The sequence below is a fragment of the Barbus barbus genome, assembly GCF_936440315.1.
Source record: "Barbus barbus genome assembly, chromosome: 6".
Taxonomy (NCBI): Eukaryota; Metazoa; Chordata; class Actinopteri; order Cypriniformes; family Cyprinidae; genus Barbus; species Barbus barbus.
The window spans coordinates 36,606,272-36,707,759 of NC_136734.1; the positions used below are offsets into that span (position 1 = coordinate 36,606,272).

General features: G+C 38.8%; 2 protein-coding genes across 2 annotated transcripts; both read left to right on the top strand.

Moving 5' to 3' along the window:
- Positions 1-7,554: 7,554 nt before the first annotated feature.
- On the top strand, positions 7,555-82,405 carry LOC306871197 (laminin subunit gamma-3-like). Its single transcript, XM_079418971.1, has 28 exons — positions 7,555-8,309; positions 12,841-13,145; positions 37,327-37,457; positions 38,181-38,347; positions 41,956-42,144; positions 42,734-42,851; positions 45,115-45,213; positions 47,042-47,178; positions 47,744-47,860; positions 57,118-57,316; positions 58,250-58,353; positions 61,638-61,865; positions 70,644-70,832; positions 71,036-71,287; positions 71,745-71,898; positions 71,983-72,125; positions 73,126-73,304; positions 73,700-73,892; positions 74,809-75,050; positions 75,162-75,238; positions 75,329-75,463; positions 75,568-75,820; positions 77,921-78,064; positions 78,312-78,414; positions 79,067-79,269; positions 79,587-79,727; positions 79,980-80,082; positions 80,953-82,405. Exons 1-28 carry the CDS (start codon positions 7,940-7,942, stop codon positions 81,201-81,203), a joined length of 4,926 nt encoding a protein of 1,641 aa, XP_079275097.1. The 5' UTR covers positions 7,555-7,939; the 3' UTR covers positions 81,204-82,405.
- Positions 82,406-82,846: 441 nt separating this feature from the next.
- On the top strand, positions 82,847-97,398 carry LOC306870704 (allograft inflammatory factor 1-like). Its single transcript, XM_079418129.1, has 6 exons — positions 82,847-83,190; positions 83,398-83,459; positions 87,007-87,073; positions 88,902-88,943; positions 92,880-93,042; positions 95,635-97,398. Exons 1-6 carry the CDS (start codon positions 82,935-82,937, stop codon positions 95,720-95,722), a joined length of 678 nt encoding a protein of 225 aa, XP_079274255.1. The 5' UTR covers positions 82,847-82,934; the 3' UTR covers positions 95,723-97,398.
- Positions 97,399-101,488: the final 4,090 nt, after the last annotated feature.

Consider the following 101,488-nt stretch of genomic DNA (forward strand, 5'->3'; position numbering starts at 1 on the left):
CTCTCCACCACCCCTATCCATCCATTATTGTCATATTTTTTTTATCTTTATGTAACATTAGCCTACCTTCTATGCATCCACCCACGTTTCCCTCTTCCATCACCTAATTGTCTTCATCTGCCTTACTCTCATCATCTCTTCACACTCTTCTTTTCTCATGTGAAATGTGTCATTGCTCTCTTTCTCAATCTCATTTGCCAGAGACTTCCTCGGCTTTGTTTGAGCCTCTCTTACTATAATGTGACAATCGATTGTGCAATTAACACCCCCTGCAATGTCACACACAGGCACACATACCTCCATTACCCCCCCCCCCCCCCCCCCCACCCACCTCTCTCTCTCAGTTTCATCTAGATTTGTTCATTTTCTGTTCAGTCAAAATAATCCATGTGTTCTCATTGTGTTTGTGTGTTTGTTCTGATGATTGACTGAGCACCTTGTTGAGGTGCTCATGGCTCATTTCCTCTTAAAAAATATCAATTAATTTATAAAACACACACCTTTAGGTTGCCCATTCATCTAAAAGCAAATCAGCTCAGTGTTGTCACTTGTCACATATATTTTCTCATCTCGTATACATAGCCAACTTTGTTTGTGCCCCTGTATGCATGTGTTCAAATACAGAATATTTCTGGAGAGAAGAAAATATGAGGGACCATGTGTCAAAAATAGATTGATTTATGACTTTAAAAGGTTGACACCTTTGACCTCCTGTTCCTGTTTCTTGATGTTTGTTTCTTGATGTTTATGACACAAGTGGTCAAACTGGTACCTCTGACCTCCTGTTCCTGTTTCCAGGTGTCAAACTAGTCCCTCTGACCTCCTGTTCCTGTTTCTTGATGTTTATGACCCCCATGTGTCAAACTGAAAACAAAGGTTTCACACCTTTGAATAAGAGCAAGAATGAATGAGCTGAGAACCACTGAGTTCTTTTGTTTTGTGATGAAAAACTTTTCCAAACATTTCTCCGTATTGCTATCAAAGGGTGCTCAATAGATTAAAATGGCAAACAATTATCCAAGTCAGCAACTATCTAATCCATCCATGCGTCTGAAAAAAAAAAGTGATATGCCCGGACATGTTCTTTTTTAGACCCTAAGAGATACAGTGCATTTTCCATTCGTGGAGACATATGAAGAAACAAAATAGCTTGAGAAATAAAACAAATTTCTAAGAGAACCTGCATGAGTTAAAGTGAGATCCATGCAGTCTGTGAATTAAGTTGTTCCCATACTTGTATGCTTAGCCCTCCTATCTGTGGGGTGTTGTTGCGTATTTTGTATTGCATGTTGTTTTCTATTGTTCATTTATTGGTGTACATTTTTATACCTAGAACACAAAACATTGCTTTGATCCAGATTAAGCTTCATGCCAACCAAGTAGTTTTATACATTCTGACTATTTGTAGATATCATGTCATTTTAAATGATTTACTAAAAGATTAAAAGCACCAGAATCTGGGATTTTCAACATGAAAGAGATGTTCAAGCTAAGGATGTTTCAACTATTATCATCATTTCCTTTTGACCCTAATAAACTGGTAATGAATTCTATGGCAAGTGACACAGTATACAGTTCTCATACTATGTGTAAATAGCTGTGCTAAAGCATTTGTGAGTATTTTTGCATGCCAACAGATTTTTTTCATCTAAAAATCACAATATTTTTGACAGACATTATCAAGATTTCGGATGGCCGTTCACAGTTGTTTGTTGGACTGTGTATGTTTTTAGGTGAAGACTCCACCTTGTGAGCTGTCATCATAATAGGAATAAATGAAAATTAAGAAATTTAGTAACAGTCTCTCTCTTTGAGATATTTCTTTTAGTGCAACTTCACAAAGTGTGATCACATGAAGTATCAACACGAAAATTAAGTCTTGCTGTTTTACCCTTAAAACAATTACAACCTAAACTAATCAAACTATTGCAATGAAAGCTGTACATTCTTTTAAGTTTGAGCATGTTAAAGTTTCCACGCTCTTGTAAAGAGTATAGATAAATTTAATCTATAACCTTTTGTACATTCAAGAGACCAAATCACTAAGAAAGAGAGTATAGCAAGAATAGAAATGTTTATAAGGCATAGAGAATTCAGAAATCTGTTTTGTAAACAATTGTGAAAGTTTTTAAATGTGGATTTGTAAATTATATTTTTATTACTCCACTAGTTTAGTCATTTTGTTCAGATAGCAGATGACACAATTCACATTTTGTATTTGCATTTGTTTTAAGGCCCCTCCGTAAGTTCATGCTAATTCTCGCATGGGGAAAAGAGCATGATGAGCACATACATCTTAACGCTGCATAATACAAATTTTTCATTTAAGACTGAACTTTATTATTTTGAAAAATAAAGTTATATTTCTCGGCTGATTTGTACATTATTAAATTAAAAATTCTATTAGAGGTCCTCATGAGCTGAAGGTGCAAACAAAAATGCTGTGAAACAGCGTACTTTGATTTACCAACAAGATAATTTAATGCGTTGCCTTCAAGAAAAAAAAAAAAAAAACTTAATTTAAGACATAATCTCACTGAACGTGTCAAAGCATCTGACGTTTGAAGGTGTCACATCCTCGTTTGTTTCACACCTTTGGAGTCCTACCTATATTCACAATTTGGTATTTAAATAAGGTTTAGGTGGCACATAGTTATCTGCAGAAGACATTCTGCATTCTCTTGTTACAATGGCTGCTGCTGTTCCAAACAGTCCTGAAACATCTAGGAGAATGATGTATGTAACACCGCCAAGAAGTTCTGTTGAAATGAGAGAGGAGCTGACTTTAGCACCAAGTAAAAATCATGGGAAGAGTCTAACAAAAGGTTCTCAGTAAAGATGATGATTTTGTGAAAAAAGATTTCCCAGTGTCTTATGATCGTGTGGAAATATTTGCGTTTGACAAAGAGTTGCAGATTGTAAAACTCTACGTTTTGGAATCTTACAAAGAATATACATCCGAATGGGACTATCTGCTTTTGACTGCCATAGACTGGGTATACTTCTGCAATCAAATTTGGAGAGAATTTAATTTTGGTGGAAAATCTAGTACTTTTTCCAGTGGGGAAAATTACCCTATATTGGTAAATAAACACGGCAAGGACGCTGAAACAAACTTTTTGTCTCAAAGCAGCGACGAGTCTGACTATGAGTATTATAGTGACTGGCCAATTCAAGAGGACAACCCCTTCAAATGCTGCAAAACGAGTCTATTTTGAGCAGAGTGACGTACCTGTGTTACACACCATTTTCTCGACAATAGACAAGCTGTCTAACTTGAATTTAGTTTATTTTAAGCATTGCTGAATGATCAGTAAGTGTTTAATCCTGACGCATCAATATATATATATTATTTTTTTTTTTGACTAGAACCATGTGTTATAGCAAACCTCTGGAGCATATACTCTATTGCGCAATAATATTGTAATTTATTGAGCCCTTGCTTCTGTTTCCATGTTACTACCTCTGTGTTCCTTGCTAGCTGTTAATTGTTTAAGAAACAGCTATTGGATTAAATTTTACCTTGCCTCTAAGACTCTTTTATTCAAATTGTGTCATAGGTTTAAAAGGTAGGCATATTTTGAAACACATTAAAAATATTGTTGATATAGATTCTGGTGCTTTTAATCTTTTAGTAAATCATTTAAAATGACATGATATCTACAAATAGTCAGAATGTATAAAACTACTTGGTTGGCATGAAGCTTAATCTGGATCAAAGCAATGTTTTGTGTTCTAGATATAAAAATGTACACCAATAAATGAACAATAGAAAACAACATGCAATACTTGTGATTGTCAAACACCTCGGGTAAATAATTTGAAACAGATCGGTCAAATGAGAAATGTTCACTCTGAAGCGTAGATAGACAGCGTGCCTTGCTTTAGTGACACGCAATGTGTTTAACCTTTTAAACATGTTTAAAACTTGTGGTTGTAATTATTTTACTGAGAAGTATCGAAGATACTCTCGTCCCTCCTTCTCAGTCAGGCCCAAACATTAGATGGGTGGATGGTAGTGGTTTGAATAAATTGCATGGATCTTTGTCTTCAGTTTTTAACAATAGCCTATCAGCTTGTACTGACTCTACACAGTGCTGTGTCAGGATGCATGCATACAAATGTTTTTAGAAAGACCCAAACTTAAAACCTTTTCAGAAGGATATTAAGAGTGTGATGGGTAATGGTCTTCGTGAATGCTTTGATTTTTTGTCTTAGCCATTAAGATTTAGCCCATAGATCAGGTAGACACGTGTTTGGAGGTCTTCACCCGAAAACAAAGTACATCCCCAAACATGACACCCTTATTCTACCATCACTGGAAGGTAGACGCCCATTAACATAAAAGACATTAACATACAGTCTATAGATCAGACCGTGGTGAGGTGTCGACATAAACACTGTTATGGGTACAGACCCAGAAAGTCAGGAAGGAGACAGATGAAGAAAGGATGATTTTAGACTAGAAGATTTTAGACTAGTTAGGACATTCGTGTGAAAAGTTTAGATAATGACCAATTTCTCAATACATGTTTGATACTACCAGTCAGGGTAACACATGGCAGTCCAAATACGCAACAACACCCCACAGATAGGAGGGCTAAGCATACAAGTATGGGAACAACTTAATTCACAGACTGCATGGATCTCACTTTAACTCATGCAGGTTCTCTTAGAACTTTGTTTTATTTCTCAAGCTATTTTGTTTCTTCATATGTCTCCACGAATGGAAAATGCACTGTATCTCTTAGGGTCTAAAAAAGAACATGTCCGGGCATATCACTTTTTTTTTTTCAGACGCATGGATGGATTAGATAGTTGCTGACTTGGATAATTGTTTGCCATTTTAATCTATTGAGCACCCTTTGATAGCAATACGGAGAAATGTTTGGAAACGTTTTTCATCACAAAACAAAAGAACTCAGTGGTTCTCAGCTCATTCATTCTTGTTCTTATTCAAAGGTGTGAAACAACCCGAACGTTTGGCGGAACAACCCATCCGAGATCGTTGTGACACTTCATAACACATAGTAAAACAAAAGGGCAGAATCATATCCTGATCACAAATTGGTCTCTGCCATAAACAGGAGGTCAGAGGTTTCAGTTTGACACATGATTCTTCATAAAGATCAAGAAACAGGAACAGGAGATCAAAGGTGTCAACCTGGGGTCATAAATCAATCTATTTTTGACACATGGTCCCTCATATTTTCTTCTCTGGAGTGTTATAGATTAATTATGAATTATAGAAAGGAAGCACTGGTGAGGAAGTTTTCAATTCCAGTTTAAACAGAAAAACAATATATACACAGTTGTTTTATGACAAAAGCTGTCTCGAACTATACAACAGCTTTTTCAATTGTTTGATTGTTTTATTATTTTGTTTTATACTACAATTTAGTTATTTATTAGAATTTTGTTTTATAAATCGATTGAGAGTGAGTGAGTAGCAGCCATTGTATTTATACAATGTATATACTGTATATATCTGTGTAGATATATGACACACACAAGCACGCAAGTCTCTGGTGTCTGAAATAATTTTAGATGCACTAATCAAAGCTACTGTGGTGCAGCTGAGTGAAAATGTGAAAACTACAGTGTTCTTCCAGCACAGAGCAATGAAAGAGAGGAAAATACTAATCAAGGCTTTTATGATTATTCTTCGTCAACCATCAGCTATTGACGAGATGAAGATGAAGAAAGGTGAAAAGACAAAGGATAAAGAACAAGAGTAAAGGTATTTACATATAAATATCCCTGGGCCCTCTTACCTAACTTGTCTTTTCAGTCCTTTTTTTTTTGTTTGTTTGTTTGTTTTTGGCTAAATATGTAGGTAGTAAGCCGTATAGACTGACCATTCCCATAGTTTGTAAGGTTTTGGTTCACTTCCCAAAAAAACACTTCGTAATAAGAAAGATTTTGTCCAGCAAATGATGAATGAATATCTGCTCCCTTACCCCTGCACCTTTCTCTCCCCTGAATGTTTAGCAGGTCCTCAGAGTTAAGTGTACTCATTCATCTTGATAAAATAATGATGGGCTGTTTTTACAGCAGTTCTGGCTCTGAAGAGCTGCCCGGTGGCACAGTACTAAAACCACTATTGCACCCTGCATACTTGGAGACAAAGCTGATTAAATGTCATTTTACCAGTACAGCTTCGAATGTAGACATGGAAAATGTATGGGAGAGAATTTCTGAATTCATGAAAAGCAGTCATTACAAAGAAACAATGTAAACACTTTCATTTGCAATCTGCATGTTGCAACCTGATATTATGCCACAATGAAAAGGCAAACTGTCATTTTTTTTTTTTTTACAGCCACTTATCTCTTCATTAAAATGTATGGTAATTTGCTTTTGAAACAATAAAAATGCAGAAATTCCAGTTGGAATGAAAAACATTCACACCTTGAAATATAATCCACTTATCCAGCTATATTGCAAGCATGACACTTTACACTTGGCAAGTTAAATATGAGACACATCATTGCATATGCCTGAATGATGCTGTCTTTTGCATTGCAGTCTAAACAGAATGGAAATTGTGCTGCAGAGAAATTGAATTACTGTCCAATCGCAGGCCTGTCAATGAAAAGCAATGTCATGAGTGTGGTGCATTTATTCCTCATGTTCCTCTTTAATGATTGCATTTCCGTGTGGTGTGAATTTTCCTTCATATAAAAGGTTCCCAGAAAGGAAAATCAATCATTCTATTCTCTTCACCGCATACTGTGTCCCTTAAACAAATGATTATGTTATTTCCTAAGATTACCTTGACTTAATGAGTGTGCACAATCAAATTACACTCAACTGAAATGAATAGTTATATTGTCATTTACCACAAACACTGTAAGTCTGTCAATTTGTTTGCTGGAGGAAGGAGTCAAGCGCTGGTGATTGCTTCAAATATTTATTTTTACATAGGAAACTTCAGGTTATTTGCATGTGTAATTGACTATTATGGACTATTATGTTAAAAAATGTGCTTCCACAATTTTTATCGTCAATGGTTGGTATTAGCAAGGAGATTTATAATACTTGGTAAAAGTTATCTGTTTCCCGTTTCACTGGTACTTTTTCAGCTGTCACAGGATACCATGAAACCTTTTTGTTTGTTTGTTTGTGCAATTTAAAAAGTAAGGAAAGATTTCCCTTATTAGAGTGCATTTGCTGCTAATCCATAGCATGTTCTGAGATGACTTTAGCATGTGCAGGATGATGATGCTTCATTAGCAAATAAATTCAAGCATAATTGTTAATTGTTTTGTCAAAGTAATTTTTGAAATATTTGTTACAGGCATCCACCACCAGGAGATATTGGGCCAAACCTTGATGCCTCAGTTATTTATATTTGGTAACAGCAATTCCTCTTTACCCTTTCAAAAGAGGGCGCCACTCTTCCAAACTTTCTTACTCCTCTTTCTACTTTTTAAAAATCTCTTCTTTCATGTTGCCCCTCCTTCTATTTATCTAATTATTGGTCAACCCCAGTCAACTCCCCTCCAACCCTCTCTCCTCCCTCTACTTTGTCTGTCTGTGAATCTGTTCCAGGATTCTTAGAGGGAAACACATGCTGACAGAAAGAAAAAAAAGCACTGAGGACAAAGACTGAGCATGGAGGAATATTCCAATTTCTTTAAAATTATCCTTCTTAACTGAATACATGTGTGCATGCAACTCTTGTATACTGAATGAAACTTTATTGCTGCATGCAAACTCAGAGAATTGTTTCTGCATTACACAAAATGTGTCTGTCTGCATGTGTGTTTGCTATATCACATACTTTATTATGCTTGCCTTTGAACACTGAACTACTGAACTTGCCTTGAAGTTTTTCCCTGTAGCATGTGGCTCTGATTTTGATTATTTGCTAGACTTGTTTTTGTTCGCTCGGCTCCTTTGAAGTTGTCTCTGTTTTAAGCTGCTGCATAGAAAGATGGATTCCTCTACACTTCACTTTCTTTTATTTCTGCTTTTCACCTTCTTCTCCTATGTTATTGCTGGAATGGACTCTTGTTATGATGAGGAGGGCGTCCCGAGCCGCTGTTTGCCTAAATTTGAAAATGCAGCCTTCAGTCGTACAGTGATCGTTTCAAATGTGTGCGGTATCCCACCTGAGGACTATTGCATGCAGACGGGGTCCACACGATCATGCCACTTCTGTGATGCCTTGGACTTGGAACTGAATCACAATGCCATTTACCTGACAGACTTCCACACGGATGAAGAGCCCACCTGGTGGCAGAGCCAGTCCATGTTCTATGGAGTTCAGTACCCTAATTCAGTCAACATCACGCTGCATCTTGGTAAGACACCCAGTTTGGGCTTTAATACTGATCAAACAATGGGAAAGGATGCCTGTTTCTGCACATTAAATAAAAAAAAAAAAAATCTGTAAGCCAAAAGTTGTATGTATTTGTGCAAAAAACAAATGTGTACCAAAAGTTTTACAGATCGTTAACTGAAATGTAAATACAAATAATAAATATTAAATTAACCTTATAAATGTTGTATTGGAAATTAGTTGAAAAAGAAGTTTAAGCTGACGTCCTAAAATTACTAAAAAAAAAATCAATGCTGTAAAGAAATGCAAATAATAATAATAATGAAAAAATACAACAAAATGATTAAAACAATCTCAAATTAAAATAGAAAACTGAAGATATAGAAATAAAATATGAATATTATATAAATATTAATTATATTTTATCTTTAACACCAGCACTGGTTAGCACTGGTTATTTAGTATAATAATTACTAAATATTAAAATACAAAAATACTACCAATATTTAATTTTACTAAACTACGCTTTTGAGACAATAAAAAGCTATCTAGGTAGATTATTAGCATTAAACACCTTTATATGTGCCATATTGTCCTCCTATTACTGCTGTCTGCAGTGGTAAACGTATCTGAATGTTGTCCAAATGCATCCTACTCTTTATTTTACTAAACATAGGTCTGCTTGTTTTGACTATATTAAATATTCAACTCAGCGTCCTATACTGTGTAAACTGAACAGCAACTAAGAAGCAAAAGTCACAAGGAGTTTCCCAGCTGTGAATTTGATGCTGCCTGTAAATGTGAACATCTCAGAAATCTGTCATTTTGGTGGCCTATAAGATTAGATGACTCTGATATCTCAGCTGGTTTCTAGTTTTATTACATTATTGCCCTGCAGACTTTACGCTACAATGTTTTCAATCACAAGTATTCCCATATGTCTGTAAGAATGTAACGATTTTGAAACTTAAAATGTCATTTGTGTTCTGTAATGTGAAATTTTCCTCTTGTTTTTCTTCTTTAAGCCTCAGAGAACATCGCAATTAAAAAATACCTAACTTTCACTGAATAGGGGTCAACACAGCTGACGCTCTAAAACTGATCACAACAATGGTTTTGGTTATTAGTAGAACTGCCACAGCTCTCTAAAATCACACAAAACAACGTAAAAGTCAGTGGACACAATCTGTAATGCTTTTGTAATAAATTTGTCAATTTACAAAGTAAATAAGAAATTATTGTTTTTATGTGTAGTAATGGGAAAAGGCTTACATGCCCTGATATTCTGGACGTTTTTCTAAACAAAGCAAAAATGTAACACTAGGCATTGGGAGTCAAACTTTTTTCTATTGTTCTTAATAGAAAAAAATGGCTTATTCAATGAACCTGTAGCCTATTCAATGAACTGCACAAAAATGATTATTAACTGTTTCTAGAGTTGTTTCATCATTATTGTCTTATTACCATAACATTTTATACTGTATATCTTTTTGTTGTTGTTTATTTAATTTAAATGGCCAAATATTGACATTTCTTAACTTATCTTGACTGGAAAACTTTCACTTTCTGTATCAAAACATAGTACTGAAATTTTGCAACCCTAAATGTGCAGTGCTGCAGTTTTTCATTGTTTTATTGAACATTTTGTAAAAAAAAAAAAGCTTTTATAACAAATACCTTACTAAAGACATGTTTAAGGGTATACAAAAGTCATGGGTTAAATTCCCAGGGAATGCACAAACTGATCAAATGTATATCCTGAATGCAGTGTAATTCAGTGTGACTTCAAATTATTTATGTAATTATTTAACTTGTTGTCTGCAAATACGTAAATGCAAAAACGTGAAGCTATACAGTCAGTTTGAAACACACACACACACACACACACACACACACAAACTGTGGTGGATGGTCTCTTTACATGTTACAGGCTACAGATGGCTTCTTCCTGTCTCAGTGGGCTGTTCTAAGCTGCAATGTGAAGCAGACTTGGTTGTAGTCAAAAGTTTGGCTTTGAAGGCTACACTACCTTATTGAGCATATGTTTGCATCTTTTTTCTTATCATTCTCAAGGACTGTCAATACCAAAACCATTGATTCATAGTGCAAACACTACTGCTGTTAGCTGAAATTACAGTGCATGTGTACCTTGTGGTTATTTTCATAACAGCTTTCAGCTTCTACAAATTAAAACAATTAGATGTGATTTAGAGATTCTCCGAAAGCACATTTATGAAAGAAAGAAAAGAAAAATGGGAGATGAAAGGGCACTAAAATTATGTTTCAACAGGCTAAGGCATAAAAGTGTATGTTCTTGTGTTTGCTCTGATTCAAAGACGCCTTGCAGTTGTGTGTCTATGAAAGGCCTTCTCACATTTCCAAACCAAACAGATGTATCCTAGGGAGGCCGACACAGACAGACACATAGACACACACACACACACACACACACACAGCAGAGAGAGCGATGGGGGTGGTACAGAAAACACTACAAAGAATAAGACAAACACAAAAAGCAGCAGAAGTCCAGTGGCAGGTCAGGTTTTTCCCATACACACATGTAAACACACACAAACACACACTTGCAGACTTCTAAGGAATGTTTCCACATCTGGTTTCCATTGTGGTTTTCATTCAAAGGTCCGATATGAGATACAGATGTTTTCTGCAAAATACTTCAGCTGAACATTAAAGACTGTTGTGTGCAAATCAGACCATTTTAACAAAGTGTTTAGACCAAGTGCACTTAGAAATGTCATGTTTGTAGATGCTAAAAGAACACTGTTAATAACTGAACATTTTCTGGTTGGTCTGCAATCTCAAATGTGTATATCTTCAAGTTCAAGTGAGTTATAGTGCACTGAAAATTACAAATGTTAACATGAATTTGTTATGCATTCATTTATAGCTTTTACGATCATGTCCCCAAACCTAAATCGTAATAAAAGAAAAAATCATTCTAGTTTTACTATACACACTGCACAGTCATGACTACTTTACAGTTTATTTATAAATATTGAGTCTGGTCAGGTTCAGTCAAGTTCAGAACCAAACACACCCACACATATACACAGATAAGTTTAGTCTACTCATTCTTTCAGTGATAACAGCTGTAGCACTAATACTGGTGGCTTTCTATGGAAGTACATTTAAATACACATTAAACCTGTGGGTGATATATATATTCAATTCAAGTCCAGCTAAGTTCCAGACAGTTTCATCATCAAGATTACAAATGAACACCAACTCTTGTTTTCTTTTTATTTTGCTCCTGCCTGTTTTTTTCTCCATTTCCTTCCTTTTTTCCAGCAAAGATAATCTTCTCACATGCTGAGATGAAATTATGCTTAAATTATTTAAATATGGCAACCAAAATAGTGTGGGTGAGCATGTTTATGTAGTATATGGCTGAAATATGATTTATAAAAAATAAATAGAAAAAGAAAGTAAGAAAAAAAGATCCTTTTTTGTAGTAGGGACTCTTTATGCTTAGGCCCAAGTGAATTGTGTCTTTATGAGTGAGTCATTGATTCATTCACTGAACCGATTCATTCAAAAACTTATTAATTCATTAACAAATAAGTAACTGTTTGAACTTGGAAAAGCATATTAGCATACCACTCTTACTATATCATAATAAGAAAATGGTAAGAGTTTGCTTGTATGCTATTTCGAGCTTAACTATTGTATATAGCCTACTTTATGAGGGAGTCATACTGAATGATTCACTCATAAAGATAGTTGCTCGACCGATTCATTCGAAAACACTAATTCAAACGCCATTACTGTGTTTGGACATATTTTGGCTGGCAGAGAAAGTCTAGACAAAGTAACTGCTAATATTGTGTCTGAAACGTAACTGAATCACTGGTAGTCGCGCTGTTCGTTTGTATATCAGTACGGTCGTGTTATTATTGCTTATTGAGACGTCTTGCAGTCAGATGCCAGCTGTGGGATAGTTGATGGCGACCCAGTGATCTTCTGGTAGCAACACTGGTGATAAACAGTTTTACAGAAATGGTAGCAAATTGCAAAATATGGCAGAACAACAGTAGACTTTCTGTTTATTAAATATAAATGGATTTAAACAAATAGGTAACTGTGTTATTTGTCACAGATGTATCTCTTTCATTGCACTGGCTGCAGGAACAGTCCCCCTGGAGCAACCAAGGGTTAAAGACTTCTCAGAAACTCTCCAGTACATTAGGACAATTATAATCGAGCAGCAATTAAACTGACAAAGTACCACCAAGTATGCCATTTCCTCAAGTCTCACATATTCTCTGCAGATACACAAGAAAGCTACTAGGCTCTGAACTGGATAAAGTGTCCTCATCCTCTTTTTCCTTTTTCATTCTTAATATTCCTTTGGTTTAATCTTCCACCTGCTCACTCTCAGTTTGGACCATAAACACTGTCGTGAAAAATATGATGTACATTTTTAATGACATGGACTTTAATTATTAGGCTGCAATAACTATAGAGGTACTGAATTTTGTGGGATCTGCCCATAATAATTGTAATGACATTAATATTGTTGTTGTTTTTCCAAGGCAAGGCTTTTGAGATCACATATGTCCGTCTGAAGTTCTACACGAGCCGACCGGAGAGCTTCGCCATCTACAAGCGTACCGAGGAGAATGGGCCATGGCAACCGTACCAATATTACAGTGCTTCCTGTCACAAGATGTACGGGAGGGACAATAAGGGCTTCATACGTCCAGGCGAGAATGAAAGGACGGCACTCTGCACGGATGAATTTAGTGACATCTCACCTCTAACTGGCGGAAATGTGGCCTTCTCCACATTGGAGGGACGACCCAGTGCCTACAACTTCGACCAGAGTCCTGTGTTACAGGTATATCATGTTATTTTATGATAACATGTAATGCAATACTACGGTTTATATTTAACCTATCTGGAAAGATCTTTTAGCATGCCAGATATAAACTGAACAACTTCTAATGTAAACCCGAGGCATCTACCGTGTGTATGCGTGCAAAATATTTATCATCATGGCTTGTTGACAGTGACTTGCTGTTTTAGTTAGCGGCTCCTCTCCTTGGCCTTTAGATATGTAGATGGGTGTGCTTTGTTGAAAGCTTTAAGGGAAATATACCTCACTGTCAAGCTTCTCTAACTTTCACACTTTCACAACAGAATCTCTTGGCTAAAAATGAGTGTGCTCAGCATGCCGTGCTACTCAATACAGCCTGCAACCTTTTCCAAAGATTTCTAGGGAGCTTCTTCTATACAGTGATGCAGTCACAGCCGTCAGATGGAGTTCAGAAAATCACAGGTGACAGGCAACTGCCAGAGCTCACCCAACTATTTGATACAGAATATGAATACACATACATATGGCTTTTTCTGCAACTATAGACATTTGGCTCTGAAGAAAATAAACTCTTGTTTCACACTCTCGCCAGTTTATTTGTCTTGCAGCAATTTCCAATAGCACATACACATACTTGACAGAAAAGTTCTTTCATTTTTAAATTTTGTTTCAGAGTAATGAACATTTTCACCGCAGTGTCACCTCCAAAAAATCAGAGATTATGTATTGTTGTTGCTAGCATTATGTGGTAGAAATTACATTTTTAACATTTTCATAATGAAATTACAAAGCCTTTTTTTTAAAATAATATTTTCATATGTTTTGCATGTTTTGATACAATTGTGATAAAAATGTCACAATTTAGTATTATTATTATTATAGTATTATTTCACATAAATTGTGTAAATTTTACACAATAAATAATCAAATACTTAGATTTTTGTTATTTGTTAATTAATCATTTAATTTTTATAATGGATTTTTAATGCGCCTGGTTAAATCAATGAAATACCTATTATACATAAAAGGCCTTTGAAAATCACTTAAAAAGTTAAATTATGTTGAAGACATTCCAAAATGTTTACAAGACAGTTTTAATGTGACCTTAAAAAAATATATATTCTGGCTGGAACATTGAAGCGTCCAAGTTGAATATCAAAGCAGATTTGACAGGATATTAGATGATCAGTACCTGCAAGAAGAGCACTCAGAATGGGAGCTCACCGCCTCCACATCTATTTTTGTGACAAGAAATGGATGAAAGGGAAGAAATTTGTTCTCACTAACAGAAGGGTCATACCAATTGAAATTGATGTGCATATAATTCCCCATAATGTGTTTGAATGCAGCTTTATAAAAAAAAAAAATCTTATTTAAATATTATTGTCTGTAAGATCAAACAAAACAAAAGATGTTGCAAGTGAGCAGGAAAGAAAAATATTGAAAATGATAAGTGTTGTGATAAGTGTTGTGAAAAGGATAAGCCTGTGATTTTTGACTGTAATGTATGTTTTATTACAATGCAGCAAAGTTTGAATCACTTGTTTTCATTTGTCTCATAATCATCACATATTAGTTTGTGGCTAATATCCAGTCACAAAATATTTGAGGACCCATTTACACCTGTATTAAGTGCTGATCTTATCACACACACACAAAAAAAAAAGTTGTTAATGGGGTAAACATGGTCCTTGACTTTCAGCAGTTGAACAGGCATAAATATGTTTGGACCTATTGAGGTTTGTTGTGGAATTGTGAACAACCCCATTTTAGGTAAAAGCTTTTTCACTTTCAGTCTTTTCATCATTCTCTTTTCTCTCAATTTTTCAAAGAAAAACAGCCAGCCCATCTGTTTACAAAAGTAAAAGCCACTAGAAGAGGACATGAGAGGGAGCAACAGAAAAGAAGGGGAAGTCATTTTATTTAAGAGCAGAGATAACAGTTTGGCTTCTTGTGATTGAGGCTTGTAGCCTGATGTGTGAAATCGAATCTCCCTATCACACAGATGGGAGATGAATTGTTTTTTTGTTTGTTTTTTTAAATGAGCATGGAAGGGGACTCCAGTGGCGCCACAAGAAAAAAAGAAGAGGAACTGGAAGAGATTGCTTGATTTGATGTAGTCCAGTTTCTGGGCTTAGAGGTACAGAGTAATCAGCATATGTGTATACATGTAAACACATTGTGCAGTGTGTCTTCTACTATGGACCTAGATCCTGAAGGCTAAACATTTACATTTATGCCTTTAACAGATGCTTTTATCCAGGTCAGTTCATCAAAGAGCCAGCAATATTCATAATAGACAATGTCAGGTTTTTAAACAATTCGATTATGAAGCAAGCTATAGAAGAGAAGAAATTCAGAGATGTTTGGGTGCATGTGTCTGTAAGTGCATTAGTTTAATGTTTTGGTGTGAAGTGCCTACGGAAGAGATGTTTCTTCAGATGCTTCTTAAAAGATGTCTCAGCAGTTCAGGTGGAGTTGGATACTCATTCCACCGGAGAGGAACAGAGAGGGTGAAGGTTTTGGTCTGTTTCTCACGTTGTTCATTAGGTTATCTGAACTGGCATGAATTGAGGTGAGGACGTGCTATTCCAGTGCAAAGTCAGTGTCAAAACGTTTGTTCGACCTGTTTATAATGACTAATAACTCAGAATCTAATTCTCACACATGCATAATGGGCTCTCTGCAAGTGGAAATGGATCGTCTGCAGATGGAAGAAGAACTAAGCTTCTCCGATTACTCAAATGTTACCCTGTTGCTAGCCTAGTTATTTAAATTAATTTACTTGATTTCCTGTGATTGACATGAGAGAATGCAGAGAGCATGAAGGATGCAAATAAATGAGATGAGAGCTGAAAATAATCACTTATGAGAATGTTTAACTTCTGGTTTCATTTAAGTAGAACATGTAGTCTAATTTAGATCCAACACTGAAATAGGATGTACTGTAGGAAATGCGAAAAAGAAATTACAGCAACATTTTTAAAAACAGTAACAAATATTTCAAAACCTGTTCACATCAAGAATTAAATTTAAAGTCAGGTGGATTTTTGGTTGTTGATGTTTTTATTGTAACACTGTAGATTAGGGAACACTATTCACCATTAGTTGCTTATTAGCATTAGGGTTGGGTTCCGAACTCAGTACTTTTAAGGGTACCGACTGAATTTCGTTGGTACTACCGATTCACATTATATCATTCAGTACCAAATTTCGGTATACATAAAAATTAAGTGCATAATTCTATAGGTGACATAACAGATCTGTCTACACCTTTAAGAACGTCTCGGTTACGTATGTAACCCTCGTTCCCTGAAGAAGGGAACGGAGACGTCACGTCGGTGACCGACGAATTGGGATCTCGCTTAGAGAGACCAATCCCCTACGAGAGTATCTAAACGAGCCAATGCACATTGGCATGCGATTATTGCATCCAGCTGCCGCTAATCACAGCGTGAGTATAATTAGGCAGCGGGTGCAGCGCATATTCAGGTTTTCGCTGAGGAGCCGAGCCGGTGACCCGGCCGCTCAGCGGTGGTACAGCAGCCGTGGCGACGGGACGTGACGTCTCCGTTCCCTTCTTCAGGGAACGAGGGTTACATACGTAACCGAGACGTTCCCTATCAGTCGGTCACTCCGAGTCACGTCGGTGACCGACGAATTGGGATCCCTACCAAAAGGCCACGGGTACTGCCCCTTCCAGTGTCCTGTGGAAGCCTCCTGAGCCCCTATTTTTTGGCGCAGGTCAGGGCTACCGCAGAAGACCAGCTACTGCTGCCATGGCACTACCCACTCAGTAAGACTGGATAACACTGGGAAAACGTACCCATTCCAGTTGGAACCGGACGCTACGGAAGCTCGCCCTTCCCGTAGGAGGTTCGGAGCAATTACGCATATGATCAACCTTAGGCGCATATGGAGGATTAGAGGAATTTGCCTCATGGAGATTGGCAGAAGACCTGCTGGGGAAACACGGGCTCTCAGGCTATACCGTGGACTATACACATATGGGGTCCAAAAAAGGCCTTTCATATGGAACCCAGCCCTCTACCGGTTCTCATGGATTCAGCGAGTGAGGGCCTGGCGTCAGATGCTCCGCCACATCTGACTGCCGAGGGGACGGAGGAACTCGACAGGGTCTACAGTACGGACTCTCTGGAGCAGTTTTAGCAAGCCGACCCGAAAACGGGACCTCTCAGTGCTTCTACCCGTTTGAGGTGAGAACACAGGAGGAAACCGGTTCCACACGAAGGCTATAGAACCTAGCGAACGTGTTAGGGGTCGCCCAGCCCGCAGCTCTACAAATATCTGCCAGCGAGGCGCCACGAGCCAACGCCCAGGAGGATGCAACAGCTCTAGTAGAGTGAGCTCTCAACCTGAACGGGCAGGGCACACCCTGTACCTGATAAGCCAGGGTGATGGCGTCCACTATCCAGTGGGCCATCCTCTGCTTGGAGACGGCCTTCCCCTTCTGCCGGCCTCCGTGACAGACAAAGAGCTGGTCTGAGGTCCTGAAGCTTTGTGTCCTGTCAACGTAGCATCTCCGCGCTCGGACGGGACAAAGCAAAGCAAGGGCTGGGTCTGCCTCCTCCGAGGGCAGCGCTTGCAGGCTCACCACCTGGTCCCTGAAGGGAGTAGTGGGAACCTTGGGCACGTAGCCAGGCCGGGGCCTCAGGATTACCTGGGAGTCAGCCGGCCCAAACTCTAGGCACGAATCGTCGACCGAAAATGCGTGCAGGTCCCCTACCCTCTTGATGGAGGCCAATGCAAGCAGGAGCAGAGTCTTCATTGAAATAAACTGCAGCTCAACTGACTGCAAAGGCTCAAATGGGGCCTGCTGTAGTGCTTTCAGCACTAGAGACAGGTCCCAAGAGGGTATAGAGGGGGGCCGTGGAGGATTTAACCTTCTTGCCCCCCTAAGGAACCTGATGACCAAGTCATGCTTACCCACCGACTTCCCTTCCACGGGGTCATGGTTGGCAGCAATCGCAGCCACATAGACTTTAAGGGTGGAGGGAGACAGCCTTAGCTCCAACCCCTGCTGCAAAAAGGAAAGCACGACTCTGATCGGGCACTTTCGGGGGTCTTCTCGGTGAGAAGAACACCACTCGACGAACAGGTTCCATTTCAAGACGTAGGCCTGTCTCGTGGACGGCGCTCTAGCCGAAGTGATGGTGTCAACTACCCCTTGGGGTAGGTCACCTAGAACCTCCGCGTCCCGTCCAGGGACCAGACATGAAGTTTCCAGCTTCTTAGGTCTGGACGCGGGTGCAAAAAGGTGCCCCGTCTCTGAGTCAGTAGATCCTTCCTCAGAGGAATCTGTCAGGGAGGGGCTGTCACGAGGAGCATCAGTTCTGAGAACCAAGTCCGAGTGGGCCAGTACGGCGCCACGAGCAGGACCTGCTGCTCGTCCCCCCTGATCTTGCATAGTATCTGTTTTTGCGAGAAGGCTCACTGGGGGAGACGCACACTTGCGAAGGCCCCGCGGCCAGCAGAGCTGGACCGTCTGGGGATGGAGTCTCCATTCTCCGGGGAGCGCAGCTCGTGACAGCTCGTCGGCTGCCCGGTTGAGCAAGCCCGGAATATGAATGGCACGAAGCGACCTCAGATGCTTCTGACTCCAGAGGAGGAGGTGGCGGGCGAGTTGCGACATGCGACGGGAGCGCAGACCACCTTGTCGGTTGACGTACGCAACGGTCGCAGTGTTGTCCGTGCGGACCAGTACGTGTTTGCCTCGTAAACGCCTTCTGAGACGGACCAAGGCCAGACGTACCGCTAGCAACTCTAGGCAATTGATGTGCCAGTGCAGTTGGGGGCCCGTCCAAACCCCCGACACCGCAAGCCCGTCGAACGTGGCACCTCAGCCGGTGGTGGAGGCATCGTGAAAATCACAGCATGCCTGGAGACCTGTTCCAGGGGCACTCCTGCCCGCAGAAACGAAAGGTCTGACCACGGGGTGAGGGTTCGGCGGCAGGCCGGTGTGACTTGGACCCGGTGAGTGCCGCGCTGCCACGCCCACCTCGGGACTCGGCCATGGAGCCAGTGTTGAAGCGGCCTCATATGAAGCAGCCCCAGCGGCGTGACTGCCGCTGCAGCTGTCATATGCCCCAGGAGCCTCTGAAATTGTTTCAGTGGGGCCGCTGTCCTGCTCTTGAACGCATTCAAGCAGTTCAACACCGACTGAGCACGTTCCTACGTGAGGCGTGCTGTCTGACTGACCGAATCCAACTCCATACCGAGAAAAGAGATGGTCCGTCCGCGACTCTCCATGCCCTCTTGGGACCCAGGGCAGAGACAACCGCTTCTTGTCGAGATTTTTGAAATAGGAGAATCTCCACCCGGCCCTCCACCGGGGGAGGGGGAGGCGCATCCGCCACCTCCCAAAGCAGTCCTCTCTCTCTCTCTCTGGGTCGCCCGTCCTGTGCCTCTTGCTCTTCTGCTCACCGCCAGGTTTGACGGGGGCCAGGACGGGCGGGGCGGCCTGCCTACGCCCAGCTCAACGGCACCGCTTCTGGAAGCTGCTGCGGAGCGGGAGCAGGGACGGACGCAGGGGCCGCCCTCGGCGACAAGCAGGCTGGGGCGCTGCAGCCGGCGGACGGGTGGAGGCAGCAGCTGCCCGCCGGGGCAGGAGGTGTTGGATCGCCTCAACCTGCTCGTGAGCAGCCGAGAACTGCTGGGCCATGTTCTCGACTGCGTCGCCGCAGAGGCCAGTCTGGGACACAGGGCCCTTGAGGAACCGATACTTTGTCGGTGTCCCCATGTCGACCAGACACAGCCAGGGGTGAACGTCCTGGACCACAAGTGTGGACATCGCACGACCCAGAGACCGCGTGACCTTCGTCGCTCGTAGCGCGAGGCCCGAGGTACAAGCTCTCAGAGCTTCCGGATCGTAACCACCCCCGTGCATGTCCTCAGTGCCTTTAGCCTGAGGACCCTGCAGTAACGCCGTAGCGAAAGGTGGAGGCAGCTTCCCCACAGGCCATATAAGCCCCGCCGGACAGACCAGACGAGTACCTACAGGCCCGGAAGGGGAGGCACGGTTCGCCCCGCCGAGTGGAGACGGTATTAGGACACAACTGCATCGCAACCGACCGCTCCACCGGGGGGACCCCCGTATACCCCCTAGCTGCGCCACCGAGGGTGGTGAGGGGGAGGAGCTAGCAGGGCGGTTTCTGGCAGTAAAAGGTGCCGTCCACGACCTGGTAAGCTCCCCATGCACCTCCGGGAGAGAGGCACTAGGGCAGGGCGCTGAGAACCAGCGCAAACTACCCCGAGAAACCAGTCGTCCAACCTCGAGGGCTCGGGACACGGTGGGATCTCCACTCGAGCCCTACCCTCTCAGTGGCCCGGGAAAGCATAGCCGTGATTTCTAGATCCGACTCAGGCACTGCTACTGCCGGAGCAGCAGCAGCCGAATCTTCTTGCCCAGAAATCTCCAGCTCACCCTCCGATGCAGCAGTCGACGTCTGGTGACCGGGAGGAGCGCCAGGGTAACTGCTGGTGCTCCCCTTGTAGAGGGCCCAGCACGCTCCACTGACAGCTCAACTGGTTTTGGAGCGCAAGAGGGGCGATGGTCCCTCAAGGGTTGGTTCCCTGGAGGGTTTGCCACCATGCCACCGCCTGAAATGGTCCCCGTCTGTCTGCAGCCAGAACGAGGGCCAAATCAAGGCAGGGGCAACAGAGCTCCGTCCCTTTGTCGAGGTATCGGAGCCTGGCCCGCAACTCCAAGATGATCACCTTCCCATGAGAAGATGCCTCATCCACGAACGCCACCTCAGCATGCTTACTGCCCAGGTATGTGAGGCAGTGATCATGACCATCACCCGGCCCCAGGTAACGACCGCATCCAGAAACGCACGGGTGACACGTTGTCTGAAGCAAGACCCAACTCGTCTTTACAAAGACGCAACGTCAAGTTTGCCAGATGCAACGTCGTCTTTAAAAAGACGCACCCGTGAATGCTCTTTTAGAGAAATCACTCTTTCAGTGTGCTGAAGCGCACAGGGGAGATGGCCACTTGCAACACAATCAGGGGGTAGTGCAGCCTGATGTGTGCAACCCACTCGACACAGGAAGAACCACCGCCGCTGAAGCGCCGTACCGCCAGCACGAGAGTCTCCCAAAGAGCGTGCTTAACTCGTTGAATTCACTCGTCAGCAGAGGTCAGGAGCAGAACAATGTAACCGCTCGGCTCCGAAGCGAAAAGCTGAATATGCGCTGCACCCGCTGCCTAATAATACTCACGCTGTGATTAGCGGCAGCTGGATGCAATAATCGCATGCCAATGTGCATTGGCTCGTTTAGATACTCTCGTAGGGGATTGGTCTCTCTAAGCGAGATCCCAATTCGTCGGTCACCGACGTGACTCGGAGTGACCGACTGATAGGGAACTATACACATTCAACACCTTTTCTTATTAAAGATTACAATTATTGCGTGAATGGTTTTGTATCTCCGTTCATCTTAATTCTACTTTGTAAATTTCTGATTTTAATTGCAATTCAGTTCACTGTTTGCAGTAATACAAATTTCATCTCAATTTAAAAGGCTCCCAATCCTGTTTCATACATGAAAACAATGTCTGAGAAATTACAAATAATTCATATTATAGTATTATGACATGATCTAATCTGAGATAAGGAGTCAAGGTTTTGCATGAACACTTCACTTCTTACTGTTTCTTCCCTGCCCCACACAAACACACACACACTTGAACTCCTGCCTCCATTTATCTCCCTTTGCACTCATTACTTTAATCTTTCTTTCTTTCACTCTGTAATTAGAGAGTGGAAGTAGTGATTTAGCCACTCTGTGAAACAGAGGGGAAGTCAAGTGTTTTTATTTTCTTGCCGCCCCTCTTTTCTAAAGTCCGAACCCCTGACCTTTCCACTGCCACTAGGTTTCTTTTACAGAGCAGTTTTATTTATGGCCGCCCCAGTCTGACTGCTGTGATCAGATGCTTCTGGGGGAATAAATTCTCCCCCTGCTCCACATGAAATGCATCGCTTACCTACATCCAAAAACTTGCTACAATATCGGTTGTTTAAATTTGGGAAAGGATTTACTTTGTTTTTAATATTTTAGCTGTTTGGTTGAACTAATAGTTTATAATGTTATGACTACGCTGAATACGGTTCATGCAAGATACCTAAATAAGATATTTTGGGGAACACAACAGGAAATGCCAAACATCTACCACACATGGAAAAGTTTAAGTATATTAGTTGATTTAGTGCCATTCTTAATTCTTTGCTTCCAGAGTGCATTCACTGCTGCTGTTTTTAAATAGAGGATGTATGTATGTATGTGTGTGTGTGTGTGTGTGTGTGTGTGATCCACTTGATCCACTGTTATCCATTTGATCCACTTCAAATGTTGACTAGTGTATATATATATTGTGGCGGAAGGAGCAAACGACAGACAGAGTGGGTGTGGCGTCAGGCCTCGGAGAGGCTTTTATTAAACAAAACAAAAAAAACAAAAAAAAGTTTCCAAAGGGGGTAAAAGTGTCCAAAAATAAACAGGGGGGTCTGGTGTCCTCGTCGTGCTGCGGGGTTTGTGAAGGAGGGCAGTGTTCTGGAAGGAAGGGTCCAGGTAAGGGGCGGAGTCCGGCGGCCGCACGCGCTCCCTTCTCGGGACCGGGGCGCGAGGGGCGGCGGCTTCTTCTAGTGGCTTCATCCTTCTTCAGCCCGCAGCGCTTCTGGGGGATAGTACGGCCCGGCATCCTGGCCCGTCAGCCGTCGTACGGGTGCGGTATGGAAAGCCAAAGTGCTCATAAACGCCTGCTCGGGCGTCTGATTGCACACTGACATGTCAAAAGCGTGCGCTTTGACAGCAAACGCTCGTCGTGGACGCGCCTTTTGCCATGAAAACACGCGTTCTTGACGTGCGCTTTGGAGTCACCAAAAACGCGCGCTTTGGACGTGCCTTTATCATAACAGGAAATGGGCGTCGAATACGTGCGTTTGGAGTCGGACAAAACGCACGTTCTGAACGTGTTACAGGTAAACCAAACAGGCAGAGCAACCGTCTTTTGAAGTATCCACACAGGCGAAAACAACGTGCTCTTTCTGTAGTGTTCTCAAAATGGCACCGTCAAAAGCGTGTGCTGACTTCATTGCCCGATTCTGTCATGTGTCCGCTATATCCTCCTGAGACCCCCCCAAAAAAGCTTTTTTTCATGTCATTACATTATTTAGAGCATTAGAAAAAAATGGAAAATTAACATTTTTGAAAAAATATATTTCATTCATATTTTTTTCCTAAAAATAAAATGGCATGAATAGACATCAAAAAGGCAAAAACAATGGGATTTTTTTTTTTTTTTAAAATCACCAATACATTTTTAGGTTTCAGGATTTTTTTCTTCTAAACTTTGTTGAAGGATGATTCTCAACTTTGTTATAAAATATATAACAAAATGATTGGATATACCATTTTGTTGTATGCACTATGTGTGTAAAAATGTCCATAAACTGGTTTTCCTATTAAACACAGTGTATCTATACTGTATCTAATTTGCATATTAATGTGTTGCTGTTGGGACAGCATGTTGAAAAAAGAATTGTCATAATGGGAGTAATAATTGGCCAGATGTTCATAACAATATATAATATTTCATAAGAAAATTGATATATATAATTTATTTTCCTATTCAATTGTTTTTCAAAGTGTTTATGAGCACTTTGGCTTTCCATACTATTCTGATCAGGTGCGCCTCATCACACGCCGCCAGCCCTGGCTGTTTCAGCGCCCCTCCTCTCTCACACACCCACTCCCGTCGGGAGCCTGGTGAAGGGCGGCGAATACGGGACGGGGTGGTCATGATAATAAGGGGGGAGGCAGCCGACTCATCACAATATATATATATATATATATATATATATATATATATATACAGTGCCGTCCATAAGTATTGGAACAGTAAAGACAAAATTGCTCTATTGACTGTGGAGTCAATACATTTGCATATATGATTAAAAGATGACTATGAGACAAAACTCAAAACAACACATTATGTTTTACCAAATAAAAAGTGTGTGTGTGTTTGTGTATGACAAAAATACATTTGCTTCTTTTGCGCTAAATATAACTATTCATTTGTATTTATAAGAATAATTTTAAAATACTTTATTTCTCATTAGCATTTAATTGGTTCTAGCAGGGTATGAATATTATTTCTTTTGAACACTGATACCTGTATGCGTTTTTGTTTTATGCATACACTGTAAAAAAAAAATAATAAAAAAAATAATAAAATAAAATAAAAAAAGTTGAACCAACTTAAAAATTTAAGGCAACCAGCTTCAGCAGTTTATACAACCAAAAGTTGAGAATCTCCTATAAAAATAAGTTGAGAGAACTCAAAAATCTGCTGAAGCTGGTTGCCTTAAAATTTTAAGTTAGCTCAATTGTTTTCACAGTGTATGTATACAACTTACTCTGTCCTTCAGACAGTGCCAAAACTCATTTTAGCAGATAGATTCATTACGGTAATGTGAAACATGTAATTCATCTGTATACTGACACTCATTATATTCAGTCACTTGTTGGAAAGCATCTGAGCAGAAAGTAATGTAAACATGTTGTGCCATATCTCTCTGGATTCGGATTCAGCTATTTTTTGGTTTCCACCCAAGCTGTCATAACTCGTCTGAAGGTTTTGTGGCAGTGCAGTTCTGCATTTTTGTGATCGTTAACAAGAATGATGGCACAGCATGCTTCCCATTTCCCCTCTCCTTCACTTCTTTGTTGATTGATCGTTTTTAGCTTTCAAAATCTCTGTTCGATTTTTTAATAGCTGAGCTTTCCCTGATGGCCCAGTTGCCCATAGATTTCTGCTCAGTGAGGCATTCACCGACATGTTGAGTATAAAGCAACTCCTGATCGATACGCAAGCCAGTTTGTGCGTGGAGGAGGTGACAAATCTTGGGGTCAAAACTAAATATTTAATTTTTTTGTTTGTTTGTATCCATTTGGAGCATTCTTATCTCTTTTTCGTTCTCTCATTCTTTTTCTGAGTTTTCTCCCTCTCTTAAATTTCTCCCACTGACATATTGTTAAATTAAAATGTGAAAAGGGAAAAGTACTCATTAGACTGTCCATTTACAGCAGCCTGAATTTTCATGGAGAAATTCTGTGGACGTTATGAAGATGAGCTGACCTTTGTTAATATTGCAGACATGGCTTGTGAAGCATGTTCTTGTTATATTGATATAACTGATAATTGACAATTGTTAAATTGATTGACAGCACAGGGTGCAAATCTAAATGTTCTTAACTAATTTTCAAAAAAAAGAGGCTCAGACTGACACGTGGTCAACCCTGCTTGTCTCCTCTGTGAAACCATCCATATTTCATCAGCTTTAACGCCAGCAGACAGCATCCTGCCTTTAATATTAGCATTTAATCCCAGTGTGTCTCCTACAGAGCTTTCTGCAGAAAGAATTTAACAGACACCCTTTTCTACTCTTAAACCGCTCAGAAGAAAAAAGGGGAGAAAAGGAAGGAAGTTTGAACTTCAAATCAGATGACAGAGACGAAAGGCCCCCTGGGTTGTATTTCCATTCTGAGAATTATTTGAGAGAGGGAAAAAAAAGAAAGCACAAAGAGGAAAAGAATAGCACTCAAATCAACTGCAATATTCTCTATACAGTCATGTCGGCTATACTAAACCTATACTAAAGCTATACTTTTTCTTGAAGGCTTTTTAAATTCTTTAAATGCAGGTGTTCTGTGATATTCTTTATGTTTTTAATTTAGGCCACTTTGATGTTTATTTTTATGCACTGCTGTTCAAAAGTTTGGATCGTCAAATGTTTTTTTCTTTTCTTTTCTTTTCTTTTTTTGAGCTAATCAGCTTTGCCATCCCAATTACATTTTTAAATATAGAAAAATACAAAGTAGTTGTTTTAAATTGTGATATTTAACATATTACTATATATTTGGTTGAATAAATACAGTCCTAGTGAGCATAAGAGACTTCTTTTAAAACATTTAAACTTCTGTCTGTCTGTAGATAAATAATAAGAAGAAGTAGAAAAAAACCTAATAAACTATTTTTCATTCTCTAACAATTTAAAGCACAGCATTTACAACCAAGACCAGCTCCACAGGGGGGCTTAAATTATCAGTGGGGCCCACCCAATTATCAGATTAGCTTCTAATTATTTTATCTGTATTGGATCACCCTCATAGTTCTGTTTAATTCATTGCTCTTCTGTCACTAGTCTCTAATTCAATTGTTTATTTTTCTAATAAAGTGGAATTACTTCTCCAAGGGGGAGGAGCCAACTCTTAATCTGTTAATATATTCATGCTTTCCCTTTTCATCATTACTATACAAAGTGGCTAGAATAGAAAACACTCACCTTGTAACCTAATACTTGATGGTTTCTTGCAAAGTAATGAATTACTTCAAAGGGGATGTTTATATTGGGGGTTTTTTTCAGTCTGAAAGCCATTATTAAAAAATTTTCCCCCCACACCAACAAAATCCGTGCTGAAGATGAAAGTTGTCTTATGAATTCAAATTTAATTTGTTCAGTCATCCATTAAATCGGCGTTCGTGCTCTCTCTCTCACTCAGTTGAGGCTGGAGAGCTGGGTGTTAAATTGGAACGCCAGGTTTGAATGAGAATGAGAGATAGAGCGCATAAAACGAGCAACACACAGTGAATTTAAGCAATCAAATTAAAAAAAGTTATTCAGAAATGAGGAACTGAAATGAGGGACAAGCCTCTTCCTGATACATTCTAATCATAAAGGCCCTCCTGGCTGTGACCCACGTAAGAGGGGAGGAAAGGAAGATGGTGCACCGCATGATGCGAAAACAGGAAACGCAATCCAGAGACAAATGGCTAGGGGGCAGGGGTGAATAATTCACAAGAAATGCTGTACAAAAAGTTGAAAGTATGGCTCTAAACTCTTCAAAGAAGAAAGAGAAATTAAAACAGACGGAAGATTGAGAACCGAGAGAGTATTTCTCAGTTTTCACTAAAATGTTTTGTACTTGGTCAGCCGTTTTTAGGAACTCATCAGCCAAAACTAGTTGAAGCAAATGAAGACTAATTAAGTGCTTGCTGCCGTTTTCGCAAAGAACCACCAGTAAACAATCTAATAATTAACCTTTCAAAGATTACTTCCATCCTGCCATGTAAATAATATCTCAAATAGCAACTTGCTCGAGACAATTAGGCATAGTTCAGCTGGCATTAATCAAGAAAAAATGGCAGGCAATTTTTTTTTTTTCTTTTTTTTCATTATGATCTGCATTGACTTTGAAAGCCATTGCCAGAGAGTGCTAGTAGCCTAACCCTTCGAGCTCTTTTAATGGAAATTTGAATGCTTGTTTATAAGAAGTTATTTATTTCTTAATCAGTGTCTCACTTTTTAAAATTAACTTGCTTTATAGGCATATTCTGGTTCCATATAGGCAATTATGGTTTAGCAACACTTTCATAGTCGCCCCATTGGCATTTGAAATCAAATGCACTTTTAATACTAACCCCGGGGACTTTCTTTCATGGCACGGGGTTTGAGCCAGTAAGCTGAGTTGTGAAGTGACAACATAATTAATCATGGCACAAATGTTGTGAGATGACAGAACAGTAACACAATCCTGACTGAGGCAGATAAACCTCTTTGCTTTTCTGTTGGTGCATAGCAGCCCACCTTTGGTAACTAACACTATCTTCAGTGAACTGTTTCTCAGCTGAAATGTGGCTATAGTGTCACATGTAGATGTGTCATACTGACAGCAAGAGAAGCATTGTCATTTAAATCTGAAATGTTATACCATTGCTCGTTTTAATGGCTGCTTAATGTTGTCAGGTTAATAAATAAATAACTTGCTATATATTATTACTAATGTCAGAGATGTGAACTATAACTTCTGCAACACCAACAAGTGAAATGAATCTAAATGTCAGTTGAGAACCTATATGACACATGTGCTTAAATTAATCTTTGCATGCTTATTTTTAAAAATCTGAGGATCAGTGTATAGCCTATTAGTAGAGCCCGCCACAATATATCACTCATTAGCACAGGGTCAGCGCAAACCAAATAACCTTTGCTCTTCCATTTCAAACCTGAGGGAGCTGCTTCTGCCTATACATAAGCAACCTATTTATTGAAGTATAACCTCACAAGTTACTGATTTACTATATACTACATATAGAATGCACATATGTGTTTTCTTTTTCAACGCTTTTAGAAAATGTGGTTTATTCCTGTGATGGCAAAGCTGAATTTTAAGCAGAGCAGTCATTACTCCAGTCTTCAGTGTCACATGATCCTTTAGAAATCATTCTAATATGCTGATTTGCCTCTCAAAAAACATTTCTTATCATAGTTGAAAACAGTTTTATGAAAACATATTTTTGTGGAAACCACTATACAGGTGCTGGTCATAAAATTAGAATATCATGAAAAAGTTGATTTATTGCAGTAATACCATTCAAAAAGTGAAACTTGTATATTAGATTCATTCATTACACACAGACTGATATATTTCAAATGTTTATTTCCTTTCATTTTGACGATTATAAGAGAAAACTAATGAAAGTCCCAAATTCAGTATCTCAGAAAATTAGAATATTGTGAAAATGTTCAATATTGAAGACACCTGGTGCCACACTCTAATCAGCTAATTAACTCAAAACACCTGCAAAAGCCTTTAAATGGTCTCTCAGTCTAGTTCTGTAGGCTACACAATCATGGGGAAGACTGCTGACTTGACAGTTGTCCAAAAAACGACCATTGACACCTTGCACAAGGAGGGCAACACACAAAAGGTCATTGCTAAAGAGGCTGGCTGTTCACAGAGCTCTGTGTCCAAGCACATTAATAGAGAGGCGAAGGGAAGGACAAGATGTGGTAGAAAAAAGTGTACAAGCAATAAGGATAACCGCACCCTGGAGAGGATTGTGAAAAAAAAAAAACATTCAAAAATGTGCGGGAGATTCACAAAGAGTGGACTGCAGCTGGAGTCAGTGCTTCAAGAACCACCACGCACAGACGTATGCAAGACATGGGTTTCAGCTGTCGCATTCCTTGTGTCAAGCCACTCTTGAACAAGAGACAGCGTCAGAAGTGTCTTGACTGGACTGCTGCTGAGTGGTCCAAAGTTATGTTCTCTGATGAAAGTAAATTTTGCATTTCCTTTGGAAATCAAGGTCCCAGAGTCTGGAGGAAGAGAGGAGAGGCACATAATCCACGTTGCTTGAGGTCCAGTGTAAAGTTTCCACAGTCATTGATGGTTTGGGATGCCATGTCATCTGCTGGCATTGGTCCATTGTGTTTTCTGAGGTCCAAGGTCAACGCAGCCGTCTACCAGGAAGTTTTAGAGCACTTCATGCTTCCTGCTGCTGACCAACTTTATGGAGATGCAGATTTCATTTTCCAACAGGACTTGGCACCTGCACACACTGCCAAAGATACCAGTACCTGGTTTAAGGACCATGGTATCCCTGTTCATGATTGGCCAGCAAACTCGCCTGACCTTAACCCCATAGAAAACCTATGGGGTATTGTGAAGAGGAAGATGCAATACGCCAGACCCAACAATTCAGAAGAGCTGACGGCATCTATCAGAGCAACATGGGCTCTCATAACACCTGAGCAGTGCCACAGACTGATCGACTCCATGCCACGCCGCATTGCTGCAGTAATCCAGTCCAAAGGAGCCCCAACTAAATACTGAGTGCTGTACATGCTCATACTTTTCATGTTCATACTTTTCAGTTGGCCAACATTTCTAAAAATCATTTTTTTTGCATTGGTCTTAATTGATATTCTAATTTTCTGAGATACTGAATTTGGGACTTTCATTAGTTGTCAGTTTTAATCATCAAAATTAAAGGAAACAAACATTTGAAATATATCAGTCTGTGTGTAATGAATGAATCTAATATACAAGTTTCACTTTTTGAATGGTATTACTGAAATAAATCAACTTTTTCATGATATTCTAATTTTATGACCAGCACCTGTACTTCTTTCCTGGATTTCAGAAAGAGAAAAATCAGTGCTGAATAAAATAAATAATTTGTTTAAAAAAGGCAACTCTTTATTTTAAGGACCGATTCTCAATATTAATGAGCAGTCATATACATAACACACACAGTTTGCTGTAAAATAGTCAGATCTTGTATACCATCTTGGAGTTTGTTGTAGTGCTTAATGGGATCGGCACCAATGTGAAGGATAAATGCCTTGCATCCAATAGTTCAGCTAAAAGAAGATATATTAGAAGTTGCCTACTTTTTGGCACAGATTTCACATCGAGAGTGTGACCATGATGCCTTAAAATACTGAGGCAGCTCATTAGGTTGTAGAACACAACTTGTATTTCTCGCTCTCTCTAATTTCCTCTCACATTGTAGTACTGGAGCTGTTATTGTTTACGATTCATGGCACATTGTTTCTCTCCCAAAATAAGTATTTTTCTACATGATGCACAAGCATTGTGAAAACAAAAACAACAGATGCAGAGAAGAGAGAGAGAGAGAGTTGAAAAAGGAGAGTAGGCATAAAAACGGTAGAGCTGTGGATGGGGAAGAGAAAAGGCTGGGAAATAAAGAATATTGTACACAGAGAGAGGTGGAAGCAGAAGAACAGAGATATATAAAAACAGAAGCAGAGTCAGAGGAGCATCGTTAGAGAGACAAAGAGACGTGGAGGGGTTATTTGTTTCTCTCTTTTGTTTACTCAACTGCTCTGAATAGAAATGGACTTACCGTCCCTCTGAGAGGAAGCTTGGATGTGTTTAGAGGGACGTGCTGGCCAACTCTGCTCCTTCTTTTATCTTGTTCCCCCAGAATGAAAGATGTGTGCACTCACCTCCACACGCCAGACCGTCACACCGGGCGCAAAACCCATTAACACAGACAGAACAAGGGTCAACATGCAGGCCAGCCACTGATAAGGACTCTATTGCTTTTGTAACCCCTCTTGATTCATATATGTTCTTCTATTTCAACAATGACCACGCGGAGATAATTTGGCTGGGCACATTCACTTTATTGTTTAATGTAACTGAGGAAATCTGGAAAGGACATGAAGAGCACCAAACAGACAATAAATACTGCTGGTCCGGTCATAAAACATCCTTCTCAACAGCTTGTATGAACTGACTACTTAAACACTCCTTTTTTTACATACGAATATGACTCAGTCTCTTTTTTCTTTTAGAAACATAAAACAAAAATTGCACGGCAGAAAAGTAATACATCATACCTGGAAAGGACATGAAGAGCACCAAACAGACAATAAATACTGCTGGTCCGGTCATAAAACTGTCAGAAAATAATAAACAAAATAATCAAACAAATATACCAAATGAAATAAAAAGCAGACGCCATTAGCACGTGGCGTGCACAAGCACCTGTAAGGCACGTAAGACCCTGCTACACACTTATTTACCATTCTGAACAGAAAATACAGAATAAAGTTCTCTCAAACACATTTCTAGACAAATGCAATTAACTTTAGACAAAAATAAAACAATATCTTCCAACATTTTCTTAATCGATTGACCAGAGGTTTTTTTTCACCTACCATCCTTCTCAACAGCTTGTATGAACTGAGAAGATGGCTGATTCAACCCGTTGTACACCCTTCTTGCCTGTAGTTGTCTCCCTTTTTCCAAGAGGCATTATTTAAATAATCAATGAACACGGTTAATTTAACAAGAACAAATATTTTATAACTAAACCATGCATTTTGACACTATTCACTCTAGATTTCGGTTTTTCATTTCTTTACTCTGTTACACTTTCACACTAACGCATGGTCAAACCAAAACACAAACTTGACAAGACACACAGTTGCACACATACACACACATAAAAAAAAGGAAAGCTCTGTTGTTGTCTCCGGTCTCATTATTTCTGCTTCTGTCTATATCACATGCACATAAATACATAAAGGTGCTAGCTTTGTTTTCCTTGAAGTTCACGTCAACAAAAGAATTATGAAAAAAGTTGCTCGGTGCTCTATTTTACATGACCTCAGACCAACCCCTCACCTTAGCTGCATCTAAATTTCGAATTTATTTCTAGACTGTTACAGTTTTTTTGGATTGCTTAAGCACAATTTTCAAAACAGGGCCCGTGTTTTCAAAACACTACACACAATTAGCACAACCACACACCCAATTAGCAAAACACTACAGATCATTTGCATAATTAAACACTCTTGTAAAAACTATACACTGTTTAAAAACCACACTTTGTTACCATATGAAACACGTTTCACATTTTACTATACTCCGTTTGCACGAGTTACACTCTGCTGTGATAAACCTAAAACACTTTTAGCACTTCTACTTACATTTATTCATTTAGCTGACGCTTTTAGCAACTAGGGGTTAAGTGTCTTGCTCAGGGACACATTGGTGTCTCACAGTGGATTCGAACCCGGGTCTCTCACACCAAAGGCATGTATCTTATCCACTGCGCCATCACCACCTACTTCCCTATGATTAGAGTAGTCTACCATCAACAAAGTACAAATAAAGTACATCCACCAAACACTACACAAGACCAATGTTGCAGACTGAAGAAACTCATTTATTTCTCAACACACCCAAAATGTTGACATGGAGATTCATAATACTGTAACAAAATGTCACTTTACGTATTGTACGGTTACAAAAAAAAAAAAAAAAAAAAAAAAAAAAAAAAAAAAAACCACACACACACACACACACACAACACACTAGACATGGTCTCGTCGCCTAGCCGGATCTGGCCAGAGAATTATCAACAACATCGCAGGCAATGTTGTCATTAGCAAGACACCTTGGAAAGAAACGTCTTGAATGACGAATCCATCCTTGCATTGCTGCTACCTCCAACTGGTCACAGGCCTCCTCCGTGGCTTGGATGAGGGGTACCTCAGCCTGGAGACGGAGATCATATACCTTCCACCGCCATGCCGAGAAAAACTCTTCTATAGGGTTGAGGAATGGAGAATACGGTGGAAGATATAGGACGGTGAAATGTGCATGTTGCTGAAACCAGTTCTGAACCAGAGCAGAGCGGTGGAAAGACACATTGTCCCAGACAACAATGTATTGCATATGATCGATTTGATTTGCTGCTGTTATGTTGTGCAATTGGTCCAAGAATGCAAGTATGAGTGCTCTGTTGTAAGGGCCCATATGGGCATGGTGGTGGAGGACCCCATTCTGTGTAATGGCTGCACAGAGTGTTATATTACCCCCACATTGCCCTGGGACATGGACTATAGCCCTGTGGCCAATGTTGTTTCTTCCCCTCCTTCTGGTCTTTGCTAGGTTGAACCCAGCCTCATCTATAAAGATGAACTCATGTGGGATTGCATGAGCATCCATTTCCAGTACTCCCTGAAAACAAACAACAAAAATCAGTCAATATGGTGTTATCCAGTACACTGGGAAACAATGTTGCGTGTGGTGTACTGCAGTCAATATAGTACTTACATCCACATATGCTCGTCTGAACTCTTTGTTTCTTTGAGAGTTTCTCTCAAACGGCACCTTATGAAGTTGTTTCATTCTGATTTGGTTTCGCTTGAGAATGCGAGCCAATGTGGACAGACTGACTCGTTGAATGTTGTTGAATAAGGTGTTGTCTTGGATGATGTGGCTTTGAATTTCTCTTAATCTGATTTCATTATTTTCCAAAACCAAGTTTACAATGCCAGCTTCCTGTACCCCGGTGAACATTTGGCCCCTTTCCTCCACCATGGTGTCGTCTCTCAGTCCTTTAGAAAAAATAAAAATAAATATAGGGCTTGGACAATGCAGCCTAAATATTTTCCCCCACAGTAGAGTACATTGTACAGGAAACTTGTACAGTTCATGAATGGCTGATGTCATACACTAAGTAAACAGGTGTCACCCAACTGATACACTATGACATGGGGTATACTACATGTGTACTACATGAAATTTTGGTTACATACTTGTTCTCCAGTCTAAAGGTCCGGATGACAGAGGCGACAGTAAAACGACTCAAGTTTGGCTGCAGTCGCTGTCCAGCCTCACGCATTGTCAGCCCATGGTTGATGACATGATCTACTAAGGTTGCTCTGATTTCATTTGAAAGTGTTTGTCTTCTTCGGCCATGAACTCCTCTACCTGCTCTACCCCTACCTCTCACTCTTCCTCCCCCTCTTATTCTCAACCTCCCTCTTCCTCTCTCTGCAATGTCTTCCATTGTTCTCACAAAAAGGTTCTCACCTGTGGTCTTTTCATAGTGCTTACATCCTGATTGAAGTGTTAACAATTAACCATTGAGGTGTTTGGCCAGGTGGCACATGTAATTGGCCAATTAGCTCATGTGTCATTTTGAATGGCAGTGTTTTGAAATGGCAAACACGTGACTTCATTTCAGATTGTTGTGTGTTGTGCAGAGAACCGTGTTCAGTGTGTTTAAAAAGTGCCATTTTGAAATGCTAAATTTGTGTAAAGCAGAAAATGTGTTTAGACTGAGACTTAAGAAGTTTTGCTCTCTGTGTGTCAGTTTAAATAATTGTGCTGTGCATGTCATTTTAGTGTGTTAGCAATTGAAAAAAAAAAAAAACTGTAGGATGCGTGCCAGTGTTGATGTTGAGACCTGATGGATATCGTTGAAACTGGCATGGTTATTGACAATGTTAGCTTGGAGCTAATTGAGTGTTATAGCATTGTTGGCCCAAACCATGTTTACTATCTCCCTCTCTTGCTGTTCTTTGAACATAGGAGGCCTTCCCCCTTGTCGTTCCTGACCCTCAATCCTATGTAGAAAAAAAATATATATATATATATATATATACACAATAGTACAGTAATTTCACAGGAAAAGGTAACAAGTGCTGATACTGCATAGAATGCAGTACTGTAAGCAGTTACTGAAACCGTGCAGATATTTTTTGATATGGTGATATTTTTACAATACCTATTTTCCAGTCTAAATGTTCTTATCACACTTGCCACTGTGTATCGGCTTAGATTTGGCTGTACTCGCAGTCCAGCCTCCCTCAGCGTCAGGCCGTGGTTGACAACGTGGTCAACCAGTGTTGCGCGGATCTCATTTGTCAGATTCGGTCCTCTTTGAGCACCTTCTTGTCTTCCTCTTCCTCCAGCATGGCCTCCACCTCTTCCTCTGTTGATTCTTCCTCCTCCTCCTCCTCCTCGCCGTCGTCTTACTCTTTCTCTGACTCTTTCCATTGTGCTTGAAGACCAATGAACTCACCTGCTGCTTTTTATAGTGCTTATACACCTGATTGGTGTGTCTACAATTAAGCAAACAAGTGTTTGCACACCTGATGACTGTGTTGAACCAATTGGTTGGACGGTGCGGTAATTTGACAGTCAGTGCTTTGGTATTGCAAGGAAGTGACTTCATGATAGATTTTTGTGTGTAATGTATGTTAAGTGTGTTTAGTGTTTTGCAAATCACTGTGTGTAGAGTTTTGCAACAAGTGTGAGGTTGACAATGTGCTTATAGTTGTGCAAATATGGGCTGATGTTTTGCTTCTTGAGTGTAAGGTTTTGCTAATAGTGTACTACTTTTAATTTTAGTGTGTAAGCAATCCAAAAAAACTGTAATAAAGTACATTCTGAAATTATGCTTGCATGTAGTATATAATGTGGACATGTAAATCTGCTGTGGGTATGGTCATGTGAGTTCTGTTAGTTACCTACAGCTCTTGGCCTGATGGGAGAGTAAAATTAAAATTTGAGAGAAACAAAATGTGTTTAGGGTAGTCGGGGGTTGACAGAATGTTATTATATATAATGTGATATATATTCTAAAGATCATTTTAAAAATGTTGTGATCATTCCTAATTTTTTTACTCTAGTTTAAAGCAGTAAGTTGTCAACTTAATATTAAGTAAATATTCTTCAGGTAATATTTTAATTTGCTTTACTACATTGATAAAATTGGATTGACTACATAAAATCGAATTATTTAAGTCTGAATGTTTTTATACAGCACTTGTATAAAGGGTCTTAATACACTACCGTTTAAAAGTTTGAGTTTTTTTTTTTCTTTTCAAAAAAATGTTTTAATATATTTTCAGTTTTAATACATTCAGTACACAAACGTTATATTGTATAAGTAATATTGACGCATTTCAATTTAAAATAGTATTTTGTGTTTTAATATATTTTCAGTTTCAGTGTCACATGATCCTTCAGAAAGTGTATTCACAATCTATCATGGGATTCACACATACTATTATGTAGGCGTGAAATGACTATAACTCTATAGTAATCCCAAAGACCTTGATTAGTTTGTTCAGGTGTGGAGCTGAACTCTGCAGGAAAATGGATCTCACAGACCAGAGTTGAGATCCCTGGGATTACAGCATTCACACTTAGCACGCTTTGCAATTTCGCATCCCATTCGCAGAAGTGACAACACTTTGCTCATGGATGTGTGAATTTCTTACAGAGCCTCACAAGAAGTAGTACAAAATGTAGACAAGTGAGTGATTAGCTTTATTTTCAGATCAAAACTTCACAAAATATGTAGCTACAGAACGTTTATTGGAAACAAGACCACCCATTGTCCCTTCCAAGAAACAAAACATTGTCTACCTTTTTACCTTACTTTGAAGAGACTAAAGCAGTTGAAAATTATTTAGTACATTAAATATGAACGAAGGAGCTGAAAACAAATGACTCAGAAAGGACTGTCTGCATGTTCTTTGTTGGCCACAGTGTCTGAAGTGGTAAATGGCTAGGGTTTTAAGAATGTTGAAGACCAGTTTGCACTGCAATCAAAATCTAGAAAAAAAACAACCGTACATAAACAGATTTTAGTGGGCAGTTTATCATGATTGGCTTGGATCTTGACATGTTCAGTTTGCAATTGTGCAGATTTAGTTTTTTTATAATGTTTAGCTACTGTATATTTTGTTTGAATTTATATCTTGGTTATTAAATTAAACAAATGGCTATATATAGCTATAACAGTTCACTGGTTTTTAATTTATTATATTTAGCTGCTTACATGTTAAGATCTTAGAACAGTTATATAACAGTTGGCTCTCAGTTTATCAGAGTGCACTGTAAAAAGCTGCAACCTGAATTTTTAAGATTTTTTTCCTACTTAATCTATATTTCAAATGTTGATTTAACCTCATGCAGGTTACTTTAGTAATAGTATTTCATGTTTTTGAGTTTAGTAAAAACTAATTCATTTAATGTCCCTCTCTCTTTCTAGGACTGGGTGACAGCTACTGATATCCTCATCTCTCTGGACAGACTGAACACTTTCGGAGACGAGTTCTTCAAAGATCCCAAAGTGCTTCGTTCATATTTTTATGCCATTTCTGATTTCTCCGTGGGGGGCAGGTAAATAAAAACACAACTATGTAGATGTCACTGATGTTTTGTTGTTTTGTTGAGAAAAGGGAAAGGGAGCAAATGAAGGGAAATGGTAATAGAGGGAAAGATGAATAGAACAATTAGAAAGAGAGAAGAGCTCTAAATATCAAGGGGAACTGGGCTTTAGTAAGCGAGAGAGAGAGTTTTGCCAGTGTATTTCTAATATAAACAGGATGTGGAAGAGACAGTGTTTGCATATTTGTGTTTGTCACCATCTGTATATTGTTTGTGTCTGTGTTTGAGTTTGTGCACGTCTCTTTTTTTTTTTTTTTTTGTCAACAGCTCACATATCAAAGCGTCTTTCTAACATTTCTCTGATTATTTGGTCTTATAATAAACTGCACAAACTGCTACAGTAGTTATCAGGCTAAGTTGGTAAAAATACACAAATAATAAATGCAGTATCTACACTGTGGTCAGAAAGCATCTCTACTTAATATATCTGACAATATTGATCAACTCTGTTCATATTTTTCTTTTAAAGTCCCTGTAGCATATCATAATTTGGTTTGTGTTTTGGCGTCATTTGGTTTTAAATTCAACCATCTGGTTCATTTGTTCTTCCCGTCCCAGTATACCACATCCTGGGTATTTGTTTTTTTTTTTTTTAGGCAAAAGGAATTTTTTATGAGTGTCCACAGAGACAATGAGCCTTAAAAGTATGCTAATGTTCTCTCAACTGTTTTTCAGGTGCAAGTGTAATGGCCATGCCAGTGACTGCTTCACCAATGAGGAGGGACGTTTGGTGTGTGCTTGTGAGCACAACACTGCAGGGGTCGACTGTCAGCACTGTGCCCCTTTCTACCAGGACCGGCCATGGGCACGAGCCACCGCCGATTCAGCCAACCAGTGTGTGAGTGAGTACGGGCTAATTCTTTATCTGTTTGACTAAATTCACCTTCAACCTGAAAATCCCACATTTCAAATTTGATAAAGACAAGTGGTGATAAATAAACAATTGGAGAAAAAAAAAAAAAAAAAAAAAAGTGAAGCAAAACATATAATATTAAGTCTTTTTTCCTCATTAATTCAGTTAAAAGTTAAAAGTTGTATTATCTGGTTCATAAATGTATTAACACCTCAACCATTGAGATTATAATCAAGAAAAAGAGCTGAAAAAATGCATAGGCCCCAAATAAATTTTACATTGCATGATTAATTTAACAGTGTTTTTCATTTTACTAGTTAATAATAAATCATTTTAATCCATTTTCTGTGTTTTGAAGTAACATATGTAAATTTAAATCAGTCAGATGGAACTGAAGTTTTAACTGAGGACTCCTCTGCACATCTGCACGTTGTGTTTGGGGTATTTGAAAAATTAACAGTGAATTTCTCCACATCTGCATTATATATTTAATGCTTTAAACTTCATTAAACATGAAATTCTGTTGGAGACTGCAGAGTTTTACATTCTCAAATTAACTTTCAAATGAAGTTGTTTAAAAAGTTAATTTGTTGCCTCTTGCACATTGGCTGTGATTTAATTTGCTTGGTTTACTCAGTGTAACTGAGCTGATTTAATGAAAACAAATAATTAATGTGGTAAGTTGTCTATCTAAAAATGTACTGTAGATCAATTCCATGCAACCATTTACCTTAAAAGAAGTTTGTAAAATCCAAAAGTTAGCTTTGCATGTTGTACAGTACAATGTCACCTCCATATGAAGTTACCGTATCATCAGCATTATCATAGCAATATCTGCACTGTATTTACAGCACAGTCTTACACGAAGATGCTCACAGCAGTCAGTAGTTCAATCAAACAACACATCATTAGCCTTTCAACACAATAACTAAGTTTTGTTCGTGTAATGTGTTTAGTGCATATGTGCTGTCATGCGTCTCTGGTAAATACTTTAGGGGGATGCTGTAATTGGCTATTCTGACAAACCCATAAGGCGACAAAAGCCATGTTAATTATTTTCATTCTGTATTCCACTAAGCTCCACGTTCCTTTAATTAACTCTCTGTTTCAGTGGTCAACAGATGGGTTTCTGTTGGTAATTGTTGTTCCTTCTCATCAAAGTGGATTTAATGAATAAACAGGTTTCTGGTTGCAAAAGCAGCACTATCTGTTGGTGAGGAGTTCTGTGCATGGCTGCTTCACAAAGTTTTTCGTCACAGACTCTGCCAAGTTTATCATTTGCATGACAGACTCTGAAAGCTTCCACCATATGCCTCTCTTGTAATGCTTCAAACAGATGGACAAAGGACATCTTTTTTACTCACCAATCTGAAAGTGTGTGAGAAAAGATGAAAATCTAGCTTGCAAACAGCACAAAATCCTTGTTTTCCTTGTTCTCATTCGGCTTGTTGCTGTTTGTTACCACGGTTTTCTTTGTATATGCAATGGAAAGTCTTTGTTAAATTGCAATGCTCTACTCTGCATGACTAAAAATTAGAAGAGTAATTAGGACTACCTAGAAATGTTTATTTATTATGTTCACACTCATCTTAAATGTGCATATTTACTAAAACATGTTGCAACTATGTGAAACCAGCCATAATTAGAAAATACTACCAATTGCTCCTAAATTTGTTTCCATTTCTTCAGTTTGTTTTGATGTCTTTTAACACAGTAGTTTCACAGTAATATGCAATTTTCTCTCTGTTCTTTTTCACTAGTGGCACTAAACAGAATTGCAAAAATAAGGATTTCAGAAGTTTTCAAACAGGTGTCCTGAACTCTGCCTGTCGGGCATTGTACAACAAACATGTAGTCCTGCCCCAGGTTCACACCACTGGTTGAATTAATAAATACTTTTACATGCATAGTTATAATGGAGTTCCAGCAGGTTTTTGTGGTTAGTTGAGTTAAGGTCCTTGCACACTGAGTCCAAAATTTTTGCATGTTTTTTTTTGTATTCATCATTCTTTCCTAACAAAATGCATGCTACGGATGCAAGAACGCAGAAAATAGTGTAGTCGTGATTGACACAACATGAGGTCGTATTTATTTTTTTAACGTGTGAAAATTTTGTGTGCAATGATCTTTAGTCTTGGTCTGTCTGTCCATGTATGCATGACACATATGGATACTCAAATATTTTGTACAGGCCATTTATTGTGTTTTGAAGCATGCGCTCAATGCCAAGGCCATTGTAATCCGATTAACATGTATGCTAGATAAAGCAAAAGTTCAATCACATTATCTAGATTTGTTAATCCCAAAAAACTGATTTATTTCAGTCAGACTAAAGCATTCACGTGACATTTATATAAATACAAATGACTGTTTTATTCCAGCTGAAATCAAGATGTTTATTGTGCATGTACTGTAAGTGTAACAGACGTAGGCAAGTAAGTGCTGGTGCGTGTAAACCTCACTCCCCTGATCTCAAAAAGAGGCTCTCTGGCGACTGACACTAGAGGCCGTGGCCTTTAGCCTCCTCGTTAGAGCGCCGGAGACCCCGCTCGGAGCGAGCCGAAGTAGAACCGGTTACATAAGCACTCCTAATGTTGTTGTTTCTGGCCAAAGAGCTGTTTCAGTAGAACTAAAGAGCCACATATTGTACACTACCATTCAAAGGTTTGCGTTTGGTGCAGTTTTGGTTTTGGAAGGTTTTTTTGGGGGGTTTTTTTCGAACTATTTTCTATTTCAGTTTATTTTAAAATATATTATTTTGATGGCAAAGATGAATTTTCAGAAGGCATTACTTAGCCTTCGGTGTCACACGATGATATTATGCTTATTTGCTCCTCAAGAAATACTTCTTATCACAGTTAAAAGCAGTTGTGTTTTCTGCATATTTAATTTTTTTTTTTGGAAACCATGATACTCTTTTCAAGATTATTTGAATAGAAAAAAACAGCATTACAATGTAACAGTCTTTACTGTCACTTTAAATCAATTTAATGCATCTTTGCTGAAGTAAGGTATTAATTCCTTTACAAAACCCTTTTGGAATGCTAGTTTATGTTTTAGAGTAATCTTTGAAAAATGTGTTTGCTTAGTTGTCTGTGCTCATTAAGAAAGTATTTTAATGTAAAATAAATTGAGATTTAATTCATTTGAATAAGCATTTCTCCCTTTCCTTGGCACATTTCCTTTATTGTAATAGCATGCACTCCTTTTTTCAGTGGCAGTTCGAGAAACTGTGTCCCATTAGAAAGTGATAATGTGATGGTTATTGCAGAGTAAATAGACTGATGGAGATGTAATAAAACAAGTAATGTCCCACATTGCTCACCTAGGTAGCGGGGTGCATAAAAAGCTGACTTTGTGCGTTCTGGTTCGATGATATGTTGAGAAGAAGGGGCCTGTGGCAGGGGAGCTTATTAGGTAGTGTGTGTGATCTAAAGCCTATTGAGACTGAACATGCTGGTGTGAATTTGACCGAAAGCTTTAGAGGAACATCAGCTGCTATTTTTAATCAGTTTTATTTGTTTTTCTTCCTGTTTTGCCTGTTTTCCCTCTGTTTCATCCTTATACGCTCCTCCACTTCTTTCTCTTGTTTCTCAGGGTGTTACTGCAGTGGTCTTGCTGATGAATGTGTGTTTGATGCAGAGCAGTACCGCAGCACGGGAAGTGGGGGGCGCTGTGTTGGCTGCAGGGAAAACACAGCTGGCCCTCACTGTGAGAGATGCAGAGAGAACTTCTTTAGATCCTTACTGCAGCAGACCTGCCAAAACTGTAACTGTAATGCAATGGGTGAGTTATACACACATACACAACAAACCAATTGTGCATCAGTCACACTCACTCACACTTTCACTGCTATCTTCTATCAAGCCCATGTAATCTTCAATCCTCACACACTCATGCAATTATACAGCTCTGAAGTGACTAGAGCTAAGAAAAGTCTCTCACACACAAATTCAAACATGGGTTTTCTTTTTATTATCGTTAATATTAACAAGTGCAAGAGTGATTAAAAAAAGCTTATTTAAAATATATCAAATATGCTGCCTATTGGTGTAATATTTAAATATTCATTTGCATTCGGATATTGCAATAATAATGGATTTAATTCCCAGAATGCCAGGGAAAAAATCGTGCACTTTTAAAATGATTTGTTGCTGTTTAATACATGCTAATTGTGTTCATCTTGTATCTGAAATATCTGATTTAGCTTCAGGTGGCAAAATGTGTGTATAAGATATGTTAAAATTAGTATTTATTAACCTTTATTGGCAGAATTTTTTTGACAAGGAAATTATTCTTTAATGCAACTGAAACTACTCCATGCACTATGAAGGCTATGAAAATCTGTCTTCTCGCTCTCTCTGTCTCTCTTCAGGCTCTGTGAGTTTGCAGTGTGATGCAGAGGGAGTGTGTATGTGCTGGCCGGGTGTGTCTGGTGTGAAGTGTGACATTTGCAAATCCGGTTTCCATTCTCTCGGCCCTGGTGGATGCAGGTAATGAGAGCGATAATATCCCTACCAAGAATTTGTCTTACGAGAAAAACATTTGATTTTTGCATGCAGAGTTCTGCAGAAATGTCTGACTAGTACATTTGAAAACTCACGCAGAGCAGAATTAGGCCAATATACTTCACACTCACCTTTGGAACAGAACAATACTGTGAATCGAATTCAATTTAATTGAATTACACTACAAATAAAACAATTATATCATCTTTTTGGAGACCTTTTAAGGCATGTCTAGCCCTAAAAAGACAGTACACCATTGCAGACTATCTGTAAACATTGAAAGATTCAAAAATGGAGAACAGCCTTGACGAGATATAGAACCAGCAGACACAGGAAAACATGTCTTCTACAAGAGGAAAGATTCTAAATCTTGTCCTATATCATATCAAAAGAAAAATATATAAAAACATTGTAATACTATAGTGCTTGTTTGTAAAAGTATGAGGAAACAGTTTCTTTTATAACATTATAAATATCTTTACTGACATTTTTGATACGTTTAATGAATCTATGCTGAATAAATATATTAATTTATTAAATCTAACTGACCCCAAGCTTTTGAACAGTAGTCTGTTTTTTTAAATTACATTTTAACTATACATTTGTGCATAGAAATTTCCACGTAACAGAGAGAACAGGAACAAAAACAAAATCAAAGGAAAAAATTACTTCTCAGTGTTTTACATTAGTATACAATATCACCTCTATATCTTCTATCAACACATTTTCAACTCCACATTTTGAAACTATCTATCTATCTATTCTATAAAAAATGATTTTTCAAGCCGTTTTGCTTGAAGAATACATATATTGACAGTGGAATGACAATATCATCCTTCGCTATCATCCTTTTCACAACTTTCCAAAAATGATTGGCTTCTTCACACTCCTATATACAATGGTATAGTGTACCTTTAAACTCACTGCATCTTAAGCAAGTGTCAGGGACATCCATCGATCTCTAGGCTTCCAACTTTCAGTTTGAAGAGTCGTTTGATCCTGACACCAGTTTATTGTATAATGATGAAATTAAACCTTTACTAAAACAATTCCTTGCCATTTTCCTTTCCAAAATAGACAATGATGGCATAGCAAGGGAATTATTTTGTGATTTGAGTATGACATTTCTTATTTGTAAATACTTAAAGAAATGTTTTGTAGAAATATTCATAGTGTGTATTAACTACAGTATTTCCTCAAATAACATTGCTAATGTATTTATCTGCTATCCTTTCAATGCCCTTGTCAGACCAAATCTTGAAGCCTGTGTCTAATCTACCTGGTTTAAACTTTGTATTGCCCCAAACGGGACTAAAACAAGAAAAAGGGTAAAAGGCACCTATTTTTTTTTCACATGATACCATACAACAATCATTTATATAACTATAGGGTTAGAAACATTTTATTTAAAGATCTTTCAATTCTGATTAACTTACATTTAAAGGCCAGCCAGATTTGATGGCAGATGATTCCATGCCCACCCAAGGTGGGCAGTCCTGAGATAAAAAAATAAATAAAAATAGGACAAATATAAAAGTGGAATATCTGTTATTTCAAATTAATTTAGTGATTTTTTTTTTTTTTTTTTTTTTTTGTAAATGTTGAAATAGATGTTCAGGGGGAGGCAGAGGAATGTAACGGTCATTTTTGTTGATTAATTTATGCCTCATATTAAATTTATTGTGTTAGAGTCTGTTACAGTTGTACTGTTACTTCTGTTACTGTTATTTTAATCATTTTAAGAAGGAAAGAAAAACATTTCAGTATTGAGCTGCGTACAGATTATATCCACCTGAGAAGATTTGCACTTTGTATGTGCTCATTCAGTGGCGCAAATAATGGTGTAATGCAGAAGAAAACACAGGAGAAAGGCAAACGACAAACTAAAATTTTATACACCACTACACTTTCATGTGGCCCATGTGGGTCACTGTTTTTGGGTGCAAATTATTTGGTTCACTGGAGCGAAACCTGAAAGAAAAAAGATGAAATGAGAGAGAAACGAGAGGAGGGAGGTTACTTGTCAGATAGGAGAATTATGTGTAATGGCAAGCCAGGTAAAACCGTGGTTTCAGGCCATGTAGCAGATCATAGGGAGATAAAAAAATAAATAAATAAATATTACATCCAACAGAGCACCTCTGACCTGAGGCCGTCAAACAAACTGACCCGCACACTACAGGCACATCAGTTGTGGCTCTCTCATCTGTATGTTCGTGTGTGTGTGTGTGTGTGTGTGTTCAAAAAGGTTGTGTGAGTGTGACAACAGGGGCAGTGTAGGAGTGTGTTCAGCCGAAGATGGACGCTGCCATTGCAAGACTAATGTGGAGGGTCAGTCCTGCAACAGGTGAACTACTGCTTCATATCATTGCTAATTACAACCCGAATGTTGGGACATTTTTTTTTTATTATTTGAATAAAATGAAAAGTAAAAGACTTTCAAATCACATGAGCCAATATTTTATTCACAGTAGAACATAGATAACATAACAAATGTTTAAACTGAGAAACTTTACAATTTTATGCACAAAATGAGCTCATTTCAAATTGTATACCTGCTACAGGTCTCAAAATAGTTGGGACGGGGGAATGTTTACCATGTTGTAGCATCTCCTCTTCTTTTCAAAACAGTTTGAAGACGTCTGGGCATTGAGGTTATGAGTTTCTGGAGTTTTGGTGTTGGAATTTGGTCCCACTCTTGCCTGATATAGGCTTTCAGCTGCTGAAGAGTTTGTGGTCGTCTTTGACGTATTTTTCATTTAATGATGCGCCAAATGTTCTCTATAGGTGAAAGTTCTGGACGGCAGGCAGGCCAGTTCAGCACCCGGACTCTTCTACTATGAAGCCATGCTGTTGTAATAGCTGCAGTATGTGGTTTTGCATTGTCCTGCTGAAATACACATCGTCTGGAGGGGAGAATATGTCGCTCTAAAACCTTTATATACCTTTCAGCATTCATAGTGCCTTCCAAAATGTGCAAGCTGCTCATACCGTATGCACTTATGCACCCCCATACCATCAGAGATACTGGCTTTTGAACTGAACGCTGATAACACCTTGGAAGCGCTCCCTCCTCTTTAGCCAGGAGGACACGGTATCTGTGATTTCCAACAAGAATGCCAAATTTGGACTCGTCTGACCATAGAACACTTTTCCAGACAGTTTGAAACAGTCCATTTTAAATGAGCCTTGGCCCACAGGACACAACGGCGCTTCTGGACCATGTTTCCATATGGCTTCCTTTTTGCGTGATAGAGCTTTAGTTGGCATCTGCAGATGGCATGGCGGATTGTGTTTACAGACAGTTGTTTCTGGAAGTATTCCTGGGCCCGTTTAGTAATGTCAATGACAGAATCATGCTGATTAGTGATGCAGTGTTGTCTGAGGGCCCGAAGACCACGGGCATCCAACAAAGGTCTTCAGCTTTGTCCCTTATGCACAGAGATTTCTCCAGTTTCTCTGAACTTAATTAAATTAATTAGTTGCTAGATGCTCTTCCAGCTGAATCTTTTCTAAATTTATTGGTTTTTCAGCCCGTTGTTGCCCCTGTGACAACTTTTTTGAGACCTGTAGCAGGCATAAAATTTAGTGGATAAAAGTGTAAAATTTATCACTTTAAACATTTGTTATGTTATCTATGTTCTATTGTGAATACAATATTGGCTCGTGATTTGAAAGTCTTTTAGTTTTCATTTTATTCAAATTTAATAAATGTCCCAACATTTCTGGAATACGGGTTGTACTTATATATTTACTCTGTTACTTAAAGAGATAGTTCATCCAAAAATTTTAATTCTGTCATCATTTACTCACCCTCAAGTTGGTCCAAACCTGTATGAATTTCTTTCTTCTGCTGAACATAGAAGATATTGTGAAGATACTGGTTAACTAAACAGTTTTTCAGTGTTTCAAACAGAATTACAATTTTTGTGTGAACTATTCCTTTAATAAGCTTCCTATTAGGTCACATCATACGCACATACACAAATAACTCCAGTTATAATAAATCAATGGAGAAATGCTGATTTGCACTCTTTTCTGCACACTGTAAGCTCAAGAAATAAGCACCACCTTTTTCAGATCTTTACATAAATTGTTTTGATAAATGTGAGGAAACCTGGACAATCTACCAGTGTACTGTATGTCTGCTTTGTGTGTCTTTATATGTGTTATAGGTGTAAACCAGGCTCTTTCAACCTCCAACTGCAAAATCCAGATGGCTGTAAAAAATGCTTTTGCTTTGGACACTCCCTCGCCTGTTTGTCCTCCAATCAGTACATGGCAATTAATATTACTTCAGACTTCCTAGAAGGTGATTTATCAAACATTTATACTGTTTTGACATGATTTACATTCTGAATATCAATGTTCACAATTCCTGCCTTCCACTGCAATCACACACTTCTTTCCTCACTCACTTTATCAGCATTTTTTATTATTATTTTTCAGGTAATAGTCGAGATATATAGTGGGGTCCAAAAGAACTGAGAGCACACACAAAAAAAAGTTTAAAATCAGATTGGTTTTGGGCTTTTTAACATTTTAAATGAGAGAAAAAAAATCTATGGTGCCAAATTGATTGATTATGTGATACTTTGTATAGAGGTTCTAGATACTAGATACAAGATACTCTTTAGATCATCTAAAATTATTTTGGTGAATATGACCATCAGGCTTTACACAAACATTTTGAGTTAAAGCAAAAGAGAGACAAACCAAATGCTAACACATTCTGAGTTTAACATTTTAATATTCCATGTAACATTTTGTTATGCTGATTCGATTTGTAAAGAACATTTCTGTATTAAACAATAAAAGCACAATGGAAGCACTTTCACCAATGATCTCAGACTTTGTTGTGTGTACTCTGTGTTCAGATCCAGATGGTTGGAAGGGTGTGTTCACCAGAGGGCACGAACAATCCCTCATCTGGAAGGAGGGAGAAGTCTATCTGTTGCCCTACAGAGAGGAGAATGGCTTCTACAAAGCACCTGGTAGGACAACAAATATACACTTCTTCTTAGAACATGTAAGAGTTGGCCTTCTTTGAAACTATTATAGACTAGTTATGAGATTTACAGTCTCTGTCACAACTGTTGAGTTATATAGTTTGCTGCCAATTACAATATTTTTACGACAAGGAAAATAAGGTAAACCTGTAAAATTGAACAGACATTTAAGTCTGTTATTTTCAGAGCAACTCTACTGAACCTACCATAGCTTATGGTTTGACTGTGTGTGGTAGTGTAATTTATTCAAAGCTTTCTTTTTTATGCAAACAAACAAACAGATGATAAACAATGGGCTAGAATTAGCACGCTTGGCCATAAATAGTAGTTTATAGAGCAGCCTTTGAAGATAAACCAGCTGTACAGGCCAGTCCAGAGAGGCTAGTTTTAGTCCAGGTCCCCTGAGTGTAGTGGACATGCTGAGGGGATTTACTCATCTACACAGCAATTTATCGCCACGTGGAGACACTTAGCCAAACCAACTTGGCTGCTCGCTCTGGGAGAAATCCTGTTAATAGCATGTCTTCATATCTCACGTAGTTTTTTGATGGATTACGAGTGGGGCATAGACAAATACACCATTACCAACACAACGTTATTGTACTGAATACTCTTGAAATAAACGAATGTGGCTTTTTTGCAGCATAAATTGAATAGTAAGGATTCATATGTATCCACAAGGTCCTAATGTGCGTGTTTAGTCCCATACATCTTTGTTTTCCCAAAATCGACTGGCCACAGAAATGCAGCATTGCCCTTTTTACAGCTCTTTGCAGCACTTGGTGCCGTTTCTCTTATCGCTACGGCACAGATCTTGTTTGTGCCATTCTGGCCGCTCGGCTAAAATGCGCCGAGATCTATTGCTCCCTCGATGCGTTCAACGATCTCATTTGCTCTCCTTCCCTCCCTCTGCTTTCCCACTGTTTTCTCGTCATTCACGTGCATTTGCTTTAGAGTACAGCTACCCTGACAACTGGAACAATATCCAAGGACTTTTTAGATTATCCTTTTCATGAACATCACTCTGATTTGCGATGTGCTCTTTATTTGGATCTTTAATGCTTTTTACACAGCACCGGTCTCGGTGGAGAGGAAATTTTGATGTGAAGGAGGAACGTTTTCCTGATTAAGTCTGTCTTGAGTATTGGAGGGAGGAGTGTGTGTTTGTGTGCGAATGTTTCTTAACTTGAATAGCTCATCTAGCTGGGCACAGCTTTGGGCTTTTGACACCGCTGAGGCTGCCATGTCAACAGAGGGGTGAGACGAGATACCATAGCCAAGCAGCCAAGCCAAGAGTTTAGCTGGCTGACTGAGCCAGACTGTGTGTGTGATCTCCCCAGAGGTACATCTGCTCCATGGTGAGAGGACAGAGTGGAACATTTATCATAGCTTTGAGGAGAAAACAACATGTCACACACACGCGCCCTCATATAAACACACATACACACCTCCCAAAAGCTGGTCGCAAGCTGTCTTGGAGTCACAAACACAGATGGAGAGAAACGGAGGTCGCTGTGAGATTAGAGTTAGGGATGGGTGTTGGAGGGAGATCTAAACGTCTCCCGTCCTCAGAGAGATTCATCCAGGTACCACATTGTGTCCATGAACAACTTGGCCCGTGCACCCTGACAGCCAACCATATGCCTGGCATAAATCTCTCCGGCAATCAGAATTTGCTGGTGAACCGTATCAAATGTGATCAACTGAGACAAGTGGCACAAATTAGGCTCAATCCTTTAATCACTGAGATTGATTTAAACCCGGGGTTTAATCGTGATATCCAACCCAACTTCTCCTCCCGTATTTAAGATTGTACTGATAATAAAACGCAGAAATATCAATAGAACTGCAGCAATAAGGCCAGACTCCTCTGTTAAGGTCTGATATATGCTGCATTGATGCTGCCGCTGGGTTTTTTAGTATAGTGGGTGGCGTGGGATGACACCGGGAAAAAGTGCTAGCACACCTCACTGTGGTTGCAATGAGGTAAATACTGAATAAATACCTGATTTATAAGCCTGTCCACCATCACTGACTGATCTGCATCTCTTCTGTGTAACAGCTGGAGGATCTTCACTGTGTAACTTAAAGGGACAGTTCACCTGAAAATTACAATTCCGTAATTTATTCACCCTATGTTGTTCCAAAGGTGACTTACTTTCTTCTGCAGAACATGAAGATATTTTGAAGAATGTTGGTAACTAAACAGTTTGGGGACCATTGATTTCCATTTTATGGACAAAAAAACTAAATGAGAGTAATTTAATTTTGGGGGAACTATCCCTTTAATAGAGCTTTAGGAAATACAGAAACTCTTTTAGCAGTTTATTTTTCCTCTTAATCACAATCCCTTAATCAGTATAGACTTTATATGCTGGGATCCAAACAAAAATGAGGCTGTAAGAGAGAGAAGTACAGTTGCATAATATTTTAATATATATGTAATATTTTAATATATTTTTCATTTTTGTGTTGCATTTTTATTGTGTAATTATGTACAGTATAAACAAATATTAAATATTTAATTATAATTAAAATTATGCATTAAAAATAAAATGTTGACATGAATTTAAATGGATAGTTCTCTCAAAAAATTTAAATCATGCCATTTGAAAACTGTATGACTTTCTTTCTTCTTTGGAACATAAAAGAAGATATTTTGAAAAATGCTTCAGTGTGTAACAGCACGGCCAGGCTCTCATCCCACTCAACTCCCACGATCAGCCTCACCTGCATTCTTAATCACTCACACCTGCACCTCGTCACCACCGTCATCAAGGACACTTTAAAATCACTCACCTCAGTCACAGTAGCTGTCCGATCTCGTTGCTTCAATGTGGACTCCTCTACAACACACCATAAGCCGATGAGTATACCGTCTGACTATTTACCTCTTAGACTTACCTTCTGTTCTCCGTCCTGTTGTCTCCCCTGTCTGCAGACTCGTCTCGGTTGGGAATTACCTCATCTGACTCTGGCTCTCTTCATCTGTCTCGCTCCGTCAACCTGTGAAGCAAAAGGACAGTATCAGTTCAGTTGCCTGACTCTCAGACATCAAGCCTCAAGATATAGTACTAACCTCTCATCACGATCTGCTGCACCTTCACTTTGGAAATAAAGTCACAGTGTTATCACTTACCTTTGTGTCCAGCTGCTTCTGTGACAGAAGATCGGACCTTCACCGTTAAAAAGATGAATCCCACTTTTGATCCGGAATCAGCCCTACTCTCCATCGCCCAAGAAGATCGCTCCATGGAAGAGTATGTTGAGGAATTCCTCCAACTCGCTAGTCAGGTGCGGTGGAACGACGGGACGTTAAAGGTCATATTCTGGACTGGCCTAAACGATTAGCTTTATTCCCAATCACCAGCTGTCACAAACCCTGCCTCGCTTTCAAATTTATAAACCAGGTGCTGTTATTGGCCGACTCTCCCTTCACCGTAGGCGCAACAGTCGAGAACCATCCAACCACTCCAATCTCCAAATCTACCCCAGTAGAGCGAACCACCATTTCGAAGTGCCACTCAAACCAGATCGTGACCAAGAGGATACAGCCGCCGCGCTCCGCGGCATTCCCGTGTGCCCGAAAATGGGTGTCCAGCAGCGCTGACCTGGGGGCTAAGGTTTCAGACCCATGCTTAACATCTGTCCGGTCAGCGCTGAAATCTACCCCTAGTTTCTCAAACCCGCCGCCGATCGTGGCCAAGGCAAGCCCACCTGAGTTCCCACTGGTTCCGCCCAGCTCTTCTTCGTCTCCGCTGGTTCCGCCCAGCTCTTCTTCGTCTCTGCTGGTTCCGCCCAGCTATCCTTCATCTCCGCTGGTTCCGTCCAGCTCCGCGCTACAAGAGCGCACCTCTGAATCCGCGCTTTCAGAGCGCCCCCAAGAATCTAGTTATCAAGCCACGGCCAGGAGTGCCGATCCCGATCCCCGAGAATCCCGTTCTCAAGCCTCGGCCAGGAGTGCCGATCCCGAATCCAGTTCTCAAGACACGGCCAGGAGTGCCGATCCCGAATCCAGTTCTCAAGCCACGGCCAGGAGTGCCGATCCCGAATCACAAGAATCCAGTTCTCAAGCAACAGCCAGGAGTGCTGATCCCGAATCCCGAGAATCCAGTTCTCAATCCACGGCCAGGAGTGCCGAATCCAGTTCTCTAGTCACGGCCAGGAGAGCCGATCCCAAATCCAGTTCTCAAGCCACGGCCAGGAGTGCCGATCCCGAATCCAGTTCTCAAGCCACAGCCAGGAGTGCCGATCCTGAATCCAGTTCTAAAGCCACGGCCAGGAGTGCCGATCCCGAATCACAAGAATCCAGTTCTCAAGCAACGGCCAGGAGTGCTGATCCCGAATCCCGAGAATCCAGTTCTCAATCCACGGCCAGGAGTGCCGAATCCAGTTCTCTAGTCACGGCCAGGAGAGCCGATCCCAAATCCAGTTCTCAAGCCACGGCCAGGAGTGCCGATCCCGAATCCAGTCCTCTAGTCACGGCCAGGAGAGCCGATCCCGCATCCAGTTCTCAAGCCACGGCCAGGAGAGCGGATCCCGAATCCAGTTCCCAAGTCACGGCCTGGAGAGCCGATCCCGAGAATCCAGTTCCCAAGCCACGGCCAGGAGAGCCGATCCCGAATCCAGTTCTCAAGCCACGGCCAGGAGTGCCGATCCCGAATCCAGTTCTCAAGCCACGGCCAGGAGTGCCGATCCCGAATCCAGTTCTCTAGTCACGGCCAGGAGAGCCAATCCCGAATCCCGAGAATCCAGTTCTCTAGTCACGGTCAGGAGAGCCGATCCCGAATCCAGTTCCCAAGTCACGGCCTGGAGAGCCGATCCCGAATCCCGAGAATCCTGTTCTCAAGTCACGGCCAGGAGCGCCGTTCCTGATCTTCAAGTGTCCGCGCCGCAAGAGCGCTCCACAGCTCCACAGAGTCCGCGCCACAAGAGCGCCCTCCTGTGTCTCCGCTGGTCCTGTCCAGCTCTCCTTCGTCTTCGCTGGTTCCGTCCAGCTCTGCTCCTCCAGAGCGCCCTCCAAAGCCCTCTCCTCCTGAGCGTTCCCATGAACCTGCTCCTCCAGTATGGCCGCCAGAGGGGAACGTTCCCAAATAAAAAAAATTTGGGGGGGGGGGGCATATAGCCTCAGTCTGTGTGGCCAGGCCAAAGGCCAAGGCCACAAAGGACCCCGATCCGCCATGGCATGCCGAGTCTCCTGATCCTCCCTGGAGGTTTCCCTTATCTCCTCCCTGTCCTGGCCTGCTCCAGCCTCCAGGGCGCCCGCCCCCCCCCCCCCTCCCCGATGTTACTGTTATGGTGCGGGGCGCACCTTCCGGGACGGGGAGATACTGTGACAGCACGGCCAGGCTCTCATCCCACTCAACTCCCACGATCAGCCTCACCTGCGTTCTTAATCACTCACACCTGCACCTCGTCACCACCATCATCAAGGACACTTTAAAATCACTCACCTCAGTCACAGTAGCTGTCCGATCTCGTTGCTTCAACTTGGACTCCTCTACAACACACCACAAGCCGATGAGTATACCTTCTGACTACTTGCCTCTTAGACTTACCTTCTGTTCTCCGTCCTGTTGTCTCCCCTGTCTGCAGACTCGTCTCGGTTGGGAATTACCTCATCTGACTCCGGCTCTCTTCATCTGTCTCGCTCCGTCAACCTGTGACGCAAAAGGACAGTATCAGTTCAGTTTCCTGACTCTCAGACATCAAGCCTCAAGATATAGTACTCACCTCTCATCACGATCTCCTGCGCCTTCACTTTGGAAATAAAGTCACAGTGTTATCACTTACCTTTGTGTCCGGCTGCTTCTGTGACAGTGTTGTTGTTGCTGTTTTAACATGACAATGGAAGTCAAAACTGTTAGTGTTCCAAAGAAGAAAAGGGCATACATTCATTTTGGAACCAAATGAGGGTGATTAAATGACAGAATTTAACTATCCATCTGCATAGTGTTGAATGGACTGAACTCACAGCTTTGCTTTCATTCGCACCACATTGACTATGTCGTCTACCCAGTCTGAGTTTTATTGCAACTGTTTAAACATTGAATGTTAAAAATAAATTGTTTCATTTCCGTTCGTTTAGAGATTATTTCTTCACATTCTGCCCTTTAAAGTACAAACCAAAAACCCCAGAAAGATGTAGAAAATGTATTTCAGCAGGCCTCTCCCTATAAAAACGACCCAGATGCTCAATCCATCCCCTCAGAGGGATTGTTTGTGTGAAGCTGGGGAAATTTAATTGAGGCTCAGTGGGTTTAATTGAGTCAGGGAAAAGTTAAAGCCTGGATTGATTGTTAAGTTTGATGGCGGCTCGCTAAATGTCACCAGGCTTTGTCGTCGTGGTGACGATTAATTTGTTTGTCTGAGAGAGGGTTAACACCTCCATTTAATCGAATCTGATCTTGAAGAGATGGGAGTTAAACAGGTAGCGCGGAAAGCTGTGAGGGATACGATATTCTTTTGAACTGCTAACACTACTTTTATATTATATTTTCTCATTTCTAGCTTCAGTTGTTTCACCAGACTCAGATCGTCGAGTTTCTCCAGAGAATCTGTTTCGGGTGTTGGAAAAAAAAAAAACACCCACTGTAGATATTTTTTTTCGAAGTTAAAATTTGCCTCAGCATCTCTATGGGTGCTGGAATTTGTGAACAAGCTCTCATAGCGTTCTATCAGACCTGAAAACAAGAATCCAACAGGTACAGAACATTTTAGCCTCCTTTTGTTGAAGTTGACTCATACTTGTCTCTGCATGTGGAACGGCAGGGGGCGGAGAAGAAAACACACTCCTGCTAAGTATCTAACAAGCTTTCAGGTTGTCGGGGCTTAGAATGTTGAACAGCTCTTTGTTTCAGGTGAAGCATGTGGCGCCGTGCATGTATTTCAGGGTTCTGTTCGAGGATGAAGAGATGATGGGAACAAGAAACTCCTGGGGTGCCACATAATGCTCCAATGAGAGATTTGATCCCACAGAGCGGCTAATGCTTTAGATAACAGGAAGGACAATCGTTTTGGTATGATATGTGTGTTGACTTTTGACAGTATGCAAAGAATTATGAATCACCTTGCCACGTATTCCATTACAGCATCACAATTAGACAAGTAAATGTTTTGAATGTGTGTATTTTTTAAAACGTTGGAATTAATATTTTCTGTTACTTCACACATTAAATTACAGATTCTGAAATGGGTAACTAAAGTTTAAGGAGCCACGGAATGCATTTTATTGCTTTTTTGCATTTATTTTGCCTTGTAAAGGCAAGATGTGTGAATGGCCTCTAAGACAAAAGTATGGAGAGTAAAAGAAAAGGAAAGGTTGACATTACTGAACCTCTATGCCTAAGCAGAGCATCTAATCACCACCAGCAGGTGTAGGTGTTTCTCTCAAAGTCCCAATACAATAAAACAATTTTACTGTAACCACTGGCTATTCTGTTGTCTTGGGAAAAAATGTACAGTCTGTCTTTCCTTTAGCTCACCCTCTCCATCCTATTCTATCACATTTTTCACAGGTATTACTATCGCTTTATGTCCTGAGATGTGTAACTCATCTCTGGAAAATGTTCTTCGACTGAAGCAAGCATTAACTTCTGTGAGGAGTAAAGACTAACCGCCTACAGATACAGTGGCCCCAAGGAGGAATTATGGTCCTGCGAGACCCTTGGGCAGCAGCTGCTTGGAGGCGCCCCATCAAAAAAAATAATTAAACTCACACATAACCACCTTGGGATGGGTGTAAGCATTATTTAAAAGGGTGTGCTGTATGAGAACTTACAAAGAATTCAAGTAAGATAAAACAAGATTTTTATGGTATGTAATTTTGCCTCAATCATAATTTTGACTTTATATCTCAGAATTTATTCTCATAATTGCATTTTATATTAGCTGACACTTTTATTATATATTATTTAAATATTAATTATTATATATTGGAATTAATAACTTAGTTTTTTCATTGCCTTGCACCTTTTTTTAATTGATGATTTATTTGAACAGTTTTTTCAAGTGCTGGCTCACTGTTTGCTATATCACTTTTACATTTGCAGTGCCTTGTCGCACTGCAGGCATCTCAACTTGAAGCTCCTGGAGGCAATAATCTATACATGATTAACATTTACAAAAACTTACATTTCAATGCAATTGTTTTTAAATATCATATTTCATTGATACTTGTTCATTGGATGGTTTAACTTTTGCAGAGCTCAAAAACAAATTTTTGCATCATGCAAATTAATTTGGAATGCATTAAAAAAAAAGCATTTGCATTTTTCTGCAAAAAGCCACTATGTTTGCACAGTAACCTCAGAAAATGGATAAAGCCACTGCACAGTATCTATACATAAATATAGAATAAGAACACAAGCCCAGTGCTATTGAATTTATAAATGAGATTCAGTACCACATGCTTCTGCATTCTCTGCTGGCATTTTAAAAACTACTTCTACAAAAGGAATGTAGTAGAGCTAATGACAAGCTTGACTGCTGATGCTATTTAAAATGTGCCAGCTACTTAACATCCACTCTGGCCTTTTCTATATTACAGACTTATTCAATGGAGATGACTCTATGAGCTTCGATATATATATATATATATATATATATATATATATATATTTTATATATTATATATATATTATATACACACAGTATATATGTATGAATGTGTGTGTGTGTGTGTGTGTGTGTGTGTGTGTGTGTGTGTGTGTGTGTGTGTCCGTACATGTGAATTTTAGTGGAAGCTCAGCATGGGATTCTTTTTCTTTGAAGTCTTGTTAAAGCTCTTTAATGAGGCTGGAAGATATGAGTGGCAATTATGTTCATCCTCTTGCACTCTCTTGCATATAGAGGTACAAACACAATAAGATCAGAGAGATACAACCGTCTTTTTTCTCCAAAGCAGAAAAATCCACTTTCTTTCTGTAAACTGAACATTTTGGCCTCCTATTATATTTTTACAGTTGTTATCTTTCACAGTCACACACTCTTCATTGTGTCGATGTTTATCTTTGGTAATCGGGTCGTTGCGGCTCAGTGGCTGGTGTAATGTGCTGGTAATCTGCAGTTTGTGAGTTTGTGTTCCAGAAAATTCTGCGCTGCCCTTGAGCAAACCACTTAACTCAATTCACAGCCCAGTTGTTGCTATCAGATAGATGTTACACTCATGTTTGGTTCACACAATGGTCATACAAATTGGAAAATGCACAGTACATGTTAAATGTTTTATCTTTATATTGCAGATAAATATCTGGGGAACAGGTTGCTAAGTTACGGAAGCACACTTAGCGTGTCATTTACGGCTGAGCTAGAGGAACTCTTGCCCAGAAGTGTGACCGTGATGCTGGAGGGCTCTGGAATATCAGCTACTGCTGATTTGTACTCTCAACAGGAGATTTATTCCCCATTGGAGAAGACGCCCATCAACACTTTCACTCTCAGGTGTGTGTGAGTGAGTGTGTTATTCCCTACTATTTGCTAACATGTGGGCAGATAGTGAATACATTGCTTAAATATGGCACATGGGTTAAAAGGCATTCAAAGATCAGATTTGGCTTGAACATTTCAAACTTAAACTACTTGGAGGTCTGGCAGGAATATTTCTAATACGTATTCATGTTAAATTTCACTGTGCTTATGTAAATGGACAGAAATCGCTTATCAGATCACTTCTCTGCCTCATTTTGGCCTCATCTGTACGCTGTATAAAGACATTGCAGATAGTAAGAGTAGCATACTATACCAAATTTAGCCAAGATTTTAAGTAGGTGTTTAAAGCAACATAATTGAAAGGGTAATTCAATTATGCCTCATTGTGTGCTGTTAACAATGATCTGATCACTTTGTGTGTGAATAACTAAGCCAAACAATCTTCCCACACAAGTATGTGTTGTGATTTTATATTTTCACGGAATCCTTTATTCTAGTTTTTATAGAGTGGATGCAGGTACTTTCCTTCACCAATAATTATAAATGTGTGAACAGCAGTAATAAACATAAGAAAACAATTGTGATTTCAGTCATGATATCTCTGTGTGTGCGCCATGTACGTCAGAATATGGCAATTTTACTTAGCAGTGTTTTACTAACCTCAAGCTTTTCTGTTCATACAAGCATGTAAATTTGCATTTATTGTTTTGACAGGCACTATCAGAGTGACAAGAAAATTCATATATTTTGTGACTCACTCATACCGAGAGACTTTCTTGATTCCGTTGGCTTAAACTGACTAGACCTAGTGTGCCTTAATGAAGAGCCTCAGTTTTACATAAAGTCTGAGGAGTGCTGTTTTCTCTTGAAAAACTCTGCCATGGTCACTTTAGCAGACACAGTCACGTGTTTCTAACTATTATCTCTCTGCTTTCTGGTCTCCAGGTTAACAGAGAAGAGTGTAAATCCATCTATTGCCCCATTTGAGTTTCTCCGAATGCTGTACAATCTAACCTTACTACATATCAGCAATGCAGGAGGCCAGAACTGTAAGTCATTGTTTATATATGCATATATATATATATATAAATATGTTGTTTATATGTTTGTATATGTGTGTGTTGTGCTATTGTGTAAGGAAAAGGCATGAACTGAAATTAGACAGAAATGCAGTCATTAAAGACTAAAAGAAATTGATTTAAAATGTCAAGGGAACATGCATTTCTAACTTGGCAGTATGACTGTAATCAGCCATCGATTAGTAGTCTAGTGAAGCCTGGAACTTTGTTCATGGCCCCCAGTACGTTCCTGGCCTGTGATTGTGTTTGGTGATTGCCTTTCATTGTGGCATGATTTCTGTGCTCATTGTTTACATGATATGCAGTGATGTACTTGCCAGTTGGAAAATGTCACACACTGGAATTCAATACAGTTTAGTGGATTATAGGTACGAATGTTCCCATTCTAGCATGAATTCAGTGTTTTATTTATTTAAACGTAAATCACCATGCTGTATTTCCTTAGAAATACAGCATGGTGTATTTTTATTTATTTTTTTACTTTCAAAAAAAAAATAATAATAATGTAATGATGATTTTGCATTTAATTCTGGAAAATGAATGACAATTAGGTTTATTGAACATTACTCCTGTGCAATGACTGTGTTTCAGTGTAGCATAAGTTGAGTTTGCATTTGTTATATTCATTCCTGTTTTTATTTAGTTTTAGAGGGTTAAGAGATGTGCCAAAAGGGTACTTGTGATCTTACAAGAGTACATAAAGAACTGGGGCCGGTTGCAGACTTGTCATAATTTTTTATATTCAGTTATGAAAGGATGCACCAAAATGAAAATTCTTGGCCGAAGCCAAACTAAAAGAAACACTGGGGTGAAGGCCGAATGCCGAACATGGTTTTTCGCATTTCTTTTCCCCCAAAATTTGTTTTGCCATTTTTTACAATTGCATAAATTAAATAGCCAAAATGTGCTTTTTACAGTTTTTTTCCTGCTTTTCAAATAAAAAATAAATTACAAACAACAATTATATTTACTTAACAATTAAAGCTGCAGTCCGTAACTTTTTTTGGTTAAAAATCATCCGAAATCAATATTGGAGAAGGTACATAACCAGCCAGTGTTCAAAACTATCGCCTTACTTTAGCCCAATTCACAAATGTTGTGAATCCACCATCTTGCTGGAAAAACTCAGGGAACGTGCCAGCTTCAGTGCATAAAGAGGGAAACACATCATCATGTAGCAATTTCAAATATCCAGTGGCCTTGAGGTTTCCATTGATGGTGCACCACCACATTATGGGTGCCAGGTCCGAGCATTCCTAGATGAACAGTTTCCTGGAAAGTGGATTGGTCGTCGTGGGCCAGTTGAATGGCCCCCAAGGTCTCCCGATCTGACCCCCTTAGAAGAGTGGGAGAAGAGGGTTGCATTGAACACATTTTATAAATGGTCAGAAACTTGTAAATAACTCATGAACGAATAAAGTTACGTTGAAACCAAGCACACCATTGTTTTTCTTGTGACATTACCAATACGTTTGATGTGTCACATGGCCCTCTTCCTATTGAAAAAACAAAAGTTATATCCAAGATGTCCGACTTCTAAATGGCCACCATGGTCACCACCCATCTTGAGGAGTTTGCCCCCTCACATATACTAATGTGCCACAAACAGGACTTTAATATCACCAACCATTCCCATGTTATTACGGTGTATCCATATAAATGGCCCACCCTGTACTTCGGTCAGCACATGGCAGTTTTACTTAGAAGTGTTTTCTGCTGAAGCTTTTCTGTTGATAGAAGCTTTTAAAATTTGCATTTGTGTACATCTTACATATCTAAACTCTGTACTGCCAAGCTGCACTTACACATGCAGCATAGAGTTTGAGAAAAACCGTGCGATTATGCTGTGGAGCATTACTGGATATGTCTTCTAGTCTCTTACTCGTTTGTTTTCTTCCTCAAAGAAAGTAAATTACTTCTTACCAAAGAGCATAATTATTTTTCTACTGCGTCCTGCACTGACAGGTCCTCTCACTGATTCTTGGAAACCGCTGCTCTGAAATCCGTGTTTGTCTGTCTACAGCCACGCACACACAAATGCTGGTATCTCTCAAAAGCACATGCAAACATTAGTTTTCCTGGCCATGTCCTGATATGAAAGTTGAGAAGTTGAGATGATTGGACATTCACTATCTATCACTATTTATGAGGCAGTATGGATCCCTGAGAGAAACAAAGACCGACTCACCTTCACCATGTTCCACCTCTCCCCACTCAGCCCTTATTGATTAATTAATTAATTGATCATTTATTCATATGGTGATCAAAGATTCTATCTGCTTGCACCCAGTGGTCCTGATGTCTGTCTGTGTGTAAGCAAAGGTGAGAGAGAGGCAGAGGGAAGCTTTAGCAGGCAGGCTAGCTAAGCTACATCGTGAGGGCAATTACAAGTGGACGGGACACAGTGATTTCACATTCAGTGTAGATTCACGGTGGAATGCTCATTCCAAATCCATCAGAACTGCTGAATCCTTTCTCTTCAAAAAAAGAAAAGAAAAAAACATTTGAATTGGGCACTTCACTTTTCTTAGCACATGATGTTTCTTACTCTTAAAAAAAACTTGTTTTTCTGTCACATAGCGTCTTGCGGATTGATTATTTATTTATTTGTTGGTTGGTTGGTTGGTTTGTCTGCACTACTGTTCAACAGCCTTTTTTATTATTATAAAAAAAACTCAACAATATCACAAAGCACTAATATTGTGAAATCATTAATTATCATCATTACTCCAGTCTTCAGTGTCACATGATCCTTCAGAAATAAAGATACTAATTCAAATTTTTCTAATATCTAATGTGCTCAAGAAACATTTTTTAAATGATAAATATTATTATTATCAACAGTTGTGCTGCTTAATATTTCTGTGGAAATCATTATACGTTTTTTAAGGATCCTTAAATGAATAGATAGTTCAAAAGAAAACCTTTTATTTGAATTTGACATTACATATATCTTTACTGTCACTTTTATCAATTTAATGTTTTTGCTGAATAAATGACTTAATTTATTTTTAAAGAAATAGAAAATGGCACTTATTCACTAAGAATTTGATAAATCCTTGCATTAATCATGCAATTGTCAGATGTGGCTTTTTCTTTGGGCTCTTTCGAAAGACCAGCAGCATCTCAGCATCTTCTCATTATACTGGTCAAATTTTTTAACTGTAATGTGTTTATTTATTTATTTATTGTATAATTTATAACTAGGTTGTACAATTATTATAAGTAATATATATTTTTTTCTTTTTTTACAGACACCTCCCAGCTCTCCAGGGTAAGCCTTGAATCTGCAGTCCAGACAAACTACAATATGGTTCCACTTGCTTCATGGGTGGAGAAGTGTACTTGTCCCATAGGATTCACTGGGCAGTTCTGTGAACACTGTGCTCCTGGATTCACCAGGGAAACCCCTAATGGTGGACCCTTCTCCCCTTGTGTACCTTGCAACTGCAATCAACATGGGACCTGCCATCCTGAGACAGGTAGGGAGTGTGTTTGTTTGCATGCAGTCTCTAATCTTTAATGCAGGGTGTCATCACCATAGTAATGTTTCTTGGTTTCACCTCTAGGCAGGTCATTTCCGTGTATTTGGGGAACACTAATTTCTAATTAACTAACAACATAATTGTTATTTGAGAGAAAATGGCACTTATTCACTAAGAATTTGATAAATCCTTGCATTAATCATGCAATTGTCAGATGTGGCTTTTTCTTTGGGCTCTTTCGAAAGACCAGCAGCATCTCAGCATCTTCTCTTGACTACTACATATAAAGCTGGTGTTTAGCGTGTGCTGTTCAATGAAGCTTCCAGCTAAGCATCAGTGAGGGGTCTCTTTCTCAAACTGCAGACTTGTATTTTCTCCCCATCTTGTTGTGAATCTCGGCTATCCACTTCTCTAACCTGTGCTGGTTAGATCCTGTTTACTTTGTTCTTTTGTTCTTGTGTACAGATAAGCCTACATCTCTCATAAGGACAGTAGAATGACTAGAAAAAATGTGTTTGTGTTGGGTCATTTATAAAGCCAAAATTTCAAAACTGACATTGTACAGTGACTTGCAAGAAATGCAATTATATTCACTGCTTTAACAACTGAAAGAGACTTGGTACTGGCTTTTCCACAGCAGCACAACCATTTTCAGCTGTGCTAATTATAAGAAAAGTCTCTTGAGTACCAAATCAGTACATTAGAAGGGTTTCTTGAGGATTATATAGCACATGGTTTTCTTAATAGAATGGGGTAATGGCTACTGAAAGAGTGGCTTTGCAGTCATTGCATATTTTAATATATTTTTAAATGCAATTCTTTCCTGGGATGGCCAAGCTGAATTTTCAGCAGTCATTACTCCAGTTTTCTTTGTGTGTGTGTGTGTGTGTGTGTTTTTGTGAGAAATGAGGACATCAATTTGTATAATGACACAGGTATGACACAGGTATTACAAGGTGAAGGTAACTTTTCAGGACATTGACCCATGTCCCCACTTTTCAAAACGCTTATAAATCATATAAAGTGAGTTTTCTGGGGGGAAAGTTGAAATGCACAGTCTCCTGTGAGGGCTACGTTTAGGTGTAGGGTAGGTGTAGGGCAATAGAACATACAGTTTTTACAGTATAAAAACCATTACACCTATTGAATGTCCTCGCTTTATTTGAAATATAAATCTTTTGTTTATAATTATATTATAAATGTATTTCCTGTCACTTTTTTATTATATTTTTGTCAGAACAAGGTACATTAAAAATATTCAGTGGCAGAGGCTCTTTCAAATGCATACATTTTTATATTTTTCTACCCACAACAACAAAGCAAAACAAAAACAAAAAAACATGGGGGCAGGGGTAGGGGGAGAGGACGTGGGGGGTGGGGTGGGGTGGGCTCAAAGTTTCAAAGTTGGAGGAGTACATTCTACTCGATATAGATTATTAAAGGATCCCATGTTTTGTAAAATGTTTTGGTTGATCCTCTGAGAAAATATTAGATTTTTTTGTTTGTTTTGTTTTTAGAAAGAACATTACATCAATAAGCCATAGTAACAGTTTGGCTTTGGTGATTTCCACTCTAAAATAATTCTTCTTTTAGCTATTAACGTTGCAAATGCCAAGGCATTTTCTTTATCTTTAGTTATGTGAATAAATACATTTTTATACCTCCAGCAAATCACTCAAATGTTCCTCTCAAAATCCTCTTCTTGTTCCTGCCATTTTCTGTACTGCTTCCCCTTGTTCCTCTCTCTCTTTTTCATTCCTCCTCTTGTTCTTTCCGTGACCCCATTAACAACTAGAATGGCGGGCTGTCTTTCTGTACAGGGTAGATAGAGTTCATACTCATTCCTCTCTCCTCTATTAGACCTGCGAGCCAGCCAGGGGCTAATTAATTGTAATGTCGATTGCACAACAAAGAGTGTTTGTTTGTGTTCGTCTACTTTCAGCAAGGACTCCTGGCATGGTTTTGAGCGCTCGTCCTCCCCTCTTTCACTCTCTCTCTCGCCCGCTCTGACTGTCTCTCTTTTACACTGATGAGTAATTTCACTCTTTTAATATGCGGCAAATTAAACCTCCATCGTTCTTATTATGAGCATAATGTGTGATTAGTTTGGTACAAGTCTTTAACATTACAAATTAATGTCAGACATGACTTTATCTACCACTCGGGGTAGGCAAAAGGACAAACGAGAGCAAGCGATTCGCATGTACGTGAGAAAGAGGGAGGGAATGGAAGGAAGAAGGAAAGAGGGAATCAAAGCAAAAGGAGCTCAAGGGGGGCGAAAGACTGAACGAATGTATGCACAGGAAATCTCCACCTCCCCAGAGAAAAGGAGGAGCCATTCCTTTTATTTATTTATGAACCTGTTTAACTTCAAAGCAGATTTCGCCTAAGTCACAGCGGGCGCTGTTCATTGCCATTTAGCTGCTTAAATATTTTCCAGGTTCGTAAATAGAACTAGGCCCGCAAGGTCCCTGCTGAAACCAACGTGATTTTCATTAGCATATCCATACGTCACTCTTCATTTTTCTCCGCGCCAAAAACCAAAGTGTATTTTACTCTCGTTTCGCATTCGTAAGCATAATTATGTTGTGTTAGTCCTTTGATGAGCATTAATGCAATCTCATTTCCACTTCAGGAATGGTTTGTGCACTGACGGGCCACACCCCTTTGATTTATCATTTCCAAACGAGAGGGTGATTCTCAAGGTAATATAATATGCTTGTAATTGGCTGTTAATTGGTTATTAGTCTTGTCACTTAGCACAGGTGTTGTTTGTTTGGTCAGAGATAAGAGAGGAGGGAAGCTCACCTCTCAGGGCTGGATCCAGTGGTGCTTCATAATTGTGATTTATTTAAAGTCTGCCTGTTTGTGTAATTTCTATTTTCCTGCAAGCAATACAACAGATAGGAAAAAGCATGTTAATTTAAAGGATTCCATCCATACAATTATGCTGAGAGGGCTTGTATTTGTCTTGGAAGGATCAGGGAAAGAACAGAGAGAACAGCAGAAAAAGAGTAGTTTGCTGAGAATGTGGGTTTTCATATAAATGTATTTACATTAACTGCTACAGTCACAGAAAAAGCGAGAGCATTCATATCTCATCTTGCACCATTGTGTTTTCTCTCCTCACCCTTTGCAAAAGAGATGTGCATTCGATTTGGATCACTAAGTATAGCAAAAACAATGAATAATTTTATAGCGCATAACAGCGCATAAAATAGCACTCATCTGCTTAGGATGGTTGTCTGTAATATTTACTTGATTAAAACCAGCAAGTTCACACTTATGTATAATAATAACGGAGCAAGTTTGCGTATTTGGCGTGCTGTCCGGGGGGAGGGCTCCGAGCTCGGTAATCATTCCCGAGCCCGGGGTACTCCCCTCGACCGGGGAGAGGGTACGAGCTCGGCATTTAGCCCAGACCCAAAGTACCCGTGCTGGGGTAGGAACCAGCTGTAGGTGAGGAGTCGTGGTGGTGGAGGGATGTTGGAAGACGAGAGATAATGACGGTAAGACTGCTTGGTTATTTATAGGGATTCTCTCTCGTGCTGATTGGATAGGTGGTGTAATTGCTGATGATGAACTGGCCGTGTTAATTATCTGCGCGTGCTCCTCCCGAAATTTGTTAATAAAACATCACATAAAGAAGAAAACAGCACATGCTTGCCTAAAGAGAACTGAATGGTCACCTCAGACTATATATTCTCACATCCTGTGAGGTCCTGTGTTCAAATGTGTTTTATAAGGGTGACTCATACATTTAAAAGGCTGTTTTGTTCTGTGTGTTCTATTCTGATTTCTCTCTCTTTTCCTACCATCATCAATTTTCCTACAGTGAAGCCGGCCTTATGAAGGAGGTGAAAAAGGTAATGAAAGGATATGGAAGATGTTCTGTAGTGAGAAACTGTCTTTGTCATAGATGATCGGCTGTCTATTGTTCAGAGTTGTGAGAACATATCTTCAGTTCAAAGACTGAATGAAAAGACTCAGCTTTCAATCTTCGTAGCTTTTCTTTTAGAAGTGATTTAGAAGTATCAGGGCATCGGTGAGTAAAATCATTCTGAAGCTTCAGATGTCTGTTTGCCAATACACCTTGTGCATGGTACACAATACAATAATTATTTATTTATTAAAAATTCATATTTTATTTTATTTCTAGGCTGCTATATATTCCTTAGTTTTCGAGGCTCACCAAGGCTGTGTATATTTGTTTAAAAATACAGTAAAAACAGTAATATTGTGAAATGCGAACAAAGGAGCTGTCTTTTTAGTATTTTAAAATGTAATTTATTCCTGTAATGTCAAAGCCAAATTTTCAGAGGCCATTACTCCCGTCTTCAGCGTCACATGATGCCTTAGGAATTATTCTAATATGCTGATTTACTGCTCAAGAAACATCTCTCATTATAATAGAATAAAATAATTTCTTTGAAGAAGAAATTCAAAAGTTTGACCCCAGATTTTGAATGATAGTTTATACTCAGAAATGCTGTGCTATACATAACAGCAGAAGGTAAAACAAAGCATAAATAAAGACACATACAAACTCTTAAATAAATCTTTTTGCTGTAATTGATTCCAAATATTTATTCTATCTGATGCCACTGCGACATAAAAAGTGTTTGGCTAACCATCTGGAGCCTCATAAATGAAAATGCTACAGTATAATTAGCTCTTTAATGTAGACCAAACTGTAATGAATATTCTAACAAGCTCGACTGCCTTATGACGGATGTAGTCTGGCAGCTACCAGAGGTCAAGAGTGCCCTTTTCCCAATGGACAGCTGCAGGGATGGGTCCTTTTCATGCCTCTGTTTTTGGAAAGAGAGGGACATCTTTATTTTACTCTCATTCTTTCACCCCTCTCAAAGAGTCAGGAAGGGCCCATGTGGAGGTGCTGACATTTAGCCACCCTAAAGCAGTGAATAATTCAAAAAGAGGAAAGGTACAAATGTCAGGCGCTAGGAATAAACTTGCCTGAAGAGATGCAAGATTTCAAATAAAGACATTGATATGATAATCCCAGCAGACCTCTGACCGTGGATATCGTCCTGCTTTGCATAGCACAGATGAGTCTGTGAATATTTAGGATTCTGATGTGAATACAAAATGAACACAGCCTCTTTTGTGACCATTAGTTGGACAGCATGTAAAATTAACTTGATTAATCTTGATTGATTAGGCATTAAATATAAATCAGACTGTGTGAGAGAATGTTGACCTGATATCATCCTGAAGCAGTTTGCTGCAATAAGGAGACTTCTGTCTCAGAATGCAAATGAACGCAACTTCCATGCCAGCAGCTTTTGATCTGTACACAGGGAAGTGTGTGTAAGTGTGTGTGTGTGTGTGTGTGTGTGTGTGTGTATGGCATCTGCCAGTCAATAGCTGCCACATCTGTCTCATATTACCATAAGGGCAACTTTAACATCCGCCGAGACTGACAGACAGATGGTAGACAGCATTTCTTTTACACTCAAACAGAATTAAATGTAACCTCTCTCACCTTCCCATTCTCCCTTCCGTCTGTCTCTTTATACCTTTGTGACCAGGTGTAACTGGCTGTTCGTGCTGAAAAATGTCCTGTGATTAATCATTTCAGCTGGATTGCACACATTCTCATCACCGGTTGCAATGCTGACAGAAATGTCATCCGTCATCTTCAAGCACTCAGTTATGATTTAAATGAATCTGGTCCAAATTTCCCATGTCACCTGTTGCCTTTGGATTGCAACATTACCGGGGCAGTGAAGTGAAATGGGTCACCGACAAAATCTGTAATGTTGTCTCAGTTCATGACCTTGAATTTAGTGTTTGAGAACCCATACATTTTGTTCACTCAAAAATGAATATTGTAATTTCTCACCCTCGTGCTCTCTTTCATAAAACCATATAAAACACATAATCCTTTCCACGCAGTTACAATAAATGGAGAATAAAGCTTTCAAATTGCAAAAAGCCCCCGAAAATGTGATCCACGTGGCTTCTGTACTTTATTGTAAGTCTTTTGACACCATAAAATTGGTTTTGTTTTGCTGTACTTTAAGGTATAGCAGTGTTCAAAACATTTTTGCTCTGCATTATGTGGTGTTGCTGTGAGTCTTCTGTTTTGTTGTGTAAGAGAGTGGTATTGATCTTTGTGAGAGTTGAGGTTTGTCTTGGTGAAGTGATATATGGGGCTGTGGTTCTTTTAGTAAGACTTTTAGAGTTAAATTTGTTTCCTGCAGGTCAGACTGACAAAGACACATATGTCTGTGCATACACACTGTGTTCCCAGACCTCCCAAAGACTGAAAATAAAATGCCTCCTAAATCTAATTCAGCAGAACAAATAAACAGAGGAAGAGGAACACGGCCGAATCCAGCTGCTTATAAAATCAGACAAAAACAAACCCAGACGCCCCAACAGTCTTTTCTTAAAAGACTCCAGACTTCTTTATGAACTAAGGTGCTTTTCATTTGAAGTTATCACACTGGTTCCCGTTATTGATCTCTCGGTCCATCTGACTGTTCCCCTCAGTCTCTTGCTTTCTTTCTCTTTCTTTCTCTGCCTCTGATTTGGATCTATTAACGCTGGTCAAAATCTTCGAAATCACAGTCTAGGCCTATATTTTCATATTATTTATTCACAAATATAATATGAGTTCAAATATGATATATATATATATATATTTGAGGAAGTATGCTTTCCATTTTCATAAATAATTAAAATAATATAAATAATTTGCTGTATTATTTCCATATCAGTGTATTCCTATCCCTACCCAATACCTTTCTCTCTCTCTTTCTCTTTTTTTTTTTCTCTGAGGCACAGAGTTTCTACCTCTCTCAGTGAAACCTTATTAAATCTATTAGTATTAACCTTGCAAATTCTCTGTGGCATTTAGTGCATTTGAGGGACAGCAGGAGCCTGAAGTCTTTATCCTTTTATGTTAAGGACGTGATTATCTGATTGATAGGTGTGAATTAGCCATCACACAGAGCTCCACACGACCTTACTGACAAATGAGTTGTTTTTCACCATCAACTTTGCGTAGTGCTTTGTTCTTTTATTCAAACCATCTGAATATCTCAATCGGTTTATTACCTTCAGTTTCTGAAGGCATCTTTACCACCGATTGGTTATTTTAGGGACTTAATTTCTTTAACGCTGTAGTTTTATTACTGATTTCTTTCTGCTGTTGTTACGCTGGTGATTTGTCTTTAAACTGTCTCAATAGGGAACTTCAACACTAAAGCTATATACAAAATACAGAGGTTTTCACTGAAATGCATGTTAGAATATTAGAGTGTTTATTTTATGCTGTTATTTTCCTTGATCTCTCTGAATACTTGTTTTTCATAACAAGTCACATTCTTTCTCTCACGCTCACTCACGCGTTTAATATAGTAGTATATTGCCATCTGCTGTTTCAGACGGGTAGTGCACTTTTCACTATTATGTGAAGGTTATGCACGTCTATATTATTTATGTATGTGCATTGGATTCTGTACAAAGTGATTTTGTACTCTCTCTCAAACACACACACAAACATACATACATACACTTGAAAAATTATAAAACGTTTGTTTAATTTTATATATAATATTATAGTATTTGTTTAGTATGTATAAGCATTTCTATTTTATTTGTTACTTATTTAATGTACATTCTTCCTTATGTGTTTTGTAGTATATCTCTACTTGTTTTTAATTTCTGTCAAATTAAACTGTCAGGGCGTGTGGGCAGAATCCAAATGGAGCCCAGCGTTTTGCCAGTGGTATATTACAGCCTGTGTTTTTGTGCTGACACTGGCAGCGTTGAGCTGCTTATCTGAACTGATGGGTTGATACGTGATTACTCACACCCTGGTGTTTCTGCACTGAACCAGAAAGACATTTGAGTTTGTTTGCTTTTGTAGAAACTCATATTGTATTCATGGACCTGCAATACTGAGTTTCAGTGTGTGAGTGGTTCATTGAATCTGATGATTGTCTTTGAGTGTCTGACTTCATGTTTGTCTCCAAAATCCCTTCTTTTCTCAATATATGCACTTTAAATATATATAAAAAAGATCATTTTAGATCATCAGTTCAAGAGAAGAGGCAGCGCGGAACACAAGTTAACTGTTCTTCCATGTGAAATAAACATTAATGAATGCCCGAGGGTATGTTAAAAGAAAGAGTACAACTTACTGAAAGCCATATCCTGTCTCATGTAATCGCTCAATTATTGTTTCAACCACGCAAAGACGTCACTATAAAAGTTTATAAACAATGAAGTACATCACATCACATTTACCTCAGAAAAAACCCCAAACAAAACACAAACACACATTCTGTGAACAAAAACTGGCTTGTCAGCTAGAACAATTAACTCTAGAGAGGAGCATTTCAATGAAAAAAAAAAAAAACGAATTGGTAGTAGAAATATAAAATATAATTTAAAGTTAGTATTATAACGTCAATATTATAAAAACTTCTATGAGTATAATTTAAGTGGCTGTATACAAATCAGTTCATTTTAACCTCCAATATTATTATAATGTAGAACCAACTGACGCTCATCTCTATTTTACAGCATTAGTTGAGGGATTTTATTTTTCCTTGAGAATTGCCATGTATTGTACCTGTTATATATATATATATATACATATATAATCATTAATGAACTGAATTGAATGGCAAGCATGTGGTGTAATAGAATCGAATCGTGAAATTTGTGTCATAACCCAGCCCTAACAGTTTTGTTTGTGTGCAAGTTGTATATGCTTTCTTTGTGTGTGTTTTATTGCAGGTGTGTGTGACTGCAGAGACTTCACCACAGGTCGTTATTGTGAGCTTTGTGAAGACGGTTACTATGGCAATGCACTGACTGGCAGCCTAGGCGACTGCTTACCTTGTCCTTGTCCAGATCACACCACCTGCGCCCAGGTGCCAGGGACGGGGGATGTGGTTTGTACCAACTGTCCAACAGGCCAAAGGGGTCAGTTGCAGTCAGTTTATGTGCTATTTACATAATTCAGCTCAGTTCAGCATTAATATGCAAACAGATTAGTAGTTAAAATACATTATGCACTCACTGTAAATAAAAATGCGTTTAGCAGATGCTTACATCCGAAGCACAAACATAAAGGGTGATAATAAATAGAAAGTAGATTGTGTTAATGGATTTTAATGGATTCCCAGGTGTACGGTGTGAATTATGTGAAGATGGTTTCTATGGCAACCCTCTGGGCTGGGGAGGCAAAGTGCAACTGTGTGTGAGGTGCGAGTGTAATGGGAACGTGGATCCCAATGCAGTGGGTGTGTGTGATCACATGACTGGACGCTGCCTGAAATGCCTGGGACATATGACTGGGGACCATTGTGAAAATTGCAGATCAGGTTACTACGGCAACGCTTTGGCCAATGAACTCAATCCAGAGCGAAAGTGCAAACGTGAGTATCATTGAAAACATGAATGTTGCACAAAATGAATACATTTTATTGTTGATTTCAGGGGAAAAGGGTATGTAGTCACCTATTTATTCTCATAAAAGCAGTACAATTTAAAATGACCTACACTGTGGAAACCCGCCAAAAGAAAATGGCTTAATATACTTCAGATATGTAAATGCAAATGAGTAAGAGACAGAAAATATCATTAGCTGAGTATGAAAACAATAGAAGTCAATGGAAAGGCATTGATGCTTTGAGACTTCAAAACTTGGATTAAATTGTTTTTTTGAGAAACTCTGCAACATTAAGCATTTTGTCCATGCCTCATTAGAATGTAGACATTAAAATACATTTTGTGCATGAGCTATACATCATTTGCGATCGTTTGGGTGAGAACTCAGGAACCTTAACATTCTGGGTATTTTGCATTGTGAAGTTATGAATTTCTGTTTCTCAGCTTGTGCCTGTAACATGGCTGGGACATCAGGATCACCGAATGACTGCCACCCGGATACAGGAAAATGTGTTTGCCTGAGTCATGTGATAGGGAGAGACTGCGGACAGTGTGAAACTGGTTACTTCAACATGCAGCCAGGCTTGGGCTGCGAGATGTAAGATCTATCAGTATGTCTGTCAGTCTATCAGCCTATAAACTAAACTGCATAAATTCTATACTCTTTTCTTCTGTTCTATAGGTGTAACTGCAACCCCATTGGGTCCTCTTCTTCAGCATGTCATCCAATCACAGGACAGTGCATGTGTCGAACAGGTGTAGAGGGGCTGTCGTGTGACACATGTCGAATGGGATTCTTTGGTTTCTCCTCTAGAGGCTGCAGAGGTATTGAAATCAATCATCAGATCCAGACACTGTACATTTTTTTAATTATTAACAAATTAAAAATACAATTATTTAATAAACAAATTATAGTAGTCAGCTGTCAATGTTACTCTGCTTACCAATGTATTTTCCTGTGAATTCAGCTAAATAAACTTAGATTTTGATCCATTCCAGGGAGTATTATCACACGACTTAATTATTTTTAAACATGTATACATTTTAATGCATATTTTATAGGATAGTTCACCCCAAAAAATAAAAATTGTCATTAATTACTCACCCTCATGCCGTTCCAAACCCGTAAGACCTTCGTTCATCTTCTGAACACAAATTAAGATATTTTTCATGAAATCCGAGAGCTTTCAAGACCCTCCATTGACAGAACTAAAAAACTAAGTTCAAGGAACAATTAGAAAGATGAATTACTCGAAGGTACTCGTAGTAACAATAAAAAGCCTTTAATTGGCTGGGCTAAATCATTAAAATTGTTAAAAAGGTATATCTACGCATTTCGGCTTCAAAGCCTACTTTAGGATACACATAAGTTATTCAAACAAGCATTCTTAAACAATTAGTCAGCAATCAAAGACAAAACATACGAAAAAAACACAATGATACAACAATAATTGTAATAATATTCACACGTGAACATTCAAGGAAGAATTGTTGAAAAAAGTCGGTATTTATTTAGCTTCATAAAATTACAGTTGAAACACTGATGTCACATGGACTATTGTCCTTACTACATTTCTGGGCCTTAACGTGTCAGTTTCGTTGCTGTCTATGGAGGGCCAGAAAGCTCTCAGATTTAATCAAAACTCATCAAAAATCTTAATTTGTGTTCTGAAGATGAACAAAGGTTTGGATCAACATGAGGGTGAGAAATTAATGACATAATTATTATTTTTGGGTGAACTATCCCTTTAACATTTTAGACAAAATTTTGTCCATTGTGTCTTTCAAATACCATTGTTTCTCTTTGTCAATCTCCCACCTATAGCATGTAATTGTGACCCCATGGGCTCGACCTTGATGCAGTGCCATGACAATGGGACATGTTCTTGTCGCCATGGGTTTGTTGGTTATAAGTGTGACAAGTGTGAACTGAACTACTACCAGAACCGCCTGACCCACCAATGTGAGGAGTGCCCTGTGTGCTACAGTCTCATCAGAGACCAGGTGGGCCTTCCTCAGTGCATGAGAGAGAGAGAGAGAGAGAGAGATGATGATGATGGCTGCTCAGCAAATTAAAAGGTTCACAATTGCATGTTATCTCACCCACTCACTAAGTTTATTTGCTCAGATGCTTAGGTCTCCCTGACCTACATCTTCCTGGTTTTTTATAATGAGCATGAATGGGTGGTAATGCAAGGCTGGTTTTAGCTCTGCCCTTTAAATGATAGTGCAAAGCTCAGTGGGGCTCAAGCTAATAAGGTGTGATGGATATTTTTAATAATCAACGTCTACTGCTGTAATTGAGTGCTTTGATTTTTCTGTTTTTAAATATGACAAATCGTCTCTACATTTTTCTCACAGGTTTTAATGATTTTTTTTTCACATTGTTATGTGAACAGGCCAGTAAACTGAAGGCCAGACTGCAGGAGTTGGAGACGCTGTTAAGCAGCTATGACTGCAATAGATACAGCCGGCATTATCGTGGACGCCAGCAGCACAGACACCAACATAATGGCCTGGACAATCACATACAGAAGGACCAAGTTGAAGACTATCTGCCCAATGCCCTGGAGGACCTCCTAGCTATTCAAGGTGAAAAGCTCTTAACCTCAAAAGTGAATTAACCTCTTCACTCCCAAGATAAGAGAATTCACAAACACGCTGTGTTTGGTAAACACATATTAAATGGCAAAGTACCAGGGGTACAATAGTACAATAATATATACGGAGTGTCTATTTACACTAAGTGCAAATAGTTTGCTGTTTGCACTTAGTGTAAATAGAATCCATCGCTATTTGCACTTAGTGTAAATAGCATCTGTCACTAAAAAAATATGCTATTTGCACTTGGTGCAAATAGCCGCTGCCTATTATATAATATTTCATTATATTTTATACTACAATAAATAATACTATATTGTATAGTATTCCATGTCCAGTATACTGGCACAAGAAATCTGATACATGCAGCAAGTACAGCACATTTACTGTGTTTACTACATAATAGGTAGATTAATTAGATAAAATATATTTTTTTAAATAATTAACAATGCCCCTTTAAATGCCTAATTAGTCATGTTTTATATTATAGCACCATTATATTGCTAAATAAAATGCATGTAATGTGTAATTAGAGCTGCTTGTGTAGTTGTTTGTGTATTATTGTAATTGTTAATATGCAATATGTGCAATAAGGACACTGTCATAAAACTATTACACCGAATGTATAGTTTTCACTTGAAACTGTTCTATGAAAAATAAGGCTGTAATAATTGCAGCCTTGGTGAGCATGAAAGTCTTATTTAAAAAAATAAATAACTTTTGTTTTATGCTAAGAAAAACTAATTTGTCTAGTATGGTTTGTACAGTCACTTTTCAATTGATCACAGTTTATTTAAGACAAATGTAGAACATATTGTGTCTCCATTCAGCTTTGTTGTTTCTGCCAGTGACAGTTGTTTTGTTGGAAACTCCCTACTGATGCAACACTGTTCCTCCTTTGATGCAGAGGCTCGTGAGGCCTTCATTAAGCAGTTCTCACAGCTGGAAACATCTGCCCAGACCTTACAGCTGCAGCTGCGTAGCATTGCAACGGCACTGAACTGCAACTTAACAGACAGCAGAGAAGTTACAGAGGAAGAAAAGACTCTGAAGGGTGAAAATGAGTGTCAAGAGCTTGGTGACACTTTATCCGCTGCTCTGAATATGCAAGACCAGCTTCAGAAGATGACTCTTGACCTTAACAGCATGGTGAGTCTCGCACAGATCAATTAAATGAATGTCTAATCCGTCTGGGCAGAGAACGTGTCTTAATGGAGGCTTTTATGTCTCTCTGCGTCTCTTCAAACATTTTAATCTCAGGTCATCCCATCTGTAATCCCTAAAGAACCAAACAAATGGAACGCCATCGTGAATGAGTCTGAGGTGCTAGTGAAAAGGTTAGCAGAAATACTGAATTTACTACAAATGTCAATTCGAGTTTTAGATGTGACTTCTGCTAACGTTGTTTCTAACGTTTTCTTTAACAGCCACACAGACATGGCAGCTCATATAGAGCAGATAGCAGAATATGCCTTAAAAATGGCTAAGAGAACCTATTTACAGCTGATAACTTTATTAGAAGACAACTCCACAGAGTCCTATGTACAGGATCTCGCAGAGAAGTGAGTTACATTATGTTTGTCATCAAGCACAATTTGGGCTTCCCTGAGTTTTGGTTTTAATAACTCATTTTAAATGTCACTGTCTATCTATTTTTGTCTTAAAGGCTGGAGGAGATGCAGCAGTTGAAGGAGAATCTGACGCTTGAGGTTAATGAGACTTTAGTGACACACCTGTCACTTCAGAGGCACAACTCCGAGATAGCTGCCATTTTAGAGAACATCACCGCTTCACTATCTGAACTGCGCAGAGCGGATGGCAATTTCACCCTCACAGTGCAGGAGTCCAATATAACGTCTTTCTCACAAATGCTCAATCAAACAAATGTCACAGCAACCCAGGATCCTGAAATCACAGAGGTTTGTTCATGCATTATGAATGAACATTGTGCTAATGCTATTGATGCCTTAATACGCTAATTATTGCTCAACATGCATGTATTTTAATCTTTTTAAAATACCAAAATCTTATACGTCTAGAGTTGATTTACGGAAAATTATCAATTAATTTATAGTTCAAATTACTATGCTTAGTTGTCATCAGTTGACTTATGTCAGCCATATGTTTTGTAAGCAAAGCTATATACTAAGAAGCATTTCTAATTGAACTGGCATACTTTTAAAGGGATAGTGCACCCAAAAGAAAATTCTGTCATTAATTACTCACCCTCGCGTAGGGGTGTGCAATATATATCGTCTGCGATAATATGGTAATTGTTGTTTTTACAATGTGCGATTTGGCATTATCGAGTATTTTGCAAAAAACAAACAAAACACCTAGGGATTGCACGCATACATTGCGTGATGAAGTCTAGTGGGTTAAACAGTGCACATGTGCATTTAAGGTCACTGCACACTGAGGCCCAAATTTTCACATGCGTTCTTCCGTTTTTTTCGTATTCTCCATCCTTTCCTATCAAAATGCATGCTACGGACACAAAAAAGCTGAAAATCCTGATCCAAATTTTTAGATCAACTTTCACTTTGGAGAAAAAATTTGGCTTTAAACTTGAAAGACACAAAGATTTTACATTTATTATGATAATTATCGATATCGACTGATATGAAAAAAAAAATATCGGGATATTTTTTTCCATATCACCCCGGATCTATGTTTAGGCTATAATGATTTGGTTCAGTTGCAATGACTCACTTATTAACAGTAACTTTCTGCCATCTACTGGCGGTTATAATTTCACATTTAAAGTATCTTTTCATTTTTAAAATAATTTCAAATGTCAGTATTCAATGCAAACCATTATGCATTTGTAACTGCAGGTTAAAGCACTCCATGTCCCTCTGAGCTGCATTAAACAGTGTGTAAATATATCTAAAAGCCACTTCAGATGCAACTTCTGCAAAGATTCATTTTGATGATACTGGTTTCATTTGTTTGGTAACAGACTAAATGTCTTATTATTCTAACTGACTGATTAAATGTAAGAATTTGACTCAAAAGATGCACACTTTTAGAAAAAAAGGCTTTATTAAAGGTAAAAATGCCCATAAAAGGTAAATATCAATTTAAACTTATAGGAAAATATTCATTTCTTAAGGATATGAAGAATATCAAAAACTGCAGCTGTCCATGGTAGTCAGATATAAGCACAATAACACACTCGGCAAAATATCGTCTAATTATCGTTATCAAAAAATCCCAGAAAATATTGAGATATCATTTTTTTTGTCAATATCGCACAGCTCTACCCTCATGTCGTTCCAAACCCATAAGACCTTCGTTCATCTTCGGAACACAAATTAAGATATTTTTGATGAAATACGAGAGCTTTCTGACCCTGCCTAGACAACAACACAAATACCACGTTCAAGGCCCAGAAAGGTATTAAGGACATTGTTAAAATGGATATTTTGTTTTCTTTGCGCACAAAAAAATATTCTCATCTTAATAACAGTTGCATTGCTGTCTATGCATGGTCAGAAAGCTCTCGGATTTCATCCAAAATATCTTAATTTGCGTTCTGAAGATGAATAAAGGTCTTACGGGTTTAGAACGAGATGAGAGTGAGTAATTAATGACAGAATTTTCATTTTTGGGTGAACTATCCTTTTAATTCTAATAGGTGTTGGTTTTATCTAGAACGTTCCTTAATGGATGTTTTTAAAAAAAATTCACATGCAAAATTTGGAGGATTTTTAACAATATAAAATCAAAAGATCTTTAGCAATAATATATTTGTTGTAATCTGTATTACGCTTATTTGCATTTTATTTTTTTTTTTCATTATTATTGATGCTGATATGCCAATAAAAATCCACCCTTTTTCCATACTGCTTATCCCCTGCAGGGTCGCGGGGCTGGAGCATATCCCAGAGTCTCAGGCCATTGGCAATAAAATATTAATAAAAATAGTTTTATTGTTTTAAATAAATAAATAGTGTGCTCTGAGTGTGGAGATCATCGAAAGAATAAATTCTGAACCAAATTAATCTGTATTTCAGATCGAGAACCTGATGAACAGGACAGCTGAGTTGGACGTTTCTGTCCAGTCCAAAGATCATTTGATAAATAAGACCAGAGAGAAAATACAGCCTCAAGTGGACAGTGCTGAAAAACACCTGAAAACTGTTCAAGAGCTCAAGCAGGTAAAGCCTGATCACACTGCTAAAGAAGCGCACAAAGAAGTATAATAAAGTCCTAGTAATTAGAGGTGTAGCAGTTCTTTCATCCTGTGAGTTTTAGCACCTCCTGCTAGTTAGTCTGGTGGGAAATGTTACAGCACAAGAGAATAAACAACAGGGATGTGTTCTCAGCTCAAAGCAAATTCAAATGTGACAATTTCTCGCCAAAAGACAGTGTAATGAGATGCATCTTTTGTGTTTTTATCTGAAGCTGACGGCTGTGGCTGAGGGATTTAAGGTGTCAGCCGTCTCCTCCGTGGTGACAGGGAAAGAAGTTGAGGCGGAGATCTTGTCTTTACAGAAGGCTCTGGAAGGTAAATTATTCTGCTTTTTACTTCTTTCATATTTTCACTGTTGATTCAAAGAATCCGTTTTCAAATTATGACAGCAATAAATGAGTTAAATATAAAAGTAAATGTGTCCTAATTTCAACTTGACTTTTCTAAGCTGTATAATGTTAAAAACTGTACTGCAAATTGTGTTAAACGAGGTTAAAATTAGGCATTTGTAATGAAAAAAAAGGGCATTAAAAGAGAGTAAAGCCATTTATACTCTACATTTTCTATTTCAAATAAATGCTGTTCTTTTGAACCTTCTATTCATCAAAGGATCCTAAAAATATATAGTTTACACACAAATATTCAGCAGCACAACTGTTTTCACCTTTATAATACTAATAAATGCTTCATGAGCAGCAAATATTAGAATGATTTCTGAAGGATCACCGAAGGACACCGAAGATTGGATTAAAATTCAGCTTTTAAAATAGAAAACACTTCATTTAAGTTATAATAGTATTTCACAATTTTACTGTTTTTGCTGTATTTTGATCAAATAAATGCTGTTTTGGTGAGCATAGTGGCTTTGAAATCTTACTGAGCTTTTGAATGCTAGTGTATAATGGAATGGAAATGTGAAAATGGCGTGATAATGTACTCTACACTGTAAAAATGTTCTCTGCTGTAGACATGGAGCAGGACTGGCCTCAACTGCCCACATATAGCAAAGGATATCTGAAGAGAGAGAAGTTGCTGAAAGAAAAGACCCTGGTGGATGTGAAGAAAAGAGTCAAGCAGACAGAGAGAATGATCAAGCCTGCAGTGGAGAATGCTACGGCTGTGAGCAGCACAGCTAAACATGCCCAGGAATCTGCAGATGCGGTGGCTAAAGTAGGCTACGCTGAAGCACACATGTATTCAAAAAACAAAAGTGGTTATATCTGTCAGTCCTGTTCAGCTAAAGTTTCTTTGTCTGAATTATGCAGTCACTAAATCAAAGTATTTGTCAGTAAAGTTTTTTTTTTTTTTTTTTTTTGCTATAATTCATTCTGTTAAACAAATTGTGATGTTGTGTATACCGGAACTTTGAAAGGCAATTTAGTCAAATCAGATCCTAAGTGTATAAACACTGCATTGACTCGAGGAGCCTGGACTGAAGCAAGAACCAATGGGAACTGAAAGCCCTGTTATGCTGTTATTCATGACAGGATGCCAAAGTGTCCCTCACGCAGGGGAAACGGACAAAGCATGCATCTGGACAGTTGCGATCAGCTGTGGACACCACCCTGGAGCAGTTGACTGAGCTGGAAAGCCAAGCTGCACAGAAACAGGAAACCATGGAGGCAGAGGTAAACAATTTGGCATTAACTTGATAGTGGAATTGCCAATGTTTGTCCAGTTGGATAGGACCTCAATGTCATTATTATTAGAACACAGACTTCTCCAGGACATTCAGTACTACCGTTCTGTTTAGGGGGTTGGAGACACTGCAGTACATGTTCCACAGAAAAAAAAAAGTAAAGTGTCTGTAATATCCAGATTAGGTGACCGAGCAGGTTGTTTTTGCATAGCAATGATGCTGATGTGCCATTTCTCCTCAGGACATCCAGCTTTCTTCAAGGAGTGTGATAGGCAGCATGGAGACAGCCAAGAGTCAGCTGGAGTCCTTTACAAAGACGCTAACTCTGCTCCTTAAACAACTGGGTAAATTCACTATTTTATTTAAATGTTTATTTTATTTATTTTTAATGCTGTCAAAATTAGCACATTAACATGGGTGATTAATTTTTCCAGTTTAACAGTGTTAAAAAATATTTAACACAGTTAATGCAGTTATCTAGTCTTTCAGATAGACATTGAGGTAGCAAGGGTTGGCCACCCCGCTCACAACTGCTGCTGCTTTTTTTCTTGACAATAATTGCGTTTATTTTGACGAAGAACGTCTTTACGACCACACTTTTCAGATGTGCACTCCACTTCGCCTCAGCGAAGTAATAGCAGCCAGATAACCTAATAACCCAGCTGCTGTGATGTTCGTTAATCAGAGAACAAAAAAACAGGAAATCAATAACTTTTGTAGCTTAAAGGAGTCATCTGTTTCATTTAGAATTTAGTGTTTGATAACTTTATTCAATTTCTGTAGATTTCCTACTTGCTGAAGGGCACATGTAAATATGAATTTTATTATAATGGGTTTGTGTGCAGAAAGTTCTTTAAAGTCTAATAAATGTTCAAATTCCGAGCTCTCGATTATACTGTAATGTTAGTATAGTCATAAAAAGATGCCACTTAACGAATATTAAAAATATTATCTCTTTGTTGTTTCTACATTCATTTGAAGATTGAATGTGAAATTATTGCAATATTAAAGTATATTTAAAAAGAAATGAATTATCGCAATTAATTTTATCGATTAACAGCACTTTTATTTTATTTTCCCTGCAACCCTATACCTAGGACAAGAACTTTTTATGAAGTAGTTGTTCATTTTTATGTGTTTTTTAAAAGATGGAACAAACGTATTCCTCCAGCAATAATCTCAAAATCATACTCTTCTCCCATTGATGTGAGCAGATGCTAATGTGGTGCTGGAGAACTATGATCGTATTCTGAATGAGACGGCAGCCCGTCTTCGTGTTCTCCAGGGTGCTGTGGAGAGTCCATCTCTCACTGGAAAGATTCAGAGGCTCCACAGTGCTGCGCACGATCAAGAGAAACAGCTGCAAAATCTTGAACAGAGCCTGCAGGAGATACGAGAAGAAAGAGACAGTCTGACAGACATCGCCCAGAACTTGCCTAAAACATGCCCACAAAAGGGGCACTAAGCAGGGGGGAGGAAGAAGTCAAATCAGTTATGTAGTCTTTTTTAGAGAGACACTGAGGTAGCTCAAAGGAGTTAGTCGCCTCAGAAAATCTGAATCAAGGGAAGCTAAAGAACAAAAACAAACCTCTGAGATCCCCCTCTCCATTCCTCCTTCAGCTGCATCTTGTTAGAAAAGCAATACTGAACATATTAATGACACATTCTATATAAACATTAATTTGTTGTGAATACAGAGTGGCTTTACTTATTTACTCTACTGGTAAAAAGTCACAATGCAAGTGATGGCATTTATACACTGTAGCACTTTGAATTTAAACCATCAGTATTCAAGCAAAATCTTTATTGGGCTTCCAAGATGATCACATTGACATTATGCTTAAATATTGAGGTTTTGCAGACTGACATTATGAAGTTCGCATGCAATGTACTGTAGTAATTTCCCATCCATTAACCTTAACTAATGGGAGTTCCTAAAATATGGTCTCTTTTTGGCCACTTGAGGGAGCCATCTACTCAAATTCATTTGGTTGTTGTATACAATGTCTTGCACACGAGTTTGCAAATTGAAAAATTGTTTTTAAAGTGAGTAAATCAAGACCAAATAAACATATTGTGTCATGCTGTTCTCAAGAGTGTGATCATGCATTATGAGTGTGTTTACTTGTGAGCTTGTTGACATGCAACTTATTATTTAATATCTAACATGGCATATTAAATATTTATTTTTGTGCTTATTATCCATCTGTTCATAAATTATAGTCACAAAAGGAATTGGCTATGAATAGCTGAAATGTTCCATTATTTGGGATATATTATCAACATGGAGGCCTGTGTGGGCCATTGTTTGCTTGTCTTCAGTTTTGATGTATCATGGCTTATTGTATTAGCTGCTTCCTGTGAAAACTGAGCTTTTGATCTGTTCTCTGAGCCTAGTGCCCTTTAAATGTTCTTAACCCCATTGAACCCAAGACTAGAGACACTTTGCTTAACTTTTATTTCAATACAAAGGGAACCATTTGTCAAAAACAGACAACCAGATTGAACACTTCACACTATAATACACATCCATATTGCATAACAAAAACCTGAATTCATAACAACTGCCATATTTATATATTATCAGTAATCACTAACAGTTCTAGTTAACCACTGTTAATACAAATGCTGTAGTATCAAATGCAAATCATTAAAAGCAACAATGTTAAAACCTGTCTTTAATGAAACCCACACACATCAAGTCAAACTTTATTTATCAACTGCACATTAAATCATGCAACAGTAACTGCAGGAAATTAAATGCTTATGACTTGCAGATCCAAAGCAGAGATAGAACAAATCACAGATAGCCTAAGCTGAGAGTTAAAAATTAAATGTTAAGATGATGAACGATGAAGAAAAAAATAATATGTATTCTAATCAGAGTGCACAAGTAAAAAAAAACAAATCGCAACTGTGAAATACAATATAAATGTACAAAACTAACTAAATGAGGCGTGCAACAGTAATAACAGGAAATGAAATGTTCTAAGTTGAAAATTAAACGATGAGAAAGATAAGATAGGAGTAGGCTACGTTTTAAAAAAACAGTTTTGCATGCAATATGATGTGTGCAAAACTAACTAAATAAAAAGTCCTTTAATAGTCACTACATCGTGGAATTGAGTACGGTTGGGACGCTGAAGGCGTTATATAAGCGTATATATGACTAATTAAATTACAAATAGCTTTATACATGATAAAAGAACACTGGCTGGCAGAACGCGTCCCTGTTCCGTCTATGGCCTGCATCACCTCTCTTCACCGCACGGTGGAGTATATAGCTGCATTCCTGGCGAGCAGCGAGTGCATCACAGGGAGACCTGCGCCTCTAAGAAGCGTGAGATTCCCTCTCTCCCGCACAACCGACGCCAGCAGTCACCTACACCAGTGTCTCTCCTCACTACCACCGCTCGACCGTCCCAGCATGCCTTCGAACCTGGATTTACAAGGTATATCGTTTGTCGCCGGTCTGTTTTTAGTGAAATGATGCTGTATTTACTGTTATCCGCGCGAAGCCTGTTTTTGTTCTGTGCGCGCGCGTGTGTGCCGTTAGCGGCCGACTGTCCTTGTCTCATGCCTGCAAGTGCACCAAACAGCCTGGGTAACTAAAACATCCAGACGGGTATGTGTAACGGTCACTATGTCTCATTTTTCAGGCGGAAAAGCCTTCGGGTTACTCAAAGCACAACAGAGGGAGAAGCTGGAGGAAATCAATAAGGTAAATAAACTAACGCTGATGGATTATTATTGTCTGAATGGGGAGGAGAGATTATTTCACTGGCCTTGAGCCGCCTCCATTTACCCTGATGTTCCCGCTTTGTCTCTAAATATTAGCGAGGCTATTAATTTACTGTACTCTTCTCTGTGATCTTTTAGCTGTTAAATGTTATTTTGGACAGTGGCAGAATTGTTAAGCTCGATTTTACAGCAGCATGACCTAATTTAGTTAGACAGCTCGACCACGTTAAGCCGCAGATCATTTCACAATCCAGAGCAGGACTGTGCCTCAAAATCTATTGAGCTTCCAACGGAGACAGGATTTTCTTCTTATTTTAATACTGCAGCAAACTATAAAGCTGATAAAAGTTGCTATCTCGTTAGACGCAGCCCAGTTCAACCCGCTCATCATGAGTCATTCACAGCTGCGTTAAACGCTCGAGGATTCCCCCAAACACTTTGGCCGTCCGCCATTGTTCGGACAAACAGATAGCCCCGCCCTAAACTCACGCTATTGGCTGAGTCTGGGTTAGTGTGTTGTGAGGGGCCAAGATCCTCAAACAATAGTTTTAGTGAAATCAACATACAACTGGTTACTACAATAAGCTTATTAATATTAAAGTATTTTAAAATAAAAAATGACGTGCTTAACATTTAAATAAAGATGGTGACCTCGTGTTGATCGTTTGAAACAAACCCAGACCTTTTAATGAAAATCCCAAGAGGCTTATTTTCTTGACTAGTGTTATTTTGAAGCTAATATTTAAGATTTGCACTCTTTGATGTGATAAGAGGCCGTGTGTCCCCCCGCAGCCAGCTGTCTCTGCGCCCTCAGACGGGAAACAGGTGTCTGTGATGCAGCATGAATGGACCCATTATATGGGAGGGAGATTGAGGAGTGGGCAGCAGTGGCATTTGAGCCGCAGTCTCAGCGCCTTCTCTCTCTCTCTCTCTCTCTCTCTCTCTCTCTCTCTCTCTCTCTCTCTCTCTCTCTCTCTCTCTCTCTCTCTCTCTCTCTCTCTCTCTCTCTCTCGTGGGAGTGACAGTTTGGTCTGGTCACATGAACACTCAGAAATAAGTAGAAAATCAGGTCATGCACTGGCATACTAGTAGTGACATCTGCAATGCTTACCTGCACATAGTGCTGAAGTGATTCTCAGGAAAAGGGTCAATTAAATGTTCTGATCTGTCGTCTTCCATTCAACAACTGATGGTTTGAACTAGGCTAAGTATCCATTCTTTCACTATTTCCATTGTAATGTGACTTTAAGCACATTTCCCATCCAATTCTTGTTACCATAATGCATCCAGACATTTGACCTTTGTTTTATTTGTAATTTCTCTTATTCTGTATAATTATTCTCATTATTTTAGTACAGTTCTGAAAATCATCCTTTAAGGACTAAATAATAATTAATAAATAAATTATGGTGTTTTATGTGCTTAATACTAAATAAAATGCTTTTGCTCTACAGTAATGATAATGGTCTCTTTCTTGGTCCTTTATGGTAATAAAAAATTAGGGGAATGTGCTTGATTTTTATGAAAATCTTGCTAAAATAGCCTTAATTTTCTTTCAGTAAAACGGAGGCTAATGTCTTTCTGATTTTGAGGGTGTTCTATGATATCTACATATTCTTGCATGTTTTCGTCAGTCAAATGTGTTGATGCTTAATAATCTGATAAGATCTGTCAGTGGTAACGATGAGATACTGCAGGCCAGTGAAAAGCAAACACTGCTTATCAAATGAAGCAAATTCACGGTTTCGAGTTCTGATGTGAAGGAATGTCGATGTGTAGTCGTGACTTGGCTGACGTAGAAGGTGGTACTCGTGCTCTTCATCTCTCAGCACGACTCAAGAGGGCCGATTCTCACAGTGCAGTTTTCATCTAATTCTAAAACTGTATCACGACTTGACCACGGTTTGTTAATCTATCTTATTTTTACTCCCTCTCTCAGTATGTGTGGGTTAGAGCGAAAGAGCAGAGACGAGACGTCATGAGTCATACTTGACTGTTCAAGGTTGCTTGATGCTCCTCGCACACACATGCTGTTTGCTTTTACAGCACGTTTCTTCACTTAGTCAGCAGCATCTCCCAACAGCCATAATTAAAATCCACTCAAACACACCCACACACACTGCGTGATCGCCCTCATATGCACACCCACTCTAATACTCCTCTGATCGTGAAGGCTCGTATCAAACATGTGGATCTTTGATTTAAGAGCCTCATGCAGAATCTTATCAAAGATCATTAACAAACATGTTAGAATATTCCGGCCTGTGTTGTTTTTGTCTTTTTATTATGCACTGTCCTGTTTTCTGATAACACGCTAGCTAGCACAAACTACACAAGCTAGCAGCCTGCATTTATGAAGCATGCTTATCCTCTAACTAACACTAAAGGTGCAGTCACATTAGCAAAATTTCTTGGGCGAAAAATGGCTGTTGGCTATTGTCAGTAATGCACTTCAGATTTTGGTAGGCTGAAATGAATTAAATTTCGACATTTCTATTTTTAGAAATATGGATGAGTCAAATCCATAACTTATCATATTAATTTAAAACAAATGTATATCTTTTTAGAAGTCACAGTGTCTACGTGTCTCTGTGTTTGTTGGATAAAAATATGGGTAGATTTTTGCATTGATCTGAACATAAACCGCAGAAAGGCTTATTGAAAATGCAGATTCAGTCCCTGCCAGTAGGTGGCGCTTTTGGAAAAGCAAAATATAGCATTTTCCCGATAACGATTGAATACAAAGCAGTCCTGCGCTCATAAACGCAGCGTTATTGGCAAGATTAAATGAAAATGCCATCGAAATTTCGCTGAATACAGTCGGTTCCCTTCAGAGATGCATTCGTATAAAAACACCAACGCTGCGTTTTGACTTGAAACGTGCTGCTCCCATTTATTCGATGAAACTGAAGTTTAATCATCTCGATCGATTCTCGTCTTTCTGTCCTTATGTAAGATCTCTTGAAATTGTAATGTTGACATTTCTTATACATTTAAGATTACTTATGGCCTTAAATTTGATATAACTGAATTGAAGACTTTAAGGACTTGCGGGAACTCTTGTATTTAAGATCAGACAGGGTGGTGATGCATTTTGGTAGCCCGAGTGGAAAACACAATAGCCTGGGGACATCCGGCTAGCGATTTTCCAAGCCCTGATGAAGCTCACCCATAAATCACTTTCAAACCAAATAGATTTCTGTTGGTCAATGCAACAAATTTCATGTTACCAACTTTAAAGTGCTAAATTTACATGGGGAAATAATCCCAATCATATGACTCTGTGTACACAAAATATAGCTGCCTGTGTTTTTCAAGGAAGGGGATATTTGGGTGTCCTTGGCATCAAAATTGCTCTAGAGAATGAAACGATACACGGCGGAGAATCCACACTCTAAGATACTTGACACATGCTTGCTTGCCCTCTCTGGTCTTCTGCCATGCACAACCAAACAGAGATAATCATTCATCCACCCAGTCTATTCCAGTTTGAGATCATGCTAACTCTGTTTCTCTCTTATTTGCAGGAGTATATGGAAGATCAGAAGTACAGGGATGAAGAGGATTTACAAGAGAAGTTGGATTCTTTTAAAAGTAAGGATAGTTGAAATTTTTTAAACGCCAACATAGTCCACACGTTTGTGGCATGAATGCTAAGAGAGCTTGTGTGGGTGTTTGTGCATGTGTGATGGACTTGCTTTCTCCATATGGTCTTGCAGGAATGTGCTGGACTTGCCCCCTTGTTGTTTTAGAGCCAAGGGTTTTGGACATGTGCTTCTTGTGGGAGAGGGAAATAACAGTTTGTGTGTGTGTGTGTGTGGGAAAGGACAACTGGAATGTAAACGAACAGTCCGCTGAGCCTTTTGGTCAAAGCTGAAGTGTGGTTTTGCTTTTCTCTTTGAAAACCCTCATGAAAACTTCAGTCACCTGAATCCTTAAGTCATCCTCCCTCTCTTTCTAATGTTAATGCGTCTCAAAAGATGACCTATGAAGTCTAATTGTGCACAATTGATTGGTGGTGTTCAGAGTTTAAAAAAAAGTTTTTCTTTTGTAATCTTTTTATTAAAATGTGATAACTTGCTCTGTCTCTGAAACTAGAGATGACTGAAAGTGCTAGAGTATTTAGACAAAAGAGTGTGACGTTTTATTCACAAGTTATTTTATCTGTATTGGACAAAACTTTTAAAATCGGTGTATCCTCCTCATCTGAAACATCTTTCATTTTTGGCTGACATTATGAATTCCTCTTACTTTTCAAGCCTTCCCCTCCATCTGCCTGTCTCCATTTTGGTGTGTATTGCCCACTTTTCATAATCCAATCTAGTCCTGCTCAATTTTTTTTGCCCTTCTTTGAATATTGTGTCAGTCAATAATGCATCAGATTATTTAAAAAAAAATAACTGACTATGAGACATGTTTCATGTTGAATTTTACCCAAGGGCCTCTTTTAACTCTGAATTATTTACTACCAGTTGGCCCCAGTGTGTCCGCTTGGGTTTGTGGGTCATTATCAAGAGGCAGTGATCAGGTTAAAGGGGTTAAGTGGCTCTGAATGTTACAATGATTTTTTTTTTTTGTTGAACAGAATGAGAAAATGGAAGGAAGGAAAGGACAGAAGTCAAAAGCACAAGGGACAGGAGCGCCAAACCCTTGAGATTTCTCTTGACATTGCTGAAATGAAAGCACACACACACACAGTCTGAGCACTTGCTGCAGAGCGTTTGACCCACTAATGTCAGTATGTGTGTACACCGCTGCCCTAAAAGCAGAATGAAATGAGAGAGTTAAGAGAGAAAGAATACAGTTGATAATGAGAGGGATCACCATCCAAAAAAGAAAACCATTTAGAGAGATAGTGATTCAGTCAGTGAAAACTGAGTTACATTTAGGCAGCGTTGGTGCAATTTGACGGTCGACCTCTTGCCAGCTCTGTTTCACACTCACTCATTCACCTCGGGGGTGAACAGGCTGCGTTTGTGTTTATAGGGGGCCATTGTAACCCTCTCCTTCCCATCAGCCTCCTCTCACGGTGACTCCGTTACACTATCAATGCGTCCACTCCAACAGAAGCTTCATTGTGAGAATGAAACAACACCGAATAAGAGGGATGGAGGGAAGAGAGAGGAAATGGTAGAATAATCTAGCAAAATCAAATGGGACACAGATTCAAATCTAGTACTAGCTGTCCTCATTTACAGATATAGCCTGCCATCCTTTGTGAAATAGACCTCATTTCGTATAAGAAATGCTGTGTTTTCCAAAAGTCTTCTGTTGTATCCCTCTGAACCGCAGCTGTCACATGCCTGACCTCTAGATGCTGCCGTTGTCAGATGTTGCTGGTGGCTGTGTGTGAATTTTCATTTGTTCTTGTTGGACTATTAAAATCTCATATATTTATTTTAATTTTTTTCCCAATCCACAGATAAATATGCCGAGTTTGACCTGAATGATCAAGGGGATATCGGTAAGTGTGTGCTTATGTAGTTAAGTCTTTGAGTGTTATTGGGGAAGGGCTCTTTTGTCCTGCTCCCTGTGTAGGTGATACCACACTTGACAGATGGGAAACATGAGAACTCGCCTGTAACCAACTTAAAGGTCATTGTCATGTGCTGTAGAAAGAGTAGGAGTGACTCGTGATAGGAGAGGGAAATTAAAAACATTGTTAAAAAAACAAAAATCGTACCTTGTGAATAATTAAAAACATCTTATGATTTTAATTGTAATTTTAAATGGGTGGTTTAATTTGAGTTGTTTGGGGGAGGGGTGAATTAAAATTTTTATTTAGCTCATTTAGTTGTTTGTCCTATTTTAAATTTAGTCGTCTTAAAGGGATAGTTCACCCAAAATGAAAGTTCTGTCATTAATTACCCCCCCCCCCCCGTGTCGTTCCAAACCTAAGACCTTCATTCATCTTCGGAACACAAATTAAGATATTTTGATAAATTCTGAGAGTTCTGTGACCCTGCATAGACGGCAACACAACTGCAATGTTCCCAAACAACGTCACCAGTAGGGCTGAAACGATTAGTCGACATTAACGTCAACAAAAAAAAAAAAATTGTCGACATTTTTGTTGTCGAGTAGTCGTTTGATCTCGTATGAGCTAATGTAAGAGCCTGCAATACTACGGTTTGATCAGTGTGGCGATGTAGCGCAATAATGTAATTCAAAATCCCTCCTGGATGCAATTTAAGAGAAGACACACCCGAACCTTAGCCAAAGAGTATCTTCTATACTCTTTGCCTGAGCGGCGTTTGGATGAATATGTAAATATAATTGCGCGCTTTCCTCTCAGTAACGAAATGAACGCAACAAAAACTGACAGCGGGGAGAAAACAGCAGTTAAAAATGCATCTGATTACAACGATTTGGATGTCTGATGAGCTCTGAAGTTCAGTACTCCAGTAAAGTCTGGTCACATCATGTTTATTTATATAACGTTAGTACTTTATGCAATAGATACCATAAAGCTGCTTGAATTAAGGCTATTAAACATGAAAAACCAGAGTCAGTGTCGCTTTCAATTAGAATTACAACTCGATTTTCTGTTATAAAGCTGCTCTCCAGTGTGGAGCTAGCTAATGATAAAATATTTGTATTAGTGGGGGAAAAGTGATAGTTTGCTTTACAGAGATCAAAGCTTGATCTAGCTCTGGACTGTTTTGGTTATCATAGTCCTATAAGGTATTTTAAGTTATGTTAAAGCTGTAGTCTACGATGTTGAAAATCATTCGAGAAAGCCAGAATTTTAAAAAAAACTCATCCCGCCCCTCCACACGCACACCCCTCCCCTCTGTGCTACCTGATCCCTCCCACCGGGAAACGACCTGAACAACGTCACTCAGTCAAGCAGGAGTAAACATGGAAAATAGCTCAGAGGCACACGTTTGAGGTCACGCACACGCAAGATTAGCAACACATGCAATGTTCTATCGGCTCGAACAGAAAACCGCTAACGTTAGGCCTACTGAAATAGTCAAGCACTTCAAGAAATATAATTACTTTGACCCGTGATAGGCGATGCTGAACGGCTAACATTCCAATGCCGACCGGTAGCATGATCATGTTGTCAGACTGATAAAAAGCTATTTATGTAATACACCACACCATAAAAGTATAAATAAATGCTTACCTGCTCAACAAAAAGTCAGCCATGTCAGCGTCGGTTTTAAGTCCAAGGTTTCTCTGAAGCTTCCTCCAACGGGCAATGGTGGACCCTATATTTTGATTCGGCTTTGAGTCCGGCGTTCTTCACATTTTTTTTTTAATCTCTGCTCTTTCCTCAATTGACTTTCTCTTTCTTCCAACCTTGACTGTTGGGGCGAGCAGGGACCGCTTGCTGCTGTCTGTTTGTTGGTTTTTCTCCATTGCTGAGTTGATGCTGCCTACTTTCGCGCAAAATTTCATGTCGCAGGAGGGGGTGGGGTGGGGTGCGGTGGGTGGAGACGCGAATGGAGCAGGGGATTGGATGAGAGCAGTTAACCAATGTAAGCTGTCCGGCCGGACAGCTTACATTGGTCAATTTCTCTGCGGGTGTACACCCAATAGTGAATGGATTTTTTTCATTCTTTTTTCTCTTCATATTATTAGGATTGTACTGTAGAAGCATAACCAGCATCTAAACGAGGTTATTAATAATGAACAATCTTTGAAATCGTAGACCATAGCTTTAATGTTGGTTAATACAAATACAGTTGTTCACTGTTTATTCATGTTATTTCACAGTGCATTTATCAATGTTAAAAAACACGACTTGTGATTTTTATAAATGCATTAGTAAATGCTGAAATTAACATTTAAGATTCATAAATGTTGCAGAAGAATTGTTCATGTTAACTAATGAACCTTATTGTAAAGTGTTACCAATTAAATGTATAATAACAAATGCTTTTCTAAAGCTGAAGTGTCCTTTGTTAGAATATGTAAAACTTAATATATTTAACTAATTGCAAAAGCTGAATAATCAAAGTCTACCGATTATTTCACTGATTAATCGACGATTAGTTGATTAATCGTTCTAATAATTGTTAGATTAATCGATTATCAAAATAATCGTTTGTTGCAGCCCTAGTCATCAGCGTTGTTTTCCGTTCAGGAGAAAACGTGTGCATGCTGAACATAAACAATGCTGATTACTTTCTGGGGAGTGCACGCACATGTGTCGTGGTACTCTCCAAAATGGTGGAAGACGGTAACTCGGGGAGAAGAATTGTTGAATAAATTATTTTAGTCTTCTTAGTGCACAAAGTTTTCTTGAAGTTGAGCCACTGATGTCACATGGACATACAGTGGTGTGAAAAAGTGTTGGCCCCCTTCCTGATTTTTATTCTTTTGCATGTTTGTCACACTTTAATGTTTCAGATCATCAAACTAATTTAAAAATTAATCAAAGATAACACAAGTAAACACAACATGCAGTTTTTTTTATTATGAAGGGAAAACAAAATCCAAACCCACATGGCCCTGTGTGAAAAAGTGCTTGCCCCCTAAACCTAATAACTGGTTGGGCCACCCTTAGCAGCATGAAATGAAAATTGAATTTGAATAAAAACTTCAGCTAGTTAAGTCAGTTTTACCTGAATAACAACAAGTTTCCCGATTCTATTTCATTCAGAAAAGTATAGCATGCATTTTTATGCAAATGGAAGGCTTGCCCACATAAAATGTTGGGGAAGAGTGGCATAGGCCCTTATTCCTGATTGTAAATCCAAACAGCTGAAGCATGCTTCTCAGAAATAAGGGCACTTCAGAGGCTGATTCATGGGAGACTTGAATAAATGTGTAGTTTGTGGTAGCAAGTATGTTTTTATGAGAGCGAGGTGTACTGTATAATATGGGACACAAAAATTGAATACACAGTGAGGAGAAAATCATTCCACTAATGCAAATGATGACACTGACAGCTCTGTGTAGCTCTATTCTTTGGCAGTATGCTTGGTGTTGTAGTATCAGCCCTGAGGCTGGCTCACCGCACAGATGACACGTATGTGGTGTTATCTTCATGATGTCAGCACATTGCAAGTTTAAATGCATTTCTGTGAGCATTATGGTTGTGCCAAACTAGTAGACCTTGTATAATTAGGCCAATTTTTGTGTCATGTACACCAAATAAGACTCTTTCTTTCTTAGGGGACACTCACACAAAAACTAGGGTTCTTGACACATTTTTAGTCTAGTTAGACTATTTTGAACTTGATGCCTCATTCACCAAAGACTTCAGTGTACCATATAGCCCTTCAACAGCGTTAATACCAGATCTTCAACAAATATACAGGCTACATTCTGACCTCATTAATTGACTAGTTCTTTGGTGAACAATTATTCAGCATCCCATCTTTATTAGGGATCTACTTGTCAAGCTGTAAGAGTTTGTTTGTAGTAGTTTTCCTTGTGTTTCCAGACATGATGGGCTTGAAGCGAATGATGGAGAAGTTGGGTGTGCCAAAGACCCATCTGGAGATGAAGAAAATGATCTCGGAGGTGACGGGAGGTTCCAGCGACACCATCAACTACAGGGACTTTGTGAAAATGATGCTTGGCAAGCGATCAGCTGTTCTCAAACTGTAAGTGTGTATATGCGTGTTTAAACATGCTGCTTCATGCATGTTATCTCTCCGTCTTGTTTTTAATATCGTGCAGAATTGTCAGGCTATTTCCTGCTGCCGTGTGCTTGGACTCAGTCCAGTTATTTTTAGATATGTTGGCATGTTTAATCTCATCTGCACATCTAGTGCAGGATCAGCATATCTGTGCCATTATCTCTCAGTGGGAGAGGGATCTGCCGTGACAGGTGATGACATCATGAGACACTAGGGGTTGGATCGATACCAGAAATTTGGCTTTAGTACAGTACAAGCCTCTGGTACCTCAGTATCGACGTTAAATCAGTCAAATAAATAAACTGCCTTAAGTGACTGATAATATTAAACTAGGGCTGTCAATTATATTGTAATACTTGACAAATGAATATTTATCACATTATCTAGGTCATTTCATTTAGCAAAATTCTGATATTTTATGACCGTATTTAATCATTTATTTGTTTGTACAATAATTTGGACTTGCTTTGAATTTGTTTGCACACAAATTGTGGCTCACTAATGAATAGAACCTCTTAAAATAAATAATCAAATCATGTCATGTAAGATTTTTAATGATCCAATTTTGTATAAACACACTTGTGTATACAATGACACAGCACACATTTTCTTGGGTGGGGTTGGAGATACAGCCATCCCCTAATTATGGCTGTCATTGACACAAGTGTGGATGTTGTCCAAGTTGGCATGGGTACCACTAAACTCCTCCCTAGTCTCAGTGGAAGCGATAAACACAACCTTCAACTTCCTGTTTTCTTTTCCTTTTTTGTGAAAAACATGGCTGTAGTTTGGAAAAGAAAATTGTTTGCAACAAACACTAGTTTGTGCCAAGTTTCATGATTCATTGAAAACATCTTAAGCCATTTTTCACAAGGCTTTTGTGTGGACGCACACACTGGAGTTTTCAAGTTTCTCTCATACATGTGCTTGCTAGGTTTTTCACCCATTTTGTGGTACACCAAGCAGAGGTTGGTTTGTCTGAACATTTTGAAAAGTAATTGCACAATTTGTGGTGATTGATTTTTTTGCGTAACTGTATCGTTTGAGTTTCATGCTAAAGTTGTCTGGTGCTTTGCCTAAGCAAATGAACTAATCATAACCACTATCACTGAATGTGTGGTTCTTTGCTGTGATGCTGTAGAAATTAGATTTGTTTAATTTCTTGCTGTGCTGGATGATTTTAATAATCTGTCAGTATTCTACACATTGTGAATGGGTGATTTGTGACTAGCTGTCAGGCGAGTCAGGGCTTGTTAAGGGCTTATGAGAGATTTGTCAAGGTTTACCTGAAACAGAAAGTCACATGGTGTGAATAGATCAGTCAGCAGTTCTGCACTGTTCCTTTTTTTTTTTTTTTTTTAGCTATCTCTTAACTCCAAAACACCAGAATTTTGTCTGATCCAGCATTTGTGGTTTCACAGGCTGGTCTGATCTCTTTATTAGTTTTTATTTAGTTTTTTTAACACTTGTCTCTTGCAGTGCACTTATGCTCTCTCTACTAATCTACTCAGTGGGAAGCTGGGATAGCTTGTGGACACCACAACATTTGTAACTCCCTATGTTCTTAAACGCCTATATTTGGACATAGAAGCCTTATTCTTTGAAATGTAGGACTGTGTATGGGCATACTAAAATCTTGACCTGTCATATTATAATTGCATACAATACAATTATAATATAAATATTATATCTAAATTATAATTTATTTGAATAAAGTCTCTTGTAATGGTGATAAGATTAAATGTTAATAAAAATAATTGCAAAGCTAATATTGTTTAAGTGTAACACTTGTTTTTCCACTTTAAATCATGTTTCTAATTAGTGGTCGACTGATATGGGTTTTTTGACAGCCGATGCGGATATCTTGGAAAGCAGGGTGGCGGATGACACGATATAATTTTTTATTTATTTTAAATCAATATTTAAGAAATTTCAAATAATTTGAAAATTTATTAAATTCATGTGAAAAATAAACATACTTTAGAAGACAAGTATTTTTCACAAATAAATAAATATTTAATAAAAATATAATTAAAGTAAGTAAACACTGACTGTATTTGTTTAAATAAATGCATATTTGCTGAATGCTGACGGCAAACAAAAGTATTATAATGCTTGCTTTTCTATTACTAATAATATTAAAGCAATCGTTATAATACTTTTTTTGTATACATTTTAATTCCTTTGTTTAACAGTTCGATCTGATTATTAGATTTCTATCCGTATTAGACAGAACTAAATGATGACAGCTAACAAGAGGAAGCGGCGCTGAGAACGGTGCCGTCAAAATAAAAGTCCCACCTCAAACACACCGGCCAAAAAGAAAAATTTATCGGCCAATGCCGTTAATTGAAAGATACCAAATATTGGCCGATATATCGGCCTTGGCGATACATCAGTCGACCACTAGTTCTAATTTCTTTTAGGTGGCAAGAGGAGTTGATTTTCTTTTAGAAATTCATTATAAAAGTGTGTGTATAGTATGTATCTACACCCCAGTTGTGAAATATTTTAGATTTGATGGTTGAAATTAATTTTCTCTCTTCTCTCGTACAGGGTTATGATGTTTGAAGACAAAGCTAACGGGACCAGCTGTAAACCCGGTGGACCCCCTCCCAAGCGTGACATCACCAGCCTACCATAGACCAGTGGAGATGGATTTAATTGACATCCCTGCATTCGCAAATCCCACCCATTTAACATTAGGGGCTAGGTTTCTATAGCCTTACCTAGAATATTTTTGCCAAGATCCAGGGAAAATCTTAGTTCATAGACAGACAAAATTAAGAAAAAAGTGAAAGATGTCTATATATATTTGCTGTGAAGAAGTCGAAGCACATAGTAGATTTTTATAAGTAAACAAATGTATATATTTATATAAAAAAGGTGTTTTTGAATGGTGTTTACAAGCACAAATCCTGTGGCTGAAGTACTAGTGAAGTTTAGTGTGTAACACTGCAAGTGTACTAAGTATAGGGTGTACGGGATGACACAAGTTGTGCTTGCAAGGCAGATTTTAAGAATTAAGATTGAGAATTAAGATTTTTCGTCTTCCCCATAATGTGTGATTTTTTTTTTTTTTTTTTTTTTCATTTCAATACGTTCGTGTTTGCCATTTGAGTCGCTTGAAGAGTTCTTTAGCTTATGCTTAAACACCGAGTCCTATAGTGTGACATTGTAGATGTGCGTGAGGGTCTTTTAAGATTCAGTTAGTGCTCAGCCATAAAAAAGGTTTTCATTTAGCTTGATCTGCTTCTAAAAGCAGGATTTCCTTTAACATTTTTGTAGAGGAAGGCGCAGTGTGTGAGAACACTGGGATTTGAGTGAGGCAGAAGGCAAAAAGGGACGACCGTTCATTCCTCAAACTTTCTTTGCTCGTTCTGTTCCTTTTTTACTTTCCACAGTCTTCAGACTGTTTCTTTTTAACCTGTTTGTATGCGTCCAAATGACTGTAATCAGTAACGTTACTGTACCGTATATATGCACGTTAACTGTTAAGTTCACATTTATTGTGCAGATATGCTTTGAATCACAATTTTAAGATATGCTTTTATAAATTCTGCTTCAATTGGAAATGTTGAAGGAAAGATGTCGTTGATCGTTTTTAGTCACTATAGCCGATTAGTTTGAAACCCCTCTTTCCAAGTGCCTCACTCAGTTTGATGTAGCAGAGGTTTTGAGTGGAGATTGAGTGAAGCATCTTTGAAACAGATTTTGTGTGCGCGCGCGTGTGCTTGGAATTTATATTCTTATTGAGACATTCCAAGAAATATCGTTGTGTGGTGGAGTCCTTGGAAATGTTGTCATGTTTTAACCCAAGCAGACTTGCTCTGATGCAAATATTCCGGTAGTGCTTTTGTCCATTTTTTTTTTTTTTTTTTTTTTATAAGATGTGCTATGTATGGAAAACAAAATTATCTCAAGGTTTTTTTTTTTTGTTTGGTTTTTAAAGATTAAGATGATTAAATGACATCACTCAGAAGTAGCAGGTGTGGCTTTCACTTCCATTTCAGACTTCATCTGCAAACAATGCAACTTTTGTTTCTGTCGATCGTCATGTTTTACTTCTGTGCCTCTGTTCAAGCTGATCTCATTGACGTGCTTTTATTTCTTTTAAAATCAGTGAAGTGTGAATTGAGGGCTGCACTGTATTGCTATTTATTAGAAATGCATTTTTAATGAGTTGTTAGAATTATGAATCGGTTTCTGTCAGCATATTGATTAGCAGAGGCATTTGTAAACTTTTTTTTTTTTTTTTTTTTTTTTTTTTTTTTTTTGGCAAACACCAAAGGAAGTAAATACCCTACTGTTACACCTGAACTATGAGTGGAGCTCTTTTATTTACGTCTGTGTGTACAGTGTACTACATATAATTGTCCCCCAGAATTGTGCAAAATGTGACACAACCTCAGTTTGGGGGCATTTGGGTATGTCCTAATTTGTGAAAAACTATTATAAAGTAGATTTTGTTCTTACAATCTTTCATAACATTAAAAAAAAAGTCGGTGTGTGTTAGGAAATGTGGACGGTCAGTAAGATTTATTTATTTATTTAAAAAAATATAATTCAGTAAGGACACATTAATCAAAAGTGACAGGACGTGATGCAACAACAAATTTCTAATTCAATAAATGCTGTTATTTCTATTCATCACAGAATCTATAAAGAAAATATCATAGTTTCAACAAAAAAATATTAAGCAGCACATTTTTAAAAATACATTAATATAGAAAACACTTTAAATTGTAATATTTTACTATATTGCTGTACAAATGCATTGAAAAACAAACATCTCACTAACCCAAACTTTAATGGCAGTGTAGTCTATTAATAATTAAAATTATTTATGTAAACAAAGTAATTTCTCAGCATTTAGATAAGTAAACTAAGCTACGTAATTATGTTCACTTGGATTTCCAATGTAAATTTAGTTAAGCACAAAAGTTAGTCTGTAACACAATATGCTTTCAGCTGTCTCTTGAGTATGTATGGAGCTTTCTTGCTGTGTTTGAAGTCTATAATGTTCAAACAGTCCTAATGGAAACCACATAGATGTATGAATAGATGGAAGCCATGAAAACCCACACTTGTGGATTTAATCTGAAGCCTGTGAAACTAGCATGTTCAAAAAATATGCTTGTGGGTATGGTAATGGCCACAATTAGATATTACGTCTAGGGTTTTGTTTGTGACACCCTGTTTTATGCTGCCTGTGTAGGTTAGGTGATTTTTCAAACAAGTTCAGCTTGAAAGATGGGAATGAAAACTTTAATTACAGTAAGGTTTTGTAAACCACTTCACTTAACTGTTTTTGTTAACCTTTCTAAACAAAACAAAGCAAAAAAACAGAAGTTATTTTGGGGCGTTTCCAGAATAATGTTAGTAAAGAGGATCTTTTCATAAGTGTAAACTCCGTAGTCTGGTTCACTTCCTCCTCAGACTTCTGCATTACAGATCTCAATAGAAGTGGCCTTGTTCTCACCCACAACTCACTGTGGTCAGGCCAGCCTCCACTTTGAAAAACACGGTCATTCTAGCCGCCACGTTATTTTGTGGCGCGCGCATATACTAGGCGTTGTGGTAATAGCGTGTAAAAACTCAGATATAAGGAAAAGCAATCTCTGGCATTAATTTATTAAGCCAGTTTCTCTGTCAATAATGAATAAATGAATGAACAAATAAATACATTTTAAATAATACAAATGTTTAAAAAAACGGTCTGATGAAATGAAAATGACTTCAAATGTTCAGTAATATTAAATGTAGAATTAACAAATAACATGAAAATAACTGATGAGAAATAACAGCCTTTCGTGAACTTGCATATAACCATATTTATCTGTAAATTCACATAGTTATAAAAAGAAAGCTCTGTTTCCACAAAAACGTTTCACTTTTGATTAACAGTACACCACTCCAGAATGTAATTTGCCCAATGTCAGGACTGTCTGATTTTCTATTACAATATAAAAGCCCTCCAAAATCTCACATATGACCAGTTTTGTCTTTGATTTTAGGTAGCTCTAAAAAGGAAACTCCCTGTTTCCACAGAACAATTTCACTTCAGATTAATAGTCCGCTACCCCAGGATGTCACTCAACCAGTTTCAAGACAATCTGATGTTGCATTACAGAAATTAATGCTCTCCAAAAACTCATAGCCAGTTTTGTCTTTCATTTTAGGTAGCTTTAAAAAGGAAACTCCCTGTTTCCACAGAACAATTTTAATTCAGATCAATAGTCCACTACCCCAGGATGTCACTCAACCAGTTTCAAAACGATCTGATGTGACATTACAAAATTAAAGCCCTCCAAATCTCATATTCTACCTGTTCTGTCTGTGATTTTGGATAGCTCTAAAAAGGAAATTCCCCGTTTCCACAGACCATTTTCAATTCAGATTAATAGTCCACTACCTCAGGGTGTCATTCAACCAGTTTCAAGACGATCTGATGTTACATTACAAAATTAATGCCCTGAAAAAACTCATATATAACCAGTTTTGTCTTTGATTTCAGGTAGCTCTAAAAGGAAACTCCCTGTTTCCACAAAACAATTTCAATTCAGATTAATAGCCCATGCCCCAGGGTGTCACTCAACCAGTTTCAAGATGATCTGATGTTGCATTACAGAAATTAATGCTCTCCAAAAACTCATAACCAGTTTTGTCTTTCATTTTAGGTAGCTCTAAAAAGGAAACTCCCTGTTTCCACAAAACAATTTCAATTCAGATTAATAGTCCACTGGCCTGGGGTGTCTCCCAACCAGTTTCAAGACGATCTGATGTTGCATTACAAAATTAGAGCCCTCCAAATCTCATATGCTACCTGTTCTGCCTGCGATTTTGGATAGCTCTAAAAAGGAAACTTCCTGTTTCCACGGAACAATTTCACTTCAGATTGACAGTCCAATTAAATTGCGCCCTCATGAAGAGGTTGTTCAGGCTGATCACATTGAAACAGATCCTCTCGCAGATTCGGCCAGGGGACTGGTTCTTTTCTTTGGACCTGAAAGACGTATACTTTCACGTCCAGATAGCCCCCCATCACAGACGATTCTTGAGATTCGCCTTCGAGGGAGTGGCTTATCAGTACACGGTTCTTCATTTTGGACTGTCTTTGGCCCCCTGCACTTTTACGAAGTGCATGGACGCGGTTCTTTCCCCTCTGAGACAGATGGGAGTCCACATTCTCAACTACCTCGACGACTGGCTCGTTCTGGCCCAGTCAGAGGTGGAGCTTTTATTGCACAGAACCCTCCTCCTCTGCCACCTAGAGCACCTGGGACGAAGTGCATGCACGCGGCTCTTTCCCCTCTGAGACAGATGGGAGTCCACATTCTCAACTACCTCGACGACTGGCTCGATCTGGCCCAGTCAGAGGTGGAGCTTTTATTGCACAGAACCCTCCTCCTCAGCCAACTAGAGCGCCTGGGACTCAGGGTTAACTTCGCCAAAAGCACGCGTCTCCCAGCCAATGAATATCGTTCTTGGGAACAGTTCTCAACTGGACTCAAATGAGAACCATAGTCGCGCTAGAACGTGCTTTGGCCATGCGAGAACTCGCAACCTCCTTCGAGATCGGTGCCATTCGCCCTCTCAAGACATTTCAAAGCATGCTGGGCCTCATGGCCGCAGCGTTGCCAGCACTACAGGTAGAATATGAGATTGAGGCTTTTATTATGTAATGCAACATCAGATCATCTTGAAACTGGCTGACACCCAGACAGTGGACTATCAATCTGAATTGACATTGTTCTTTGAAAACAGGGTGTTTCCTTTTTAGAGCTATCCAAAATAACAGGCAGAACAAGTATAATATGAGATTTGGATTTTTAATTTTGTAATGCAACATCAGATCGTCTTTGAAACTGGTTGAGTGACAACCTGGGACAGTGGACTGTCAATCTGAATTGAAATTGTTCTGTGGAAACAGGGAATTTCCTTTTTAGAGTCATTTGCCCAATGTCAGCTGTCTGACTTTCTATTACAAAATAAAATCTCATATATGACAACTGGTCATATATGAGATTTATTATTTTATGGCTTTTATTTTGTTATTTCTCATCAGACAGTTATTTTCATATTATTTGGAAATTCTACATTTAATATTACTGAACATTTGAAGTCATTTTCATTTTATCAGACCGTTTTTTAAACATTTGTATTATTTAAAATGTATTTATTTATTCGTTCATTCATTTATTCATTATTGACAGAGAAACTGGCTTAATAAATGAATGCAAGAGATTGCTTTTCCTTATATCTGAGTTTTTACACGCTATTACCGCAACGCCTAGTATATGCGCGCGCCACAAAATAACGTGGCGGCTAGAATGACCGTGTTTTTCAAAGTGGAGGCTGGCCTGACCACAGTCACAACTCAGTTCTTCGTACAGCTTATATGTATGTA

Bases quoted from the DNA above. Each gene is read 5' to 3' on its own strand.
- LOC306871197 (XM_079418971.1), top strand. From the start codon at position 7,940: ATGGATTCCTCTACACTTCACTTTCTTTTATTTCTGCTTTTCACCTTC. The intron at 47,861-57,117 runs GTAGGACAACAA...TTTATATTGCAG, and splicing joins TGGCTTCTACAAAGCACCTG to ATAAATATCTGGGGAACAGG. The intron at 61,866-70,643 runs GTAGGGAGTGTG...GTTTTATTGCAG, and splicing joins GACCTGCCATCCTGAGACAG to GTGTGTGTGACTGCAGAGAC.
- LOC306870704 (XM_079418129.1), top strand. From the start codon at position 82,935: ATGATAAAAGAACACTGGCTGGCAGAACGCGTCCCTGTTCCGTCTATG. The intron at 87,074-88,901 runs GTAAGGATAGTT...CCCAATCCACAG, and splicing joins GAAGTTGGATTCTTTTAAAA to ATAAATATGCCGAGTTTGAC. The intron at 93,043-95,634 runs GTAAGTGTGTAT...TCTCTCGTACAG, and splicing joins CGATCAGCTGTTCTCAAACT to GGTTATGATGTTTGAAGACA.